General features: G+C 39.7%; 5 protein-coding genes and 1 long non-coding RNA gene across 8 annotated transcripts; 5 read left to right on the forward strand and 1 right to left on the reverse strand.

Moving 5' to 3' along the window:
• The first annotated feature begins 5,689 nt into the window (after positions 1–5,689).
• On the forward strand, positions 5,690–20,056 carry LOC148995846 (uncharacterized). The gene is made up of 6 exons (XM_089119152.1): positions 5,690–5,857; positions 14,732–15,842; positions 16,111–16,196; positions 16,315–16,403; positions 16,750–19,979; positions 20,041–20,056. The coding sequence occupies exons 1-6, from the start codon at positions 5,797–5,799 to the stop codon at positions 20,054–20,056; spliced, it is 4,593 nt and encodes a 1,530-aa protein (XP_088975278.1). The 5' UTR covers positions 5,690–5,796.
• Positions 20,057–20,081: 25 nt separating this feature from the next.
• On the forward strand, positions 20,082–26,959 carry LOC120491821 (uncharacterized). The gene is made up of 3 exons (XR_005625338.2): positions 20,082–20,437; positions 20,541–20,626; positions 26,717–26,959. It is a non-coding gene; the product is annotated as an uncharacterized LOC120491821 (long non-coding RNA).
• Positions 26,960–33,141: 6,182 nt separating this feature from the next.
• Positions 33,142–38,718, forward strand: LOC120491790 (uncharacterized). Its single transcript, XM_039689768.2, has 3 exons — positions 33,142–33,990; positions 36,597–36,698; positions 36,778–38,718. Exons 1-3 carry the CDS (start codon positions 33,318–33,320, stop codon positions 36,834–36,836), a joined length of 834 nt encoding a protein of 277 aa, XP_039545702.2. The 5' UTR covers positions 33,142–33,317; the 3' UTR covers positions 36,837–38,718.
• Positions 38,719–38,805: 87 nt separating this feature from the next.
• On the forward strand, positions 38,806–44,526 carry LOC120491824 (serine/threonine-protein kinase pim-1-like). 2 transcript variants are annotated; one of them, XM_039689807.2, is made up of 11 exons: positions 38,806–40,104; positions 40,373–40,714; positions 40,804–40,898; positions 41,042–41,092; positions 41,184–41,562; positions 41,970–42,146; positions 42,339–42,427; positions 43,220–43,288; positions 43,529–43,757; positions 43,844–43,944; positions 44,182–44,526. In XM_039689807.2, exons 1-8 carry the CDS (start codon positions 39,885–39,887, stop codon positions 43,235–43,237), a joined length of 1,371 nt encoding a protein of 456 aa, XP_039545741.2. In that variant the 5' UTR covers positions 38,806–39,884; the 3' UTR covers positions 43,238–43,288; positions 43,529–43,757; positions 43,844–43,944; positions 44,182–44,526. The 2 variants fall into 2 exon arrangements, with proteins under 2 accessions (XP_039545741.2, XP_039545740.2); XM_039689806.2 differs by lacking the exon at positions 43,220–43,288.
• Positions 44,527–46,856: 2,330 nt separating this feature from the next.
• psmd1 (proteasome 26S subunit, non-ATPase 1) lies at positions 46,857–92,794 on the forward strand. 2 transcript variants are annotated; one of them, XM_089117753.1, is made up of 25 exons: positions 46,857–47,042; positions 47,612–47,655; positions 47,734–47,807; positions 50,584–50,753; positions 50,863–51,071; positions 53,095–53,238; positions 53,316–53,542; positions 53,848–53,908; positions 53,985–54,113; positions 54,219–54,307; positions 54,402–54,480; positions 56,389–56,562; positions 56,650–56,761; positions 57,807–58,003; positions 58,296–58,391; positions 62,422–62,486; positions 79,910–80,024; positions 82,541–82,657; positions 84,396–84,498; positions 88,627–88,796; positions 89,582–89,674; positions 89,760–89,846; positions 90,729–90,920; positions 92,102–92,265; positions 92,639–92,794. In XM_089117753.1, exons 1-24 carry the CDS (start codon positions 47,027–47,029, stop codon positions 92,246–92,248), a joined length of 2,910 nt encoding a protein of 969 aa, XP_088973879.1. In that variant the 5' UTR covers positions 46,857–47,026; the 3' UTR covers positions 92,249–92,265; positions 92,639–92,794. The 2 variants fall into 2 exon arrangements, with proteins under 2 accessions (XP_088973879.1, XP_088973886.1); XM_089117760.1 differs by having other exon boundaries at positions 53,988–54,113.
• htr2b (5-hydroxytryptamine (serotonin) receptor 2B, G protein-coupled) lies at positions 65,306–75,647 on the reverse strand. The gene is made up of 4 exons (XM_039689883.2): positions 75,155–75,647; positions 73,735–74,243; positions 68,746–68,946; positions 65,306–66,600 (listed from the first exon to the last, which is right to left on the reverse strand). The coding sequence occupies exons 2-4, from the start codon at positions 73,994–73,996 to the stop codon at positions 65,708–65,710; spliced, it is 1,356 nt and encodes a 451-aa protein (XP_039545817.2). The 5' UTR covers positions 73,997–74,243; positions 75,155–75,647; the 3' UTR covers positions 65,306–65,707.
• Positions 92,795–144,179: the final 51,385 nt, after the last annotated feature.

A 144,179-nucleotide genomic window follows, 5' to 3' on the forward strand; every position in this document is an offset into this window, starting at 1 on the left:
AGGCTAAACTGTTTTTAGAGATAAAACTATTTACATTCGGCAATCATGAAAACAAATCTCAGATAACGGTTGACAAGGTAACAATGTGTAATTAGACTTAAGGTTCATTTAGCGCCGGAGTTGTCCTTGAAAGCCACTTGATTGCTGTAGATCACCGTCCTTTAACTTGTCAGGAAAATGACAGAGATGGCCAGACTTCCAAAGAGTCAGCACTGAGTCAGCTGAGGGTGAAGCAATCTTTTGATGGGGACTCACCGATACTACCAGTGTGTTGTGCACACACCTCGTCATTGGTCAACGCTAAATAACCTGGTGCTAGATGAGCTTTCTGTCAGCACATTTGTCATTCTCATGTTCCGCAGCTCGTTTGAGCTTCAGCAAGAACCAATGAGGTTCATTCTCGTGTTACGCAGCATGTTTGAGCTTCAGCAAGAACCAATGAGGTTCATTCTCATGTTACGCAGCATGTTTGAGCTTCGTAACAGTTCGTAAATGCAGTTGGGGGCCTGCCCGGACCCCCGTTACTCCATGCCCACTGTACGTGGCCCCCCAGCCGGTGTTGGAGGCATTTGAGGAGATCACAGCATACATGGACACTTGTTCTAAGGGCACTCCGGCCCGGAGAAAGGGAGGCTGAGGGTTTGGCGGCAGGCCGGGGTTATTGTCACACGGATCATGCCGCTCTACCACACCCATCTCAGGACTCGGCCGTGAAACCAGTGCTGAAGCAGTTTCATATGAAGCAATCCGAGCGGCGTTACCGCGGCTGTGGATGCCATATGCCCCAGGAGCCTCTGAAAAAGTTTCAGTGGGACCACTGTTCTGCTCTTGACAGTACTCAAGCAGTTCAGCACTGACCGGACACAGTCCTCTGTGAGGCGTGCCATCTGGTGGACCGAGTCCAGCTCCATAGTGAGAAAAGAGATCCTCTCTACGGGGGCGAGTTTGCTCTTTTCAAAGTTGACTCGAAGAGGACAGGCTCCGTAAGCGTGAACCCAATCAGTACAGTACGTCTTACTACGTCGAACGTGACCAAACTGAAAGGGAACAAAGCTAACATATCTGTGACAGTTTGTATTTCATATAGTTATATACTGTATTTCTTATTTTATAAATTTCCAACTTATAAAAAAAAAACAACTTGTAAAAAGCATTTTACACTCTTGTAGAACTCATAATAACAACTTGAAAACTCCTAATTGTGTCCGCTGCACCACCTTTAGCATTGATATCTATACGTGTTGGCATAAAATAATTCCGTGAATGTCATGTGTTGTCATCTCAAAGTTAGGGTAATTATGACATGACATGAACACAGCTCCAGTGAGAAGCATTTACACACTGAGATCAGCAGCATAGTTTATATACGCAAGATTTAATTTCTAACAATGCTACATACTAGGAATCTGTAACCGTGAAGCATTTGTTTATAATCAAAGAAAACAGTCTCTTGTCTCTTTCTGTAGAACAGCATGACATATTGACTTTGTACATTCTTTTACGTTCAATTCTGGAATGCAAGGATACACCCATTATATTAAATTTAAGTCCATGCTTATTTTAAATTTGCTATTGCTATTTTTTTTTTACATTTTCATTTATTTATAGCACATAGAAAACATAAACTGAAGAACCCTTTTCCACTATACCAAAGATGCCAATTGATAATCTTTATTTTTAAATGTATCATATAAGAAAAATGTATTTACATTTTTTTAATAAAAAAAACAACAACTTTTGTTCCTTACCATAAATGAGAGAGTTAATGTCACTGTAATGAATGGTATGTCTGCAATATTCACACAACAAAGCAGTCGAAAGTGAAAGTGTTAGTCACAGGTGTCGTCAAATGGCTTACAGGTTTAGGATGACGGGCAGTAGGTATCACACACAGAACCACGTAACATAGACAAGAACCGACAAGGACATACTGGGCAGAAAAAAACTAAATACAGATACAAATCAAACATAAGGTGATCACAGGTGACACTGATGAAGAAGGACAGGTAGATAATTGAGCGGTGAAGACTTTTCAGGTTGCCGTGGGCCCTTGGGCGGCCACGGTGAGGAACTATGCCCCCCCCCCCCCCAAAAAAAAAAAAATTGTTGGGGAGAGTGACAGAATGAAGAAAAGCCTTTGGAACAGGCTGGGAATTCGGGATGTGAATGGTCTCTGGCTGGGCAGACGGGACGTGAATGGTCTCCTGCGGGGAGGGCTGACGTGGAGCGCAGGCTCGGCAGGGCTGGAGGATTCTGAGAAGTGAAGTGCAGATGAAGACAGACTGGTTCAAACAACACCATGACAATACGTCCCCCTTCAAAAAGGTGCGACCTCGCTCCGTAGAATATCTACAAGGGTGGGGGGGGGCATCCTGAAGGCTGAATAGGGCATGGCCTAACAGGGGCAGGAAGCCTCTAGGGCAGAGCAGGATGTGCAGGTGGCCAGGGCAGAGAGGAGCCTATGGTGGAGAGGACCCTCCGGGGCCCATGGCGGAGAGGACCCTTCGGGGGCCATGGCGGAGAGGACCCTTCAGGGGCCATGGTGGAGAGGACCCTTCGGGGGCCATGGCGGAGAGGACCCTTCGAGCGGCCATGGTGTAGAGGACCCTTCGGGGGCCATGGCGGAGGGGACCCTTCGGGCTCCCATGGTGGAGAGGACCCTTCAGGGGCCATGGTGGAGAGGACCCTTCGGGGCCATGGCGGAGAGGACCCTTCGAGCGGCCATGGTGGAGAGGACCCTTCGGGGGCCATGGCGGAGGGGACCCTTCGGGCGGCCATGGTGGAGAGGACACTTCAGGGGCCATGGCGGAGAGGACCTTTTGGGCAGCCATGTTGGAGAGGACCCTTTGGGCGCCCATGGTGGAGAGGACCCTTCGGGGGCCATGGCGGAGAGGACCCTTCGGGCGGCCATGGTGGAGAAGACACTTCGGGGGCCATGGCGGAGAGGACCTTTCGAGCAGCCATGTCGGAGAGGACCCTTTGGGCGCGATGGTGGAGAGGACCCTTTGGGCGCCCATGGTGGAGAAGACCCTTTGGGCGGCCATGGGAGAGAGGACCCTTCGAGTGCCCATGGCGGAGAGGACCCTTCGGGCGCCCATGGTGGAGAGGACCCTTTGGGCGGCCATGGTGGAAAGGACCCTTTGGGCGGCCATGGTGGAAAGGACCCTTTGGGCGGTCATGGTGGAAAGGACCTTTCGGGCAGCCATGTCGGAGAGGACCCTTTGGGCGCCGATGGTGGAGAGGACCCTTCAGGGGCCCATGGTGGAGAGGACCCTTCGGGCGGCCATGGTGGAAAGGACCCTTCGGGCGGCCATGGTGGAAAGGACCCTTCGGGCGGCCATGGTGGAGAGGACCCTTCGGGCGCCCATGGCGGAGAGGACCCTTCGGGCTCCCATGGTGGAGAGGACCCTTCGGGCGGCCATGGTGGAGAGGACCCTTCAGGGGCCATGGTGGAAAGGACCCTTTGGGCGGTCATGGTGGAAAGGACCCTTCGGGCGGCCATGGTGGAGAGGACCCTTCAGGGGCCATGGTGGAGAGGACCCTTCGGGGGCCATGGCGGAGAGGACCCTTCAGGGGCCATGGTGGAGAGGACCCTTCGGGGGCCATGGCGGAGAGGACCCTTCGAGCGGCCATGGTGGAGAGGACCCTTCGGGGGCCATGGCGGAGGGGACCCTTCGGGCGGCCATGGTGGAGAGGACACTTCAGGGGCCATGGCGGAGAGGACCTTTTGGGCAGCCATGTTGGAGAGGACCCTTTGGGCGCCCATGGTGGAGAGGACCCTTTAGGGGGCCGTGGCGGAGAGGACCTTTCGGGCAGCCATGTCGGAGAGGACCCTTTGGGCGCGATGGTGGAGAGGACCCTTTGGGCGCCCATGGTGGAGAGGACCATTTGGGCGCCCATGGTGGAAAGGACCCTTTGAGCGGTCATGGTGGAAAGGACCTTTCGGGCAGCCATGTCGGAGAGGACCCTTTGGGCGCCGATGGTGGAGAGGACCCTTTGGGCGCCCATGGTGGAGAAGACCCTTTGGGCGGCCATGGGAGAGAGGACCCTTCGAGCGCCCATAGCAGAGAGGACCCTTCGGGCGCCCATGGTGGAGAGGACCCTTTGGGCAGTCATGGTGGAAAGGACCCTTTGGGCGGTCATGGTGGAAAGGACTCTTCGGCAGAGCAGTATGTGCAGGCGGGCATGGCGGAGCAGGAGCTGGTTATAGGAGCCAAACATAACAAGGTGATCACAGGTTACACTGATGAAGAAGACGATGAACAGGTGGATAATTGAGGGAGTGAGTTCAGGTGTGGAGACAAGGAGGATTCTGGGAAGTGTAGTGCAGATGAAGACAGACGACACTGTGACTGTGTTCAAATGTGTTAGAATAATTATAGTACAATTTTACATTAGTACAATTATAACAAGTACGTAGGTTCAGTCAGAACCACTTTGAGAATGAAATTTTGTATTGACAATCTTTGGATTTGGTGAGAGACTTAAGGCCAATTTATATTTCTGCGTCGAGAGTACGCCGTAGTGTACGGCGTAGGCGACGCCGTCGTGAGCATTTATACTTCTGCGTTCAGGTCTTGGTTGCCCTGCAGTACTGCTCCGAAACACTAGCTGGCGGCGGAGGGTTGTGTTTCATTGTGTTTAGATTCCTCGCGGCTAGGTTACTACAAGCAATGGTGCCTGAAAGAGAGCGGATCATGTTGGAGTTGGAGCTTATTGAGGTGGAACAACAGTTCATTTTAGTGAAATTACTAAAAGTAAAGGGCAGAAACGAGAGAAGACGTCGGAGGAGATGGTACGTGCGTAAATGCGTAGGAGGAAATGCGATGCTACCAAGTCGCGACGTGTAGTAACATTTTGAGGAGGTGCGCGTCAGGCTACGGCGAAGGGTACGCAGTATGGTACACGTCTGTGCGTATGCTACACCGTACCTACTGCGCACACCCTACTCAGAAGTATAAATTGGCTTTTAGGCTTTATGGTGCTCGAGCTGCCATACTAGACAGCTTGAGATACATCCGTAAGACAAATCCCCCAAGCCTTTTAATAACCAAATGTGTCTTAGCATATGTTACAGAAGGAGATACAATGATTATGTAAATTAGTTTCTATACAGAATCCAAACTAGGATAATGATGTCTAACAGCTAAACACGTAACAAACAAAGCACTACAGTGAGAAAACAGCTTTAACGCTCAAGACAATCTTTAAAAGAGGATTATTAAAGGTATTAAATGACATGAGAAAAACCCAGCAGATTGGCGAGCACATGTCAAACCTAAACAAACAAAGGCAAAGGGAACCACACAGAAGATAGGATCAAACTTTCCGGTGATCTATCCTGGAATCTCAACATCTTTATTTATACTTAATAAAAATTTAACTGTCCATTGTTGGCTCATGTCAGCCAAGTCCATTAAAAAATGAAGAGATATAACTTAAATGTTTGTCGATGTTGAAATAAACCTTAACTAAGATTAATAAATGCTTAAGTATTTGTATTTATAACTAATGTTAACAAATGAAACCTTCTTGTAAAGTTGTACCAGATTAAAAAAAAAGAAATCTTACTGAACACACTCTGACCCACTCTAATAACCTGTTATATTAGTATGAAATAATGGATGGGTGGAGTTTAAGAACAGTTTTAGGTTGATGTCAAAACAGATCAATCCTCCGTCAGTTTCCAAATAAATCAATCAGAAGATGATCAGTCATTAATAAGCAGTATTCACATTAGGTTACTTCTCAGAGGTTATTTTTCTCGCTTTAAGTTCGTTAGCAAACTCTTGAAAGATGTATCGATTTATTTTATATGCTGGATTGGCTTCACTGATTGGTAGATCAATACTAACAGGTAAGAATAAGATATATTTTTTAAATCTAAATGTGTGAGTATATTTGACGTGACAATATAATCATGACTAAAGACTAAAGCACATGTAAGAGATTACATCTCTGCACACAAAAATTATTAAAACAATAGGACTATATTGTGAGATATTGAGACAAATATTTAATATTTGAGTAGAATTTGAATTAACGGTAGAAACCGCATGAATGACTGTTCAAACCACCATAATGTTAAGGAATATAAAGATTGCAGTAAGTCTTTGGCAAGAACAATAGCCTAAATTATAATCTGTTAATCTGAAATCAGATCAGCTTGAACAGTTTTTAGAATGAAAAATGAAACAGTAACAATAATTAATTTGGTATTAAAGTTTGGTACATTAATACAGTAAAAGTATTTAATACAACATTCTAAACACCCAAGAAATAATTTAGTATTAATAATTAATTGGATGTTAAAAATACTGGATGTTAAATCTCAATAAAAATAAAAATCCCAAACCAGGCACAAATGTGGTTCTCTCTTGTGAACTTATAGTATACATGGTGATTCAGTACTGAAACTGCTCTTCACAAAAGTGGGTGAAGTTTCGATCTGCTTATTTAAGTTTATCGGTGCTATAATAACTCAGTTCTTGCTCTACAACTCCTTAAATGCCTTAACAAGTACGCATTACATTCCAAAACCACCTGCCAAAGGGCAAAGCAAACATTCTTCCTGCAAATTTTGATTGTGTTTGTGCCAAAGGTAAAAAAAGCAATCAATAACACAACTGAACTGTAACAATGAACACAAAATGTAACTTCCCTGTCACAGCACTTTAAGCTGTTGTGGCTGAGGGGTAGGCCTATTTAACGAAGCAGGTTACGTGACTTACCTGGGTATGTGGGTCCCAGGGTAGTGTAACTGTAAAGGGTGATGTGCTGACAGCAGCAACCGTTATAAGACACTTGATTCTGCATAGCTTTGTGGGGTTAGACTCGGCACAGCAGGCGGCAGTTTAGGATGTTTCATTCCCTGACATCAAACACAAACAAGCCAAAACAAAACACTCTTTGTGTGAGTGAATCGCCCTGGGGTGCATTTCCCGTACAACGGCGTAACTCGGATGCCTCACTACCATAGTACGAAACAATGTTGAAGAAGTCAACTTGCTAACCGGTCACCCGCTCCGCTCAGTGTAATCTGTATGGCGTGTGAAATGAGCTGTCAGCACATTAAATTAATCACACCTCACTGAATACCGAACTGATTTTCACATGGTTTTTTTTTTTTTTTTTTGCTGCAAAGGTCATTCATGTTGCTATGATACAAGACACTTGGTTCGTAGTATTTTAATTTCCATAGTAGGCTTGACAGTAATATAATATTCTGATATAAGCAATAAAGTGACCAGACACAATTTGGGATATAATGCATTTTATAAATCACACACTGTAAATATGATACTGTAGTGAAGTTTTTTATTCTTCCACGCAACAGACCAGGAGACTCTTGAGGTATCTTTCACGCAGACGTTCTTTATTGCGTAGCTGTAGTCATCTCAAAGATAGTCTAAGATAGTCTAACTAAGGGAAAACATTCCCTTACAATTTATACATTTAGAGGGGAGGAGTTTACATTGAGGGGGGCGAAACTGAAACAAAAGCAATGTAAATGATTCAACAGGCATCTCAGTTCATCAGCATAGCAGGTTTCTGTGCCCTGAGATGCTAATCTGGAGGAGTGAAATTGAGGAGGAGTCTCTTGAAACAAAGCAAATGTAAATGATTCAGCAGATTACCAGAGACGCTAATCTAATCAGTCTGACCAGCGTGGTCACACTTTTACCATTACAAAAGCAAAGCTGAATCTTGAACTTAATGGCCAGGAAGCGCATAAAGACAAAAGCTAATGTATGACACCTGGAATGCTTGGCTTAATCTTATTGGCCTCAAAATGGTAAACACTGTATACATTTTACAGTTGAAAATACTGTTAAACCTTAATGAAACATTGAATAAATTTGTATTTCTTCAATACAGAAGCAGAAACAGGTAGTTGCAGTAAAGTAAGATATTTTAATAAGTTGAGGAAACAATTTATGATTTGTGACACACACACACGAACAGACACACAAACAAACATGAGCAGACACAAACAAACATGAACAGACACACACACTCTCTCCCACTCTCTCTCTTTCTCTCTCACCAGTGATGGGCAGTAATGCGTTACTGTAATCCGATTAATGTTTTTCAAGTAATGAGTAAAGTAAGATTACAATTGAAAAAACAGTAATTAGATTACTGTTACTTCCCCTTAAACAGGCTGTGTTACTGCGTTAGTTAACCGTGATTTTGTTTAGTGAGACTGTCTCGTGACATGAGTTGTGCGTCGGTGCGTGAATAACAATGCGACATCAGGAGCGTGGGAGAGATCAGCAGAGCTGCCAACTCTCACACGCCACACCGCCGATTTCTCGCACTGAAGTGTCATCCCGGTCAGTCAAATGCATAAAGATGAGTTTATCTATAAATCATTCTTGGAGAAGTAATCAGTAATCAGTAACTAATTACCATTTCCAAGTAACTTGACCAACACCGTCTCTTACACACACACTCTCTCTCTAACATAACCTAGTTAACGTTAGCTGGTTATGATTACAGTACAGTAATATCGAAGATCCTTCTTTCTCAATTATCTGGTAATATTCTATTCACAAAATACAACCAATTGAACGGTAATGTTAAAATTTACTTGTGAAAAGTATTCCCCCGGGCCCTATTTTTAAAATGCTCCTCCGTATTCTGGCATCTTATCTGCTGCCACGCAACGAAACTAGGAATACAACCGGTTCAAGATGGCGGCCGGATTTCTCAGTGCCCAGCGGCCAATAGGGCATCTAGGGCCCTATTTTAACGATCTGAAACGCAAGTATCAAGTAACGTTGTGGGCGGGTCTTGGGCGCTGTTGCTATTTAACCGGGGGGATAAATGACTCTTGCGCTCAACGCAAATTTAAAAGGGGTTGGTTTGAAGTAGCTTCATTATTCATAGGTGTGGTTTGGGCGTAACGGGAACAAACCAATAAGAGCGTCATTTCACATTCCCTTTAAGAGCGTGATGAACGAGGTGCGCTTGTTCCATGGCGTAATACTATTATAACGGCGCATTTACCAGGCGCGCTTCAATCGGTTCACAGCCGAGGAGATCGACGTTCTCGTCAGGGCCGTAAAAGAAAGAGAAGTGGCATTGGGGATAAGACAAACCCACCCAAATTAGCTTCGGTTAAAAATGCATATAATAATTGGGGTAAATGTGTAAGCTTTATGCCTATCTTTCCCATCGTTATGGACACAACAATGATTCCCCTTGTGTTTTAATATTTGTCCTTATAATAATGTGTCATTTGTAAAAAGTAAAATGCATCTGTGTTGATGAGAGATTCATCTACAGTGTATGCGTTTTGTTCACACTCTGTATTATGGCCAATGCACGCTTAAAATAGCATCTGAATGTACGCGGAACGCGCCACTGACTTTAGACCAGGTTTTGACAAAACCTGACAAAATGACAAAAACTTCACCACTGAAGTTGCGATTTGCTCTCACACGCGATATGTTGAATTTGTTCTCGGTTCCCAACCCTACTCCCTGGACGGGTCGGCGCAACAAAGGAGGCGTGTTTCGGCGCAAACATTCCCTAATGCTATTTTGCAGTTCCAGAAAACAATTGTTTTTTGAAAAAACCTGGTCTGAAGTCAGTGGCGCGTTCCGCGTACATTCCTGGGAGTAGATTATCCTTTAGCGTCTCACCTCAAGGTGCAGACAGAGAGAGAGAGTAGAGCTGCATGATTAATCTTTAAAAGATTTCGGTTCAAACACCTACGCCGTCTTATTCCTAAATGACAAAAACTTCACCACTGAAGTTGCGATTTGCTCTCACACGCGCTGCATTTAATGTAAACACGCGCACGCCAAGTCACGTACATTCAAATCAGTTTGCGCTGAGAGAGAGAGCAGTTGTCGATATGAAACTGCTTTATAATCACACAGTATCAATATTTATGTTACACATATTCAAATGATTAACGTTACAGAAGTAGTGAGATTATAGTTTGAGTAAACATTGACGGTAGTAACTTAGTCAAAACAGATGCAGTCCGTAACTTTTTTTGTGTTCAGAATTTACAACATGTATCCACAAGTTTCCGAGGGGCGCTCCTATAAAAAATAAAGTGGGTGAAACTTCCGGTGACGCGGCGGAAGTAGCATTCCAATGGTATTTTGTGTGTTAGTTAGCGAAGAGGCTAGCTGTTTTTCGGAGAATTATTTTACTATTTAAAGACACAAATCTTTATGAGAGATGTCGTTACGGAGCTCAGGGACAACATGTGCTGTTCGCGGTTGTATGTATAGCCGGACTAAACTAATTTAGTGGCTTAAACGTGATTGCGCATAGTTTTTTTCACTTGCTGTCAGCGTCCTTGATGCAAACGCAATAGGGTGTTCTTCCCCTGAAGGTAGCACATGTGAGATAACTGCGGACGCCATAGGGAGAGGCGTCACAGGCGAGTCTCAGTGGCTTTTTGGGATCATAGTGAGCTAACCACTTGCTTGACAACAGGTGCTGTTTGCAGGCGTTGAAAGCTTGAGCACACTGCAAAGACCATTGCCAACTTACATTGCTCTGTAACAATCGGTGGAGCGGGTGCAACAGCGTGGAAAGATTTGCTACAAACTTCCCATAGTAGTTCAGAAGTCCCAGAAAGGAACGTAATTCTGAGACATTAGTTGGAGCCGGGGCCTTCACGATCGCTTCCACCTTGCTCTCGGTTGGATGCACTCCTTTTTCATCAATCTTGAATCCCAAGTATTCCACAGACTTACAGAGGAATTCACATTTTGATTTCTTTACTCTTATTCCATGTTGCTGTAGTCGTGACAGCACTTTGTCCAGAACTTTAAGATGTTCCTCAGGAGATGGCGCAGAGACCAGAATATAATCCATGAAACACACTACATTTTGAAGTCCCTGCAGAATTTGGTCCATTGTGTGTTGGAAAATCGCAGGTGCCGTAGAAATTCCATAGGCCAAACGATGGTACTTAAACAGACCCTTGTGCGTGTTTATGGTAAGGTACTGCTCGGATTCAGCATCCAACTCCAGCTGCTGGTATGCAAAAGACAGGTCAATCTTACTGAAGACTTTTCCCCCGGCCAATGTGGCAAAAAGATCCTCCACGTTAGGTAACGGATATTCCTCTGCAAGAATACATTTGTTCACTGTGACTTTATAATCGCCACACAGCCTAACTGACTTGTCTTTCTTTGGAACAACCACAATGGGTGCTGCCCAATCGCTCCTTCCAACCCGAGAGATAATTCCGTTCCTCTCCAGGCGATCAAGTTCCCTTTCTACTGCTTCCTTCAGAGCATACGGAACAGGTCTTGGCTTATGAAATATAGGCTGAGATCCTTCTTGCACTCTCACTTTTGCTTTAAAAGCACTAATTTTGCCATAGCCATCTTGAAAAAGCTGTTTGTGTTTTTCATGTACATCAGAGAGGGAAGAAACACTCACTGGTGTGACATGTCTCACACTGAAGATCTTACTCCAGTTTAAGGAAATTTTCTGGAGCCAGTTGCGTCCCAGCAATGGGGGTTTGTCTCCTTTGACCACAATCAATGGAAGTGAACACTGTTGTCCCTCATATGTGACTGGAACCTTGATCTCACCCAACACAGGGATTTTGTCTCCAGTATACGAGGCCAGATGAATGGCGGTTGGGCTCAATGAACAGTCTTTTAATTTTTCAGTATAGATATGTTCCGGAATCAAAGACAAAGAGGCTCCTGTGTCTAGTTGCATGCTAACTGTTATGCCATTAAGCTGAAGATCAATGTAAATGCCATCTGCCTTGTCTTGTGCAGAGTAGACAGTGAAGAGCTCAAACAGGTCATCTTCCACTGCACACTGATTGTCGGATATGTCCGCGGATATGTCCACATATTGACCATTGTCTAGCCGCTGTGTTTTGTGATTCTTACATACACGCTGTAAGTGTCCAACTTTTCCACAGTTGTGGCATTTCTCATTTCGATAGTGACATTCTGTGGGATGGTGGTTGCCTCTCCCACAGCGGTAACAGTTGCCTCTATGCTTGGGTAAAGGTTTCTGCTGGGCCCCTTTTTTTAGAACTGTACTGAGAATTTCCCCATCCTCTGTATTTCTCTCTGCCCCCACCAACATTTTGCACCTTATGCACACTTCTGTCCTTTAAGGCCGCCTGGGCACTCAGCTGTTTTGTGTCCTTTTGCGCTAGTTCCAATGCAAGAGCAACATCACAGGCTTTCTTGAAAGTCAAGTCCTTTTCTGACAAGTCCTTTTCTCCTGTGATAAACTTCTCCCGAAAGTCCACAGACAAATTTGTCTCTGAGAGCATCATCCAGAAATGTTCCAAACTTACATGAACTTGCCAGACGTTTTAATGCCAGAATGTAATCAGATTTTTTTTCCCCAGGACTTTGGTTGCGTTGGTAAAATCTGAAACGTTCTGCAATCAGAATTGGCTTGGGCTTGAAGTGGTCCGAAAGGGTCTGAGAAATTTCCTGGTATGATAAATCAATCACTTTTCCTGGCTCAACTAAACTTTTCAAAAGGCCATATTCGAGGAAAACATTTGCTTTTTTTCACTGTCAATTTCATTTGCTGCCAGCCATCGCTCAAATCTCTCCAAATAGGTATCAAAATCCTCTTTGGTGCTGTCAAACTCAGGCACTCGTCCTATTGTGGCCATTTTCTTTTCCTTTATTATTATGGTGTTCCTTTTCCACTTTTTTTTCTTTCTCTTTTTATATATATGTCTGCAATTTCGAGCAGTGAATGTGAACTGTTACCTTCGTGGCTGTTGTAATCATTTCGTCCTCTAGATGTCGCTCTACTCCCACGAGCTCAGCATGTGACTGTCACTGCCTTCATACGCTATTGCTTGACTCGCACCAGTTCAATTACCTCTTCTATACCGTTGTTTTTGTTGAGTCTTTCTTGTTCACTCTATGCACTGAGGTTTCCAAAACCACCTCGTCGCCACTGTTATGTTTTACTATAAAGAGGAACGACACGGACAACCATTTCACTGCAGATAAGCTTTACTGCTCCGTGCTTACACTTCCGCTCTCACATTACACACACGCTGCTCCCATCAGCGTTCACCACAGCCACGGAGAAACTACCATAATGCATGAAATAGATTTGCATGCACAATACATTACAGATACGAGACCGGTAACTTGCGTCTCACAGGTGTCGCTCATCGGTAATCACGTCACCGGCCTCGCGCCGTTCTCCCGCAGGCCCTCACTCATCCCGCTCGCCACAGTAAACATGACTCGCGCCGTTCTCCCGCGGCCCTCACTCATCCCGCTCGCCACAGTAAACATGACTCGCGCCGTTCTCCCGCGGCCCTCACTCGTCCTGTTCGCCACAGTAAACATGACTCACATTGTTCTCCCCCGGCCCTCATTCGTCCTGCTCGCCACAGTAAACATGATGAATGGTGAGTGTAGAAAGCAAAAGCCGAATCCCGAACATTTTGGGAGATTTCAAAATCCTGGGCAGACTCATCACGGAGACTCACTAGGAGCCTAGACTTGTTGTTTAATGACTGCGCTCTGTTACCGATAGGCATGGCCTCCTAGGGCAGTGAAGCAAGTGCATTCTGGGAGTTGTTGTCTTTCATCCTCATAAGCCAAAAATACATTTTCTGCCTTTTCTCAGTCTAGAAAGCTTCAAATTAAAAAATAATTTCACATTTCTTCTACATAAATTGCCCATTTTAAATACACATTCATCTTTCCAGAGCTGGAATGATCCTTTAAATCTCTTGGCAAACTCATGCAGAAAGACGTAAATGACATTTGTATGTATTCTAAATTGAAGACACAGTTAAATGTCAGCTTGCTTATTTTGCTCAAGATAAGGATTTATGAAGTCCCATATGTCATGCAATCTAGAAACTATGCTTTTAACGCAGGTCGAGATCTATCGTTCAAACCACACAGCTTTGCGATGCTGTTTGCGAATGTTCGCTGGTACGCTGGTTTCAGAAACACTGAATCGTTGAACTGCTGATAACGATGGAACTTGCGACCATATTTGGGCAACGATGCTTTCGGGAAACGCACCCCTGTTTTCTCTTCCATGCAGTTAAAGGGACCCAAAAAAGGAGCATGAAACATAAATTGAGTTCGTAACACAATTCGTTAGCAAGAACTACATATGATAGTCATTTCAAGGAAGTAACTTTGAGGTTTCTTTTGACTTCCTGATCATCTTTGACTTCCTGATTATCTTTGACTTCCTGATCATCAACAATTGTGTGAATATATGTGTATATTCACACAATTAATATATATTCATACAATTGTTCTTGAACCTTCAGTTTTAGAATCTGTGTAGTAAAACTTTCTCCAGACTGGAAGCCTCATGATTAAATATAATGAACTAATTTATCTTCTTGAGCTTCATGTATTGAAGGAGAATTTCTGTCTTTCCTCCAGTGCCATTAAGCTGTTTTATTAAGGGCAAGTGAAGTTGAGGAGGTGTTCATGATTTGATTTTAACCTGATTTCACTGAAATGTTTCAGTGTTACATGTGAAAATTACACAAAGAATTATACTTGTTAGTGCTTGGTTAGAGAGATCAACAAAGCATCTAATTAATTTTAAAACATGTTGAAACAGAGTTCAACAATTCAATTATAGGTCACATATGGGTCATTTCCACTTACTATTTCTCCACTATTAGTCACTATTGTCTGCCTCTGCAATCTTATGCTTGTCTTCTATTTTATCTATTGAAACTTTATTATTAATTTATTTTTTACATCACTAGCTGCACAATCAACAGCTCAAGGAAATACATCTTTAGATCAAACAGATAATTCAACTATAGCAGTAATTGAATCTGCTCTAACAACAATTGCTGAACCTACACCAACTGAAACCACATCTACAACTGAACCAGAAACATTAACTACGTCAGCATTTACATCTGAATCAATGACAACTGAAACCACATCTACATCCGAAACGGAAACATCAACTATGCCCACATCTACATCTGAATCATCGACAACAGCTGAAAATACAACGGTAGATCCACCAACAACACCTAAAACCACAACTCAAATGGAAACATCAACTTTGCCCATAACTACATCTGAATCAACGACAACAGCTGAAACTACAACGGTAGATCCACCAACAACACCTAAAACCACAACTCAAATGGAAACATCAACTTTGCCCATAACTACATCTGAATCAATGACAACAGCTGAATCAACAACAGTAGATCCACCAACAACAACTGAAACCACAACACAAATGGAAACAACACCACCATCTACCACTCAGTCAACAACAACACCACCAACATCTACCATTCAGTCAACAACAACACCAACATCTACCACTCAGTCAACAACACCACTAACATCTACCATTCAGTCAACAACACCACTAACATCTACCATTCAGTCAACAACAACACCAACATCTACCACTCAGTCAACACCAACATCTACCATTCAGTCAACAACAACACCAACATCTACCATTCAGTCAACAACAACACCAACATCTACCATTCAGTCAACAACAACACCAACATCTACCATTCAGTCAACAACACCAACATCTACCATTCAGTCAACAACACCACTAACATCTACCATTCAGTCAACAACACCAACATCTACCACTCAGTCAACAACAACACCAACATCTACCATTCAGTCAACAACAACACCAACATCTACCATTCAGTCAACAACACCACCAACATCTACCACTCAGTCATCAACAACACCAACTTCTACCACTCAGTCAACAACAACACCAACATCTACCATTCAGTCAACAACACCACCAACATCTACCACTCAGTCAACAACAACACCAACATCTATCATTCAGTCAACAACACCAACATCTACCACTCAGTCAACAACACCACCAACATCTACCACTCAGTCAACAACAACACCAACATCTACCATTCAGTCAACAACACCAACATCTACCATTCAGTCAACAACACCACTAACATCTACCACTCAGTCAACAACAACACCAACATCTACCATTCAGTCAACAACAACACCAACATCTACCATTCAGTCAACAACAACACCAACATCTACCATTCAGTCAACAACAACACCAACATCTACAATTCAGTCAACAACAACACCAACATCTACCACTCAGTCAACAACACCACCAACATCTACCACTCAGTCAACACCACCACCAACATCTACCACTCAGTCAACAACACCAACATCTACCACTCAGTCAACAACACCAACATCTACCATTCAGTCAACAACAACACCAACATCTACCACTCAGTCAACAACAACACCAACATCTACCATTCAGTCAACAACAACACCAACATCTACCATTCAGTCAACAACAACACCAACATCTACCATTCAGTCAACAACACCACCAACATCTACCACTCAGTCAACAACAACACCTACATCTACCACTCAGTCAACAACAACACCAACATCTACCATTCAGTCAACAACAACACCAACATCTACCACTCAGTCAACACCAACATCTACCATTCAGTCAACAACAACACCAACATCTACCATTCAGTCAACAACAACACCAACATCTACCATTCAGTCAACAACAACACCAACATCTACCATTCAGTCAACAACACCAACATCTACCATTCAGTCAACAACACCACTAACATCTACCATTCAGTCAACAACACCAACATCTACCACTCAGTCAACAACAACACCAACATCTACCATTCAGTCAACAACACCAACATCTACCACTCAGTCAACAACACCACCAACATCTACCATTCAGTCAACAACAACACCAACATCTACCATTCAGTCAACAACTCCAACATCTACCACTCAGTCAACAACAACACCAACATCTACCATTCAGTCAACAACAACACCAACATCTACCATTCAGTCAACAACACCAACATCTACCACTCAGTCAACAACACCACCAACATCTACCACTCAGTCAACAACAACACCAACATTTACCATTCAGTCAACAACAACACCAACATCTACCATTCAGTCAACAACAACACCAACATCTACCATTCAGTCAACAACAACACCAACATCTACCACTCAGTCAACACCAACATCTACCATTCAGTCAACAACAACACCAACATCTACCATTCAGTCAACAACAACACCAACATCTACCATTCAGTCAACAACAACACCACAAACATCTACCATTCAGTCAACAACAACACCAACATCTACCATTCAGTCAACAACAACACCAACATCTACCATTCAGTCAACAACAACACCAACATCTACCATTCAGTCAACAACAACACCAACATCTACCATTCAGTCAACAACACCACTAACATCTACCATTCAGTCAACAACAACACCAACATCTACCATTCAGTCAACAACAACACCAACATCTACCACTCAGTCAACAACAACACCAACATCTACCATTCAGTCAACAACAACACCAACATCTACCATTCAGTCAACAACACCAACATCTACCACTCAGTCAACAACAACACCAACATCTACCATTCAGTCAACAACACCACCAACATCTACCATTCAGTCAACAACACCAACATCTACCACTCAGTCAACAACACCACCAACATCTACCATTCAGTCAACAACAACACCAACATCTACCACTCAGTCAACAACACCACCAACATCAACCACTCAGTCAACAACACCACCAACATCTACCACTCAGTCAACAACAACACCAACATCTACCATTCAGTCAACAACAACACCAACATCTACCATTCAGTCAACAACACCACCAACATCTAACATTCAGTCAACAACAACACCAACATCTAACATTCAGTCAACAACACCACTAACATCTACCACTCAGTCAACAACACCACCATCAACCACTCAGTCAACAACACCACCAACATCTACCACTCAGTCAACAACAACAACACCAACATCTACCATTCAGTCAACACCAACACCAACATCTACCATTCAGTCAACAACAACACCAACATCTACCATTCAGTCAACAACAACACCAACATCTACCATTCAGTCAACAACAACACCAACATCTACCACTCAGTCAACAACAACACCAACTTCTACCACTCAGTCAACAACAACACCAACATCTACCACTCAGTCAACACCAACATCTACCATTCAGTCAACAACAACACCAACATCTACCATTCAGTCAACACCACCAACATCTACCACTCAGTCAACAACAACACCAACATCTACAATTCAGTCAACAACAACACCAACATCTACCATTCAGTCAACAACAACACCAACATCTACCATTCAGTCAACAACACCACTAACATCTACCACTCAGTCAACAACAACACCAACATCTACCACTCAGTCAACAACACCACTAACATCTACCACTCAGTCAACAACAACACCAACATCTACCACTCAGTCAACACCAACATCTACCATTCAGTCAACAACAACACCAACATCTACCACTCAGTCAACAACAACACCAACATCTACCACTCAGTCAACAACAACACCAACATCTACCACTCAGTCAACAACAACACCAACATCTACCATTCAGTCAACAACAACACCAACATCTACCACTCAGTCAACAACAACACCAACATCTACCACTCAGTCAACAACACCACTAACATCTACCACTCAGTCAACAACACCACTAACATCTACCACTCAGTCAACAACAACACCAACATCTACCACTCAGTCAACACCAACATCTACCATTCAGTCAACAACAACACCAACATCTACCACTCAGTCAACAACAACACCAACATCTACCACTCAGTCAACAACAACACCAACATCTACCACTCAGTCAACAACAACACCAACATCTACCATTCAGTCAACAACAACACCAACATCTACCATTCAGTCAACAACAACACCAACATCTACCACTCAGTCAACAACACCACCAACATCTACCACTCAGTCAACAACAACACCAACATCTACCATTCAGTCAACAACACCACTAACATCTACCACTCAGTCAACAACAACACCAACATCTACCACTCAGTCAACAACAACACCAACATCTACCACTCAGTCAACAACACCACCAACATCTACCACTCAGTCAACAACAACACCAACATCTATCATTCAGTCAACAACAACACCAACATCAACCACTCAGTCAACAACACCACCAACATCTACCACTCAGTCAACAACAACACCAACATCTATCATTCAGTCAACAACAACACCAACATCTACCATTCAGTCAACAACACCACCAACATCTACCATTCAGTCAACAACAACACCAACATCTACCATTCAGTCAACAACACCACTAACATCTACCACTCAGTCAACAACAACACCAACATCTACCACTCAGTCAACACCAACATCTACCATTCAGTCAACAACAACACCAACATCTACCATTCAGTCAACAACAACACCAACATCTACCATTCAGTCTACAACAACATCTACCACTCAGTCAACAACAACACCAACATCTACCACTCAGTCAACAACAACACCAACATCTACCATTCAGTCAACAACAACACCAACATCTACCATTCAGTCAACAACAACACCAACATCTACCATTCAGTCAACAACACCAACATCTACCATTCAGTCAACAACACCACCAACATCTACCACTCAGTCAACAACAACACCAACATCTACCACTCAGTCAACACCAACACCAACATCTACCATTCAGTCAACAACAACACCAACATCTACCATTCAGTCAACAACACCACTAACATCTACCACTCAGTCAACAACAACACCAACATCTACCACTCAGTCAACACCAACATCTACCACTCAGTCAACACCAACATCTACCATTCAGTCAACAACAACACCAACATCTACCACTCAGTCAACAACAACACCAACATCTACCATTCAGTCAACAACACCAACATCTACCACTCAGTCAACAACACCACCAACATCTACCATTCAGTCAACAACAACACCAACATCTACCATTCAGTCAACAACTCCAACATCTACCACTCAGTCAACAACAACACCAACATCTACCATTCAGTCAACAACAACACCAACATCAACCACTCAGTCAACAACACCACTAACATCTACCACTCAGTCAACAACACCACCATCAACCACTCAGTCAACAACACCAACATCTACCATTCAGTCAACAACACCAACATCTACCATTCTGTCAACAACACCAACATCTACCATTCAGTCAACAACAACACCAACATCTACCATTCAGTCAACAACAACACCAACATCTACCATTCAGTCAACAACACCACAAACATCTACCATTCAATCAACAACAACACCAACTTCTACCACTCAGTCAACAACAACACCACAAACATCTACCATTCAGTCAACAACAACACTATCATTTACCACTCAGTCAACAACAACACCACTAACATCTACCACATCTACCACTTTGTCAGCATTTTCATCTCCAGATGCTCTTCCCAGAAGTAAGCAAAATTTATTTGATCTGTTTATGCAGTTGTTTTTTTTATTATTCACCACCGAAATTCACCTGTCACTGATTTGAATCTGTGAATTTGAATTTTACAGATATGACAGCATCTGCTTATGCAACTTTAAAATTGAGATCCTTCGCTGAGCTGAGCAATGATCAGATCATTTCATATATTGACATGGTAAGCTAATATTATATCTTTTAAATATTTTGTTTAATTTTATAAATGTACTTTCTGTTTAGTTCAAAAATTATTAACAACAAAAATATATTCAGCTAGCAATTACAATTTAGATTGTATTGTAAATTGTATTGTATCCATGGCAGTAAGGAAACAACAACTCTCTTAACTCTCTTTTAAAGGGGTTATATAGAATTCAGAACCCCTTGTTATTAGTGACACCGGTGGTCGTTAAGTGAACTGCACCCAGCAACTCATTGCTTGCACTCCTGCATACATAATTTACAAGAGACTGAGCGTGATTCAATACCCCCAATATAGTCACAACGAAGTTATTTTTCGTTCTTTACTTAGAAGTAAAAATAAATTGAAAATACCTTTGCAGTGATGTACTGTTAAAGGGTTAGTTCACCCAAAAATGAAAATTCTGTCAGTATTTACTCACCCTCATGTTGTTCCAACCCCGTAAGACCTTCGTTCATCTTCGGAACACAAATTAAGATATTTTTGATGAAATCTGAGAGCTGGATCACTCCTCCATACTAGTCCAGTGGCTACTTGAGGAATTGAAACTTACTGGCCTCGAAAAGTTATTAAAGACATCGTTAAAATAGTCCAAGTGACTACAAATTTGCGTTGATGTCTAAACCTAATTTTTTATGACGTCAAGGTCCAACGTTGGGCAAAAGTTAGGTTAAAAATGAATATTGATCTGATGTAGGGCTGGGCGATATATCGAATATGTACGATGTATCGTTATATTTTTTGAAACGATATGGAATGAGGCAATACCGTTTATATCGATACAGTAGTTTGATATGAGCACATCTGAAAAAATAGCGGAGGTTGCAGTGTGAGCTGCTGCAGTGAAAGTAGCTAGGCTACGTAGTACAATTTGTCCTAAACATGACACAAGCTTATATTAATTGCGTCAAAATCACTTTGATATAGTTAACAAGTTTAAGGCAGCTTGCCGCCCTGTCAAATGCTCTGACAGACACTGTTGCTGACTGACAGATATACTTGCGCTGTTTAATGCGTTTGAGATGTGGTGCTTTCCTCAGTGCTCAACTTACATTTCACATATTCTCCATCTGTAAATGTTAGAAAGTAAAGCAAATATGTCCATTTCACAACAAATATGTCCATGTCAGAAGAGGACGAGCTTCTGCAAGTGAATCTCCGCTAAAATTCATGCTTCCTTGAACGAGCGCCGGCGCGCGCATGCGCGTGAATAGTACTACGTAGTACGCAATAATTCTGACTAAAATAAACATATTGCTAAAATATTTGTTGTTGGAGAAAATAAATGTGCCATATGTGGAATTTTAAACCTACAAGTATATATTTTTAATGAAAGTGAAAGTGATTATAATGGGGTAATCAAATGCAGGCTAATATAATTAGTTTGTGCTTTTGTTTTTGTTTTTATTTTCATTTTTAGTTTAGCTTTTAGTCAATATAAAAACAAAAGCTTTTTGCACATAATATATTGCATAGCCTATATTATATTTGTTTCCATATCCTTCAATATCAACATTGTTTGTAGGATATCATTGGGCCGAATGTAAATATACTGTATATATATATATATATATATTTTTTTTTTAATATAAAGATTTTCTTTATCTAAATAGAAAACGTAGAAAGTACCGAGATATGTATCGTATATCGCCATTTGACCAAAAAATATCGAGATATGATTTTTTGGCCATATCGCCCAGCCCTAATCTGATGTCAAAATCGAATGTCTTTACATAAAACTCCAACGTTGGGCAGACTTTTCATTATAATTTATTACTTTTCAGTAATAAATTATATTGTTTGTGAACGTGTTTTCATAATAATACAATCATAAGTGGAAACAGGAAACACATAAAACAGTTTAACATGGAGATAGATGGAAACAAAAACAGAAGTTTTCTACTACCCCCATTTTCCCCTCACACATGAGTGTGTAATTTACTCAAATGCCTTTCCTTTCATATTTTTGCAGATTTATAACTTTATAACCTCTGGACATGATTGTAAACAAAATATTTGTGCGGCTATTTGCTCCTTTAGTTGTGAACGTGTTCGTGCAAGCGTGCGTGTGGTCCATGAGTGTGCACACCTCTGGTTGCAGTTTTGCTTGTCACCAGAGGGGACATAGTTCTGCAAAAACTCAGAGACTTGCGCTATGCACCTTTATGCCTATAACAGCAGAGATAGGCAGGCAATGCAAAACAAAATCTTACATTGGGAAATAGTGGGGGGGACAAAACATAATTGGGTTACATAATTGTTCATCCATTACATAATTGTTATTAATTATAATTATTATAATAAACCACATTATATTTAATTTCTTTTCTGGTCTCGACTTGGTCTCGACTTGGTCTTGTCTTGGTCTCGATACCCTCAGGTCGTGGTAGTCTCTTGGTCTCGGTTTCGGCGGTCTTGACTATAAGTTTACCTCTTAGACAGAAGGTAGTATGCATCCTGAGCTAGACGCTCACAGATCTGTGGTCCTCAGCCATTTGGAATGCCTTGGACTTAGGATCAATATTGCCAATAGCTCACTGTCTCCCTGCCTGCAAACCTCGTTCCTGGGTGCAGTTCTTCTTGATTCAGCCCAAATGTATGCTACACTTATGCCAGAATGAGCCTTGACGATTTCAGGAAGTTTCCCCTCAGGAAGTTTCAGAGGATGCCAGGCCTAATGTCCTCCACGTCACCAATACTTTAGTGGAGCATGCTCCACATGCAGCCCCTCAATACTGGCTGAAACCCCAGGTTCCAGCCCATGCTCCGCATCAAGGAGGATCACAGCTGCATTATGGCCCTGACCCCTTGGAGAGACCCTCGTTGGTTCCAATCGGGTGTGGACCTAGGAATGGTTTCTAGAAGGAAGTTTATCCTCCAACGCGGGTTGGGGAGCTCTGTATGAGGGCAAGCCGGCTTGCGGCTCCTGGTCGGGCACGGAAAAACGTTAATGTCTTTCTGGCCCTCAGAACCTTCCTGTCAGATCTGAAAAGGCATGTGTGTTAGTGTGTTAGTCTGTGTGTTAGTCCGATCGGATAACAGATGGCAGTTGTGTCCTAAATAAACCACCAAGGTGGACTCAGATCAAGGCCTCTGTACAAACTGGTGAGTCAGTTCCTCTTTTGGCCATAACCCAACTGGGCAGACTGAACCAAGGGTTGAACCAAGCATGCAGTTCCAGGGCAACGTGCCCTCGGAAGAGCGACACTTCATCCCCAGATGGTTCACATGATCTGGAGTATCTTCTTTAAGAAACCTCAGCTCAACCTCATCACTTCAGAAAACAACTCTCACTGCCCAATATATTTCTCGAGGGACAGAGACATGCTGGCCCAGGAATGGTCCAGCATCCCTCTATATATTTTCGCTCCAGTTCTGCTCCCTCAGGTCTTCAGATGGATCAGCGAGGACAGCCGCACAGATCCCCTCTGGCGAAACCAGCAGCCCCGTAGCCAATACTCCTGAGGTAGGCACTCATTTCCAAAGTGAAAAGTACAATCTGGCACCCCCAACCAGAGTTGTGGGCCCTTCACCTCTGCCCCCACAACAGGAGCTGATGGACCTCCCTGCGAGACTCCTGAACACTATTTGTGAGGCTAGAGCCCTGTCCGTAAGACGCCTCTATGCCCTTATATGGTCTGTCTTCTCCAACTAGTGCACAGTTCGGACTGAAGACCCTACATCCTATGGCATTTCACTGGTACCGCATTCCTTCAGGAGCTGCTGTATAAGGGTTGCACCCCTTCTACTGTATGCTTAGTCTATGTGGCGGCCATAGCAGCATTTCATGCTCCTGAGGCCAGCCAGCACATGGGCAAGAACAACCTGGTTGTTGACTTTCTGAAGGGGTCTAGGAGGTAGAACCCTCGCGGTTCCTACATAGGACTTGCCATCGGACATCCCTTGGAGCCACTCCAGCTGGCTGAATTACAGACCCTTCCGGTAAAGACTGCTCTCCTGCTAACCTTAGCATCGGTCAAACGAGTGGGTGACTTGCAAGCGCTCTCTGTAAGTGCTTCTAGCCTTGAGTTTGACCCTAATGACTGTAGGCCGTCCTCAAACTGTACTCCGTTCAGAGCAAAGGTTATTACTCTCTCTGTTTTTTTCCCCATCAGAGGATGAGCAAAAGTTTAATTTACTCTGCCCTGTTCGGGCCTTAATAGTATATATTGAGGCAGCCCATTCAGGCAGTCAGAGCAGCTCTTTGTGTACTTTGTGTACTATTTGGCCGCTCCAAAGTGAATCCGGCCACAAATCAAAGATTGGAGTAAAAGTGCACTCCACCAGAGGCATGGCCTCATCCTGGGTATGGTCCCACGGAGTGTCCATTGGCGACACTTGTGTGACGGCCTGCAGCTCTTTGTGTACTTTGTGTACTATTTGCCCGCACCAAAGGGAATCCGGTCGCAAATCAAAGACTGTCCAACTGGATGCTTCAATGGGCCTACAGTGCCCCATTGGAGTAAAAGCGCACTCCACCAGGTATGGTCTGGGTATGGTCCCTTGGAGTGTCCATTGGCGATGGCCTTCTGGTCCTCGCCGTTCACATTCGCCAGATTCTATAACCTGGATGTCCCTGCGCTACAAGCACGAGTCCTATCTGTGTAAGCTGGGCTTCTTCTTCTTCTGTTTGAGCTCAATCTGCTAGAACACTCCATGTGACTCTGACATGTAGTCTGAGGCTATGTTTACACGGAAACGATTCTGAAGAGAAAACGCCAAAGTGGCGTAAAGTGTGTGAAATTCAATGTAGTATGCACTCCAGGCGGCTAGGTGGCAATGTGAAGCACTGCCACACAAGAACACCAAGTCCGCGCGCCTGCGTACAACCTTCACTGTCAAGCAGACTTTTGCATTTTTACCCTTTACACGGGAACGGGGCGGTGGAGCGTTTTTAAGATTTTTACTCTGGAGGGTGGGGCTGGGTAATAAATATTGATTTCTCGATATTAATCGATTCTCATTTTTACGAACCGATATCGATTCTTAAATCTCAAGAATCGATTAGTCATCCTGTTTCATTTGAATGAATGGAACATTGTATCGCGGCTGCGCGCATCCAAAAAATCGCAATAATCTTGTTACTATTGCTACTATAAACCTTTGTTACTATTGATATGAAACAAAGTCTCAATTTTCAAATTACGTCCATTTTGTTTAGAAATTCAAAAACATGAATAGCGTTTTTCCGCTGTGGCGTGAGATCGCTCTGGCGCAGCTCACGAGAAGCAGCAGCGCTGATCTCTCTTCCGGCTTAATAATACCAGTCACAGCGCGAAATAAACATGAACGAGCATCTGAAAGTGTGTTAAAAGATAGAGTACAACTTTTCGAAATCCGTATCATGTCACATTGATTCGCTCAATCAGCGTTTCAACCGTGGAAATACGTCAGTTAAACAGCTTGTAATCAATTTCATGCATCTTCATATTTACCTCAGAAAACCCACATAAACTCGTTAGTCAGCTAGAAAAAAATAACTCTCGAGAGGAACATTTTGCTAAATATATACAACATATTACATATGCATTATAATCTTAATTTTCTTCAATATTTAATGCATATTTGAATAAATCTGGCAAGTTTTTATGACAGCCACCATTTAAATGTTTATATTTCATATAATCGTCTTATTATAAAAATAAATAAAAGTGTAATTTAAGTGTTTGCATAGCTACAAAACAGTTTATTATTACCTTCATATTAGGCTAATGAATCCTATAGGCTACACCTAGACTCCCATAGTTTACAGCATTTGAAAATGCTGTAAATGCAAAAATGGCCATTTATTGTAACTGCAAAAATGCAGTTTTTTAATAAATGTGTTGTGCTTGGCTTAGGGCTTATTCAATTTTGGTTCAGGGCATAAACTGCCTGTGGACCAATGAGAAGTCCTAGCATCATTATCAGATGGTGTTGGAATTTGTTTCTGTGCTAGTCCACCAAGATCCAATCAAAATGAAACTTTTCTCCACTGTGTTAGTAAAAGATGGGCCCTGCCATAAAACTGGGACCTAGAATGTGTTGTTCCTAACATGCAGATAACATTGTCAATTTTCATTTCAGTTTGCCAAGCATTTACCAGCAAACTTTAGTGGGAACATCAGGATTACTGTGAAGAAACAAAGAAAATTGTTGGCCTGAGGATCTGACATGGAAAACTACTGTCCGTCCACATGCAATCCTGCAATGAAATTGGCACTTTACAGATTAAACAGGTTTTGTCAAGTCAGTTGTTTACAGAAATTTCCTGGCCAGTTGAATGTTTATTTTTAATTAAAATGTTATAATGTTTATATATATATATATATATATTCAGTGTGTATCTCAAATTCTGTGTTTCTATAACATATATTTAAATATCAATAAAACCTTTTCTCCAGCTGCCATTTTGAGTCTTGCATGTTTCCATCATTAAGTTTCTACGAGTTCCTCCTATACTGTTTCTAGCCACATCAATTCGCATTCTTAATTTTATCCTAAACATTTTAATGTGCATATAGGAAATGTTTATAGTTCCTTTAATGTTTATAGGAAAATCTAAAGCTTTTTTTATAAGTAATGCAATATATTTAAAAAACATTATAAATACTGTATATTTAAACAAAATTCTGGCGAAATTTTAGTGTTTATATTAGAATTAAGTTTAAAATTAGTACAATATTGTAACAACATTTGCATTTATCTATTAGGAGGAAGTAACACTTGATAACAATCTGAACCCATCAAGACAATGCGACTCTTTGTTTAAATGTTTGTGAAACTACTTGGCACTGCAAGTGACTTAACCAGAATCAGTAATGAGGAAATTTCAAGAAACCTAAATAAACAAACAGTTAGAAGATAAGTTAAGATCAGATGAGACATATCAGTATTTTTTTTTCTCTCACTTGTTTAAAAAATATTTAATTAAATTATTTTGGTGTTTGAGACTGCTATAATCCCAAAGCTAGCCTAAAATAAATTTAAGCTAACCCTAAACTGGATTGAAGATCATCTTTGTCTCAGAACGTCCTCAAAGATTTAACAAAGACTCTTTACATCCCAATTGCTTCGTCCAGGGCAGCATTTCTCAAAAGTAAGAAATTGTAAGCTGAGTTGATCATATAGATAGACCATTCATGGCAATGGTTCTACGATCTACTTTGGCCTAAGATGCTTTTGGGAAACGCAGCCCAGATCTTTTTTTTTTATTCTATCAAGATTATCAAGAAAGATTGGTGATAGAAGACGGAAATCTATTTTAATATGTGAAGCTTTTCATCTTATCTTAAATAACCAAATAGCATGTTTACCAAGAATGATTGATTTGTCACAGATGTATATTTACTGAGTAATCCACTATTTTGTCAAGGGGGTCAAAATGACAGTTTTCACTTGAGATTTGGAGCCAAATTACAGGGGGGTACAAACTTTTCTTTTAAAATCTTCATTTTTAAGGCCTCATATGGTTCAATCTCATGGAAATCTCAGTGCGGCTCCATGTTCAGTTTGTTGTAATTGAATCAAAATCCAGCTGTGGTTCACTTTGCACACAGCTGATACCTATTGCATTTAAAAGGAAATGACTGAAGAATAAATAATGTTAAAACTATCTATCTTGTTTCCTATCAAAACAATTGCATTAAGCATAACTCTCTGAGTACCAAAAATAAACTGAAAGTAAAGTTGAGGCACACTAACTTGCTCTAAAAAGTGTATTTATAAGAATCTATATTTGAATCAGTTTCAGGGGTATTTGGAAGACGGGATTTTGTTCATTTTAACAGATTCTGAAGCTACCAAGGGATCAACAGTATGACATTTACATTTTGGCGCACTGACATCCCAATATTTCCAGGAATGAACCATAAAGGGCCTTAAAATGAAGATCTTATGAGCATGGACTATATTTTATGCAGTTGTGTTATTTATTTTTCAGATATTCCTCTTTAAAAGAAAAAAGTATCAGCTGTATGCAAAGTGAGTGACCCACATTTGGTTTTTGACCACTGAAAATGTGTACAATTGACCAATTTACTCATGGAGCCGCATTAATATCTCCAAATCTCTGGGATTGAACAACCGAGGGCCAAAGGAAAAGTTTGTTAAGAACCAGAAAAAAAGTATTTTCCCCCATTTTCTTACCTGTCACTGTCAAAGATTGCTAAATATTTTACTTATAGACCTTCCAATCTCTCTATAAAAATAAAATTATGCTACCAGTCATTTTATACCCCTCTAATGTGTCTCCAAATCTCATGTGAAAGTTGTCATTTTGACCCGCTCAACAAAATAGTGGATTACTTAGTAAATATACATTCATTGCATTTTATATTATAGCTTTCTTCTTTATGTTTTACTATCACCAGAAAAATTAAAAGAAACATATTAGCCAGGGGCCTGGTTAGGCTGACATTGAATGACCCTGATGGGAATTGCATGTTTCCTCATACTGATCATCTGACAATAGTCATCCTGACCTGCAACATATTTCAATCATATGCAAATCTGGCCGGATTTATAAAAACTAGTGGATCAAGTTTCAAAAAACATTCCAGGAATAAGAAAACAATCACTAAATGACCTGATGTTAAGGTTTATTGTCTGATTTGTCACAAAGATAATGTTAGCTATAGTCTTCTGGACAAATGTGTTGAAAGCTACAAACCAAACTCTTAAGTTTTGCATCAATATTTATAAATGTAAAGCTTGTTGCATTTTTTTTTTAATTTTGTACAGAAAAGTAAATAGCAAACAAAACACATTTTTGATCAAAAACAAACACTTCTAGCAATAAATTGATCATTTTTTAAAGAGGGACAGTGAAATTGTTGGAAAAGCAAATGTACAGTGAATAAATATGTTTGGTAACACTTTACAATACAGGTGCACTAATATGCATTAAGTCATGCTTAACTAATGCACAGATAATCATGAGTTATGTATAACTCACGAGGAAGTAAACCATTACTTAATGATTACTGCATCAGCAACTAATAAAGAGTCTATATGAATAATAGATTAAGTAATACATGAATTGCTATTAATTCAATGTGAGTATCAGTTCCTTAATAACATATTTTATTAACTAATGGTGTAAATTAATGTGTTAATTATCACAATTAGTCAAAGCTATGCACTTCAACTTCCAGTTGTCTGCTTTAATTAATCATTAGCTAATGATTTGCAAAGGTATCATTATGGTATGACTTTACTTGGTGGGGCACATCATTATTACCTAGTCATTTAGTAATTGTAGTAATTTGCACATACATTTGCACTAACAATGAAGTAATTAATCATATATTAATGCATATTAGTGTACCTGTCATATTATCTGGAAGTTGAAATGCACGGCTTTGGCTTATTCTGGTAATTAACATATTAATTAACACTATGAGTTATAATGCAATTAATCCACAATTACATATTTAATTAATAACAATTCATGTATGAACTAATACATTAACCTTACAGACTCTTAATTAGTTCCTAATGTGGTAATCATTAATGAATAGACAATCATTAGTTACACATTAATTCACTATTATCTTGTGCATTAGTTAAGCATGAAATAATGCTTATTAGTGCACCCGTATTGTAAAGTGTTACCATATATTTCTTTATTGAAAACCTTCTACCAAAACTCTTAAATCACACATCAAACATGATCAGTGAAACATTTGACATTTTTATGCATTTTAAGATGAAATATTCAGGCATTACAGCATTTTTTCATTCTTTCTGTTGGAAAAAATCAGTTTATAGATTTCATTTTGTGAGTCAATTTCAAAAATAGCTAACCTTAAGCCATAAATGCCATATGACTGATCAGATTCAGAACTCCAATTAATGTATTATATAATTGATTAATTAATTTTATAATTTTAATGCATTTGATATTGTTAGTGAGCAGCGAACAGTAAACAGGAAGTTACGTGTCAGATTAAATGACAACAGATTTACAGTGATCACTCACGTGGACTTCTTATTACAATAACTTTATCATCCTCTGCAATGAAGAAGACTGCAAATAGTCATGGCTGGTCAAAGGTCGGGAGGCCTGTTTACCCAAGACTTCAGCTTATCATTAATTACAAAGCTAGTTATTTATTGAAAAATATCCGGAGAACTGTTCGAATGCTTTTTAATGGCGGTTTGGATAGCTAACTTTGACATTTTAAGTTTTTAATTAAGGAAAAAAAAAATCAATTGAATAATGAAAATTAATAATAAATGTAGGTCCAAAGTAATGGCTTAATATTATATCTATAATCTCTTCAGTGGGTGTACTAATATTTAATGTGTTTTTGGATTGTTCTGCGGACTAAACACTGCAAAACTATCTTTCTGAGCTTTCTGGTCTTATAGGAGCTTTATACAGTTGTTTATAGGATATGCCATTGAAAACACAAATGATGTACAATACACTATGCACTTATACACTGTTATGCACTATACGTAACCAACCGTGTAGTTTATGAACGTTCGAGTGTCCAACATTACACACTTAGTTTTCTCGGTTAAATAAGTGTATCATCCGGGTACTTAAAGTTTTCAGTGTGAACAGACTCCTTGCACTATTTATACTACAAAATGGCATATAGTGCTCAAGTATGTGATTTAGGATGGGAGATCATATGCTGCAATTGATGCCCAAGGTAAACTCGTAAAACTATGGACTGTAGGGAAGCTTCTTTGAAAAAGCGGCATTGAATTGTGCCTGATTGACGGAGCAGTCACTATTTAAACGGTTAAAGGGATAGTTGACTTTGAAATTAATCTTCGGTATGTTTTAGCTTACCTCAAGGGCATCTAAGATGTAGGTGTCTTTGTTTCCACAGTATTTTCAATTTTGATATTTTTAGGTCAAACCGTTCTTGTCTGTCAGTCATATAATGGAGGTCTATGGTCACCACCTCAAAGAGCATGCACAGAGAAGTCCAAATTAAACATGATTTAATGACTCGTAAATGTAAGTACACATTGATGGCCTAAGACACGAAACGAGCGGTTTGTGTGAGAAAACGAACAGTATTTATATCGTTTTACCTCTTGTAACCACAGCCATGTCCAAGTGATCTCTTGCGCGGTTGCGCAAAAAAAAAATCAACGTTGTCTGTTGATATATCGAAATCGTCTTCCATTGCGATTTCATGTATATCTATGTTTAGATCTTCACAGTGAAAGGTAACACTTCTGAAATCTCTGTGTAAATAATGAGTAACGTACGTGAGAGATCACTTCCGGGGGTTTCTGTTGATTGCGCAGACTGAAGCGCCTGTGCTGTCAGATCACTTGAACGTGACTGTGGTTACAAGAGGTAAAAACGATATAAATACTGTTTGTTTTCTCACACAAACCGCTCGTTTCGTGTCTTAGGCCATCAATGTGTACTTACATTTACGAGTCATTAAATCATGTGTAATTTGGACTTCTCTGTGCATGCTCTTTGAGGTGGTGACCATAGACCTCCATTATATGACTGACAGACAAGAACGGTTTGACCTAAAAATATCAAAATTGAAAATACTGTGGAAACAAAGACACCTACATCTTGGATGCCCTTGAGGTAAGATAATACATATCAAAAATTAATTTCAAAGTGAACTATCCCTTTAAGGTCCAACTAAATTGCTCTGGCATTTGTAAATAAATAAATATTAGCCACTGTTCTCTTATATTAATGTTGTTCGGAAGCCTGTGCAATGATAGTTTTGTGACAGCGCGGTGACTGTAGTTCTGACGTCACAAGTCACAATGGCTCGTGAAAAGGCTCTCTATTATGTAGGCTGTGTATAGATTGACTGTTTTGAAACTTATGGTTGCATCGCCCCTAGACCTCTGTCATCATGAACATGGAAAAAAACCTTTAAACATCTAATGACACAAATGAAAAAACAAACAAACTTTAAGCCGTTCAAATGTTGACTTACAACACACGATTATAGTTTATACTCTTATTATATACAGAAATGTACCATGTTTATTTTTCAGACAGTTTAATATAACTTTCAAAACAGTCAACAGTAGCGGTCACAAAGACAACCTCCACAATAGTGTTTTTTTATAACGTTCAAAAAGAGGAAAAAAAAATAGAGAGAATATTGTTAATGGCGCACTCACAGCAGCATTCATTGGTTGTTTGAGTATTATAAGTTAATACAATCCAAAGTATTATAATATCATAAATCCTGTAGTGTGTTATTGGATTTAAATGTCGATAATGTTACCCGTTAAAACTTTGAAAAGGAACCATATCATCAAAGGGTAAAAAATGATTTTGATATCCCTGTAATTCTGGGATTTAATTTACTGTAATAATTGTGAATTTGGAACATAACGTGTATTTAAAAAATTACAAGATTTCAAAGTACCTTATGCTTTTGATGTCATAAACCGATCGCTATGTGCAGCGCCTGTAGCCTGTCAATCACGTTGAAATAAGCCCCGCCTATATATTTGCTTATCCAATCAGACGAAAAGCAGCACTCCCACCTTCACGAGCTTGTCAATCTTGAGTAAATAAACCCTCCTACAGACAAGGCGAAGGACACGTCCACTCGGAGAGATTTCTGCAGTTCTGCATGTAAAATAGTCTCGAATGAGTTTTTCATGTAAGTTTGCCTTTTAAAACATCTTTGACAACGCTGTCTTGTGCTAAAGACATAAATAGACATTGGTAATGGCCTCTGAACGCGAGCATGTTGATCCATTCCAGCGAGTTCTGCTTCAAATCGGTGGGAAAAGTAACATTCATTTAGTATGCGCGGTGAGCGGACCTGAAGGAGACACTGGCATTTTTCAGGACTTTATCGCTGATATGTTTAACAGCGGGGAGCATGATGAAATCCACGACTGTATTATTGGCAATAGTAACGGCGAAATCAAAATCCAAACAAACGTCTGCATTCCCGACCAATCAGAACAAAGTTCGTCTATTCCTGATGATCGACACACCAAACCAGACCCACTCGAGAATAAAAGCCTGAATTCAAGCAGAAACGTCGGCGGCAAGCAGAGAGCCATCAACTGCTCCGTGATCATATTCATCTTCAGACACGAGTATGTGTGTGAGAAGGAGAACGAGGTGTGTTTGAGGGAGATCCTGAAGGACGTGAGAGCTCGCTTAAAGAGAAACGCGCTCCGCCCGGCTCTGCTGGGACTCGTCCACTCGGACAGCGATCGATCTGACAGCCGCGCGTCAGTGGAACTACTGGACCGATCAATGCGATCAGTGTTTATCAATCACCCCCAACAGGCCATATGGACCGGCCGGTACGTCTCAAAGTGCCCGGATGTGTTGCAGGAGATCAGATGGAGCACCTGCCGGGCTGTGAAGTCCTCAATGTCTGCAGGTTAGACGCTCAACACAGTGCACTGTTTGGCCGTCACTTTACTACGGAGCCCTTAAAGGGACATGGTGAATAAAAAAAAAAGAAGTGCTTCTGCGTTCCCTCGAGAAACTTTGCGTTCGCTCGCAAAGAGATCAAAAGTAGGGTGGCAGCTCAAAGTGCTGGAAATACAAAAAAAAAACACCCGAAAATTAAAGGGATAGTTGACTTTGAAATTCATTTTTGCTATGTTTTAGCTTACTTCAAGGGCATCCAAGATGTAGGTGTCTTTGTTTCCGCTGTAGTTTCAATTTTGATATTTTTAGGTCAAACCGCTCTTGTCCTTCAGTCATATAATGGAGGTCTATGGTCACCACCTCAAAGAGCATCCACAGACTTTCTAATTTGGATTTCTCTGTGCACACTCTTTAAGGTGGTGACCATAGACCTCCATAATTTAAGATATAAACTTAAAAGACTGACTTTTTTCTGCAATTTTGACTTTATAACTTGCGATTTTTACTGTATAACTTGCAATTGTGACTTTTTTATCACACAACTCTGACTTTATTACTATTGTGAGTTTATCACGCAATTCTGATTTTATAACTCGCAATTGTGCGTTTATATCACGCAACTCTGACTTTATAATTTGGAATTGTGAGTTTATATCACGTAACTCTGACTTTATAATTTACTATTGTGAGTTTATATCACGCAACTCTGACTTTATAATTTACCATTGTGAGTTTATATCATGCAGCTCTAACTTTATAATTTTCCATTGTGATTTTATATCACGCAATTCTGACTTTTGATATTTTCAGGTCAAACCGTTCTTGTCTGTCAGTCATATAATGGAGGTCTATGGTCACCACCTCAAAGAGCATCCACAGACTTTCTAATTTGGACTTCTCTGTGCACACTTTTTAAAGTGGTGACCATAGACCTCCATAATTTAAGATATAAACTTAAAAAAATGACTTTTTTCTGCAATTTTGACTTTATAACTTGCAATTTTGACTTTATATCACGCAACTCTGACTTTATAATTTACTATTGTGAGTTTATTACGCAATTCTGATTTTATAACTCGCAATTGTGTGTGAGTTTATATCACGCAACTCTGACTTTATAATTTACCATTGTGAGTTAATATCACATAATTCTGACTTTATTATTCAAAATTGTGATTTTATATCACGCAATGAATTCTGACTTTATAACTCGCAATTGTGAGTTTATATCACTCAATTCTGACTCAAACTCTGAACCCGTCACTCACATCAGATCCAGCAATAGCAAACCCCAATAATCCAATCAGTTCCCTGTAGAATAAATCAAGCTATTGTTCCTGTAGGCGTTTCACTCAGACATGTCACAATAGTGAAGAAAACACTAGCGCAACTTCCATTTAATGCTGAATTTAAGGTCCACCCCTAAACCTAACCCTCAGTGGGGCGTAAGCAGATCATACAAAATTGTGCGAATGAGATGTACAAATTCATACGAATTAGTCCCCAGTTTGCCAAAACTTAAAGTAATTATGAAATGTTTTTAGACTGCTGCGTTACGCGCAAGACATGGTTTCCCGGGACATTTAACATAATTTAACAAAATCAAACTCACTCATAATACTCATCTAATTCTCATATACAGACTCATTGTCTTTATACTCGTGCTCTTGCAAACTATTGAAACTTAAACTTTCCTAAATAAAGACTGAAATATTTTATTTAGGAAATCTTATTAAAGATTAACTTCAGAGTTGCACGATTAATCTTTAAAAGATCGCAAAAACTTTTGCTGATAATTTACTCACCCCCATGTCATCCCAGATGTCCATGTCTTTCTTTCTTCAGTCGAAAAGAAATTAAGGTTTTTGACTTTTCTCCATATAATGGACTTCAATGGGAACCAAACGGTTCAAGATCCAAAAGACAGTTTCAGTGCAAACTGTTCAAAGGGCTTTAAACGACACCAGACGATGAAAAAGGGTCTTATCTAGGACCCTTCGAGTCATGACTCGAAAAAAGATTCATTCATTTTGATGAACGAGTTTGAACAGGAGAGTCACGAACGCGCATCACAGAACAGAGCAAGGCGACCATTTGAGCTTATAAAACTTAAACTTTGTTATTTATTTATTAAATGAGCGATCGTTTCGCTTGATAAGACCCTTATTCATCGTCTGGAATCGTTTAAAGCCCTTTGAACAGTTCGCACTGAAACTCTCATTTGGACCTTGACCTGTTTGGTTCCCATTGAAGTCCATTATGGAGAAAATCCTGGAATGTTTTCATCAAAAACCTTAATTTCTTTCCGACTGAAGAAAGAAAGACATGGACATCTGGGATGACATGGGGGTGAGTAAATTATCAGCAAAAGTTTTTTTTTAAAGTGAATGACTCCTTTAAGTGTTCAAACTGACTGAAGCTTCTTGCCTTGACACGAATGTTTGTAAAAAAAAATACAATGAGCCGTATATATCCATAATGAGTAGGTTGTTGTCAGCTCCTCTGTTCACGCGTCACATGATTTGGGAAATTATAATGCCTGGAGGCCCCAGAAGACGGAGAGGAAGAAAGCAGGCTTTGAATGAGTCGTTCTTCTGGCTCTCTGTGTTGCAGAAAGCGGCGCTGGCAGGAAGAGCGGCTTGTTCTGGCCCCTGAAATGTTTCCCAGGACTGTTCAGGAAGCGGCACAGAGGACAGGCGGACCTCAACACCAACAGTATGACAGTCATTTGCATTCGCTTTCAAAAACACAGTTGTTTCTCTATTGATTAATTGCGCAATCTTTGCTCTTGCAGCAAATCCAGATCCGGCTGAAGAAGCAATGGCCCTGCAGATGAAGCCCTCGGCACAGTGACGCTCCGGGACAGGTCAAGCCTCACACTGCGGGTGTGTGTGTGTGTGTGTGTGCTCTACTCAGGTCATGTACTCTTGCACTGTACCTCCCCGGTGGAGGAATGAAGGAAACACACGATACAAGATGGATATCAGCGGGACATCTCCCTGCTATCTCTGAAGCGTAGAGAGGAGTTTATTAGCATTAAATCATCTATCGGGACAATTGCTGAACACTGTGAATGACTAATGTATTAATTGATGTTATTATAAATAATCAAAACACTTTATTGAATCTTAATCAGGAAGTTTTGCACTATTCCCTCATGTGATTCTGAACTAACCAAAGGAAATTAATTGCTCTGGTCATAAACCATAATGTTGAATACATGAATAAAGTCACCATGAAATCAAAATGGACAAATCCTGTTTGTTTGTTTGTTTTTATTTATCTTTATTTATTAATGCGCCCTCTTATTAATTTCTTCTCGCTTTTCTCTGATGACGATGAGGGTGGGGCAATCTGTCAATCACGTGAATAGATAATTATGACTGGGTACATCATCATTTTGTTTAATCTCAGATGATCGAGTACGTAATATTATGACTTTATAATCTCATGATTTTAACTTTTCGTCGCATAATTGACATGAAAAGTGGGATGTTCGTCCCCGTAAACGGCCGGAAACGAACCACGACGTAGGCTATACATGGAGAGCTCGCGGAGGTGCTAATGCAGCGCTATTCCTTTTACATAAGAAAATCATAATTTGCATATTTTGTGTAATAAGTTTGACTTTTTATGTCATAATTAAGATTTAAAAACGCATAACTTTCTTTCTAATGTGGTGGAAATGGGCTTCCATAGATTCTTGTTAGTTAAAACGGATTTTATTTATACCTAGGCCTACGTACTGCTTACAGAATTGGCTAAACAATATTTGGGATTTTGTGATGGCTGTTTGCGATCTGAACTACTAAATGAATGTTATTGAATGAATTACTCTTTTGAGTCGGTTCTTTTAAGTTGATTGATCACACCAGACAGCAGTCGGTTTGTGATTCAGAATGATTCAAACGGATGACTCGCGCACTGAATCGGTTCGGTGAGCTTCTCACAGTGGTGCCACTCACCCCGGGGCCGCTAGGGGACACTTCTAAATAACGGGCCTCAAAGTAACTCAAAATTATGAGTTAGCCTACTAAAACCACTCAAATAAACATAGTGTAAACTGGCATTTTTTTTTTTTTAATTTCTTATTACAAATTATTCCATTTCCACCACATAAAAAATGCTTTTGGAAATCATAAATGACACAAGAGATGGGCTACTAAGTCATGAGATATTTGTCATTCATCTCATAATTTCAGATTTTTATCTCATTATTTCCACTTCTTATCTCTTATGATGACTTAGGATGTCATAATTATTACTTTTCATGTCATTATTTTAACTTTTCTGTCAGAATTTTGAATTTTATCTAGTTTTTTTGTTTTACCTTCAAATGGTCTTCGTTTCCTGTTTACGCTTTGGGCTTCGGGGTCTGTACGACCCCTACAATTGATTGAGTAATTAAAAAAAAAAAAACATTTTTAGTCATAAAATAATATATCTTTTTTATCATCTATTCATTAATACTGTGTTTTTGGAGATATAAAGTACTTTTGTATCCATATACCACACAAATCCTCAACTACATCATTAGCTTGCATATTATTATATATTTTTTTTTATCATACATTGCATTTATCCTCTACTAGGCCTTCATTTTTGTGTAAAAGTTTTCAGATTTATGCCGAATTTTTTTTCCTTGTGTTTTCATCTATTGTATTAACCTTATACCGATCCAATACTGATGTGACGTGCTTGCTTTAAGCTGCATTAAAGGATCATACAAAATGTATGTGAAGGTTCCATATTTTGTAACAGAAGTGATATTTGGACAGAAATGTATTAATTTGTTACAGGAGAATGCATACAACTAAATTCAATGGAATTGATGTCATTTTTGGTATTACGCCTATAAACAAAATCTCATGAGAACTTCAATTTCAACTTCAAATTTGGAACACAATTTGGTTAGATATATGGCTTTGTTTTTATAGGAAAAAATATTTTGTAAAATATATATTTTATATAAAAGAAAAAATATTTAGTACAGTATATTTGATATAATGTAAATTTAAAACTTCAATAACTTTTTCATACTTTTATTTTTTGAAGTGTTTTTACTTCAGCAATAATCTGCTGAGTGTTTTCTTTAAAACAAGACCAAACTTAGGTCTTTATTCCAAAACTTGAATTACAACCAAGTTTTAATAGTGCATTGTAATGGAGCATGTTTTTGAAAAATTATTAAAAATATACTTAAAATTTTTCATAGTACCAAGTAACATCATTTCGTAAAGTTAAGGCTCTTACAGTGTAATATGTAAAAAAAAATACAAATAAAAATGTGCTTAGCTTGCAAAATTTCACCAAAAACAGTTCACATGGCTGGGGTGATTTATTTGTTAGAAGTATTGTGACAAGTGCTGTTGATTGACACTGTGACATCTAGTGGATTTTTTGGGCATAATATACCTCAACCAGATGATAGAGATGGATCAGTCAGTTTGAGTAAAGTTAGGTACTCCTCTCAGTTAAATATAGTGACTCAAAATGTGTATGGTTGAGAAGTCAGTTAAAGGGTTAACACAATTTTGAATAGTTGTTCTCAAATGAATCCTGTCAAACCCAATTACTCTGACCTTAAATATAAATATTGTTATTAAATAAAACTAGAAATATATTTTATTTTATTATGAAGTGAAAGGATGAGGTTAGATGTTTAAACATTATAGAAAACAATACTTTTCCCCGCTGTGAGCATTGACAAGAGTTCAGCTTCATTCGAATTCGAAAAGGGCGTCTGGGCGAGTGGAATCTTTGACGTCACAGAGAGTTTGACCGTTTTGTGCGCAGTTTCAATTAAACAGTGTCGCCCGTGTGAAACCACAAACCGTCGGTCTTCGCGTTGTTTATTCTGCAGTTTATTTGATAAAGTTTTCGAAGTGGTCAACTGTTATCATGTCTCTGAAGAGAAAGTCCCCCGCTGAGGTGTGCGACGCCCATAGGAGCACACCCTCAACATCCAGCACCGACGCGGCTGAAAAGCATCAACCGGCATTGGAGGAAAATGAGGCGCCGTTGAGAAAGAGGACGAGGACGGATAGTTTTGAGAAGCTGCCGTCTCTTCATCATCGTGACTCCGGCAGCTCAGACCAGAGAAATGAGAGAAGTGCTGAGGGTAAGTTAAATGACCATTACAAATCCATCCACACCACCACGCATTACGTCAAAATTAAACTTATGTTTTTATTTATTTAGACATGTCTTAAATATTTGAACACGTTTTGTTTAAAAAAACTAACGTTACAATTGTACAATGTAGAGTTGGGTATGCAGTGTGTAATTATTATTTATTTCACACGGACTGTTTACATATTGAGCTGATGTTTTTTATCCAAAGCATCATTTATTTGAAACATGCTTTTGTTAAATATTCCCTGCTTTAGATCCAGATTCTCTACCGGACAGCGCCTGTGCTCTAACGTTAGAGGATCACGGTCTTATGGAACATCTATCCAGTGGACTTGAAGTCCTTCCTCCTGTAGATCCGCAGGGTCAAACCCCTCCAGGACCAGTCCACCACAGTCCAGTTCAAACCCCTCCAGGACCAGTCCACCACAGTCCAGTTCAAACCCCTCCAGGACCAGTCCACCACAGTCCAGTTCAAACCCCTCCAGGACCAGTCCACCACAGTCCAGGTCAAACCCCTCCAGGACCAGTCCACCACAGTCCAGCTCCAGATCCCCACAGTCCAGCTCCAGGACACACTGTGGACGTGACAACTGAGGGTGAGTTTACCGCCATATCTCAAATATTACTCTCACTGCTGTCCATGCTTGTCATTTCATGTCCACTATAACCATTAATCTTTTAACAGACGACATTCTGAGCCGGTTTGAAATCGGTAAAATGCTTGGTGAGGGAGGATTCGGCTCGGTTTATGAAGGGAAACGCTTGGCGGATGGCCTTGAGGTATAGTCATTTTCTTACTTTTAGCAATTTAGCAAATTGTTTTGTCTCACTATGTCCATTTCAAGTCCTTTTATTGTATATCATGTTCACTATGTGGTGCAGTTGTAATTGTAATGGGCTAAATGTTTTGTTTTGTTGATCAGGTGGCGGTGAAATTTGTCAAAAAAAAAGAGGGCATGAAATACATCAACATTGTAAGTTAGAACTTGAAAACATCACATTTTTCCAAAACTGGACATACATTTTATTCTAAAATCCTGCAACTAACAATGATCTTTCTTCCAGCCCCATCATGCTGCACCCGTCCCATTGGAGATCGGCCTGTTAGCCATTGTTAATAGGGGCCTCAAAATTAAAGAGGTCATTGAACTGCTGGACTGGCAGGACCAGGCTGACCGATATATCATGGTCTTGGAGCGTCCCCCAAACTGCATGGATGGGTTTGATTTTTGGGCTCAACAGGATTACATGTTCAACGAGGAAACGGCACGGACCATCATGAAGCAGGTGACAATGGCTGCTCAAATGTGCTGTGCCAAAGGAGTTTTCCACAGCGACATCAAGTTGGAGAACCTGCTGATCAACCCAGAAACACTTGAGGTCAAACTGATCGACTTCGGGTGCGGGAGACTCATGCAAGTGATGGCCTATAACGTCTTCAGTGGTATGTATTATGAATCAAGCTTTGAAAAGAGTTTCATTTTTTAGGGCTGTCAAACGATTAATCGCACTCAGAATAAAAGTTTGTGTTTACATAATATATGTGGGTGCACTGTGTATAATTATTATTTATATATAAATACACACATATGCTAGTATATATTTAAGAAATATTTTCATGTATATACTGTATATAGATTTATATATAATTTATATTATATATAAATATAAATATTTTACATATAAATAATTTTTTTTTCTTAAATATACATGCATGTGTGTGTATTTATATATATATACAAAATAATTTATTAATAATTAACATTGCTGAAAAAGTTGCCCGTGTATCATCACCCAGAGAAAACATGCTATGGGATTTCAAGCTTAACCAACAGACAAATCTCTTTCTAGGCACACACGAGTACTGTCCACCGGAGTTCAGCAGATGGGGCAAGTACTACGCTAAATCAGCTACTGCGTGGTCTCTGGGAATGGTCTTATTCGAAATGCTGTCTGGACACCTTCCAGGATCCGAAGAGATGGACAAGATTAATGATGACACCTGGTCTGATCCTCGCTTGTCAAACGGTAAAGTGGCATTCATCACAAAACCATAATCAGTTTTAAATCACCAAAATAAAACAAATGAAACAAAGAAGTAACAGTAGTAAAAGAAAAGAAGTAAAAGAAGTAAAAGTGTTTCCCCGTACAGTATAGCGTAGTCTAATCTTACAGTTTAATAGAAAGACAGCAGGTGTAAAGTTTATGGTCTCTTCACAGAATGCTGCGACCTGATTCGACGCCTCCTGCAGAGAAAACCAAGACAACGGATGGGTTTGGACAAAATCATGTCCCATAAATGGTTTAAGGTACTGACCCTAATAAGCTACAAATGAATTTGGATTTACAGGTGAAACTCGGAAAATTACAATATCGTGCATTTATTTATGTAATTCAACCAACATATGAGAGAGACTCATTACATGCAAAGTGAGATATTTCAAGCCTTTATTTGTTATTATTGTGATGATTATGGCTTACAGATATGAACAACTTTTAATTTGGGGTTTTCATAGGCTGTAAGCCATAATCATAAAAATTATAACAAATAAAGGCTTGAAATATCACACTTTGCATGTAATGAGTCTTTCATATATTAGTTGAATTACGTAAATAAATGAACTTAATAAATGAGTTTCACCTGTATAATAATATTTGGAAGACACTTTTTTTGTTTTCTTACTAGGGCTGTCAAACGATTAATCACGATTGATCACATCCAAAATAAAAGTTTGTGTTTACATAATATATGTGGGCGCACTGTGTATAATTATTTTATATATATAAATACACACACATGCATGTATATATTTAAGAAATATCTTCTTACATCTTATATTTTCCATATATAGATTTATGTTTAATTTATATTTAAATCTTTTATATATAAATAATATTTTTCTCTTAAATATATACAAGCGTGTGTGTGTATTTATATTTATATAAAATAATTATACATAGTGCACCCACATATATTATGTAAACACAGACTTTTATTTTGGATGCGATTAATCGCGATCACGAAAGCCCTAATATTAGTTTATTGTGAAACAGGAAAGGTCAAGGTCAAATCTCTTTAATGTATATCATCAACGTTTTAGAGAAGGAGAGCGCGATAGTCAGGAGAGACAGAAGAGGAAGAGTAGGTCAGAGCAGCAGCTGAGGTCAAGGTGAGAGACACGCTTGAGGATAAATTCACTGAATATCTGAGAATGTGTATATGTTTATTAGAGATCTGTACATCATAAAGTCTACATCATTTTCAGAAACATTAATGGAAACCTGGTGTCATTCATTACAATATGTAAAAAATCCACACCGTCACACATTTGATCAAAAATCAGTTGAAGTTCGATTAAGGTCATGATCAGATTTTAATTCCAGGGTGTGTCATTTATCTTTAAACACAGATGAAACCAAGCGGACATCCTTTATCATTGGCCAGAAGAGAAAACGAAGTTCCCGCAGTGCTCAGCGTTACGATCCTCAACATCCAGCACCGATGTGGCTGAAACACATCAGCATTTTTGTGTTGGTGAGGAAAATGAGAGTCTGAAGAGGAAGAGGACGGATCACCTTCATCACCTTCTGTGACCGGAGAGGCAGCGCAGACCGAGATACATGAGGGACATGCTGAGGGTAAGTCAAACTATTTTCTGGTTACTAGAGCTCTGTACATCTGCATAATGTTCAGTTTCATTAATGATATGCATTTTTAACCATAGTCAATGCAGATCCCCTCATGATTGCTAATCGGTCTGTAAATGAGAGTGGAGTCCCATATACCTGGAAAACTGGCATGCGACCCGCCAATTAATTAAACCAAGTAAGTGAAAACGTGTATTTCTGTTACTTTGAATAATGGCGCAAGGTTATTCTCCAATAATTTTTTTCCCCAAAACTTTGAAAACTTTGGCACTGCTCAACTGTGTGAAGCTCTTCTAAACTAATCTTTCTGTAAAGGTTGTGGTGCTGACACGCTTGATTTGTGCTTGAGGTGTTTCCTCAGAGTCTCAGGGTGAAGTCAATACTGGTACACTGATATTTTCCCGTTGTTTTTCAGAAGGATCATGACCGGCGGTACATGCACATTGGAACGATGGTGGAGTTTGGGTCGGCTTTGCTGGGGACTCTGGATGACATCAACAACCATTTCTTTAGTGGCTTAGCACTTTCACACCCAACAACATATTGTTAAAGGGATACTCCACTTTTTTTGGAAATAGGCTCATTTGACCACTCCCCCAGAGTTAAACAGTTCAGTTTTACCGTTTTCGAATGTATTCAGCCGATTTTCTGATATTTAGAAGAATATCAGTAACCAGTATATTTTTATCCTACTATGGTAGTCAATGAGACCAGAAACTGTCTGGTTAATAATATTCTTCTAAATATCTGAAAATCGGCTGAATGGATTCGGTAAAACTGTAAAACTCAACTGTTTAACTCTGAGGGAGTGGTAAAATGAGCCTATTTCCAAAAAAAGTGGAGTATCCCTTTAAAGCTGGATTAAAGACACATGTCTTAGCCCTAGCATACACATAATACATTATAGCATAGGCTTCTATAATTCAATGTTAGGCTGCATAGATTAGGACACTTAACTGTTACATCATAAGAAGAATGGCATCTACGCTAATTTAAGTTTCTCTGTTTATCCCGAGGTTTTCCCGCAGCCCGCCGGATCCAGGCCGTATCCAGATCTGACGAGGACCTTCGTCTGGACCCGATGACGACGACAACGCAGTGCTGAAGTGCCAACGAGCCTCTCCCAATGGAGGATCCCTTTCCCACTCTACAGATAACGCGTTTCCTGCCCTGATGTGATGAAATAAAACAAAACTCTGTATCAAATTTAGAGTTAGTCGTTTGTTCAGACTTCAGGTTTTAGGGAAACCTGCGCACATATATTCAAACACACATAACTATAGAATCAATTCTTAATGCGCATGTGAACGCCATCAGTGTTTATCACAGGTTCGCTTTTAAAGTCTGTTTAGAGACATTCACATACATTTTTAGCTGACAGTTCCTGTAAATCCGGCCTCTAGTTCATAAACGCCAGAGGAGAGCTGCCCCGACTGAGCCTGGGTTCAACCAAGGGTTTTTTTCTCTCCATTGGGTCACATGATGGAGTTATGTGACCCAATGGACCATAGACGATCTGGACCAACGAGATTCGTTGAGATTAATGAATCTATTCATTTATTAATTTATTTGAGGTGAATTTATTGAGGATTTATTTTGATCTATATATATATATATTCGGAAATTATGATTACTTATAAATTATATATATATTTTAACGAATTGTCAAAGCTCAGGCTTGTCATGTATCTGGCTTTTTTTATTCTTGTATAAGAATTGTGAAGACACCAATGCTGAGATATAATTTATTTTCACATTAAATAAAATAAAGTTTTCTCATTGTGTGGAAAGCATTTTCTGTGATTGACCCGATTTTGACCCTGATGGATCCGTTATGGTAATGTTATGGTACAACAACAGTGCAACGTAGTAGTAGTCAATTAAAAAAAAAAGTATACAGCAAATTAAATAGTAATGAATAGTATAATTATATAATATTACAAGTAGCCTACATACAGTGAAGAGAATGTATATATAAATAATTTATTTAAAAATATTCCTACATAGGCTATAAAAAAAAAAAAAATCACAGCCCTGTCTCTTTTTGTCTTTTGTGAGACCAAAGATCGCCCGTTAGAAATACACAAGACGAATTATATCTCATGTTTAACCACTAGAGACATCTGAGCCAGCGGCAAACGTCAGAAGCACTAGCCGATCCAGATAGCACAAGCCGATTTGATGTGATTTTTACATCTGGAAGACGTATTTTTAAGAGTGTTTGTTCATCTGCAATACGTCTATAGGACGTCTCTTGTCAGATGTCAAATAGATGTTTAGAGGATGTCAGTTTAACATGCATTCTAAATCATTACATCTTAAAGACATCTTCTAAATGTCTATTTGACATCTGACAGGAGACGTCTATGCAGATGAGCAAACACTCTTAAAAATACGTCATCCAGATGTAAATATTACATCATATAGACTTCTGGGAAAGGCTGTTCAAGGCAGTGTATATGAGCGCTGTGCGCCCGCTGCACCTCAGAAAACGTCAGATCAAATTTTTAAATAGGTGCTATCTTTATAAATAAGCCACATATTTGAGCTTTAAACAACTACATTGTCAACTGAAAACTATTAAAACTACATTTCGTGACAATAGTATTTTTAAATTTCACTGCCTTTCTCCATCATGACCAAATACAACCAAAAACAAATGTTCAGTCTTGCTTGTGAAATATAATTCCTCGAGACCAGTTTTCAGTTGTGTGGTAATTTGTACAGCCACAAGAAGCACACGAAAAAGGCATGTATCTAAATTGTAGTTATGAGAAGGATGAGAAAGTTGCCCTCCGCAATATGGCGGTGCCGTTGACGTGCGCTCCAGCGGCGTATTTATTATATCTATGTGAGGAACCACAGCAGTCACTGAAGAGCCACTGACGGGTTGGCCGCTTCACAGCCTGTCTGAAAACAATTACTACATGCCTTACACATCTAATATATATTATTTTGAAAATAATTGATACTACCCATAAAAGAATAACTGTATAATATTTGCTTATCACCACCTTTGTGTGTTCTGTAGCGAGTGATTTTATACTAACGTTAAATGACGTATTTTCAGGCGTAGTTTGCGGCGCGTCCCCTAGAAGCGCTCATTCAGTCCGACGAGTTTGTGCCGCTGCTGTACTAGCAGTTGATCGCTCGAGCTCCCACAGTTTCATTGAGAGTCAAGTAGACTTTATTCTTCTTAATACTGTTTTTGTGTTTAAATCATTGTGCTGGAGGAGATCCAGTGACCGTCGCAAGCAGACATGATCACTTCAGCCGGTGAGTGAGCGCGAGTAACCGACAGAGAGTGCTTGATTTAGCTGAGTCACACAGCTAACGGCTAACACGCCGCTCAAGCTCGACGAGCTTCAGAACCTTATCTGTGTTTAATGCAAATATATTTTCAATTATAAGTCACGTTATGCTACTACATGTACTACATTAGAGCCTAAAGGCGGTGGTGTTGGTGTAAAGGTTTGTTAATGTCATTTCTCGTGGTGTTTTTCACTGCTGTGGTTTGTTTACAAAGGCAAAATACCGTGATTTTTGAAAAGTAGATCTGTTATGTGTCTCAACATTGTTTTGACTATATTAATAATATCAAAAAGTCATTTATATGTTAGTTTTAATTAAAACTCATGTCTGAGGTTGTTATTCAGCAGATCTTTCATGTCACTGTTGCTACTAAACGTTAGCTGTGTATACACACACATACACTGTAGTCAACATTATATACAGTATTCAACATTATATATATTTATTATATACATATACACACACATGTAAATAGACAGAAATGAGGATAAGTCTGTCTCTACTGTACTGATGGATGGTTTGCTGTTTTGTAGCTGGTATCATTTCCCTCCTGGATGAAGATGAGCCACAGCTCAAGGTACAGGATCTACTCAAACAAACAAATACATGCGTATCATATGGATCTGGTTATTAACAATATTTTGTTCTTTTTAAGGAGTTCGCCCTACACAAACTGAACTCCATTGTCAATGACTTTTGGGCAGAGATCTCTGAGTCCGTTGACAAAATGTAAGTAGGCGTTCGCCCCAAAATTGCCATAAATATGAAGAAAATGTACAAATATTTCTGTATTTTCTAACCTGAAAAGTATAACCCATGTGAATTGCATAAATCCAAGAAAAACATATTATTGTAAATTTACTCTAAAATATTAATACTTGTTTTTATTGTGAGTAATATTATGCTGCTAATAATGAACTAATTTTGTATCTTGTCTAGGGATGGGCAACGATTAATCGCGATTAATCGCATCCAAAATAAAAGTTTGTGTTTACATAATATATGTGTGTGTAGTGTGTATAATTAATTTGTATATATAAATACCCACACATGTATGTGTATATTTAAGAAAAATGTGCTATAAATAAATCAAATATTTATATTTTATATAATATTAATTATGTGTAAATATATATAAAGTATATACATGCAAATATTTCTTAAATATATACATGCATGTGTGTGTATTTATATATACAAATTAATTATACACACTACACTGAACATAAACTTTTATTTTGGATGCGATTAATCGTTGCCCATCCCTATTATTGCAGAAGTAATATTCCCAATAATATTAATATAATATATTATTTTAATTATTTTTATTTTACAGTGTAAACTGCTATTGCAATAGCAATATTTCTTTATTGGCTTGAGTAATTAAGTAAAGTATTTAAATTAAAATAATTATGATGCTTACAATAATTATTAAATGTTTTTTTTTATTACTGTACTTACAATTGCATTTTCCTAATTGATTTTTTAAATTAAATAATAAAATAGAAAAATATTATTATTATACAATTAATTTATTTTATTTTACAGTACAATAATATTATTGCAAATAAATGCACACATAAAATATTTATATTTATATATAATATAAATTATATATAAATCTATATACAGTATATACATGCAAATATTTCTTAAATATATACATGCATGTGTGTGTATTTATATATAAAATAATTATACACAGTGCACCCACATATATTATGTAAACACAAACTTTTATTTTGGATGCGATTAATCGTTTGACAGATTTATATATAATTTATATTATATATAAATATAGATATTTCATATATAAATTAGTGTTGGGCGATATGCTCCATTTTCATATCGTCCTATCGTCAGCCTGTGAGATCGGCGATACACGATATTATCGTGAGGGGGCGGGGCTAACTTATTTGATTATTAACTTGATTATTTAGCATACTCATTAATTTGCTTGTTTTATTAGCCTACTTCGTTTTATAAACGAGAATCTTTTTTTCTATTTTGCTAGCAAAGGTGGAGTGTTTAGTAATAGGATCAGGTTATTTCCTGGTATAGTGAGGTAAAAAAAGATCCTAATACTTTTGTTTGTCAACGGGAAATTTACGGACACATTAGCCTATCCTCATGCCGTTACATGCAGCATTTTGACTAGGGCCTATTTCTGCACGAGATGAAAACACGTTTATTTCTTGGGTCAGAAAGAGTCGGAGTTTGCGATATGTGTCCCCCTACCATTGCGCTCTCTGTCTGGATGCACTTCACATGCGCACTTCAGTAAGCACGAAGTACGCGGGTTAATGTGTTTTAAATGCTGGGAGAAACCAAGGGCCAAACGTCTAGCTGAGTCGATCGGTTTATACTTATACTTATGACTTGACTCTGATAAAGGAAAACGGGTTAATGCGTTTACATGACCACATGCATTGTCAAGTTAATTCAGCATAATCGGGTTTAAGAACGTCGTCGCATGTAAACGCGCTCAATCTCTGAAAGTGAAAGTAAAAACGGACTGCTTTCGCCATCTGCATTAACGCCGCGTTCCCTCAGAGACGACGATGATAACGGTAAATAATACTATTTTAGTGATATTATTATTAATACTATTTAGTAAGTGTATTGTTTTAGTGTCATTAAACGTTTTGTTAATGTGTTACTGAAACAAATACCGACGGTGCCGTTTTCATCTTAATCTGTAGGAAATTGAATTTTGCGTCTGTTAAAACGAGCACACTTGATAATTTGTGAATGGATCAACTTGCAATTCAATTTTGATGTGGGATGTTTTTTAGTCTGTTTTAAAAACATTCTCTTAGAGGAGTCCTTGCGTGTCGGTATTGTTGCAATTGTTATGAGGATTGCAATTGTTATGAGGATGATTGTAAATTTAGGCAAGGCAAATTAATTGTAGTTCCTATTAATTTAATGACAATACTAGCTTTATAATAATAATAATAATAGGCATAATAATAATAATTTAATACATTATGGTAAAACGAGCCAATTATCGTATTGATATCGTCAAAGGCATCTGCCATCGGCGATATCTCAGACTATCGTCGATACACGATACTATCGTCTATCGGCACAACCCTAATATAAATAATATTTTTTTCTTAAATATACATGCATGTGTTTATTTATATATATATATATATATATATACAAAATAATAATTATACACAGTGCACCCACATATATTATGTAAACACAAACTTTTATTTTGGATGCGATGTTTTTTTTCACCCATATTAAATAGGGAACCCTATTCAATTGTCCTGTAGTTTGATGAGGTACTTTCTTTCATGGTACACAAAAATAAATGATAAACAATATCCGACTTGATATTTTCTCTAATATCGAAAGCATATTATTTTACAGAGAAGAGCAGCCAGTCTACTTCCCTCTTATTATTTGAAATGAAATGTCAGTGGCATGGAGACGTTAATAAGCTCATAGATACGAGTGTTGTGGCTGCTAATGAGATGTTGTCCTGTCTCAGCGAGGTCCTGTACGAGGATGAGACGTTTCGCAGCCGAGAGTTCGCTGCACTGGTGGCGTCTAAAGTCTTTTACCACCTCGGTGCCTTCGACGAGTCTTTAAACTACGCGCTGGGCGCTGGAGATCTCTTCAACGTCACCGACGACTCCGAATATGTGGAGACCATCATTGGTAAATCATCAGCTTATTCCCAAGTTTTCAGCATTGATAATAATCAGATGTTTCTTCAGCAGCTTTTTGATCAAATAAATGCTAATGAGTGTATTGTTTCGTCCATCAGCCAAGTGTATCGATCATTACACCAAACTGCGCGTTGAGAACGCCGAGCTGCCAGAGGACGAGGAGAAGAAAAGCATCGACCCTCGTCTGGAGGGAATCGTCAACAAGATGTTCCAGCGCTGCCTGGGGGATCACAAGTACAAACAGGCCATCGGCATCGCGCTGGAGACCAGACGCTTGGACATCTTTGAGAAAACCGTCCTGGAATCTGTATGTTGCTCATCCGCAGTCTTACTGAATATTGCTGGATCGTAGTGTCGTTGAGGTCATCGTTTAACAGTGAAGTCTGCGGTTTATGAGTGTACGGTATAGCGAAATATTGCAGTTTGAGGGAATGCATTGACTGAATGGACATGCAAATTCATTCCCTGACATTAGATGGCGCCGATTTGCTCTGCAATACCACTCCATAACAGTTTTCTTTTATCAAGATGTTAGTAGTCGCTGTCGCGTTTGTCATATAGTTCTTTATGTTCTAACACCAACGAGACCAGCGGCTCTACATTCATCTTGCCTCGCATCTTCCTCATCTAATTTCTTCCCGTCAGTGTAGACGGGGACGCTACTTGGCGTAGATCTTCTTCGCCGTTACGTATTTGTGCTCGCCAAGAGCGTTTTGTGTTTGAGCGGTTGTGTTTTACTGTAACTTCAGAAGCTCCAAACACGTGAGCAAAAGCGCCAATTTCATTGGTCGGGTAGTTTTTGACGTGGCACGCCAAACTAAAAAAACGAACCCGAGGCGTTTTTTAAAAATGCTGCTTTTACGCGTGGCGGTGTCAACACCCACATTGGCTCCCATTGTTTAGTGATTCGTCGGTGTTAAAAGTCGACGAATAACGCGCGCGAAATTCGTCCCGGTGCGAACAAGCCTTTAGTTTACAAAGATGTTAAACTCACCGAGTGGTCTGGGGTGTTCACTGATATCCTCACACAAAAAATCGCTGCAAAAGATGCTTTCCAACAGGTTTTATCGTAATTTTTGTCCGACTCCGTTGACTTGGGACAAAAACTACGATATAAAACCTTAATGGACAAGTTCGGTATTTTACAATTAAAGCCCTGTTTTAAGATCGTCCCTGATGAAATAGAATAGTTAAGATTGTTTTTTAGACAGATGCTCCTGTCACGAGAATTTTTGGATTCTGTGTTAGCACCCCCCCCACCTTTACAATGGTAGCATAGGTGCACTCGAACAATCATTCATTAAAACGCATAAAACTTTAGTTTACAAAGATGTGAAACTCACCGAGTGGTCTGGGGTGTTCACTGATATGCTCACACAAAAATCGCTGCAAAAGATGCTTTCCAACAGGTTTTATCGTAGTTTTTGTCCATTTTCTTCCTGTTTTTCGGTCGAAGTCCACAGTAGTCGATTGTCGTGCGCGATCCTTAGTTATCTAGTTACCAATGATCGCGCACGCAAACTCGACAATTTACTATTGTGGACTTCGACCGAAAAACAGGAAGAAAATGAAGTCGGACAAAAACTACGATAAAACCTGTTGGAAAGCATCTTTTGTCATGTAAATGTTTCGCGGTAATACTTGCGTCGTCATGGTTACTGGTGTGCATGTAAACGTGCTCAATGATACAGCAAATCCACCTTTCACTGGCTGGATCCAGTTGTTTCTGTGAGTTGCAGCGATCCATTTGCTTCTCTGTTCAGTCTGTGAAAATAACCTCAGATTCTTGTCAAACCTAGTTGTACAGCCTCTTTCCCGTTTTAGATGTGTTTTGTGTGTTTCGCGGCATTCACGCTGAAAACCAATGCTGTGTGACCGCAGTCACTCTGGCCGATGGCGATGTCACGCGCATAACCTCTATTGTCATCTCACAGTGTGCAACGTAATGAACTACATATATGCGCTGTCAGTTTCAGAGTGAAGCGTGGCATTTACACACCTGATGTAAAGCGTAAAAAAATGTAAGCGTGTTAAATTAAAATAAATCACTGTGTGATCGTCAACGACTGGAGCTGAGTGAGTGGAGGCGGGGCTCATTTGCATATTCATAGAACCGCGTGTACTAAATGAGGCAAGGGTGTCGAGTTACATTCAAGTTGTTTTAAGGTGTGAAGACATTTTTTTGCAATTAAATATGTCATTTATGTCATTACAATTATTGGCTACAGGCGGACTTTAAAATGTAACATGTTGTGAACTTGTGGATGTGTTGTCGTAACTTCAAGGACTTTACAGCGTTCACCGTTTTACCATGTCTTGTTCTCCTACAGACTGACATTGGTGGATTGCTGGCCTACAGCCTGAAGATCTGCATGTCCCTCATGCAGAACAAGAAGTTTCGTAACGAAGTCCTCCGAGTCCTCGTCAAGCTGTACATGAACCTGGAGAAGCCGGACTTCATCAGCGTTTGCCAGGTGACCTGTCCTGAGCGCGCTTCAGCTTTACTGCGCATTCAGAGATTCCTCTCTAACATCTTTCTCCTCCATCACAGTGTCTGATTTTCCTCGACGACCCTCAAGCGGTGAGCGATATTTTGGAGAAGCTGGTGAAGGAGGATAACCTCCTGATGGCCTATCAGATCTGCTTTGACCTGTATGAGAGCGCCAGCCAGCAGTTCCTGTCCTCCGTCATTCAGAACCTGCGGACCGTCGGCACACCCATCCCCGCCGTGCCCGGATCCACCAACACGGGCACTGTGCCCACGCAGGAGAAAGACAGGTGGCCGTTTTACCTGTTCCATATTGGTGTATTCAATTCAATTCAAGTTTGATTGACAGGCAATCTGACCAATCATAATCCACCATTTTTGTGAAAGCAATCAGGAGAGTGGAACTTGGAAAATGGAGGATTTGATCTTGAAAAATGGCGTATACTGACGTCTTTCTGCGGTTAAAACAACATTACTTCTGAAGTTTATTTAATGCTATAAGCTATAAGCACTGAAATGTGCTGCGTTTTCCACATTAAAAATAATATATTTATGAGATGACATATTCTTTATATGTTCTATGTCCATATTTCAGTGACGCGATGGAGACAGAAGACAAAGCTGGAAGCTCTCCGGCTGGAAAGGCCGTGGAAGTGGTGAGTCTTCACTTTAAGTCTTTTAACTGGTCAGATATTAGGCTTGTGTAAAGTTTGTGTCTGTGTTTCTACTTAGAAGGATGAGCCGAAAGACCAGAACTCAAAAATGATCAAAATATTAAGTGGGGAAATGGCCATTGAGCTGCACCTTCAGTTCCTCATTCGAAACAACAACACAGACCTGATGATTCTCAAAAACACCAAGGTGAGAAACCAGCGGATGACCTTTGACATCAGCTGGTGTCTTTTTTAGCATCGTGTTGGTGTACTTCAATAGCTAAGTATAGTTTTTATTCCTGATTCGTTTCAGGATGCGGTCCGAAATTCGGTGTGTCACACGGCGACGGTCATAGCGAACTCATTCATGCACACGGGAACAACAAGCGACCAGTTTCTACGGTACACTTTCTACATTCACGTGCTCACCAAGTGAAATGTGGCCTCTTGATGTGGAGTAAACTGAGAGGAGAATTGTCTCCTTTTTATTTTACAGAGAGAATTTGGAGTGGCTGGCGAGAGCAACAAACTGGGCCAAATTCACAGCAACAGCGAGTCTGGGCGTCATTCACAAGGTTAACGTTATCATATGCTCAAGGCACTTTACTTCTCTATCAGTCAGTCTCTGTTTGACATTTCTGCTTGTTTGCTTTAGATTTCTGTTTGTTTGAGTGTTTTAGATTTCTCTTTGTTTCAGATTTCTTTTTGTTTGTTTGTTTTGTTTTAGATTTCTGTCTGTTTCCGAATGACTTTTTGTCTGTTTCAGATTTCTGTCTCTGTTAGATTTCTGTGCTGTTTGTTTACATTTCTATTTTTGGTCTAGATTTCTTTCTGATTCAGAAGCCTGTTGTCTTAGATTTCTGTTTGTTTGTTTTCTTATTAGATTTCAGGTTTGTTTGTTTTGTTTTAGATTTCTGTTTGTTTTTAATTTCTGTTTGGTCCACTTTTGTTTGTTTTCGATTTCTGTTTGTTTCTGATGTTTTGTTTCTTTAGATATTGGTTTATTTAGATGTGTTTTTAGATATTTGTTACCATTACAAATTTTTAGATATTTAAATATTTTTAACTAAATTTAGACACCACAAACAAATGTTTTGGTGGTTTAGTAAAATCATGATTTTATTATGTCTATTTTGACATGATGAATTGATTTAATTCATAGTAATTCAAATAAATAGTTTTTACAGCAATGTTATAAAACATGGGTGATTCCTGCATTTAGGACTATTTGTTGAAAATGCCTGAAATATTTTTTTTGTCTTAAGGCACTACAGGTGAATAGGGTACAATTTTTGCATAATAGATATCACCATGAAACTTCCTCAGTTGATTACTTGCACAAGTATTAAAAAAATGAATTATAAGTTTTTGAAATTTGTATGTTTAGTTATGCAAATTATCCATTATCTCATTAAATATGCGCAATTTTGCATGTATTTTCGGTAGATAGATCTGAACATATGATAATTCTTTTTTCATTTTGTTTACACACAAGATGAAAAAAAAAAAGTTAAGGATATATGCTTTCATTACCTAGGAAATCAAAATATACTGTCCATACCCCTTAACAAATCGATTTTCACCATTTTATTTAATTAAAATGTCACATAAATCAGGCCAGGAATGATTTATTAACAAATCCCTCTGAAAATATCTACTGGGGAATGACAAACTCATTTTCAGAAAAAGGCATTTAAAGATGTAAGTGGAATTTTAATACATTTCTATTGGCAACAAATTGCTCAAAAACAGAATAAATGCTCAAGTCAAGTCAAGTCAAATATATTTATAAAGCGCTTTTCACAATACAGATTGTATCAAAGCTGCTTCACAATATCAATCAAGACAACTTAACAGTGTTTGTTTATTCATGGAAAAAAAAGACAATCAGGTTTGGTAGAGCTGATCAGTGATGGGTCATTTAAGTTGAATATCCCCAGGCCCTTAGTAATAAAAATATATAATATTTCAAGCTCATGAAAACTGATTATTTAATAACATGGCAGGCATATAAGGCCTATAACTGCAGTAAATCAATTAATTAACATAGGCAGAGTACACCATGTGATGCGTCTGAGCGAATCACGTTAGCAGAAACCAGCAGTGGCCAATGAGAGTTTGTCATCACCCTTTGGACATTCATGATTGGTTACTGATAGAAAGGAAATGCCCATTACACAGTGTTGTGCACGAGATTCAGGGATTTCCAACGATACCGGTCATGCAGACTTCAGTGAAGGGATAGACTGCTACATGTCGCGTTGGAATGCTAACTTCTTGGTAAATTCGGGAGAAATTTCCTGCCGCAAGTAAACTAAATGTAATAAAATAAACATTTTGATAAATATTTTCAATGTTTTCTTTATAGCAGCTTGAAAGAACATATTAAAGGAGTAAACTAGCCCAAAATCTCAACTGATCACTGCATATCTTTATTACATTTCTATTTTCATTGATATTCATTTCATTTGCTTTGTGTCCAGGGCCATGAAAAGGAAGCACTACAGCTAATGGCGACTTACCTGCCCAAAGACACCTCACCAGGGTCAGCCTATCAGGAAGGAGGAGGGCTGTACGCACTTGGGCTGATCCATGCTAATCACGGCGGGGAAATCATCGACTACCTTCTCAGCCAGCTCAAGAGTGCCAGTAATGATGTAAGTGCATAATCGCATTCAAATAAACTTTTGCAGCACAGAATTACATAAAAAGCAGGAATAATTCTCCATATTCCTTCTTTGCAGATCGTCCGTCACGGTGGCGCTCTGGGTCTCGGTTTAGCTGCCCTGGGCACCGCTCGCCAAGACGTCTACGATCTGCTCAAATCTAACCTCTATCAAGATGATGCAGTAACAGGCATGTAAAACATCTTCTTTAACCCTCTGGGGTTGTTCGGCCCAAATGGACCCGAAGAATTTAAATACATTTTCTTTTAAAAATCACAGCTGAAATTTGGTGGTTTTGTTGGTATTTGGTGTTTGAACACCCAACAAAATTGGAGACAGGATGTGAATAGTCTAAGTGGTTGTAAAAAAAAATAGTCACACTTGGGGCATGGAAAATGAATGGGAAATTGGAAAAAATGTGAAAATACTGAGTTTTTTTGTGCATACAATCTACAAATCAGCCACGATCTTGAAAAAAAGCACACAACAGTGAAGGGGTGAATCTATAAAACATCAAGAGTGCAAAACAGACACATAACACACTTTTATAAACAAACACTCCAGATTATACATGTATTTTGCATTTTTAAAATGCTCAGTTTGTCCACCAGATGGCATCCATCTCATTTCAAAAATTGCTTTTATGAGGCCTAGGCTTGACACTAAAATGAAATACAGCTTTTAAAGAAAAAACAACAAAAAAAAAATTTGTTTTTTCAATATTTTTTCTATTATGTTCAATGGGGGAAATTTTGACATAATTATTGCATGAATACTAATTATAATTATTATTATTTTTTTAATTTTCTCAAAACACCAAAAAAGAAAAGTAAAAATATTATAAAAAAACACTAGTAAAAAAAAAAAAAATCATGATTTTTTTATTTATTTATTTATTTATTTTTTAAATATGAATCCCGCCCTTTGGGTCCATTTGGACCCGAACACCCCGAGTGTGATTCTGAAACGAACAACCCCAGAAGGATAACGCAGCTGAAAAAAATAATCAATATCTCGATTAAAAGGTTCACTGTTACCACATTCTCAAAAAATGGTCGCAGTCTGGAATCCTGCATTTGTACTCGTTATCGCAATTAGAAACTTGTTTAATTGTGCAGCCCTAGCGACCACCCAGAATACTTGATCATAATGCGGTTCAGTTTGAAATGGTCACCAAGCCAGTCTATATTTCAAGGTGAAGCTCACTGTCATGTTGTTAATGGGTGTTGTCACAGGAGAGGCGGCTGGTCTTGCTCTGGGTCTGGTGATGTTGGGCTCAAAGTCGGCCCAGGCGATCGAGGACATGGTGGGTTACGCTCAGGAGACCCAGCACGAGAAGATCCTGCGCGGATTGGCTGTCGGCATCGCCATGGTGATGTATGGAAGGATGGAAGAGGCCGATGCTCTAATCGAGAGTCTATGCAGAGATAAGGTGAGCACTGTTTTCAACTAACACTTTGTATGACTTTTTTGTTTGCTGGGAGTTATTTTTTTTAAAAATGTTAAAGTCTAAAGCTTAAGGGCAGTACCTCCCCTTGATTGCGTACTTTCATACAAATGTAATGGTTCACTGCACAGTTTTCCATGCAGAATGCATTCTTTGTAGTCTTAACCGTTTCCAGAGAGCTGTGTTTATTCTGTGAATATATTAACTGTGCAGCTCGCTGATGTCTGAGGTTCTGGTCCGCACACTGAGCTTCTGTTTTATCTCTCTGTCCTGACAGGACCCCATCCTGCGCCGCTCGGGAATGTACACAGTGGCCATGGCATACTGCGGATCTGGGAACAACAAAGCCATCCGACGACTGCTACACGTGGCTGTGAGTCTACACTAGCAAATATTAGAGGTCGACCGATATGGTTTTTTTCATGCCGATACCGATCTTTTGAAATCCGGGTCGGCCGATTAATGCTGCTGATTTATTTTGGCCAATATTTGCTTGGTTTTTAACCTCTATTTGAAAGATAAAATGTAAAAGAAATGAAACTTTTTATCCTCTCAAAAAACATGTATTTTTGGTTTGTTTTGTTTGTTGGTGGACAAAGACAAATGGACATAACCTAATTATTAGGGCTGTCAACTTTAGTCGTTTAGTCGACTAATCGGTCGATGCCGTCTTGGTCGACTGACATTCTTATTGGTCGACCAGTTGCATTTTTTTTTTTACCAATAGAAAGAATTTTTCAGTGATTTACTCCTTTATAAGCAGTTATTTATTACTGTATTCTAAATATAATTAGCCTATGTTTTGTCCTCAACTTTAAAATGCTTTAATTTAGGCTGTTTTTGTAACTGCTCCATAGTTAAGCGCACACACATAATACACTCGGGAACCGCACCTGTGGCTGGCTGCGCTGCTGCTCGTGCTCGGTAAGGGATGCTGTATTCCTTCAGTTAGAACGCTGCTTGTTTTGGCTTTAGTCGACAAAATGTCCAGGAAATCTAAATCTTTTGTCTGGCTGCATTTTAAAACAAAGACGACAAGACTGTGGAGGGAGGTGATTATGAGCGCGCAAGTTGCGCGCCTACATTTGAAATCGAACTTGAGCGCGCAAAAGACGTGAGCAGCCTTTTAACGGCTAAATCATGCTGACTCAATAGATTGTGTTTTCTTAATGTTTTCGTTTTCGTTTTTATTTGTACACTTGACACATTCGAAAATAGCCTAAATAATGCAACAAAACAAAAATAAAACCTATACGCGGTCCTACAGCCTATTATTAGGATTGTTTTTAGGCTATTTGGGTTTTTTGTGTGTTGTTTAAAACGCCTTGATCGTCGGGACTAAAGTTAACCCATAGCTTTGAAAGTAAAGAAGAATATAAAGCCTGTATAAACGAGAGCTTTTGTTGGGATTTTTCATTATGTGGCAGATAGCAGTTAGCTATATTTTTTGCAGCGTGTGGTGTGGTCAGGTGCGCGATTGTGACTGTTACTATAGACCTAGGACAGAGCTCTTCACTTTTTGCAGTTAAAAAATCACTTAATTTTCAAATAATTGTATTATTATTATAGTTTTATTTATTTTTGATGTTTTTTCATTGTTGTTTTATAAATGCTCAATGACAATTGTTTAAAAAATGTTTAATCAAAACATCACGTTTTTTTTGTTTTTTGTTTTTAGTCGACTAATCGTTGCGCAGGACTCGACTTTGGTCGACTAAGAATTTCTTTGGTTGAATACAGCCCTACTAATTATCACAAAAAAGGAGAAAAAAAACTTTAAATGATTTAATTTTTTATATAGAAGATTTATTATATTTTATTTAATTTAATTTCTAACAATAACATATTTCACTAGTAAATTGCTGTTGAACGACAAAAACAACCACCAGATGGGAAAATTATATTTTGTAAACTTTAAATGCACCACAACGCACCGTCCGTCTGTTGTTCTTCAGACAACGGCATCCCGCTGTTGGACCTTTTAGTCACACTTAACACTGTTTGGCCAGCATTTTAACCATGTTTAATCCAGCTACTAAGTAACGGTCAGTGTTGTGCCTAAACTCGTTCAGTGAGGGCGTTCATATTTTGGGCGAACGTGAACGGAACGTACTGCATTACTGGCTGATGAACGTTACCTAGTTCATTCTGGTGTCTGTCTGTAAACGCGCGCTCTCTGCAATAGGGTGCCAGATTTCTATAGAGCCTTCCAGGCGAAAACCCGGCTAAAACACACGTAAACAGGCCTTAATATGTAGCGAAAAAAACACTAGGGATGCACCGAATATTCGGCCACCGAAAATTTTCGGCCGAAAATGGCCCAAAAGTGCATTTTCGGTTTTCGGCCGAAAGACTTTTATCACCGAAACAATACGGCCGAAATGTTGTGATGACGCAAACAGAAACCGCGACCTGCACGTGCTTGTCTGAAGCAACATGTTTGCGGTGCGGACGTATTTCAGTGAATCTGAACCCGCGAGGAGACGGAAGCCTTGTTTATCCACCTATATCTGCTCTAAACAATGCGCGCCGCCATGACAACGACTCCGGATGCGAGCGGGTCAAGTATAAACTGTGGAGACTCGCGCTGCGGAGGTAGGCGAAAGTATGCGCGAGTCTCCTCAGACAGCGCGCACACTGCTCCAAACGGTCGAGGCGTTTATACTGGACCCGCTCTCTGTCGTACTATTCCTTGAAACGACAGGGGACGACTCAAGTAACTGTCCTCTAACCATTAGGAATCGGTGAGAAGAAGAATAATCATGTAAAACCCAGTAAACTCTGAGATTATTACTTGTGTGACATTACAAAAAAATATATATGGGAACATGTATGTATAGAACTAAATTAATGCTCTCTTAAATATTTTCTACATTCACTAAACATGTTTCGTTAAGTTTCATGTACATTTGTATTAATCATGGACCTTTGTTCATTTAAAAAGGCTTTTTATGCTATTGTATGCTAAATTTTTAAAATGTAAGAAACTAATTTAGACATGCAAAGGGTGCTGGTGTGATGAGAAGAAGTTCGCACTCGGCTTTGTTTTTATGAGAGAACATTTAATTTTAAAACCTTTCTGCAGGCCATTAGATTATTATTTAATGTACACATGAGTGGGGTCAAAAACATTTTACTTTGAATTTTATTTTATACTGTGCATTGTGCTAAAAAAAATATTTGCATAATTTGTAATTGATTTATTCTTTGAAAATTTTATATTAATTTATGCAATTGCAATGCCTTGATTTTAGTAACGTTTGTACACAGTCATAGCCATAAATGCAATGATACTGATAATTGGCATAATTTCTTTCGGTGTTTCGGTTTTCGGTTTTCGGCCTTGGTTTCCTCTTTTTCGGTTTTCGGTTTCGGCCAAGAATTTTCATTTCGGTGCATCCCTAAAAAACACCCAATCTGGCAACACCAGCCACCAGTATCTAACATCTTACATTAATATGCAAACTTTGCCCGTCAATAAAATATAATTGTTGTCTGTGTTTGTATATGGGCTGTGGCAATAATAATAATAATTATTAAACTTTTAATCGGTCGACCTCTAGCAAATATCACAAACGACATGGATTATTAGACGCCCAAAAAAAAATATAAGGGTCATTTGGAGAAAATCCGTAACCTTATTGTGGAATGTATAATCTGAGAGTAGTTTTATTAGACTATATATTACCAAGCAAGTCGGTAGTGAGAATTTGATAAAAATAAATAAAAACAAGGATATTTAATGTGGTTTAAAGCGTTCAAGTAGTAAGACATGCTCCTAATTAATCGTGTTAATTTTCAATTTTAGATCCAAATTGCTAAAAAAAAATTTTGTCATCATTATGGCTTAGTTTTTTTTTTCTTTTTGAGCGTTGGGTCTATCGTGCATTTCCTTCAGGTGGCGACATTTCCATTCTGTGTTGTACTTATATCAAAGAGCTTTTGGTGTTTCTGTGTAACTGTAACTTTAAAAGAAATGCATCAATTATAACACTAGCACATTCATGTTTTAGATTTAGGCTCTGGTTAAGCTCAGGCACTTCAACTTTTAATTATTACTTGATTATTTATACAACGGCAAGAAAATAACCTGCATGCCATACGGAGCTACATTTAGCCACTGCTCAGCGAGTGATTGAGAGTTCGCCTCCATGACGAACTAAAAGTAGAAATTGTGGATATGTGAAAACCTGTTAATTGCAAATATATTTTGAAAATGAAATGCCATGAATTTTTAATAATTTATCAGCTTTTTACATCAGTGCTGTAAACATGACAAATTTGCCAATATCTGCTTAAACCGGAGTAGTATGTTTAAGTGGTTATGTTATTATAGAATTGTTTTCTTCTTTAAGATTAGTGAGTTTAATATTTTGTCTGATTTCTCGCCCTCTTCTTGTCAGGTGAGTGACGTGAACGACGATGTTCGGAGGGCTGCCGTCGAGTCCATCGGATTCATCATGTTCAGGTATGTTGTCTGTCCTCTTTTTCTCATCAACGCTCCCTGTCGTCTCGTCCTGCGCTTCATCATAAACAGACAAGCCGCTTTCTGAATGCTCGCCAGGAACGGATTAATCATGCCTTAATGTATACACAGACGAGATTCCTCCCATTCCTCTGTTGTGCTTTACAAATGTGTTTGGAGTGTCTCCTGATGTGCTTGTTGCCGGTATTTGATTTTGATCCCATTAAGAGATCGATCACTTCCTCTTATTGTGCCCTGTGGCACTTGCTTTATTGTCAGTGAGACTGTGCACACATTTTCCATCCTCTGTTGCTTGACTTAGTGTTTCTGCATTGAGTGTATATCATCAGTTCAACAGAACTTCTGCCAATTTCTTAAAGGAACACGCCAATTTTTTGTGACTTTGGCTTATTCACTGTATCCCCCAAAGTTAGTTAAGTCCATGATACATACTCTTTTCATCTCCGTGCGTGCCGTAACTCTATCTGACGCACCCATTGCTAGCCTAGCTTAGCACAAAGACTGGAAGTAAATGGCTACAACTAGCATAATCTTCCCAATAGGTGATAAAATAACGCCAACATTTTCCTATTTATATGTTGTGATAGTTGTGTATAGTCAGAGTGTACAAATAACAAGGTCATATGAGACGTAGGGCCCTATGAAATCCGTTATATTTTTTCCCAAATTCCGTTTTATTTTTTCCCAAATTTAGTTTTTTCCGTTTTAATTTTTGGGAATTAGTTTTTTTTTTTACCCTTGACTGTTCTTTTAGTTGTAAAAATAATGCTTTTAAAGTTGATGATTAAAATGTATTAAAAAATACGAATAAATTAGAAATGACAAATTTATTGAGGTAATACAGACATTTACTCAGTAGCCTTTTCAGGACAAATACTGTATGATGCAACATAACACGGCACTCTTCAAGTAACAACAAAATATGGTTATGAGCTTTAAACTGTCCAGTAATATAAATTATATTAGTTTATATAAGTTTAAATAAAGTCACACTCTGTCTCTCACGGAGTTCGCTTCGCTTTTGTCCAGTCCGGCGCTTCATAGACAGACGCGGTGTGCACGTCATGTGTGTGCATGCCTGAGTGAGAGAGAGACGGAGGGAGAGCAGGGAAATACAACTGAAATATTACGCTGCGTGTTTTAAATACTGTTAAAAACCGAAACGCAGTATGTGGTGGCGAATTAGTCTATGTGTGGGAAACACTGCATAAGTCACGTGCGAACTGCTCGGCTCGGCACTGACGGCTTATAGCGTCGAGTTTCTTAACTTTTAGCCTACGAAAGCAGAGCCGTGGAGAGCCGCTTCGCCATGCTTTCGTTGTTTTGATTTCATCATTGGAGCTGAAATGACGGGTTGAGGGGTTTGTGTCGCCCAGATTTGCTTCCCTTGGTCTGCATTTTCACCAGATATGCGTTCATCTCCCACACAAAAACAGAATTTCAAACCAAATATGGAAAAAACTAGGAAATTCCGCGTTAACACTAGATTCCGCGTTAATTGGCCAATTCCGCGATTCCGTCCACGATTTTGTTATCGCGGAAATCATAGGGCCCTAGAGACAGGCATCTTTTAACCGTATACATATTGGGAACTATATTTTCAGAAGGCGAAGCACTGCTACTTTGGCGGAGTGATTTTTGTCACTTATTGGTTATGCTAGTTGTATCCATTTACCTCCAGTCTTTGTGCTAAGCTAGGCTAGCGGTGGGTGCACAAGACAGTGTTATGGCACGCACCGAGATGAAAAGGGTATGTATGGACTTATCTAACTCTTTGGGACTTTAGCTTATTCAGCATATCCCCCAAAGTTCTTTAAGCTGTAGTTCATCCAAAAAATGAGTTGTAATGTCCTCGATTTATTTTTGTTTTTTGCCATCCCCAAAATTTTTACAGATTTAGAAATGCATGTTTTCAAAGTCAGGTTGTCAGTCGTAAAAGCTCTGTTTAATGAGTTAAGGGTCATGTCCACTACACACTCATATGCGTCCCTGCATTCAAAACCTCTGAACATCAAGTAATTCTTGAAATAGTCAGCTAGGCGCCATTGATCTTTGATTGATCTCTACAACGATATTTGGGGACCGAGTGAATCAGTGCTTTCAAGACTAGTAGGTTTTATTATCTAGGTAATGATGGGTTCCACGTTACACCTTTAGACATCTTGCATGCAGTTAGTAGGACATGTTGTGTTGTCCCATTATACAGTTTTTTTTTTAATTCTTTTGCACAGTCTTTTGTTATTGGTGTGAGTAAGTTCCCCCTCAGACGCCTCTCAGGGTTCTGGGCCAAGTAGAACTGGTGAACTATTTTAAGCCCTAAAAAGGCCATGCGATATTCCCATGATCAATTGTCATTTAAATAACAAAAAAAAAAAATCGATGTAAATCTTTCTTTTGTTTAAAAAGTGCATAGATCTGCTAGAGTTCAACAGGTTTCTGTCCCCTGTCCCGCAGACATGCAAATCACGCAGAACAGTTTTGTGGGAGTTGATGGATCTCTTGCTACAAATGCAAATGGGATATTCTCTCTATGAGAATTTAACAGTAAAACATGTGAATGTTTTTAGTGGTGTCATAGATGATTGTGCTTTTGTGCAATTATAAACTTTAAACATTAGGGAGCACTTGCATATTCAGTATGCAAGAAACATTGTTTTCTTAATTCACAATGAAACCATAATGATTATCTGGAAAAAAAAAAGTTTATTTGGCAATAGTTCCATAAATCTTCAGAAATGTCAGTATTTACAGATAATTCTTTCTTACATTTACAAGAGCACTTGTTTTTGATTCAAGATCAGTCTACAGAAATAAAGAAGTCCTGCGATAATTCAGTAAGGCATATTTTTACAGAAGGTAAGTGGAGGTGATTTAAATGCGCTATTTGTGCTTATCTTTATTAAGATGTCTTTTTTTGGCGTCACATTGTAGACCCTGTCAACCAAAGTTTTTGCCCCCAAGTACTGTTTGTTTTCACAGTACCGCCAATTATTAGGCTGCCCATATTTTCTCACGCAAAAGCTTTGTTCTGTCTTTGTGGTTCTCAGACATTCATCTTACATCCCCCAATCCAAGGTTTAAAGGTGGAGTATTGTATTGGCTACAATGCTACCAATTGGTTCCCATGAGGACTTGTCGTTTTTATGCCACTGAAACACTATGGCAAGTCTCCATCTTGTCTTTTCTGAATGGTGTCATATACACTACACTTGACTTACGTGTTCGTCAGGTTTGCAGTCTTCATTCTCCGCCAGAAGCAACGTGTCCAGCGTGATATTTGCGGAGGTCTGCAGATTCGTGGGCCGACGCCGGAGAGGACTTTGATAGCTTACTGGGCTAATGCCGTTTTTCATACCGTGTTTCATAAACCGTTTAGAGTTTTCCGTCACTGGTGACCGAAAAGCAATTCTGCTTCTCCGTTGCATTTTTGGAGTCCTCACACGTCTGTAGTTACAGGTGATGTAGCGCCTAAATGCCTGCCTGAACGTCCTATTAAACAGCGTATAAACCAGAGGGTTGATGCCCGATGAAACATATCCCACCCATTGAAAGATATCCAACAAGTGTTCCACTAGAATACCGTTGCACCGTTGACAGAGTACAGAAGTCACATTAGTAATGAAGAAAGGACACCACATCACAACAAACAACATGAATACAATTCCCAGAACCTTTGATGCCCTTTGTTCATTAGTCAAGTTTTGCATGGACCTCTTCCCTATTGTGGACATCCTGCGGAGAGGAACCTCATCCCCTGTGGCAGGGCTCAGTGTTCGGTCCCTTTTTATTCCATTTGCTATGGCCACTTTCTCCGGTGAAGAGAGTCCCGGCAATTCCTGCTGGAAGACAGTGGAAACGGTGGGCCTCCTAGCTCTCGACCTCAAAAGATCAGCCTTCTTGCGTAGGACTTGGATTGTCAGCAAGTAGATGATCATCATAATTGTGAGGGGTATAAAGAAAGCAGTCAAAGACCCATACACCTTGAAGTCCCCAAAGCCCTCTGGAGACAACAAGCAGGTGTGGTTGTTGTTGAAGGTGATGTTGTTTGGATGATCGAAGACTTGTAGCCCTTTGATTGGAATTGGTATTGCAATACCTGATAAAGAAAAATTAATCGTTAAATTGAGCAGAAAACAAGGTTTAAATAAAACATTAAAATGGTTTTGCTAGTTAAAATGGACGAATTCAGAGGTGTCTTGGAGGACCACCTTCCAACAGTTCAACTTCAACTATTAGTAAATGCCTAAACTCAATAATCATGGCCTTTGGGATTGCTTGAAACTTCTAGGCAGGTGTGTTGGGGCATGTTGGATCCATTCATTTACCCCAAGAAAAGCATATTTACATTGTCTGAAACATTCCCTTTTCAAGTGTCTGTCTTGACTTGCACTCAACTCTCTTTTGGCCTCTGTCAACTCATGACATGACTTAATCCACTGAGGTCTCAGCCCAGAGTGAGCTGGTTTCGACTACAACACTGGTTAGAGTTAAACTGTCCAGCAAGGTGAAGACCCACAAACAGGATTGGACACCCCTGGACTAGGTTATTGCATTCATTCATTTCCCTATCTAAGCTCCTGCCCAACAAATAGGTTTGTGCTTTGGCAGATACCTTTTTTTGCTTTGTTTAATAAAATGCTACTATTTGATTGGTTGCCAGAAAGATAGATGATTAATTGGCTCTTCCGAACCTTGAACAGTTCAGCTTGTGTGGTGTTCCTCTAGAATTCTGGTCTCGAGGCCTTTTTTTAAAATGCAAAATTTCTAGAAACGTACAATCAAAAACAGCATGAGATGTCCCTCTTGATATTGTAGAGATCTTGTGTAAAAATGTATATAATTGCCAATTATTGCATAATAATAGCATTTATGACATCAATAACACACCTTGGACTTTTACTTGAAGTATCCATAACCAGGGGTGCTTGTGACTGGTGCGCATGTATGGTAAAAATAAGTGATGATTAGATAACAATCATGATAAGTGTGGTTATTAATTATTAGGGGTGCAGCGGGTCGCAGTTGAACCGTGATCTTCCCGGACGAGCCCCCACGTTTCAGCAATCATGTGATCCGTGGATTAACTGCCAAGTTTAGCCATCATAGAGAGAAATTGCGTCAATTAGACATGTTTTTTCTTGCCAATTTACATATTCAAATGATTTTAAACGTAGAAGAGATGAAATTTGCGAGAGAGGCTCGTTTTAGACAGCTTTTAAATACCGAATGAACCGAATTTACTTGCGCTTAAATGGACACATACTCACAAAATTACATCAAAATACTCGTCTCGGCAAGTATTCTCTCAGTTATGTCATAAGTGAACAGTTGAGAAAGAAACTGGATGCCTGTTAGTATATTGGTTCTGTGAATTTGGTCTTAAAGTGATGGCAGCCTAATATTCCTGCTTTTGTCTGTGTCATTAATGTTTAGAAAAAAAAACATCTACCGTGTTCGAGAGAAAAAAAGATAGTGTGGAGAGCAGTCAGGAGGAAAGTGATGATGACCGCTTGTAAGATAAGTGTGCCAAGCAGCATCTCCAGGTGCTCCCTTGAACCAGACCAAAAAAGTTGTGCACCCCTGTCCATAACCAAAGTTCCTGTCTTTTCTCAGTAAGACCGCTTTGTCAAATGTGAGAATATGTGAGCTCGTTCTCAGGAGTGCACAGAGATGTGGTGTTTATGGTCAGTGTTGAAGTGACAAAGCACGTGGCCTGCCTTTTTATGGTGGTGAAACGGTTCCAGAACCATGCCTTGAGGTCGTTCAAACAACACAACTGTTGTTAACGAGCAGACATTTCAAGGTGTTTACTTTCATTTCACCCCCACAAGCCAATCTTGCTTGTGTAAATGGAAGTTTGCTGGCCAGTCAGTGACACAAGATAAAGGAAATTTATGCGTATGTGACTTTTCCAGAGACACAGAGTGCTGAGATCATTGATCGGTGTGGAGATTAAGAGTGGGGTTTGCCACAGTTTGAATATAGCTATACATATTTTATTAAATGTAGGTAATTAAACTAGATTTTTGAAACTGCATTGCCTCTTCGTCTTTTGAGAGAAAATTGTGGCAATTGTATTTTTTAAATTGATTTCAATTGGGTTAATGCCATTCCCTACAATTGTAAAGGCAATATTTCCTTTTTGTTTTATATTAGATATGAATTTGTAATTGTTCATGCATTCATTCATATTGTAAAATATAAAACCCTTGATTTCATGTAATGGTGTCTTTTGACATACCTATAGAGATTAGCCAGACAAGTGCGATTTTCGCCAACGCTTTAGCTCTGGACTTGAACTGGCTGTGCTGGATTGGCTTCTTGATCGCTATGTAGCGGTCAAGGGAGATGGCGCACAGGTGCATGATGGACGCTGTGGAGAACAAGACGTCCAGAAACAGCCAGATAGGGCACAGGAAGTCTGGAAGGGGCCATCTGGAGTCTGAAATATGAAGAGAAGAACCAGTCAATCGGTTGGCTAAATTGGAGACAACAAACTTTTGGCCATTTTGTGATGCGACAAACACTATCCTTCAAATGGGTTACTAACCCTGACAGAAGCTACGTTGTGTTTCTGGAGACATCCAGCATTTACCTGCTCCCTCAAAGATTCAAAACTAGTATAATTGCTTGTTTCTCCTCTTCAGTCACCCATGCAGAATAAGCCTAATATTTTTATGAGCATTGTACATCACAGATTTAGTCATTTGAGTAGTTTGATGTTAAGATGATCATACAAAATGTTTTTGCCAATTCTTTGACTTTGCAACTTTTCGTTGCCGTTGCGTTTCTCACAACACATGACTCACTGTAAATGTCAATAGTCTGGTTTTCATTTGTTTGGACATGCATTACTTTAAATTTATCCCAGCTTTTGGATCTCATCTTGCATCTATTGGATCTGAACATTATGATATAAATTGATACAAGCTTGAGTTGAACAAAAAACAGTTCATTAGATTAGACACTCTGGGGCTTTTTGGCTGATTCATCAAGCTCTTCATCAGTGATGCGGTTTATTTTAGTGACAGTCATGAAATGGTGAATCCAGTTGATCTTCATCCCATTACGCTTGCTGATGATATTGTCTAAAGCCTTTAAATAAGATGATATTGTTTTCATGTTGCCATCTAATATTGTTGTATTTTTTTTTTCAGTTTGTCATCAGATAAACTCTTATTGCCCTAATGACAAGAATTGAAAAAGAGGGTTAAATACTAAATTTAGCAACATTCCTCAAGTGTAATCTGAAGTTGAACAAAGCTGCATTTTGTAAAAGCTCTTTTGGGTTATGTCTTTTCAAACATGATTTTTTTTTTTAGCTTGCATGGACCTGAACTACAGTGTATCTCCAAACCTGTGGTTTATGAGCAGATCTCCATGGTTTGGAGAGGCCTTGACCAGATGTTGAAAACTGACATTGGTCAGATCACCCCTCTTTACTAACAGACCTTCATAGTAGCTCCTCAGAGGGTACATTATTGCCAGGCCAGCAGAGTTTTTTGAAGCTTTCTGAATCATTTTTTATCTAAATTGATTTAATCAGCATAAATCAAATGCATAACATGCATTAAATGACACTGTTCTGAATTTTGAGACATAAATTGAGCAGTTTCTTCCATGCCATGTCTGGTGAAATTTGAATTCATTTTTTCCGTATGTGAAGCAGTATAGGTTACTTAAATTGCATTTTTACTTCCACGACCAAACCTCTTTCAACTAAAATGCTGTTGTTGCTCAATAGATTCAGATCTAAAAATCATTTTGTAGAGTGTAAACGTGTGTCCATGTTCGCCATTGTTTTTTACATTTTCACAGGTGAAATTTGGTCAGTTGAATAGGAAAAAATATTGCAGTATTTGCGATATTCCAAAATTGGATGATGCCTACAAAATCTAAGTGAACATATCAATAATATTGCCTAAATCGTCTATCCCTAGTTTCTAGGGGTGTAACGGTTCACAAAATTCATGGTTCGGTTCGATATGATACACTCGTGTCACGGTTCGGTACGTTTTCGATGCAGCAAAAAGAAAGAAATGCCAGAGAAATGCCCTTGATATACATTTTTAATTATATATTTATTAAAACTAACATCATAAAGTATGATATTTTTTAACTTTGAGCAATGGTGGAGCTATACTTGAATTTTCTTAGGAACTTGTAAAACAAAACAGCTTCTTGGACAAAGTGAAATGTAATATTGTAGTAGTTATAAACAGGTTTATTTTAGTTCAGATTAACATTTGAGGGCAGGAATTGTTTTCATAATGTCAAAATAAAACTGACGTAATGTTAATTGAAAGCGTTATAGCCTACTATACCTGCCACACTTCCATGGTTACAGTTAGTGTTACTACTGTAAATCCCTGGTGAATGCTGATCTGTGGACACTGGATAGTTCATTCATTGCACAATATTTTTTCCTGGTTTCCACATCAGCGTGGTTTGATCCGTTGAACGGAGAAATGTGAATGTTTCTCACTAGATCTCGCAGTTATGTTATTGTGAATTCAAATGTTTTCTTTACTGGATTTGGCTGTGTAGTTACAGTGCTGATTAAGATCGTCTCGCGCTTTATCGGTCAAAACGGTCCGTCAACCACACAATAACGAGTAGCTCAGTTTCGTTCCGCTCGCGTTACATTTGCCGTTTGATGTTGGGCAATGTTGTATTCACGCCAGCGTCTATGAGCACGCTAGCCACGCACCTACATTTGAAATAACGAAATTTTGGTCAGCATGAAAAATGGTCCAACGAACCGTTCGGTTTAAAAATGCGTACCGAAAACCGAACCGAAAGCCTCGTACCGGTTCAATACGAATCAATACGATTCGTACCGGTTCAATACGAATACGTGTATCGTTACACCCCTACTAGTTTCCATATAGACTGTCAGGAAAGGGTGCCCTCTCTTCCTGAAAGCTAAATAAAGAGACACTCTACCACACTTTAGGTTTGGCCTGCCAAGTCTCAACTTCCTCATGTAAATATTTCTCTCTTTCTCAGAGAAATACATTTGTGGTGTGCTCTCAAGGGTAGGCTCTTGTTTTTAGTCCTGCTGAGACTCTTCATCAAGCGCTGTGTAGGTTTTCACAGTGTTCACTCGTTGCTTTTTTTTTCATGGCTTTAACTTGACTTTCTGTCTTCACCTGGTCCACAGATGTGGACGTGGCCTTTGGTATAACATTGGTTTTACTGTTTGAGCAAGCACATCTTACAGGATATCTCCACAGGACCGAACCCTTTGAATTACTCCAATTGGGAAAGGTCACTTTTATTTTTATAATTGCATCCAATCGATTGAGAATTAGAGTTACTAGAGTTCCTGCTAAGTTGTATCTAGAGTTACTTCTTTCTTGGTCAATAAGTTGTTGCGCTCAAGCAAAATGTGTTATTGTGCCCCTTCCTCGTAAGATAATTTAGCTTAATTACCTGTAAGTGTTCATGGCTTCTGGTGAGCTTCAGCTGTTTTTCTTCTCTGCGTTCACACATGGTTCTCTTTGTGTGGAACACCTTTAGAAAACCTGGACTTTTGCTCCTTTTCCTATACTAATGGTCCTTGGGGGACGACTCAATGTTTTCACGTCACCAAGGCTTGGTTTAACTCAACGACTGAAACCTCAGTTTAATTTTCAGAACTGCCCCCGACCAGAAAAAAATCAATTAAAGCCAACCCTCGCCATCGTTACATTTTGGCTCCGTTTCCCCCCAATCCCTCAAACAAAGTGTTTGACAAGTTGCTGGATGAATTGCATCTGTTAAAGTGTTTTCCAGGACAGATGACTGGAGTTAAAGGGATAGTTCATGCTAAAAAATTGTCATTTTTGGGCATTTGTGTCTTTCCAAAACTTGGACCACTTTGATTTTTCATTCAATCGAGAGAAAAGTTAACATTTTTGAAGGTATTCTTTTCTTGGTAACACTTTATTTTGCTGGTCCCTTTTGATCATTCTACTGACTATAAGTAACTTTGCAACTACAAACTTATTTTAACCCTAACCGCCTACTAATAATGAGAAGTGCAACTTTACTTCTAGTCAAAATAATGTGTTAAAGGGACCATCAAAATAACGTGAAACCATTTTCTTTAGTGTCCCACAGAAGAAAGTCGTTCAGGTTTTTTGAATTTGGGTGAACTAAACCGATATTTTGATGAAGCCAGCAAAGTTCAGGTTCACCTTAAGCTTTAATGTTTGAAGACCAGGTGCAGCAAATGAAGTAATAAATGTCATCAAACCTAATCAATGAAGAATAATGGACCGACTGGAGTGTTCTGGCATCAGACCTGAAGACACGCTGGCATACGAATGACAGTAGTAGCAGCTTGGCAGATGTTTGAAAGTTGTGCGAGACATGTTTTTATGACTGCTGTGTATTCGGTCTGTCAGTGCAGGGAAGCGAAACATGGTCTTTATCATTCTGTTTAATATGATTTTAGTGGTACAACTAGTCCTTCAGTTTTCATCTGGGTTATAACTTTCACTATCATACAATCCTTATGGAACCACCAAAGCAATGTTGGAGAACCTTTGGTGACACTTTACTTAAAGCCCTTATAATAAAGAGAAGATCCAAGATGTCCATGTCATTCTTTCTTCAGTCGAAAAGAAATTAAGGTTTTTGATGAAAACATTCCAGGATTTTTCTCCATATAATGGACTTCAATGAGAACCAAACGGTTCAAGGTCCAAAAGACAGTTTCAGTGAAAACTGTTCAAAGGGCTTTAAATGATTTCAGACGATGACTAAGGGTCTTATCAAGGACCCTTCGAGTCATGACTTGAAAAAAGATTTGTTCATTTTGATGAACGAGTTCGAACAGGAGAGTCACGAATGTGCCTCACAGAACAGAGCAAGGCGAGCATTTGAGCTTATAAAACGTAAACTTGGTTATATATTTATTAAATAAGCGATTGTTTCGCTTGATAAGACCCTTATTCATCGTCTGGTGTCGTTTAAAGCCCTTTGAACAGTTTGCACTGAAACTGTCTTTTGGACCTTGAACCGTTTGGTTCCCATTGAAGTCCATTATATGGAGAAAAATCCTGGAATGTTTTCATCAAAAACCTTAATTTCTTTTCGACTGAAGAAAGAATGACATGGACATCTTGGTTGACATGGGGGTGAGTAAATTATCAGAAAAAGTTTTTTTCAGAAGGACTCTTAAGTAAAGTGTTACCGAACTTGTTTTATTTTTATTTGTACAATCGAAGTTCAGATTACTTACGGAAAAGCACGGTCACCAGAGCGATGGGCATCACTAGCAATCCCACCAGTAGATCGGCCACAGCCAGAGACATCAGGAAGAAGTTAGTGGCGTTCTGCAGTTTCCTCTCCAGTGACACTGCCAGAATGACCAGGATGTTTCCACCAATGGTGGGAAAGATGACCAGGAGAATGAGCACTGCGGCCCAGCGCAGTTGTTCTCCAGGCTCGTGGAAATCCCAGTCCTCGCTTCCCGTTTGGTTGGAGACACTAGAGATAGCCATTCTGCTGCGTGAAACTGAGCTTTTGTTCTTTCCGTGGGCTCGTCCAGCATTGTCACAGACTCCCTCCGATCAGACGTGTTCAGTTCAAACGGTGCTCGTCTTCGGTTCGCTCGCAAATTTCAATTTATTGAGAAAATGAGTTTCCAAAGTATTCCCCTCCAAATTGTTAATTATCATCTCCTGTTGAGTAGTCACATGGTAGATGAGGTATTGCCCGTCTTTGTTCTGTCTCTGTGCTTTTATACTTCTGGAAATATAAACATTTGAACGGTGATCTCGTCATTCAAAACACATTATCTTAAAGCGACATATGATGAATGTGCTTTTCTCGTCATGTGATTAGCAGTGCGTGTACCAGACCATGTTTGTAATTAAGCAAGGAAGTGGCTATCAGTAATGATCTGTGAATGTTGGCCGTATGGAGTCATTTGCGTTCCTATCTAGCCCCATCAGTCGAGCCAGCTTGACTTCATAAACAACGATTATGTTTTCAGATTAATTAGGTTTTCATAATTGCATTATAATTTGGAAATGGTTCCTTCTGGCATCACATTATGTAATGAGTATTATGAAATACAGTCAAACAAATGTTGTGTAATGTTATTTATCTTGTATATTAAAATCTACATTTTATGTTATATATTGTAAATAAGATGTATTTTTTATAGGAATTTAACTACTTTAGTTAAAATGGACTAAGAATATGCATTTATTAATCTTAATGTTAATTTCAACATTTTCTAATACATTATTAAAATAAAAAGTTGTATTTGTTAACATTAGTTAATGCACCGTGAACTAACAGCTGGATTTTTAGTAACTAAAGTTAACAAAGGTTATGTATAATAAATGTATTACTCATTGTTTGCTGATGTTAGTTCATACAATAACTAATGTTAACAAATGAATCTTATTGTAAAGTGTGACAAATTATTATTTTAGAAGCTCTCTGAAAGTATTGTTTTATTTTCCCCTACAAACTCTGTTCACCATTTGAAATTTTGCTATTTCTCATAAGCTAAACATACATATGTAATCACCAATATACATTTTCAATATTTAACTATTTTCTAAGTTTAAAATATTTCTAAATTAAATTTTTCCCATTATGGGAATTTTTTTTTAATTATTTTTTTATGGAAAATGATTTCTACTTACCGTGAACCCAAAGCGGTGTGTTTCCTCAAGTCATCAGCTTAATTCTGTATTATTCATTGTCTTTTAAGCAAGTGAAACAAGTGCACTAAACGCCCCTCAGATTGTGACTTATCGTCTTTTATATGTGCACCCAAAAAAAGTACAAGCAAAACATCAGGTTGTCCAAATCTCTGTGGGAAAAGATCCAGATATCATCTCACTTTTCGGCTTCATGCGGAGGAATTTCCCTGTTGTTGAGGAGCTGGACGAATCCCCAGATCTTCTCTGCATCACCTATCATGATCCCCGGTCTAAAACTTCCACACGTCCTCTAACCCTGCCTCTCTCGCTCTCTCTCTGTGTGTGTGTGTGTGTTTACGACTCGCTCTGCTTCTCCCTCCCTCTCTCGCTCACATGTTAGACCTGGAGAACCTGATGGATGTCGACGCCGGGGCGGATCCAGTGATCCTGGGGGGTCGGTTTCCTCAATGTAGCGTGGCAGATATTGTCCATATCTTTTATTTTTACTTTATTATTACCCCCCATTTAGTCAACTAGACTATTTTAATAAGTCTTACACATCACAGCTGTCTACTTTTCATAATTTGTCAAACCCCTCCCCAGAAACGGGTAGTTTTTCATCAATCTCTGAAAAAAGCTAAAAATCTAAAGCTCACTGAGTATCTCTCCATACTTGAACCTAGAAAGCACCAAGCTAACGATCTTCATGTGTCCATAAACCCAGATTGGAGGCATTGATTGAATACTAAGGGGCTGATTTGTCATATTTTAAGATCGATTGAGGACTTGACTCCCACTTTTGCATTAAATGTCTTTTTTCTTGCTGGGTCTTTGTCTAGCTTCCCCCTCCCATTCCCACTATGTTTTCAGGCTGCATGTGTCTTGGCACATCTGTTTTCCACCTTACCAGGGGGATGTTGAGATTTGAAGCTGGTTATTGAAAACAACAACAAAACCTCCTAACTGTGTGTGTGAGTTTGTTACATTACCAAAGGCTTAAACGCACCTACTACTTATGACCATGATTTTGAAATGGCGTAAATGTAAATCAGCAACTCTTTCTCTATATTGCCGAGGCTCATTCTGGTGCATCTTGGATGTGTTAAAACTATTGAAGGCGTTTCTACACTGTAGAGAAATTTCAACTACTTCAACTTAAAAGAAATCAGTTCTTTATATTTTATTAAACCGACTTAAAATCGTGTTTTAACCCTAAAACAGTATTCTGGACAAATATGGGCAAAATAGATAATGAGAGATATTTTAGTACTTGGAAAATCTTTGTATTTTGCCTGTGTATGGAAACTTAATGCAAAAATGTCTTTGTGTAAAGAGAAAAGAATAACAGGGCATAAACCTGAATACTATACTTTAATGATAAACTAGTAAAGAAATACTTTTCAGTGGAGCCAGGGCTGTTGTACAGATCTCTCCTTTGTTTGCTCAGTTTTGCTGGTGCGTCTGGCAAAGAGAAACTCTTGAACCATGTACGCCTCTGACTCCTGGAGTGTGTCATGCTCTGTCTTTTGTTTATAAAAGTTAACAAGAAAAACTTAAATCAGACAAAACAAATTTAGGAGGGAGATTTTAGCTAAAGATTTAAGAGTCTGTAAAGGCTGATTGTGTTTTCCAAGTAAGACAAAGCTGTTTTTATGAAGTTTTTATTTTGTGTGTGTGTGTGTATATATATATATATATATATATATATATATATATTAGGGCTGTCAATCTTCCTCTACAATGCTATTCGAATTCCATTCCTTATTTTCTTTAATATTCAAAATGATAAAATTTATCCTATTATTAATATTTACGACATTACACTATAGCATGTGGTGGTTGTTACACGTTCGGTCCACTAGAGGGACATCTAATACACATTTTATTCATGCTGAATATGGTTGAAGCGCTTCTGATTGTTTTCGGCTGATATCTCTGTGAAAACACCACCAAAAATTCTGAAACGTATATCGTTCTTTTCAGTTCGAATAGACGGATCCAACAAGCTCGATGCGTACCGAATCCATTGAGATATTTGCCTTTTTCGCTTCACAGCCACTTTTTACGTTGTTTAACATTTAGGTTACCATTTTTGACAGTTGTTATGATACACCGTGGATAACGTGCACACTTGTGTTACGATTCAAAAACTTTATTGTTCATCAGATGGAAAAAAAAGGCATTTCATTTTCACATGCTTGTAAGCCAAGGCGGCGAAAAGGCAAGATTGCATATAAAAGAAAATTTCAAAAATAAACATAAAAATAGCAATATTCGAACAGTAACTTCAGCATTCGAATAGTATTGATTTTTTTTATATATTTTTTTTTATATTCGAATTATATTTGAATTTTGGAATTCGTTCCAACAGGCCTTATATATAATATATAATAATAATAATAATAATAACAGGCCTTATTTTATATATATAATAAAGTTATGGGATTACTGATATAAATTTAAGCAGAATATTTGCAACAAAAATAAAAAAAGTGGGTTTAATGTTAGAAAGCATGAAAACTCAAGTCTGAAGCAAAACGCAACCACCATATAGCAATGTGTTATGGCAACAATGTCTCTGCAAATAAAAGTAAATCATAAATAAACGACTTTCGAGTGATTCGTTACAAACCTGCGCTTCAGATATGCTAAAGCTCAACCGTGCTTGTGTGATGTGCTAAATCAGACCTCACTGGTTCCCGCGCGTTACGGAAGCACAATTGAATGACAGTTCCTCTTAATGGCGATTGGCAAACCCAGGTGAAGGTGCATAGCGCCACCTACTGTATGACACCTGCATGACGGCGACACCGATCAGCTAAAAAAAAGCTACGATCTGATAAATCGGCTCTGATATAGAGTGCCGAAGTTATCACGTCACTTTATTGGCCAAAACGCGGGAAGTGAGTTAGCATTTTAGCACTCCCAGTTCCCTTGCTCTAAAGTCTATGGGATTATTAAATGGGTTTTTGCTAAATCGCCTGGAATATGATCTGTGGTTAACAAAGCCTTTAAATATTTTCACATTTTGATCTATGAAATAAAACACACAGTTATAACCTGCTTGTGGTTTTTTTTTAAACTTTATTGTGTCTGCTTGTTGTTTGAAAAACGTAGAATTTGCAGAACGTAGATTAGTACTTAAAGGGGTTTCTGCTAAATTTGTGTATAAAGTGTGGCTTTTTTTGATTGGATAGTGGTTATTAATAAATATACCGTAACGTATTGAAGGCAAATCTAGATTTCTGAGTAAATATGTTTTGAAAACAAATGAAGCTTCAGTCTGAATCTGAGACTAAAGCTTCTAAGCCCAAATGACTTGTCAGGATTAGATGAACTCAATGTTCGTGAGTAGGCATAAGACCCTGGATTAGATTTGTGTTTGTACAGAAGGTTCATCAACATTGAGTCTTTCCCAGCCTGCCAAGTTTGGCAGAACCCTTGATACTGTGCAACACGTTAATTCCAGCCTGATGAAAGATTAAGGCAAATCCTTTTTTATTGCTAGTGGCATTCGTATGCGAGTGCTAAACTGTGGATTAGCTTCCCACGGAAAGGGTTTTGCGGTGGGAAGAGTTTGAGCAGTCATCTTAATTGGACATTATTTCCGTTATTACAGACCAGATTATTCCAAAAGACCAATTTTCAGTCTTAATTGTCAGTCAGCGCACTTTAAGTTAACCCGGTATTGCGCAATCTGTTAGCATATTGGTGTCAGCCAATCAAATCAGATTAGTATATTAATAAATAAAGTTACTCATCTTTTCTTTGTGCAGTTTTATATGATGCCTGATTTTGCTTGAAACGCATAAAATCAAGATTAGAGCTTTAAAGGTATACGATTATATATACCAGTATAGATTCATAATACTGGCTATCATTTCAGTTATTGGCCACAACAAAGTCATATGCTTTTATTTGCAGAATTTCTATATCTGTGCCTCCTTAAGATGACAGCTTTATATTATAATTTGATTTATTCTTGTTTTTTAAATGTAAATTGCAAATAGTTTCATTGTAATCTAATTCTCTTCAATATAATACGTCTCCTCTTTCATTGACTGTGTAGTGTGAGTATCGGCATAATGAAGTCTCTGAGGATTTGATTAGGAAATTGAGGCTGTTATTTGATCATTTTATTCCTAGATGGGCATTTAGTCCTTCAGGCTGTTTGAGAATAGCATTAACAAAGGCTGTAAATGCTCTCGCAGGAAATGCAAACATGATTTTGAAGTTCAGTGTGTGACGAAATCTGACTGCAGAATTTAAATATTTATGCATGTGAAAAATAGATGTCAAAAGACACTGTTGACTGTGTAGTTGTGCCAAGTGTACTTTTTTTTCCTTCTTGAGAGTAGCTCAACTGTTGTTTTAACCAATTGAATCTCCTTGTTAGCTGTCTTGTAACCAAGTTTTTCACAAAAAGTCCATTTTGTCTGGAAGTACTGCTGCTTTTACTAAATATGTTTGTCACAATTGGCCTAACATTCCCATTCCCATATTTTGATGGTCTTTTTCATAGTAACCACACACCTATACTTCAAATAAACTTGAGTAAAAAGCTGTTTTATCAAGTTAGCATTGTTTGTTACGAACGACAGTTTGACCGAGAGCCTGTGCACCAGTTTAATAGTTCTTTTGCATAAACTTTGAACAAAGAACTAAAGCCTCACATTCCTACACCCGATCCAAAGTCTTACTGTCAGAGAAAATAAACCGGTTTGAAAAATTGATGGTCTTTCCTTGTGTCTACAGGACTCCAGAACAGTGTCCCAGTGTGGTTTCCCTGCTGTCCGAGAGCTACAACCCTCACGTCCGCTGCGGCGCTGCAATGGCTCTGGGCATCTGCTGCGCTGGCACTGGGAACAAGGTACGGGGTCGGCACTCTTACAGTCGGTTTCGCCGTATTAATGAGGCTGTGGAATATGAATAATGTAATAGGCAGGGCTTGACATTAACTTTTTCACTGGCCACAGTTTTGACATTGATACCATGGGGAAAAATTGCCATATAGATATTTTTAATTGTATCTTATAATTTAGCAGCTGGTATATTAGGCTGCTGTCACTTTAAGACCAGATCAGCTGTATTGTATATTCTTTCAGTATCGATATGTATCGAAAAATCTATATATTTGACCACACTAGCTTTGTACTTGGTTTTTATTTCAGATGCCTTTTTAAAAGTCTACAATTGAAAAATTTATAACATAGAAAATTCATCCCGCCAGCGTGGCTTGTGGGAATGACTGCGTTACACGCCACCGCTGAGATACACCCGCATTTGGTGGGTTTGCGGGTGTTAATGTCATTGTATTTGACACACACAACACTAACTCACATAGTGACATAGGTGCATACAAACTTGTCAGATTTTTTTAACCCACTAGCACTCTTTTTGTTGTTGCATTTGTGACCATTTAATCACAGTCTGGATCTCAGATGTGAAAGTTAAAGGTTAGACGGCTAAACAAACGTTCTTCGGTCTGTGAGGCCGCTGAGCGAGGTCTGCCGAGACCCACCCAAGAGAGATGTTTGAGCTGTCTTATGGGGCATTCACACCGGATGCGAATAGCGCGTCAGGCTTGAGTGATTTCAATGTTAAGTCAATGCAAAGACACGTTAAGTGTGTAACAAAATTCCTCCGGAGCGAATGAGGCATAGAACGTGGCGCGGTAGACGCAAATACGACTCATTCGCGCATCAAGTTCACGCGAATGCTGTGAATTGATTGTCTGCTGTGTTAAGCGCGAATGATTTAGTTAGTGCTATTTGTGCATTCGCGCGTTTGATGCGAATTCGCGCCTGCCGCCCGAGTTGAAAAATCTGAACTTTGGTGTCAATTCGCGCCGCGTTAAACAATCAGGAGCCTAGCTGCTTGCTCACGTAGTGAAGTATCTGGATGTGTCAATAAATTATTTTGTAATATGACTAAATGCCTGGTGTGGTTCTAATGCACAACAAAGCAAATATTTTATCACTCAAAACTCTATTTTAATATACAAGACATGTTCATTTTGTTCGCCTCCGAAGGGTCCGGTGGGCACAAATACGGCGACGATGATCCCCACGCCGCTGTTCTGCTCTCCAGAGCAAATACAGAGCGGTGACTCTCTCGATGAATGCTCCATCAACATAAAAAAGATGGCCGCCAACGGGTTTCGATTCTGACGCACGTAAATTTCGCTTCAAACTTTTGTTTTTACACGCGTCAATTTCACTCTTGATGCGTGAATGGATTCAAAGTGTTTAAGCGTATTACTAGACGTGCTATTCTCGTCCGGTGTGAACGCACAGTTACAGCGATCCCGAGTGATGCTACAGAGTCTTGTACACGCTCAGGTTGGTTCTGCGACTAATTGCATTACCAGTGCAAGAGTCACAGATGGTACATTTGCTACTTGAGTGGAGATGAGTCGAAGACCTTGGACAATGTTCTTGCCATTTACCTCCCAACTCCCTCGTTGGCTGAGCTGGAAAAGGGAATATGAAGATTGGTCTTGACCACTTGACTTGTAATAACTGTAATCCAAATCCCTCTCAGGTGCCCAAATACAGGCATGGGCGGTTTTGTGGCGATGCTGGGAAATCAGACTGGCGTTCGAGCCAAGCTCTCCCACACTTTCAAACCTATCAGGCCTTTTAAATTGGTCACAAATTCTGCTTCGGCTCTGTAATTTATACACCTGACCGTTTTTACTGCGTTATAAGGTCTGGAGTTGTTTCATCCTTTTTTGGCTCCATTTGTCTTGGGCTACAGGTAATGACTGCTTTGTTTAGTCTGAATCGTTCCAAACAACTTCTGACGCTATTGCACAAACACGTATATCGACGGGATACTGTATGTTGTGTAATGATTCTTAAGCTTTTTGTTATCTATGAGCCAAGTGTGCTATTTTGGGCTGTCTTCAGTGCAGTCGTAATTCAAGTGGTCTGGTTTGGCTTTTGACCTGAAGATCAAATGTGACGCTAAATACCCCTCCTAAACAAACCCAAATGAACCATTCTGAGAGAAAGGGATGAAAAGCTCTTTCTTTGTGGTTTGTGTATCAGTAGGTTAATTAGGATATGCCTACTTCACCTCTATATATTCAGGTTACCATATTATGATGCCACAAATTTTCAACAATGATTAGATACTTGGGAATCTGATGGATTTGTGTTTTAGATTTAAAGGGATACTTCAGTTTTTTGGGAAATAGGCTCATTTTACAACTCCCCCAGAGTTAAAGAGTTGGGTTTTACCATTTTTGAATCCATTCAGACGATTTTCGGATATTTGGAAGAAAATCAGTAACCAGACAGTTTCCATGGAAGTCAATTTATCCTTCTGCTTTTCCATAAGCATATTCAATATTTATCATTTAATGGTGATTTCCTTCAACAGGAAGCAATCAATCTCCTGGAGCCCATGACCAATGACCCGGTGAATTACGTCAGACAGGGCGCTCTGATCGCCTCTGCTCTGATCATGATCCAACAGTCGGAGGTCACCTGTCCAAAGGTAAGGGGAGTGTGTGGTTTTGGGTTGTTGGGGTTAATTATTTGGCTCATGGGATTAGTAAACATAATCTTTATAAATGCCCACTGATAAATGCTGTAGTTACACCACGTCATCCCAAATGTTTCAGTCCTTGCCTGACAGCGAAATGTGGCAAAGCTACAAAATCACAGCTAATGCTAATTTATAAATATGTGAACTGCATGTTGGACCAATGAGTTTCCAATAAATCAATGGTTGGATGTATATTATCTAGAGGAAGTTGTTTGAAATTATGTGGGCTTTAGAGACTACACAGACTGAAAATGAACTATTGTCTGTCATTTCATTGTTTATTGTAGATGCTAGTACACACCTAAAGTCATAAATATTGGCCTTTTATAATTTCAGACTTCGTCCAATCATTTCTACAGTGTGGTTGTGGTGTCACAGTACATTTGCTTGTTTCTTGGGGTGATTCTCAATCTTCAATCCTTCAATTTTACCACATGATTATTACTGGGCTGCAAATTTAATGGCCACATGAAAGTGAAATTGATTTGAAAATCCCTGTTTTATGGAGTAATAAAGAGCTGGAGTTGTAGCAATGGCAATCATTTGTTAAATATCCCTTACGGGCACACTGTGATTCATGCTAGCCTTGTTTTATGTGCCTGGCTTTAAAGAAGTAGTTCACTTTAAAAAAAAATTTTGCTGACAAGATGTCCATGTCTTTCTTTCTTCTGTTAAAAAGAAATTAAGGTTTTTGATTAAAACATTCCAGGATTTTTCTCCATATAATGGACTTCATTGGGAACCAAACGGTTCAAGATACAAAAGACAGTTTCAGTGCGAACTGTTCAATGGGCTTTAAACGATTCCAGACGATGAATAAGGGTCTTATCAAGCGAAACTATCGCTCATTTAATAAATAAATAAAAAAGTTTAAGTTTTATAAGCTCAAATGCTCGTCTTGCTCTGGTCTGAGATGCTCGTTCGTGACTCTCCTGTTCAAACTCATTCATCAAAATAAACAAATCTTTTTTTGTGTCATTTAGTTCATTCAACGAACGAGTTGACTCCATTTGAGCTTCTAAAACTTAAACTTTGTTATATATTTATTAAATGAGCGATCTGGATCTTATTCATCGACTGGTGTCGTTTAAAGCCCTTTGAACAGTTAGCAGTTTGCACTGAAACTCTCATTTTAACCTTTAACAGTTTGGTTCCCATTGAAGTCCATTATATGGAGAAAAATCCTGGAATGTTTTCATCAAAAACCTTAATTTCTTTTCGACTGTAGAAAGAAAGACATGGACATCTTTGATGACATGGGGGTGAGTAAATTATCAGCAAAAGTTTTTTTTAAAAGTGAACTACTCCTTTAACCTTTGGGGAAAGAAAGCAAATTATCTGACGATTAACAGACTTCAGGATACCTCTGGATAAAATTTCGAAAATATCTATATTCAAAGCGAATGAAGTAATTTTACACTTAAATCCATTAGCGTTGTTATAGAAGCTAATCATATCTGAGTCAGAGGACGTGAACAAAGTCAAATCCCTTAATACCATCTTTTAATTACAGTAATTATAACAAGTCATGATTGCAGCATAAGACCAGAGCCATTTTTTTTAGAGTATATGTGGTCAGATTTCACTTCTTTTGAGATTTGCTGGTATATTGTTTCCTGTTCTCGCTCTCTGCCCGTCTACAGAAGTGGTATCAGAGATCAGCTGTTCATCGCCTCTGTTTCCACAGGTGAACCAGTTCCGCCAGCTCTACTCAAAGGTGATCAACGACAAGCATGATGATGTGATGGCCAAATTTGGGGCCATTCTGGCTCAAGGCATCCTGGATGCAGGTCAGTACCAAATGTGAAGACTCGTCCTAACTGGCATTAGGACAAGCATAAAGAGGGCGCTTGAGACGTGCAATATTTCTGATGATATATTGGTGTGAAGTTAAGAAGAAAAGTTCTGCGATTCTCCTTTTAAAGCTGTAATTCTGTAAGTCAACTGGTAAATATATCAATACATTTGGAAATATGTAGATTGTCTATTTTTCATTTTTACTTTCTGGGTTAATGTGCTATGTAGAGTCTCATCTCAAATAACTCGATGGTTGTGTTTTCAGTGCAAAATGCGAGGGTGAAAACAAACCTTTGTATGCGTGTCAAGGCAGGTTCGTCCCGTTGAGGCCGTGTGTAAGATAAAGCGCTGATAGGATCGTGACAAAAATGTGGCATTAGAAACCAGATAGCGCCACGTCTTCATGACTTTACAAGCAATCATTCACTCATTCCCAAGGGGGCTTGCCTATTAATATTGAAAGAATGCTTTGACCTTCAAGATGCTCTTGCTCCCAGCTTCCCAAATACCAGCTCGTATACCAACCCCATTCAGGTTAGTGCAGATTCAGGAGAGTATTTCCTTTTGGAGTGTTGTTTTTGCCCACGGTTAGTCAATAAGGACACACTGAGGCAATCTTAATGATCTATTTATTACAACTACAGCTCATAAATTGTGGATTTGAAGGTTTCAGTCACGGGTTCTTGCCTCAATACTGCATTTAAATACATGAGCCATGCCACCACAGGCAGACTAAACTTTCCTACGACTTCTTAAATAGCTGTTTTTATGGAAGCTTGTTTCCGCCATAGAATGAAAAATAAAAAAGGAATTGTGACTTTTTATCTCACAATTCTGACTTTTTTTTTCACAATTGCGAGTTTACATCTCACAATTCTGATTAAGTCAGAATTGCGAGATATAAAGTCGCAATTGCGAGATATAAAGTCAGAATTGCCAGATAAAGTCAGAATCACGAGATATTAAGTCAGAATTGCGAGATATAGTCGCAATTGCGTGTTATAAAGTCAGAAACGCATGATATAAAGTCAGAATTGCGAGATATAAAGTCAGAATTGCGAGATATAAAGTCAGAATTGCGAGATATAAAGTCAGAATTACGAGATATTAAGTCAGAATTGCGATATATAGTCGCAATTGCGTGTTATAAAGTCAGAAACACAATATAAAGTCGCAATTGCGAGATATAAAGTCAGAATTGTGAGATATTAAGTCAGAATTGCGAGATATAAAGTCGCAATTGTGTGTTATAAAGTCAGAATTGCGAGATATAAAGTCGCAATTGCGAGATATAGTCAGAATTGCGAGATATAAAGTCAGAATTACGAGATATTAAGTCAGAGTTGCGAGATATAGTCGCAATTGCGTGTTATAAAGTCAGAAACACATGATATAAAGTCGCAATTGCGAGATATAAAGTCAGAATTGCGTGATATAAGGTCGCAATTGCGTGATATAAAGTCAGAATTGGGAGATATAAAGTCGCAATTGCGAGATAAAGTCAGAATTGCGAGATATAAAATCAGAATTACGAGATATTAAGTCAGAATTGCGAGATATAGTCGCAATTGCATGTTATAAAGTCAGAACACATGATAAAAAGTCAGAATTGCGAGATATAAAGTCGCAATTGCGTGTTATAAAGTCAGAATTGCGAGAAAGTCGCAATTGCGAGATATAAAGTCAGAATTGCGAGATATAGTCAGAATTGTGAGATATAAAGTCAGAATTGCAAGATATTTAGTCAGAATTACGAGATATAGTCAGAATTGCGAGATATAAAGTCAGAATTGCAAGATATTTAGTCAGAATTACGAGATATAGTCAGAATTGCGAGATATAAAGTCAGAATTGCAAGATATTTAGTCAGAATTACGAGATATAAAGTCAGAATTGCGAGATATAAAGTCGCAATTGCGAGATATAAAGTCAGAATTGCGAGATATAATGTCAGAATTGCAAGATATTTAGTCAGAATTACGAGATATAAAGTCAGAATTGCGTGATATAAAGTCGCAATTGCGAGATATAAAGTCAGAATTGCGAGATATAAAGTCAGAATTGCGAGATATAAAGTCACAATTGCGAGATATAAAGTCAGAATTACGAGATATAAAGTCAGAATTGTGAGATATAAAGTCAGAATTACGAGATATAAAGTCAGAATTGCGTGTTATAAAGTCAGAATTGTGAGATATTAAGTCAGAATTGCGAGATATAAAGTCAGAATTGTGAGATATTAAGTCAGAATTGCGTGTTATAAAGTCAGAATTGTGAGATATTAAGTCAAAATTTCGAGATATAAAGTCAGAATTGTGAGATATTAAGTCAGAATTGCGAGATATAAAGTCAGAATTGCGTGTTATAAAGTCAGAATTGCGAGATATAAAGTCAGAATTACGAGATATTAAGTCAGAATTGCGAGATATAAAGTCAGAATTATGAGATATAAAGTCAGAATTGCGTGTTATAAAGTCAGAATTGCGAGATAGAAAGTCAGAATTGCGAGATATAAAGTCAGAATTACGAGATATTAAGTCAGAATTGCGTGTTATAAAGTCAGAATTGCGAGATATAAAGTCAGAATTGTGAGATCAAAAGTCGCACTTATGTAACTTTAAGTCGCAATTCTGACTTTATATCTCGCAATTGTGACTTTATAACATGCAATTGTGTGATAAAGTTGCAATTATTATTATTTTTTTTATTTGGTGGCGGAATCAAGCTTCCACATGTTTTACATAAATAGTGCACCCATGATCAACTTTGATATTCCATTGAGCATACAACTGGACAACATATTGCAGTTTGACATCAGCATGTTGCTAAGCTAACATCAACAAATAGTGCAATGTGTATTTTCATGCCTATTAAATGATTGTGGTGTTTGTTAATGTTGCTAAGCTAATGCCACAGTACTCAAATAAGCAATAAAATAATTACTAAATTCAATTGTGCAATATTTGATTATGCAATATAAAGCTATAATTGAGAATTGGACCCTAAAGTGTTAACCACTCTTAACTAGCTGCTTATTATCATGCATATTACTAGGATATTGTCTGTTTATTAGTCCTTATAAAGCACATATTAATGCCTTATTCTACATGATCATATTCTACATCCCTTAATCCACCCGATACCTAAACTTAACAACTACTTTACTAACTATTAATACACAGTAATACGGAATTTGAAGCAAGAAGTCATAGTTAATAGTTAATTAATAGTGAGAATTGGACCCTAAACTAAAGTGTGACTGAAAATTGCAATGCTTGTTGAATTTATGACCCCCGGTGACATTTTAAAGTCTTTCTTAGTCTGGCTTGATTCATGGCCTGGTTTGGCCGAGAGTTTGAACACTTGGGGTTTTTGGTTGTCACCAATGATGTAAGTCCCTACAGTCAAAATACACAATACAGGCCATCATTTCTCTTGGCAATTACAGTAGATGCCAACAGGAAACGGGCCGTGACAAAAGTAAGCTATAGTCTGCGACGCCTTTCATTCGGAGCCAAATCGATGCTTCAAAACGATGATACCGTTCCACTCTCCCCATTTATCTTCTTTATCAATGCATTACGGACGTGTGCACACCTCTTCCCGTCCTGGCACTCATCCCTCACTCCCGGTATTGTCCGCTCAGGCAGTTTGAGGGTGGAGTCGTCTTTGGCCGTGACCTTTATTCTCATATTAACAGCCCGCTTCTGTATCGGCTCCACCTCGACAGGGAAGGACATCTGAAACGCCAGTGTTTCTCCTTTCAGCCTCACATGTGTGACACCTGCAGCCTTTAAATATAGTGTAATGACACCAATCCAAGAGTATAGTCCTGTTTTGCCAGACCTGTCCTTTTACATATGTGTATAAAGTCTGGTTCACACTGGCTCCTGTGTTGTGTTTATTGCCTAATCGTAAGCTTGATCAGAAATGATGACAAAATTTTAAAAAAAAGTAAACTTAAAGAACATATTTTTTGTTCAACGTCATTTAAATAAACGGATTTTCAAATGCAATAATTTTTTTAAAGATGCCCATCCCTAGTTTTTTTAGATCTTAAGAGGAGAAAAGGCTGGTTGAGGAGCCTGATTATAACACTCCATCTTTCTGATTGTTCTCAGGTGGGCGTAACGTGACGATCTCTCTGCAGTCTCGCACAGGACACACACACATGCCGTCTGTGGTGGGCCTGCTGGTCTTCACCCAGTTCTGGTTCTGGTTCCCGCTCTCTCACTTTCTCTCCCTGGCCTTCGTACCCACAGCCATCATCGGCCTCAACAAGGACCTGAAGGTAAGCAGAAATGTCCAACCTGACCTGTACTGCAAAATGTGACGTCACCGTGACACCACAGAAGCGCTTGTCATAGGATATTTGTATCCACCAAAGCGTATTTTTCACACGCTGGAATATTTTTCTAATAGTTTTCAATGGGAGCATCGCATTTTTAAAACGACAGGAGCACAACGAGGAGCTAAAGGTCTATTTCATGTCTATTTGAGAGATAAAGAATGTTCAACTTTGGGTAAAACGCAGATTTTGTTTTTTTTCACTAAATATTCAGATTTTATACAATTATTGCGCACTTTTACTACTTTTTACTGCTAGTTTATAAACAAATTTTTGGCATAGCTTATGATAATCTATATGTATTTTTGATTTGTTGTTTTTCTTTATATTAAGTAGATTGTGTTTAACACACAAACAAGTGATTATCAATTGAACACACACAGTTATAGAAATTCTACTTGATTTTTTATTTTTACTTTTTTAACTGTGCTGGTATCGATTTTTTTATTTTTACTTTTTTAACTGTGCTGGTATCGATTTTTTTATTTTTACTTTTTTAACTGTGCTGGTATCGGATCGGTATCGGTCGATACTCGCCATTTTTTTCTGAACGATCCGATCCCGAACCAAAAATTCTATCGGGACATCCCTAATATTTTCTCTCTCAGTATATCTCAGTATATTTTCCTGCTTTTTTGTCCTTAGCCTGGTGAAATTAGATGCTAGTAACACTTTCGCAGATTTTTTTTTTTTCAGTTTCTAATGAATAAGTTCTGTCCTATTAACAGATGCCGAAGGTGCAGTATCGCTCCAACTGCAAACCCTCCACCTTCGCCTATCCTCCACCCCTGGAAGTCCCGAAGGAGAAAGAGAAGGAGAAGGTGTGTATTACCCGAGAACTCACACCTGACGGGACAAATCTCAACAAGAGCCAGATTTAACGGCTTATTTCGTGTCTTCTGTCAGGTTTCCACCGCCGTTCTGTCCATCACGGCTAAAGCCAAGAAGAAGGAAAAGGAGAAGAAAGAGAAGGAGGAGGAAAAGATGGAAGTGGTATGAATGCCCAACAACACATCTAGACCTTTTGCAAAGCACTTCCCGAAACCTTTAGTATGACATGCACCACCAAACTAGAGCCAGACCGATATATCGGCCGATATTAGGGATTTTTCTGCAGTTATAAATGAATATTTAAAAAATAAAATAAAAACGGACGAAACACGCTTCAATCATCTCTCCTTGGCCTGTTGTATTAAAAATGTACGTTTTACAATTTGCAGTATGATGTTATCTATTGCTAAATTATGGCTCATCATAGACTAGCTAACCACAAAGCTAGCTAATGCCACTATCATCAGTGGAAGACCGCTAACGTTAACATTAATGAGCTTGGAAACCACAATGTCTAAATAAAGTAATGATTACTGTATTTATAACTCGCATATCTCTAGTTACAGTCCCTGCATTGTAAAATGTAAGTTATACTTGCGAGGAGTGAATATTTAGACATAAAAAGTATCAAACGTGACTGATGATTGAAAATGGTTTGATTGTAGCTTGATGGAAAGAATTTGGGATAATCAAGCTGACATTGTAATTATAAGGTAGCTTATAAGGCAATGTACGGACTAATTATTATTTTATTAATCAGAACTTTAATATATTTTGATGTTCCTCTGTTCTGTTGTGACAATAAAAGAAACAAGTTTATTTTTAAAATTCTTTATCGTACTATTTTAGTTAAAACTCATAAATAACTACAAATATCTATGTTAGGGAAATCTGTTAATGTTTTGTTGCGCGTTTCTGAAAAAAATAAATAAAATATCGGCCGATATATCGGATTTTAAAACCCCAAAACATTTGTATCGGTATTGGTCTTCAAAATCCTTTATCGGTCGGACTCTACACCAAACGCTTTATCTTCTGATGCAGGAAACGCAGGCAGAGGCCGAAAAGGAGAAGAAAGACGAGGAGAAGGAGAAGGAGAAGGAAAAGGAAAAGGAAAAAGAGAAGAAGAAAGAGCCAGAGCCAAGCTTCCAGATGCTGGAGAACCCAGCGCGTGCGATGCCAGCCCAGCTGAAGGTCCTCACCATGCCGGACTGCAGATACCAGCCCTTCAAACCCGTGAGTCCAGCGCCGCTGTTACATCACACACAGCTCAAAGCAGTTCAACTTCAGTGATGGTTCATTTCTGTTCTAGAGAAGTTATTCATTTAGTTCATTTATATATCTATAGCCGCTCTGGAGAAAACCGTGATGTCATCGTCCATTTCAGTTCTCATATAATGGTGTTAATGCAGCAGATCAATAATAGTGTTGAATATTAAGTGTCCCCAACTAAAAGTGGCATGAACCCAAACTCCATCAGTGACGGGATAGTGAATAAACCACACTGAGTCTGAAATTTTCCTATTCGTCATAATAAAAAAAAACGCACAGTCCGATGCGTATTAATCCGTAATCGCAAAACTATACAAAATGGAGTCTTCAAGCAGTGAGGATGATTGTGTTGTCCTCTCTCTTCTTAAAGGGGTGGGGTTTACTGCTTTTTTCTGTGCATGATTGTGTTTATGGGGTGCAATATAACATGTATTCGTGGTTTTTCTTAAATAAACTTCACCTTTATTGTAAGCTTGTAGGCTATGAAACCACCTTAGCCATCTTAGAACATAGTCTCGATTAGTCGAACCATGAACGCCGTTCATATAGTTCAGAAGTTCGCTGAACATCATACAGTTCAGATCACTCAGCAGGACGTTCGTGGTTTGACTTGTCGTGTCTGTTTTCCAAAGATGGCTCCTGTCTGTATACATGAAGTGAACTGTCTTTATAAAATATCTTATTATTAAACGGTCTGCACACTTACAACGTTCTCGCATGTATGGAGCCTCGTTATGTTACTGTGTTAGTGTGGGGCTATTTTGAGCCTTGTTAGTGGTATAAACTAGCGATTTCTTTTTACTTAGTCAATGCCCCCATTACTAGCATTATACGCTAAACAGTTTTTAGAGATAAAACTCTTTACATTCGATTATCATGAAAACAAATCTCAGAGAACGATTGACTAGGTACCGATGTTTTATTAGACCAAAGGTTCATTGATCGCCGGAGTTCTCATTTAACTCTTAATCTAGGCCTGTTGTGAGTGTTAGAGAACCACTCTTTAAGAGCTGACAATTGTCTTTTCTTGTTGGATTTTAGGAGACTTCATAAATGCAAATATGTGCTTTAGAAGGAGTAAATCCGATTTCTAGACCACTACCAACACACAGTATAGTGATCGTCTTCGTCCACTTTGTTCTCAGTTACACACAGGTGGCATCATCATCTTGAAAGACACCAGTGAGGAAGAGGAGGAGCTTGTGGAGCCTGTTTCTGCTCACGGCCCCAAGATTGAGGAGGAGGAGCAGGAGCCCGAGGCCCCGGAGCCCTTCGAGTACATCGACGAGTGAGAGGCCTCACCCTACAGGTACTTCCTCCGACCCCACACTCCTACCGGCAGACTAGTATCAAATCAAATCACTTCCAGATGGGTTCGGCCTTGTACATTTAGAGGCTTTTATTCAAAGCCTGAGAGAAGCTTCACACTGTACGGATCTACAATCGCAATCTCTTATATATTCATATTCAGTCCTTGGAATCGAGAAAAGAGTTATAATTTGAGGAAATTATTATAGAGATTCTATTTGTGTCTTGAATTGCTCTTAGACATGTTTTGCACTGTTTATGTTTACAGTCTGGACCGTTTGTTTACGTTAGTTTATATATTTGGTATGGATGTGTGTGGTTGTATAAGTACACAATGAGGGTCTGGTGATATCCTGGTCTGATCTCTCTTGCAGGCGGTGACCTCAGCATGTCCAGGACCACCCCTCTCCAGATGCCCACTTCTTTTCCTTTTTTATGTTGTTTCCTCCACTTGACCTATCACGGCCTCTTGAGGGATGTTTTACATGACAGAATTCAGTCATTACAATAAATCTAAATGTTGAACCTGAGATTCTGTGTTTTTATTGCTGTGAGTCTGTAATATGCTATACAGTGGTTTTTGATTGATGTTTGTCTGCTGAATCTATTTCACAACTTAAATTCAGGATATAAAATTAAACCATGACAAAAAAGGTGGTTAAAATCTAAAAAGCTAATAAGAAATGGTGACCATTTATTGAGATTTTAGATGTGTATATTTGTATGTTTAAAATGACTCGTGGACAAGTGGATAAGTTTAAAGCTCATTTCATCTTAGGCCATCAATGTGTACTTACATTTACGAGTCATTAAATCATGTGTAATTTTGGACTTCTCTGTGCATGCTCTTTGAGGTGGTGACCATAGACCTCCATTATAGGACTGATAGACAAGAACGGTTTGACCTAAAAATATCAAAATTGAAAATACTGTGGAAACAAAGACACCTACATCTTGGATGCCCTTGAGGTAAGATAAAACATAACAAAAATTAATTTCAGTTCACATTAAGTGAACTATCCCTTTAAAACACTTAATACTAGGCTTTTTTTTTTTTTTTTTACATCAATGAGTTTTACACATCGAATATACAGTATGTAAGACCCAATATATAAGTGGTCTATAATCAGCAGCTTAAGCCTTAATGTTCATACAATTATGAGCGTCGCAATGTTGTGTAATTTGAGTTCACCTCACACTGATAATTTCATTTCATTTGTCAATACAGCGAATATATTTATATGGTTCTTAATTGAAGAACCACCAACTGTCTGGAGTAAGGAACATATCAACAGGTATGGGCTATATGCACGCATAAGTTCCGCATTTGACGCAAGGATGCTCGTCCGGTTGTGGAGATTAAAGTGGAGGAAAACGGGATTATGGCAGAGTCTTCAAAATTTACTGTCCTCCCGTCTTTGAAACGAAACGTTCATACATTTAGATGTAATTTTATATAGTTGTGTTTAATATAATTTTAAAAAGAAGCATTTATAAACACAACGAGGGGTGTCTGTTTTATCTGTTTTTGTGACTAACGTTTCTTTATTATAACCATGGAGTATAAAATTCAATATAAATTCTCGGTTTTGCATTGGACTCTACGATCGGCGGAAGTTATCGAGCGTACATCTTCACCGGAAATAGCGCCGTGCGAATAGAGCTATTATGCGTCAATCATATGCTGCGTCCGAAACTGCATACTATAATAGTACCTAGATGCTACATTTTACGGAGCCCCTCTAGTCCCACTTTGGTAAAAAAAAAATTAATTATAACTATCTTGTGGCCTCAAGATACTAACTCGTGGCCTCGAGATAACTCGTGGCCACGAGATACTAACTCGTGGCACTCGTGTATAACTAGATATACGAGATACTAAATCGTGAAATAACTATGTCGAAATAACATAATTATGCCGATATAATGACTTATGTCTCGAAATAGAAAGTTTTCGTTTTTCCCTGCAACATGTGTTTCAGGGCTGCATAGAACACAGCCTTAATAAAGGCTAATTGATTCCAGAAATTAGGCGGTGTTTTGGTGTTTATTGGGGGTGCTGCTAGCGGCTGCACTGCTAGCGTCACATGATTGGTCACATGATGACCAATATTAAACACGCAGCATAGATGTATATAAATGAGATATATAGTGTTGTAAACCCCCAAAAACATGAAAACAGTGTGTGTGTGTTTGTGTGTATGTGTGTGTTTGTGTGTATGTGTGAGATCATATCCCAAATTAAAAAGGTACAATAGTACAAATGATAGAATTCAGCCGAAGTATTAGGCTAATAGCCAGACGTTGATCCACACGTTTATCTACACGTACGTTATCCAGACGTTTATCCACACGTTTATCTACACGTACGTTATCCAGACGTTTATACACACGTTTACCCACGCGTACATTATTCAGACGCAAAGTAAAATCAATCATTTCTCAGTCAGCTCGTTACAGACACAAAAATCTTGTAATCTGAACCAGGCATTAGAAACAGGGACTAAGCCCGGCAGTTCATGTGGTGGTGTTCTGTTAATTGATGGTGTCTGTCAACACTAGTTTTTGACCATTGGCTATTAGTGGATGCAGTGAAATATCAGTTTTGTCCGTGTAGTGTGTATCAAGTAATCATATAGCCTAATAGTCCTAATAATAATAATAATAATATATTTAATTTACATTGTGCTATTCAATAAACTCAAATACTGTTTAAATGAGACCATTATAAAAACACACTAGGGGTGTAATGATAACTTCATGTCACGGTTCGATGCACAACACTAAACTCCCAATACAATATTATTGCTATACTCCAAGACATGTTAAAGGGATACTCCACTATTTTTGGAAATAGGCTCATTTTACCACTCCCCCAGAGTTATACAGTTGTGTTTTACCGTTTAATAATCCAGTCAGCCGATCTGATATTTAGAAGAATATCAGTAATCAGAAAGTTTCTGGTCTCATTGACTTCCGTAGTAGGAAAAAATATACTATGGAAGTCAATGAGATCAGAAACTGTCTGGTTACTGATATTCTGACACAACTGTTTAACTCTGGGGGAGTGGTAAAATGAGCCTAATTCCAAAAAAAAGTGGAGTATCCCTTTAAAATGTGAAAGAAAAATTAACTGTTTATTAATTTTTACATTGTGTGTAAATGGACTTGGTGCTGGAAACACAATGCACAGGACAATAGAGACATGATTCTGAAGCTGAAAATACAGAATTAGCCTATTATTTAAAATGAATATGCTTTCAATCTACACACTTAGAGACTAGATGTATTTAAGATAATGTCAGTCAATTTGTACTGGTAACATTAGACATTTTACATTTATATCAGGACACAAATATTCCTCTATTGCATTATATTCAATATTATATATAGTAGTTTAATGTAGTACTGACACTAAAACTCTGAAAACTTTCTCACACAGTAATTATTTTTTTTGGGGAACTAAGTTCCACGAATGTATCGAGAAAACTATCCACGATACATATTGTCACTATATCCACGATGCATATACTGTTGCATTTTTGTATTGCGATACATTGTGAAACGATATATTGTTACAGCCCTAGAACACACTAACTTAAAGGTTCTCTAAGCGATCCTGGGTGTTGACGTTCGGAATATTTTCAAACAAATCAGAGGCTAGCTAGACCCTCCCTCCTCCGCATCTCATCTCCTACCCCTCCCTTCCGTGCTTCCTGAAATAATTGTGAACGTGCATAGTTCTAGCTAATTATATCCTTGTGTGGGTTTGGCGAACATAAGCGTCAATTTAGAATAAAAAAAAAACAATTTAAGGTTACCCACCTGTCCAGCTAAAACAGAGCAACCTGAATGTCGGACCGGAAGCCCTTCTGCCGCCCGAGTTCTCGCCATCGTTCAAAAGCTTTGCTACCGATGTAAATTCGGAACTTCGCACGTTCTTTATCCGACTCCTTCTTCTTTTTAATTTGTTCTTCAGAACGACGTCTCTTTGGTCGTGTGTCGCCCATTTTTCAAACTTCCCTCTGATGCTTCGCTGCTCTCCTTCACACACACACCCCCTTCATGTGCACGCGCACTAACCCCCCAGACCCACCCTCAAATACTTCTTGCCAGTGATTGGCTGGAACACTGTTTGTTAGGTTTCGTGGTCCGGGTGAGACATGATTGTTTTTGTTGCCGTTTGTGGAGCCTGTGGTGTCTACAGAGACCGCGTTTTTTTACAGTGTGTTTAGGGGACAGGCAGCTAGCCGATAGTGAGGAGACGATTGACGTATGTGACAAAAAATGTTTTGGCCCAGCATCGCTTAGAGAACCTTTAAAGCATATGTCACCATACATTAAACACTAAAACTATATGCTATAACACAAACGGATGGGATGGAATCTGTGACTGTTGAGGTTGTTAAGATCTGAGGTGGAGCAAAGCAGCGGCATGGTCAGTGTGTCTATTGTCTATGTTTGTTGTTTCCAATAGATTTACAGTGACATTTATTGGTATTCTGTCATGTTATTCTATTGATAAGACATATTGATTGGTTAACAGGTGACAGATTGTATTTATAGCAACCAAGCTCACAATCATGAGCAGTATATTCAGTTAATATTAGAGTAGCCTATTCATAGTATTTGAATTTCCTACCAATATGACACAATGTCATCACCTATAATGGATTATGGTCTCTCCTCATTTACCTACTGAGATGTCTTATTATGTAAGAGCATATCCATACTATCTATTTATTCACTAGTGCATTTTTTTTCTGATGAGTAGTAGAGGCCAGCAACTTCAAATAACCATTCTCCCTTTGGCTCTTTACGAGTTTTCTCAATAGTGAGATCAACAAGAGTAATCTTGCTTGGCAAGATAATATACAATCCACAGTTCTCTACTTGCAAAAGTAATGCAAGTTTAATCCCCTTTACCCAGGAAAGAAAAAGAATGGATGCTGAGCTTAGAGGATTTTTAATTCAGCGGAAAATTGATGAGGAATTTATCCAGAAGCTGGAAAATGAAAAGGTAAGATAAGCCACTTTACATATGAATCAGCCTCATTTCTGTTATTATTATTCTTAAAAGAGAACTTTGGTATTATTAATCTTAAGCCAGTTACCTTGCTTCGTAGTACAGGCCCTATCCAGGTATTTTTTTTAGGAGTAACTTTGTGACGTCTGGTGTAATTTCCCAATCAACCCCCACTACAAAAGGTGCATTGGTTTTATCCTAGGTGTGCTGCTATGGCAATTTACGCTGCATCTCTAAACTGTTCTGCGCAGGTTATCTTTGTAGTTAACTCATGTACATGCCCACTTTAGAACCCAGGTGAACATCAACCAAGTCCAGATCATTACCTCAGCCAGTGGCCATACAACTGCAACATAATGCTATTGGGCAACTGCATGCAGTCATAAAACATAGACACACATTGTCATATTGAAGACGGTACACTAGCAAGAGCTAACTTGCAGAGAAACAACATCGGCAGATGCAAGCAGTAGCACCTCAATGCAGTACACAAGATCCAGGGGGTGCGGAGTTGGATCCAGATAAAAGGGGTGGAGACCGGTAGGTTTAGGATTGGGTTTAGGGATTAAGGGGTGGAGATGGGTAGGTTTAGGGATGGGTTTAGGGATCGTGGGGTTTAGATATGTAAGGTGGATCCAACTCCTCCCCGTGGATTTCATGTTCTGCAGTGAGGAGGACCATCTCAAATGATGCAAGAGGCTAGCCCATTTCATTGTAGATTTCGTGGCTGTGTTGGAGCCTGGGAGGAGTCAGGTTTTGCTTTTATTTATTTTTTTTTGTCAAGCTTTTATAGAAGGATGCGCGCTGCCCATCTGAGAGTAGTGTCGTCAGACCTGTGTTCAGCAGCATATGGAGGCTGTCAAGCAATAACCTATTTGAAATGTGACAATTCACAAGACATGTATTGCGTCAATGCATTCATTCTAATATCGAATAGTATTATAATAGCCTGTTTTAACATCCTACTGTTGTAGTTGCCTGCATTTATTGAGATCTGTCCCTATAAATAATTGCACATTTGAGTAGTGTTTTCATGATACAATTTGTAAAATATCATCCTTTTAAGTTACAGAAACCTCAAGCAGAACCAAAAGCCTAAGACTACAGAAACTGAATGTTCCATAAAGTAATACATAGTGATTTATTATGCAAGACTAATATGTTGGATGTTTTAAATTTTATTCTTTTCGCGGATGAAACAACAATTTATTGTTCTGGCCCAAATCTTACAGAGCTTGTGTTGGTGGTAGAGAAAGAATTGTATAAACTAAAGAATTGGTTTGATTTGATTAAATTGTCACTAAATTTAAACAAAACGAAATTTATGGTATTATTTGGTAATAAAGAGTTAAATAATGAGATCAGGTTTACTATTAATGAAAATGCATTAGAAAGAGTAAATCATATAAAATTTCTTGGAGTAATTATTGATTGTAAAATGACATGGAAATAGCATATTTTTAACGTTCAGAAGGAAGTATCAAAAAAAAAAAACGAAAATTTTTTATAAGTTGCAGTATATTTTGAACAAAATGCATTACATTTACTTTATAGTTCACTTGTCACACCATACTTAATGTATGGTATTGAAATTTGCGGAAATACATACAAAACTAGAAACAATCCAATTTTCCTATTACAAAAGAAGGTTATCAGATTAATTAACTATGCACCTTACAATTCACCAAGTAATTTACCGTTTCATCAATCAAAAATTTTGAAGTTGATTTGTACACGTTAAAGTTTATTTACCAAGTCAAATATAATAAAACTCCTAAATGCTTGCAATTATTATTTTCCCAGCAAGAAAGTAAATATGATCTTAGAGGATTATGTATATTTAACCAACCACAAGTACATTCTACATTAAGAGAACACTGTTTATCAAACAAATGAGTTAAATTGTGGAATAGTTGCCGTAATGAGTTAAAACAAGCCACCTCTACTTTTCAGTTTAAAAACATTTACAAGAGAATAACATTGGGAAAATATTCAATAGAATGAAAATGAATTAGACAGGCTTGCTTCCGGTGTGTGGACAATGGTCCACTAATGTGTTAATGTTAATTTTATGAACAGATGTTGTCATTAATGAGTTGCATTTTATTCCAAAGTAAAGGGCAGGCAGAATAAGTTTTAGCTTCCGCACCTGGTCATCTACTGTTGGTCAAGTTACTTGGAAATAGTAATTAGTTACTGATTACTTCTCCAAGAAAGTAATCCAATTACTTTACTGATTACTTATTTTCAAAAGTAATTAGTTACTTTACTAAGTTACTTTTCAAAAACACGATGCACGACCTGAATGCGCTAAAGCATAGACCTTTCACCCTAATTCTATGTAATGAAATTAAACATTCTCTTTTTTTAAACTTGTTTTATTTGTTTCAATATTTTAACTTTATGCACATTGCATCAAGCAAAAATTTAATTAAATGCAACAGTCTCAGACTAGAAGAAAATTGTTGAACATTTAAACCTATTTTCTGCATATTCCACCATTTTAATGAAATTAAGACAGCCCTTCTTCTGTTAATATAAATTTCTACATATTCCAGCATATAAAATAAATATATTTTTTAAAATCCTTCATTTGAATAGATGTATAATACTGCAAGAAATCATGAAAGTCGCTCCTGACTATCAACACTTACGTCTTTTAACAGTAAAGTGCAGAGAGGAGTAAAAATTGGTTGATAAAAACAGAAAATGCTGTTGCATGCCGTATTTTGGCTTCAAGTTTTTTTTGTTTTGTTTTTTCTTTCGGAGTTAAACGGTGTTTATGTCCCATCAGCAAGTAGCTGCAGCGGTCATGTCACGGGGGATTCAGGTTTTTTTTTTGTTTTTTATTCCAGTAAGTTTCACATTCCTGTACCGGCTTGCTGCTTTAGGTAACCGTGTGAGGCTGTCTCGTGACATGCTTGCTCAGATTTGAGGTAGAATTTTGACATTCTTCAATGGTGGTCCTGTTTCCAGATCAGGATGCTCTCTGCATAGTACGCAAGTCTCTCTCTTGCTCTCCTCGTCGTGCGCGCAATACTAAGTTTGGACTTTGAAGTTTGCGCGCTCGCTCTAGATTCCGGGAGATTTTAAATAATTTGCGGTATAACTAGTCAATCACAAATGTGGCTCAACGGTTATATTTATTGAGAATGAGGAGTCACGTGCCGATTTGGGTGGGGTCTGGAAGTGACAACAGTGACAGTATGTACATAGATGGCTTCGGGTCGCCTGTGAGGCTGGACCGTGATAATGAACTGACTGGTAAGCACCATGGTGGTGGCGTTTGCCTTTACATTAATCCACGTTGGTGCAAAACAGTTGTCGTCAGAGAAGAACTGTGTAATCCTGACATTGAACTCTTGGCTGTCTCCCTACGTCCATTTTATCTTCCTAGGGAATTTCCACAACTGTTTTTTATTCTGGTCTACATTCACCCCAGGGCAAATGCATCCATTGCTACAGATTACATCAAAAATATGCTCGACAGACTAGAGCTGATATCTCCGGATGCCCCTAAGTTTATCATGGGTGATTTTAATAACTGTTTTTTAGATAAATCAATTAAAGGATTCTTTCAGTATGTCAACTGCGCTACCCGTTCAGGGAGAACACTGGACAAATGCTATGGGTCAGTTCCGGATGCCTACAGAGCCGTCCCCCCCCCCCCCCCCTTGGGCTCTGCTGACCACAGCAGTATACTACTTGCCCCCGCCTACACACCTGTGGTTAAGAGAGTAGAGAAAGTCACCAAGGATATTAAACAGTGGACACCGGACGGTATTGACAGGCTTCAAGGGTGCTTTGAAACCACGGACTGGAATATTCTTACATCCTGTTCCGCTAACATCAGTGAGCAAGTGGATACAGTTTCAGCATACATCACGTTCTGTGTGGATAGTATAATCCCCTCTAAGAAGGTTACCATTTTTCCTAATAACAAACCCTGGGTGACTAAAGATCTAAAAAACATACTGAATAAGAAAAAGAGATTATTTTTTACTGGTTCCGAATTCGAGAAGAAGGAGGTTAATAGAGAGGTCAAGCGAGCCATAAAAATTGCCAAGCTGAAATTTAAGAACAAAGTGGAGCAGACCTTTGCAAAAGGGAACCTCCGCGCGGCTTGGCAGGGTATTAAGAACATGGCAGCAGTGAACTCTGTCTCTTCCAGCCGCAAACCCATCGAAGTAGCAGAAAGTTGTTCCACTTCACTCCCGAATGACTTCAACACCTTCTTCACTAGATTTGAAAAAGATAACAGTACTCAGCTAGAGTCAATCATCTCCACCCTAAGACCGGATGATAATGGCCTTAGTATTAATATGTCAGAGGTGGTGAGTGCCCTCAAAAGGACTAAAAAGAACTCAGCTCCAGGGCCAGATGGCATCAGTGGGCGGACCCTCTGGTACTGTGCTGAGCAGCTGGGAGGTGTGTTTCAGCATCTGTTCCAGGGCTCTTTGAACAGCGGCACAGTCCCTGCGATGTGGAAAAACTCAATAGTGATCCCCATCCCTAAGAAGGGCACCGCCAGGGTCCTGAATGATTTTAGACCAGTCGCTCTTACCTCCCTGGTCATGAAGGCCATGGAGAGGATCATCAAGGAATACATAATCAAGGCAACTAGCTCGATGATGGATCCTTTGCAGTTTTCTTATCAGGCTGGCAGGGGGGTTGATGACGCAAAAATATTCATCCTAGACACCATCCACAAGCACTTGGAAATACCTAACACCTCAGCTAGACTTCTTTTCGTAGACTTTTCATCTGCATTTAATACAATGCAGCCATATGTTTTGGCAGAGAAGCTTATCACACGCTTCCACCTCAACCACCAACTCATCCTGTGGATTCTTGATTTCCTCACCAAAAGATCACAGAGGGTATTGGTGAACCACACCCTATCGGACAACCTCTTCACCTCCACAGGCTCTCCACAAGGCTGTGTCCTCTCTCCACTGTTTTTCATCCTCTACACCGATGATTGTAGATACAGAGGAAATCCTTAAAAAGTGTCATCAGAGACAATATCTACTTAGGAAGTTGAAGTCATTCGGGGTTAACAAAGTTATTCTTAAGACATTTTATTATTCTTTCATTGAAAATGTAATAACTTTTTCATTTATTAGCTGGTTTCATTCCATCACTCTCCTTAACAGGAACCGTCTGTCGAGCGTGGTTAAGGTCTGTTCAAAGATCATTGACCAGCCTGTTCGTACTCTTACTGCCTTATGCGACCAACAGACTGTAAAGGTGGCACGTGGGATTATTAATGACCCCTCTCACATTCTGTTTTCGGAGTTTGAATGGCTACCCTCGGGAAGCAGACTCCGTTGTCCGCTTTGTCGGACACAGAGGAGGAAAGTAACCTTCATCCCGAGGGCCGTCCAGCTTATGAACTTGAACTTTAATAGGAGTTAATGATTTCTTCAGGTTTTAGTTTTTTAATGATATGTGCTGTGTAGTGTTGGTTGTGCAATGTGCTTATGTAAGCTACTGTAATGTGCCTTCAAATTTCCCCCTGGGGACAAATAAAGTTGAATGAATGAATGAATGAATGAGCCTGTCGGCCATGATGGTAGGAGACGCTATCGGTTACCAGGGGCAACGCCTAGAACCCATAGACGCGACTAAACATTCCAGAGCTCTTAAATTTTCGCGCATTTATTATTTTGGCAGGACAGAGACGGATCTAAGAATACGAGAAAAAAAGGAAGAAAGTAAAGCAATGCTAAAAGATAAGGCGAAAGAAAAGGGACCTTACAGGAACAAACTCACACAAAGTGCAAAACAGCTGTATTTGGAGAAGCAGCATCAATATATTTGTTCTTTTGCACTAATAACAGTATCATAATTTCATTATTATTACTTAAGTTCTCCATGAAACTTATGTTGTCCAAATAGCCTATATATTTCAGTTCTCAATAAATATTGTTAAGCCATATCAAGTTGTTTCAAACATTTATTTCAATGAAATAAAAAAGTAATGAACAAGGCACTCAAACAACACTTTTGCATATGTTCGTTAAGGCACAGCAAACAGTGAAAATCGTATACTAAAGGCATCAGCAAACCTAGCAATCCGGCGTCTCCTCGTTAGATCAGACTCTCCCTGCTGTGTCAATTTCGGTAACCCAAAAAACTTAATTCCATTGTTACTATGTTTTCCATATGTATTGTGTGAGTTACTGGAGGAGTTTTTAACACAGCAGTTACTTCCAGTCATGGTAAAACAGTGTGGTATTGCGAGAAACTCCTCTACTACCGAGCTAAAAACACACGTAATCAATACTGTTTTGCCGTGGGAATCCTACCAAAATGGCGGAAAGGGGAGGGGCACTGTAAAATGACGTCAACTCCTCATTCTCAATAGATAAACTCATCTTTCAGGCATTTGACCGACGGGATTGACACTTCAGCGTAGGGCTGAACGATTTTGGAAAATAATCTAATTGCGATTTTTTTAACCAATATTGCGATTGCGTTTTAATATGCGATTAAAAAAAAAGTTATTTACCTTCTGTATTAGTCGACAAAGACAAGCAATAAATCATTGTACAGTAGGGATGGGAATCTTTAGATAGCTCATGATCTGATCTACTTTTTTTCTTATTAATTAATCTTAATAACTCTTAAAATATGTATTTAATTACATGTGTAAAAACACATAAAAAATAAATATAAAAAACATTTAATTAAACCAATTACATGTTAAAATAAAATAGTTTCAAAATATAAAAGCTAGTAAATAAAGAGAAACAAACAAAAAAAACATTACAAGCAATAAACAAAGAGTGGTCTCGGTATTTAAAAGTAGGCTGTCTGAATGAAGAGTGATTTCCCCTCAGTTTAGATACGATAAGCTGCATTCACACTAATGCATATATCTCTTTTGAAATTGTAAATGTGGTTTGTCCTGTTGGACCGTACAACTGACTGTGTTTACATTAATTTCGCGTCATAAAAGCATTTTGACATGCAAGTACATTTACCAATGAGTCACTCACAGCCGCATGCACGAGCGCTCTTCACAAAGCACGCGTTAGTATTTTAAAATGAAAGCAGCCTTCTCAGTGATTTTCATGGTTTTAATATATAAGCCAACTGCATTCCAAAAGACATAAATAGTGCCTCTGTGAAGCATTTGTAAAGAAAATTCCCGCGGGAGAGAACGCGCACGGCAAGTGTAACGTTATAACATCAAGCAAAGCGGCAAAACCTGTTCAATGAAGCCCGCGAATGTCCTTGTTGTAATTCGGTTCAATACCGAACTTTATGAAATAACGTTACTATGTTTTGGAAGTTTAGAGCGGTGTCGTGTGTGTGAGTGAGGAAGAGAGATAGCGAGAAAATAGAAGCAAGCAGATTCAGAACACGGTTCGTTTCTAAAGCACGCGCAGCGTCATCACGCATCTGTGTTTAAAAACTAAGCTCATACTCGATTCTGAAATTCTCTGAATCGATCCAGGATTGTTGAGGAGAGGAGAGAATAAATAACACAATAAACTGTTCTTTTCTGAACGCGCGTAGCGTGGCAAGTTGATGCTTTATCTCGCAGACTGCTTTTCTCTCGGGTGTCACGTGACCAGTGTAATCGCAGCTCTTGCGATTACAAAATCGCGTTTCATCATATCGCGATTTTATCGCAAATGCAATTAATCGTTCAGCCCTACTTCAGCGCGAGAAATCGGGGGGTGTCGTGTGTGAGAGTTGGCAGCTCGGCTGCTCTCTCTGCTTTAGTCGTCTCTTACCGATGTCGCGGCGCTCATACATCATTTTTATTCACGCACGACTCATGTCACGAGACAGTCTGACTAAACAAAATCACGGTTAACTAACGCAGTAACGCAGGCTGTTTACGGGGAAGTAACGGTAATCTAATTACTGTTTTTTTTCAATTGTAATCCCTTACTTTACTCGTTACTAGAAAAAAGTAATTGGATTACAGTAACGCGTTATTTCTAACGCGTTACTGCCCATCATGTTTCTAATGATTTGATTGATTGATTGATTGAATGATCTGTAAATGACCAAACCGAAATAACTGGAAAATGGAAAAGGATTTCATTAATTATTAATTACACACGTTGATCATATATAATGATTTGAAGTTATACAAATTTTGAAGTTACAAAAATATTTTACTATTTATAGGTCAATCTAAACATGCTCCCAATTTTTGTTTTTTTCCAGATTGATGCATCTATAATCCCAGTAATGAATGATGGAGACCTGGCAAAGTACATACCAAAAGCTGGAGATAGAATAGCTACTGTGGCCTTCTGTCGGAAAGCCAGTGCTTCACTTGACACAAAGACCAGGAAAGAGTCTATTCTGACAAGGCTACGTCAGAGACTGTCTAGAGATGAACCTGTAGATGTGAAAAAAAAAAACATTGGCAGGAAATGCAAATGCCAAAAAAAAAGATAGAAGGGTTGAGCTTGGATGGATGGACTTTAATGAAAAAGACGAACGGTACAAACAAGTGAAGACCATCAATGGGGGAGGAACGAGACACCTCACAATTGATAAAGATAAAACGGTAGTTGAAATAAAAAAAATAGCTGAAGACCTGTTTTTCCCAAGTGGTTTTTCAAAAAAAGGAAAAGGCTCTCAGATTATTGTACTGAAATTGAATCCTCTCAGGTACATGTCAACAGTTGGAACACTGTTGATAACTTGTATGAAGAAAGCAAAGTAAAAATTCTTAGACTGTATCTTTGTACCAAAAGAGAAAAAGTGGAGTTGTCTTCTGAGGAAGAGGAAGCAGAGGTGCATTTAACTTCAACTCCAACTGTTGATCTCACAGGAAATGAGCCACATGCTTCAACTGAAGTAAAAGATATGGATGACATTCACCAAGAGATCGACCTCGAGATTACGATTGGGGCTGTGGCAACTGAAGATGTGCAGTTGGATGACACTGAACAGCCACCACAGAGATTGGTTGAACCTCAATCTGTTCCTTGGCCTGACCAGCCACTGCAGAGTCCAGGTGAACATCAACCAGGTCCTTGGCCTGACCAGCCACTGCAGAGTCCAGGTGAACATCAACCAGGTCCTTGGCCTGACCAGCCACTGCAGAGTCCAGGTGAACATCAACCAGGTCCTTGGCCTGACCAGCCACTGCAGAGTCCAGGTGAACATCAACCAGGTCCTTGGCCTGACCAGCCACTGCAGAGTCCAGGTGAACATCAACCAGGTCCTTGGCCTGACCAGCCACTGCAGAGTCCAGGTGAACATCAACCAGGTCCTTGGCCTGACCAGCCACTGCAAAGTCCAAGCGAACATCAACCAGGTCCTTGGCCTGACCAGCCACTGCAGAGTCCAAGCGAACATCAACCAGGTCCTTCAAACGAACAGCCACCGCAGGAATTTGGCAGCCTTGTTGCAGAGCCATGGAATGACCAGACACTGGGTGAACGTGCTCCGGTTACACTGATTATTAGGCGGGGGCATTGTCTCACTGACCTAATCAAAGCCTTCACAAACCCAGATATTTTAAGCGCCGATGTGTTTATTAAGATGCGCCTACCTAATGGAAAACTTGAAGAAGGGGAGGGAAGTGGTGTGACCCGGGACTGCTTCACAGGGTTTTGGACAGACTTTTATGAAAGGTGCACCATGGGTGGGGATGTGAAAGTACCCTTTATTAGGCATGATTATCAGTGTGAAGAGTGGCAGGCTATTGCTAGAATCTTAGTAGTAGGGTGGAAGATTGCTCGCTATTTCCCAGTGAAACTGGCGACACCATTCCTTGAAGAGGCACTGTACTCCACAACCTTTAGCAGCTTAAAGGACAACTTCTTACAGTACGTGTCTGAACAGGAGAGAGAGGTCCTTCAAAAGGCTTTGGAGGACTTTGACTCTGTTGACAGTGATTCACTATTTGATGCTCTTGAACCACACGAGTGCCAGCAGGTTCCTACGAAAGATCTCTGATCCCACTGCTCTCACAGATGGGACACAAATCTCTCATACAGGCACCAATGTATGTAATCGAGTGTTGGCGTCCTATTGTGGTGCACTTAGCAAGCGTGTTGCCACCAGATGCTCTGCATCATGTCATAGAGCAGAAGACCCCAACTGGGAAAGCTGTAAAGGACCTCCTGCAGTTTCCAGATGTGATGACTGCACCCGAAAAAGCAGTTGCCCGTGTAACCCACTCGAAAATAGCTTACTAGCAGTTCATTACATTTTTAGTTTAGTATCTGATTTCTTGATTGCTTTAGTTGTGTTTTCCCTGCACACCATATTCGTCCAGTAGGTGGCAGTGGTGGCACTGCATAGAGAGGAAAGCTGATACACCGACTCTCATAGAAGAAGACAGAAACCGCGAACAGCAGGACGATAGAGCTGAATCCCTCTTTCCATTTTGGAATAATAGTTAAAAGAAAAGAATATAACAGTTAAAAGTGTTTTTCCCACCAAACCTACTTCTAAGGCGGAAATAACAGAGCAAAGGGTCGAAATTACAACAAGTTTACCTACTTTTGTGATTTTTCTCCGGTTGTTTTTTTTTTGGATGCATGCTTTGAGAGGGAGTTCCATTGGACGGATTCACCATCGGACACGTGAGGTAGAAGAGCAGAGGGCGCGAGGGATCATCTTGCCTGCATCACGAACTGCTTCTACTCATCTTTTCCGCATTGCATCGTGCAGATAAGAGATTCACTCCACTAAAAAAACAAAAAACACACTACCCGGGTAGATGGACTTTATTTTATTTTCTTTTTGAGATTTTTCAGAGCTCTGAGTTTTTTATTTCTTCTCAACTTGTGTAAGAGACAAACAAAAAGTTGAGAACTAAGAGAAACACTGATTTTCACAACTAAAAGGACATTACACAGAAAAGATAAACAAGGTCATACTGGTTGATGTTTGATGTTCAATAAATGCCGGCTATATGTTCTGAGTAAACTATTTGGTGCTTTCATTTGTCTACTCCTCCTGTGAAAAGTTCCTTAGAAAGGTAGCACTTCACTTTACATTATAATAAGTGACCCTTACATAATTTGGCGAGCCAGCAGCCAGGAGGAGAAATAAGATTAAACTTGAATTTGTTTACATTGCCGGTTAAACCAGATTATTGACCCACTGTAATATATATTTTTTGTTTATTGTAACATTTTTTTTTCCAGTTGCTTTTGTAAATTGTGTCAAATTCAATGCAGTCATGGATACTGAACAAGAATATGGTGTGAATTTGAAAATGGCTGTGTATGTTGAGGGTATTACCACAACTGATACTGATGAAGAGATAACTAAATCCTGTTCAGCTTTTGGGCCTGTGAACAAAGTTCTTAGGGTGAGACAGACAGGACAAGAGAAGGGAGTTAAAGCTCTAGTTGAGTTTGAGTCTGAGCAATCAGTCATGGACCTAGCTCCTTACCTCCCACAGTATCTACCTAGTGTTAGAGATCCTAACATTATGTGGCGGATAGATAGGGCTTATAAAGTAGCTCCTACTCCTGACAAATCGCTACCCACAGTGCGAGCAGATCTTTTAGACTTGAGTAACAGTTCAAACTCTGATAGTGAGGCAGATTCCGATGACAGTAGGACCCCTTTAGTCCATAAAGCACACACTAGGTTTTACCCAACCCAACGTGCTTCCCCTACATTCAGCACTAAAACAAGGAAACAGACAACACAGTCAGCTCAAATCAACCAAAAAGCTTCAGACGATGACATAATCAATCCACCTGACGTTCAGAGGATCATTGTAGAGCATGTTATTAAAAATGACAACTCCAGTGCCTCAAGCCAGGGATCTAAGAGACTTCGTCCTTTTTCAGGCAAACTTCCTAAACCTACGAATGAAGCTGACTTTCAGACATGGTCTCTCCATGTGGAGCTTATGAATCAGGATAAAACCCCTGTTGACATGCAGCGACGTAAAATCCTAGAAAGTCTGCTTCCACCAGCCTCTGATTTAATCAGGCAGCTAGGCCCAGATGCAGCTCCTCATGATTATGTGAAGCTCCTCGACTCAGCATATGGGTTAGTTGAGGATGGGGAAGAAATTTTCGCAAGGTTCCTTAGCACTCATCAAAACACAGGAGAGAAAGCCTCAGAATACTTGCAGCGGTTACAAGTGCTGATCACTACAGCTATGCAGAGGGATGGCATTGCGAAAGCAGACGCAAACAAACAGCTGTTGCGACAGTTTCGGCGTGGATGTTGGGACCAGTCCCTTATTCTAGCACTGCAATTAGGGCTTAAAACAGAAAATCCACCTGACTTCTCTGATTTCCTTCTACAAGTTAGAACAGAGGAAGACAGGAGATCTGCAAAGCAGGATCGCATGCAACGCCACTTAGGGAACACAAAGCCCAGGTCCTCTATGAATATGCAACTTGTGCATGAACCGCCTTTCTCTGAAGATGCAAGCGCAAATGTCCTCCAGACATACACTCACCGGCCACTTTATTAGGTACACCTGTCCAACTGCTCGTTAAGACTTAATTTCTAAGCAGCCAATCACATGGCAGCAACTCAGTGCATTTAGGCATGTAGACATGGTCAAGACAATCTCCTGCAGTTCAAACCGAGCATCAGTATGGGGAAGAAAGGTGATTTGAGTGACTTTGAACGTGGCATGATTGTTGGTGCCAGAAGGGCTGGTCTGAGTATTTCAGAAACTGCTAATCTACTGGGATTTTCACGCACAACCATCTCTAGGGTTTACAGAGAATGGTCCGAAAAAGAAAAAACATCCAGTGAGCGGCAGTTCTGTGGGCGGAAATGCCTTGTTGATGCCAGAGGTCAGAGGAGAATGGCCAGACTGGTTCGAGCTGATAGAAGGGCAACAGTGACTCAAATAACCACCCGTTACAACCAAGGTGGGCAGAAGAGCATCTCTGAACGCACAGTACGTCGAACTTTGAGGCAGATGGGCTACAGCAGCAGAAGACCACACCGGGTGCCACTCCTTTCAGCTAAGAACAGGAAACTGAGGCTACAATTTGCACAAGCTCATCGAAATTGGACAATAGAAGATTGGAAAAACGTTGCCTGGTCTGATGAGTCTCGATTTCTGCTGCGACATTCGGATGTTAGGGTCAGAATTTGGCTTCTACAACATGAAAGCATGGATCCATCCTGCCTTGTATCAACGGTTCAGGCTGGTGGTGGTGGTGTCATGGTGTGGGGAATATTTTCTTGGCACTCTTTGGGCCCCTTGGTACCAATTGAGCATCGTTGCAACGCCACAGCCTACCTGAGTATTGTTGCTGACCATGTCCATCCCTTTATGACCACAATGTACCCAACTTCTGATGGATACTTTCAGCAGGATAATGCGCCATGTCATAAAGCTGGAATCATCTCAGACTGGTTTCTTGAACATGAAAATGAGTTCACTGTACTCAAATGGCCTCCACAGTCACCAGATCTCAATCCAATAGAGCATCTTTGGGATGTGGTGGAACGGGAGATTCGCATCATGGATGTGCAGCCGACAAATCTGCGGCAACTGTGTGATGCCATCATGTCAATATGGACCAAACTCCCTGAGGAATGCTTCCAGCACCTTGTTGAATCTATGCCACGAAGAATTGAGGCAGTTCTGAAGGCAAAAGGGGGTCCAACCCGTTACTAGCATGGGGTACCTAATAAAGTGGCCGGTGAGTGTACATCACAGAAACTGAAGGTTTACGGAAACAAGTCTCTGAACTAAAAATGCAACTTACCAAAAAGAAAGATCTAAGGAGGCAAAAGCATGCCAGCAAAATCCAGAATTCGTCTCGAGAGACCCCCTCAGTTAGGGTAGCTGAAATTCAAGCCCAACAAACAGCGCCAAAACCAAGGCCGAAAGCTTGGTTCTGTTTCAAATGCGGCAATGATGGTCATCTAGCACGACAGTGTGAAAATCCCCCAAATAAGTCGTTGGTTGATCAGAAATATAAAGAACTCAAAGCAAGACAAAATGAATGGGAAACCAAATATGACCATTTAAACTGGACAGGGTCGCAGTACAGGGACTGACTGCACCCGGAAATGAAACGAAATGTCCCACACAAAACAAAGCCATGAAAACAGTCATCTGTGAAACGCATTCCCCAGCTCAGTCAGTGGATGGTGCTCTCCCAAGTGGGTTGATAGGGCCAAAATGTACATCAACTGTTGTAGTTGAAGGAGTTCAGTGTGATAGCCTTCTAGATTCAGGTTCCCAGGTTAGCACAATTTCAAAGTCTTTCCATGAGAGTTACCTTTCACATCAGCCCATCTTCCCCATTCAAGACCTATTAGACATAGAAGGTGCGGGTGGTCAGGAAGTACCCTATCTAGGTTACATCCAAGTCAACATAAACTTTCCAGAGCACATCATGGGGAAACCTTTAGAGATTCTTACCTTAGCACTTGTTGTGCCTGACCACAGAACAAACATGGACGTCCCCTTGTTGATAGGCACCAACACACTGGATCCACTGTATGAAAAGTGTGCTCTTATTCAGGATGACACCGCCAAACACAGGGCCAACGGTGGTCAATACTCCTCCCTTGTGAAACATTTGTATCACAGATTCAAAATAAATCAACAAAATGGCAGAGTTGGGACTGTGAAGCTGCAGAGCAAAAAGAGTGTCGTCATTCCTGCAGGTGAAAGAGTGGCTTTAACTGGATACGCAAAGCATGTCCCAGTAACTACCGATACTCCCCTTATGGTAGAGCCCCCCCAATCCAACTTACCTGCTGGTCTCTTGTTTTGTAGCTACGTCATGACAAGCCCGCCATTTCCATCTTTCAAGATGCCTGTTTTGGTGAAAAATGAGACCGCACATGACATCAAAATATCAGCAGGTCATAACATTGCGGAGTTATTCTTTCCTAAAGCTGTGTCATTCTTACCACGTCATGATGACAGAGTAACATTGAGTGAGCCATCTCACCTGACTTCATCCTCCGCGACATGTAACTCCATGCATGTGTCTAAATCTGGTAAACTCACTTTTGACTTTACAGACTCTCCCTTGTCTGAAGAGTGGAAGAAGAGAATTACCAGGAAGTTGAATTCAATGTCAGACGTTTTTGTACACAATGACCTTGATTTTGGTCATACCACTGAGATCAAACACAAGATACGCTTGTCGGATCCATCACCATTTAAACAGAGGCCCAGACCGATTCATCCCTCTGATTATGAGGCTGTCAGACGTCATTTGAAAGAGCTTCAAGATGCGAACATCATACGTGAGTCAGAAAGTCCCTTCGCTTCACCAATTGTAGTGGTGAAGAAAAAGAACGGTGATATTCGGCTATGCGTCGATTACCGAAAACTGAATAGACAAACCATCAAAGACGCATATGCATTACCGAACATAGAGGAAGCCTTCTCAGCCTTGAACGGGTCCAAGTGGTTTTCTATTATGGATCTCAAGTCTGGCTACTATCAAGTAGAAATGGAGGAAGAGGACAAGTGCAAAACAGCTTTTGTGACACCTATGGGGTTCTGGGAGTTTAACAGGATGCCACAGGGAGTTACGAATGCCCCCAGTACTTTTCAGAGGGTAATGGAGAAGTGTATGGATGGAATGAACTTGAGAGAAGTCTTAGTCTTTCTTGATGATGTTATTGTTTTCTCAGCTACACTTGAAGAACATGAAGATCGATTACTCAGAGTTCTCCAGAGGTTGAAGGAATTTGGCTTAAAGCTTTCACCTGAGAAATGTCAATTCTTCAGAACATCTGTTAAATACCTCGGTCATGTTGTGTCTGCTACTGGGGTAGAGACCGACCCAGCCAAGATAGCTGCTCTGACGACGTGGCCTAGGCCTAATAACATCAAAGAGCTTAAGTCATTCCTTGGATTTGCTGGATATTATGGGAGGTTCATAAAGGACTATTCCAAAATCGCAAGGCCTCTGAACGACTTAACAGCTGGTTACCTGCCACCAAAAAGGAATTCCGCCTCATATAGCAGCTCAACACATCTTTCAAGTGTAGATTTCAGAAGACCCTTTAACGAGAAATGGACATCAGCCTGCGAAGATGCATTCAAGACTCTTATTCAAAAGCTCACAACAGCTCCGATCCTTGGGTTTGCCGACCCAAAGAAGCCTTACGTGGTACATACAGACGCAAGCACTCATGGTCTTGGTGCGGCTTTATATCAAGAGCAGGAAGGCAAATTGAGAGTAATAGCCTATGCGAGCAGGGGACTCAACCGCTGTGAACGAAGGTACCCTGCACACAAACTCGAATATCTCTCTTTAAAGTGGGCTGTCACAGAGAAATTCTTTGATTATCTCTACGGGGCGAAATTCACTGTTGTGACAGACAACAACCCACTGACGTATGTACTGACGTCTGCCAAGCTTGATGCTGCAGGCCACCGCTGGCTGGCTGCCCTTTCCAGCTTTGACTTTAACATCCAGTATAGAGCTGGAAGGAAGAACCAAGACGCAGACGGTCTCTCGAGGCGTCCACATCCTCACGACGAATACCAACCTGACTTCACTTCTCAGGATGAGGATAATCGCATTCAACGCTTCCTTGCCCAGTTCCTACAGAATGACAGAGGTGCCGATTTTCCATCTGATGCTGTGAAGGCAGTGTGTCAGAGGTACCAGCACATCTCAGCAGCAAGTACAGAGCCGGACCTCCAAACGCCGGTACCAGTGGAATGTTTAGCAATTGAGGCCTCTGCCATCCCCGTAGGATTCTGTCAAGCTGATGTACTTGGGTCATGTACGTTACCGCAAATGTCACTCCAAGATTGGGCACGTGAGCAAAGGCAAGATCCAGTCATCAGTAGAGTAATAGAGCTTGTCAAAGCAAAAAAACGACTTCCATACAGGTTGAGGCGTCAGGAGGATCGAGAGGTCCAGTTGATGTTAAGAATAATGGAGCAATTGGTCTTCTCTGATGAAGTCTTATACCGAAAACGCATGAGTCAAGGTGAGCCTTTCCATCAGCTTGTCCTTCCGACGAAACACAGAAAGACAGCTCTAGAAAACCTCCATGATGCTGTCGGACACCTGGGCACTGACAGAACTTTGGACTTGGTTCGTGCCAGATTCTATTGGCCTCGTATGGCCATGGACGTGACTGAGAAAATCAGGACCTGTGAGAGATGTATACGGAGAAAGGCACGGGCTGAGAGAAGCGCTCCGTTGGTGAACATAAAAACGAGCCGTCCTTTGGAGCTGGTCTGTATGGACTATCTTTCACTTGAGCCTGATGGGAAAGGAACAAAGGATATCTTGGTCATTACGGACCATTTCACTAAGTATGCGGTAGCGGTTCCAACAGCAGATCAAAAGTCAAGAACAGTGGCGAAAGCTCTATGGAACAACTTTTTCATTCATTACGGATTCCCCGAGCGATTGCACAGCGACCAAGGGCGTGACTTTGAATCAGCCCTGATCAAAGACCTGTGTCTGCTACTTGGCATTAAAAAGACGAGGACAACACCTTACCACCCACGTGGAAATCCCGTGGAGCGGTTTAACAGAACACTTCTTGAGATGCTGGGTACATTAGAAGAGGGAGACAAAGTGAGGTGGAGGGAATTCGTGCAGCCCCTTGTTCATGCATATAACTGCACTAAAAATGACACTACTGGCTATTCCCCATACCAGCTGATGTTCGGCCGCCAGCCAAGACTCCCAGTAGACATCGCTTTTGGGCTGAGCCCTGAGGGAAGCAGTAAACTATCCCACTCTGAATACGTCAAGAAGCTGACAGAGAGTCTAACTGAAAGCTATCGCCTGGCCACTGAACACAGTTTGAAGAACGCTTTACAGAACAAGCAGAGATTTGACAGCAAAGTGAGAGAGTCCACACTGGTAGCAGGAGACAGAGTCCTTGTGCGGAATGTCGGCATCAGAGGGAAGCATAAAATCGCTGATCGATGGAGTGAAACCATATACACTGTTGTCAAACAGATCCAAGACTCCCCTGTCTATGTCGTCGTCCCAGAACACACAAGTGGACCTGAAAGAGTTTTACATAGAGACCTGCTTTTGCCATGTGGATTTCTTCCATCCACTGTTAAAGATGTTTGTCCCAGAGAGTCTAAGTCCAGACGGAAACGGGATCACTCACCTTTTCGTGTTGATGATGGAGCTGAAGAAGATGGAGAACTGTCTGAAGAGGAGGATGAGGCCGAGTATTACTCCCTTTACGACCAACCTTCGACTTCCACTATTGCTGAACAGAATGGAGGGAGTCTACAAGAGGAAACCAGACTAAAACAGGGATATAATGCTGTAGAAGTTGCTGAAGAGGATACCCAGATGGAAAAGGAGCCTATCTCTGGAAATCAGGAAGCTAATGTGAGTTTCGATGTCTCCACACTGAACCCTGCAGCTCCAGCATTCGAACCTGAGGGTGTCGGAGGTGATCGAAATAAGGAGACTAGTCAAGTTCACTACTCACCAGCGCCTGATATTGTACGAGCTGAAGAAAATCCTCCTAATGTTCCAGAAATGGACCTGAGTGAGCATTGTAGTCCTAGAGATGGATCAGGAATTGGATTGGTGTTGACAGAAGAAAGTGGAAATGTGAAAGAACACAGTGAGGTTGCCCCTGAAGAAGAGGTGGTGTTGAGAAGATCCTCTAGGGATAAAACAGCTCCCAAAAAGCTGACCTACCCAACTTTAGGGAACCCATTAGTCACAGTTATGCACTCCATTTTAACTGGGTTAGACCAAGCTTTCTCCCAGACCCTTTCCCTTGACACTGTGCCTTACATATGTCATTTAACACCCTTAGCATCTGAAATAGTGTAGCGTGCAACATGCAAGGATGCATGTAGATTAAGGAGGGGAGGATGTAACCCACTCGAAAATAGCTTACTAGCAGTTCATTACATTTTTAGTTTAGTATCTGATTTCTTGATTGCTTTAGTTGTGTTTTCCCTGCACACCATATTCGTCCAGTAGGTGGCAGTGGTGGCACTGCATAGAGAGGAAAGCTGATACACCGACTCTCATAGAAGAAGACAGAAACCGCGAACAGCAGGACGATAGAGCTGAATCCCTCTTTCCATTTTGGAATAATAGTTAAAAGAAAAGAATATAACAGTTAAAAGTGTTTTTCCCACCAAACCTACTTCTAAGGCGGAAATAACAGAGCAAAGGGTCGAAATTACAACAAGTTTACCTACTTTTGTGATTTTTCTCCGGTTGTTTTTTTTTTGGATGCATGCTTTGAGAGGGAGTTCCATTGGACGGATTCACCATCGGACACGTGAGGTAGAAGAGCAGAGGGCGCGAGGGATCATCTTGCCTGCATCACGAACTGCTTCTACTCATCTTTTCCGCATTGCATCGTGCAGATAAGAGATTCACTCCACTAAAAAAACAAAAAACACACTACCCGGGTAGATGGACTTTATTTTATTTTCTTTTTGAGATTTTTCAGAGCTCTGAGTTTTTTATTTCTTCTCAACTTGTGTAAGAGACAAACAAAAAGTTGAGAACTAAGAGAAACACTGATTTTCACAACTAAAAGGACATTACACAGAAAAGATAAACAAGGTCATACTGGTTGATGTTTGATGTTCAATAAATGTCGGCTATATGTTCTGAGTAAACTATTTGGTGCTTTCATTTGTCTACTCCTCCTGTGAAAAGTTCCTTAGAAAGGTAGCACTTCACTTTACATTATAATAAGTGACCCTTACACCCGCTACCTGAAGAGATATGTAGGTGAAGTTGATCTGAGAACCCTTCAGCTTTTCCTCCGCTTCTGCACTGGTTCAAATCTGATGGAAAAAACAATTAAGATAGAGTTCATTGAAACCTCAGACTTCGAGCGAAGACCACAATCACATACATGTGGCTACCTTTTAAAGCTACCTGTAGGATACAACAATTATCCAGACCTCCGTAGTGATTTCAATACTATACTCACAAGCTCAGTATGGGTAATGGATATCATCTAGGCCAGAAGGTTGAGTACCAATAGGTAGAACCCACAATTTCTGGAAAGAACATATAAAAGATACAAAAGGCATGATTTCAACTTTCAAAATTTTGTTCTGATTAATTAACACAAGCTCTCTTTGACATTTGATTATCTTTAAAATGTGCACCCTGATTTAGTTAAAGCTAGCAGCTATTTTTTTTTCTACATGCAGTGAATTTGCATTAACAGGATGATATTTGTGTGGCTGTGGCTGTGCACATGTTTACAGAAGAATTTAACATGTTCACATCTTTATAGTACACATAGTGTATATACAGAAGTGATTGAATATTGATATGCTGTTTAAAGTACAAAAGGCATTACACAAGCATGTATTGTTTCCTTAGAAAATGTTTGGACAAATTCCTTACGTTGTAATTAGAAACTGCATGGGATATGCAATAGTCCAAACAAAAAAAGATAAATTCTGAGTTATTATGAAGTAGATAATTTGCAGATACACAGAAGGCCAATTCTAATGTTCAATAAGCATAAAACAAACAACTACCAGAAAGTCAATGTTTTAATTCAATATATTTGTAGTATATTTTAAGTATGTTTACTTCAAACAGACGTCTTAAAAGTGGTATTGCTTTCCTCTTAAGATACGGGGTTGTACTTCAACCACATTGTTTTCCAGCATTTGTGCGATAGAAGTTCCACATGTTTTAAAAGAAATAAGTATCCTTGATAAGCTCAAGTAACCTACCCTATGGTGCATAGTTCGAGATTTGCGTATTATGTTTCACTTTAAGTCATAAGATTTACTGAAAATACTTTCAATCCATGACCTGACTGATAGTAAAATCGAATGCGCTCTCTTGTAATTGTGAAGGGTTGTTTTTTTTGCCTTTTGTTTATATTGAAAGAAGGTGTTATTTGGTTATCGCTCCTTTTTCAGTAGACTGTTCTGGTCTGTTTAACTGTTCTGGTCGGGAGTGTATTGTGAGATATTAATGTAACCCAGGGTTAAGAAATTAATAGGACCTGAATAGAACCAAATTGGAATTTCAGGTACAGATGAAAAACGTCAAGGAGGTAATTTTCCGCTCACATTTACCGGCCTGAAGGGGAGTGGATTACTATACAGGGAATATGTGTAGTTTTTTCAACCACATTTCATATATACGGTATGTAAATCTATGTGATTGAAAACTATGAAAAAATATGTCTGTAATGTGATTACAGAAGAGGGATTAGCATAAAGCCCTTTATTATATCTGAATTTAAGAAATGTTATAAAGACATCTGTTAATTCCAGTTCTGAGTGCCTGTTGCAATTGCTGACATTCATGTTAGCCTAAATCAGGCTTACTGTTCAAATAAGATAAATAAATTTCAAAACAAGATATTTTTGAATTTGTGTGGTTGCTTTTTCAATGATGTAACATAGTTGCATAGACATAGACAAGAATCAAGTTAAGTAGTGCATATTGTTGTTATACACCATCCAAACACCCGGAACCCCTCTAATGCTCTCAAACCTTCTCAGGATACAAAGGGAAATTCTTAAAAAAAAAAAAAAATGTTCTATTTAGATATGATTGTCTTTGAAAGAAAATTTTTAAAAGGTTAGCATTAAGCTTGAAGAAAATGAAATAAAAATACAATTTATAACTCATTTATTTTAGCATCCCATAGCTGAAGCTACATACACACATGCACCTGGATATCCAGTTGTCTGTTAAGGGATTGAGCTTGTCCTCTGGTAGCCTACCTCAGCCAAGGCTAGCAGCCTCTGCTGTCTAAAGTGACTTAGAGCGGGACTGTGGTACATTGCCATTCCTTCTGAACCTGTTTCAGACTCACTCCGTTAGAGACACCTTCATCCAAAAACAAACAAAAAAAAACTGTCCAATAATAGCATTTTATAGCCAATAGCCACCAAGGTGGACAAACACAGTCTTTGCCCTCATGGAATATAGCATAATTAAAGTAAAAAACAAACAAAAAAGATTTAAAGCTAGGGTATACGATTTCAAAGATTGTTCATTATTAATATCCTCGTTTAGATGCTGTTTATGGTTATATAGTATAATCCTAACAATATAAATAGAAAAAAGAACGAAAAAAATCCATTCACTCTATTGGCTGTAAAGCCACATAAAAGATGACCAATGGAAGCTTTGCGAGCGCAAAGCTACATTGGTCAACTGCTCTCATCCAATCACCAGCTACATTTGAAACTCCGCCTGGAGCTCGCGTCTCCACCCCGACCGCGCCCAACCACGCCCGACCGCGCCCCCCTTCTGCGTCATGAGAATCGCGCACGTTAGCAGGTGACCGCACATGGTAGCTAGCTAAAGCCTAGTTCACACTACGTGATTTTAAGCCCGATTTGCAAATCGTTGAGTCGCCGACAAGTCAGGGTGTTATCGCGTGCAAATCGCGGGCGATTAGCGGACGATTAACGCTCGCCAATCAGTTAGTGTGAAAGAGCCAACAACGCATCAAAGACACCTCGCAGACAGGTCACCGAGCTCAGAAAAATATCTAGCATGCTAGATATCTCGCGCAGTCGCGCGACTCAATCTCAGTGATGTCATGAGTACAGCCAATCATAGCAACGCATGGGTTGAGGACACCAGGTAAATCTTACTTTTTCTTTTTTGCATTTTTTTTCTCAGAGCAGATCGTCGAGCAAACAGTGTGCAGCACTAGTTTCTGTCTGACGTCCATATTCGCGTGTTGTGTTCTTCTCTGCAGTTTCGCGTCATTTCTGGTTCGTTTTATTGCGTGGTTTTTCGTTACAAAACATGGTTTCTAGACCAGATAGAATCGTGTTGTTGTCAACTCGTTATTTGTTTGATTATTTTCAGGATTTAGACCGTATTATAGTACTGAAACAGCTCTCATTGAGTCACAAATGATATGCTCTTATCATCCGATCGTGGTTGTATCTCTGTGTAGTGCGTTGTTAACTCGTGTAGTGAGTTACCTCCTGTTGTGGATCAATCACGTTGTGTTGTGTGGTGTGAACAGCTAAACAACTTGAACACTCATGATTTCACTGAGAGCAAGTCATGTAGTGTGAACTGCACAGTTCAGCCCGACATTTTAAAATCATGTAGTGTGAACTAGGCATAAGTAGCACATCAGACAGCAATGGATAACAACGAAAAATACATCAGCAAGCGTCCCCTGCTTGCCCCTACAAGAAAGTTAGGACGGAAGAGAAAGTCGTTTGAGGAAAAAGCAGAGACGAAAAGAAAATGTGAAGAACGCCGAAAGTTGAGTAGGATAAATATAGGGTTCACCATTGACCGATGGAGGAAACTTCAGCGAGATCTGGGACTGAATACCGATGCTGACACTGCTGACTTTTTGTTGAGCAGGTAAACATTTATTTGTACTCTTATATGGTGTGACGTGTTACATAAATAGCTTTTTATCAGTCTGAAAACTTGCTAATGCTGCCGGTCGGCATTGGAATGTTAGCTGTTTAGCATCACCTGTATCACGGTTCAAAGTAAATATATTTCTTGAAGTGCTTGAATATATTGCAGTATGCCTAGCGGGTTTCTGTTCGAGCCGATCGGAATTTTCAAAAAGATGCGCTGTATGCTGCTATAACAATTACTCAAAACCTTAGCAATACTATTGATATCATACTTATGGTGGTGGGTAGTGTAGAACATTTCATGTGTTGCTAATCTTGCGTTGCGTTGGCGTAATCTCAAACGTGTCATTCCGATGATGACAACTTGAGTGACGTTGTTCAATTCGTTTCCCTGTGGGAGGGATCAGGTAGCAGAGGGGAGGGGGGTGTGTGTGGAGAGGCGGGATGAGTTTTTCAAAACTTCCCTCCCGTTTCAGGCTCTCTCGACCGATTTTCAACATCGTATACTACAGCTTTAAGACTTTAAAAGATTTGTTTTAAACAGAAAAGTTTAAAACAAGATAAGGCAGCTGTCTTTAACCATTTCACTAACCTAACAATTGTATTCACCAGGTCTGTTTCTGCATGTGAAAGTGTACAGGTATGTCTGTCTTCATTTCTGCTTTTAATGTGATATTCACACGGAGCAGCTGGCCAAAGTTGTAATGTTGAATTCCTTGGGTTGTAATGTATTGTTAATTTAAGTGACAAGAATGTCACCTATCACTTGGACTCTTTGAAAGCCAAGACAAGCTGGTTGCCTGTCCATGGCTTCGATTCTGCTAATGGTGCATCTGCGGTTCTTTTTGTACCAGCCACCTGTACTTGACATAACAGTAAAATAAGATTTTTTTTTCGTCTTACGTGAAACAGATGAAATAAAATAAGCAAGTGATTCATCCCATCGCCTTCTCTGGGTTTGTATAAGTGTTCACTAATTCTGGTGTGGTGTTGAAAAGGCATTATTGGTGAGTGGTCTTTTGGCAAAAACAAAAGGTGACATTCATGCAGTTGGGTACTGAAACACATTTGGGCGGATGATATTCCTAAGTGATACATACAAGTCAAGTGCTTGTGACATACTCTTTGGAAAGCTGAAGCCTGATTCTTCCATGATTATTGTGCACATGTCGAACATGTCCTCATCACATGGAACTGCACTAAGAAACTTGCAGCGCTCTTTGCAACTGGCTAAGTCATCAGTGGGTGGAAGAAGAAGGTCCTCTGTCCCCCACAGGTGAGGTGCCAGATACATGAGATTAGGTATTCCTGATGGGACATTGATGTTTTTAGAGGGCCGGATGCGATGTGCGTTCCAAACGTCTCTTATTTCATTCAAGTCCTCCTGTAAAATAAAGGGAAAAGGGGGGAGCGTAAAAATTTGTTAAAAGTAGCTATTTTCTACATAAATCTATGATTTGGTTGAATATTTATTGTTAATACATTAACTATCGCCAGCTAAAAAGTAACTAGTAACTAGTACTCTGGGTAGTTTTTGAGAAGAGTAATTTGTACTTTTACTTAAGTACTTTTTTTTTTTTAAATTTTGACACCAGTACTTTTACTTGTAATTGAGTATTATTTCAGCAATGTAACAGTACTTGTACTTGAGTACAAATTTTCAGTACTCTTTCTTAATCCAAGTAGGCCCACCATGCGTAAAGACGCACGCAACTCATTCAATAAAACAGGTAGCCATCCCCTCAATAAAATATATGAGCCAGCTGTTTATAGCCCATGGAAATTTTAGTAACTCTGCATTGTTTATGGGTTTGCTAGGTTATATCAATGTGTAAAATGATGATGACACAACATGGTTTATTCATAGTTACTGTGTCAGGGTTCAAGTTCGAGCTTCGTGGGGGTCTCTAACTAATGTTACCGGCAGAGATATATATAAGGGGAGAGAAAAATGGGTTATTGCTTACGTGGTCCAACATTTCCCTCTCTCAGTTAAGCATATGCAGCGCTGTATAATTGGCGGATGCATTATAACGGCATGCAATAATATTGAACCGGCAGCAGTCTAATACAGTACAAATAATACAATCGAGTTAATGTTCGCTGATCGTGGCCTCAACCTATTCGGTCCAAACTGTGCGCAACATAGTACTGATCAGTGATGTTGGAGAAGTGCAGCCATCCTGTCAGTCATGCGGTGCGCATTGGAGTTCATTAGGTAAACATTTTAATTTAAGTCTGTTTATCTTTTTAATGTAGGCTAATTAAAATACATTATTTGTAAAAGACATTAATTAGTGACCCCCACAGATGCATGATTTTACTGCTTCCATTCCCACTGGCTCACACGTAACTCGAACCCTGGTTACTGTATCATTTACATTGAAATCCCTATCACAATCACCCAAAAGCATAAGTTATGTCAGGTTATGGAACTCTGTTTAGCTTCAGCTACTAGTTGTCAGATCATCGTCATTTAATATTACCTGAATGATTGCCATGAAGCAAAACTGGACAAGTGCTTTGTCCAGGAAGTCGCCAGAGAAAAGCCCTTCATCCTTAAGTTGTCTAAGTTGCTGGATCCAGTGTTCAATCCCTTTCGCATTTGTCCCCACCAGCTCTCTATCCGCTGGTTTGCCGTACTTGCTCCTGCTATAGCTCCTCTCTCCTGCTCTGTCATCTTCATCATTTTGACGCAAATGGATGTCTCTTACCAAAGCATTCTCTGTACCCATGTCTGTGCGTAAAAGCCTTGGGCAACCGCCAGCCTGCTCTATTGCTTCAACAAAGTAGCTTTTGGATCGCTGCTTGTGTAGGCTGCTCTTAGCCATATAATTTTACGTGAATATCCATCTATGCATCCATTAATGCATATACCATACGGCTTGAGTTTGTCGTAGGAATCTACATGCCATATGAAATTAGGCCCCCGTGAAAAATACTGCCTGCGTCTGAGACGTCGTCTCTGGCGAGCTTGAGAATTGACTGGGTCCAGCTGAGACAGAAGGATCCTTACGTCTTCTTTCCTGACACGGATGCCTTGCTCCAAACACTTCACATACATCCACTGATACCCATGAAGTTTTCCAGGGCCATACGCTTTCAATGTCTTCATTAACTGCCTTTTACTGACAATAATCCCTTGCAAAGCAAGTGTGTTTCATTATATCCTGGTAACGCATCCCTAAATTAAAATACAACTTAATCAAATTATCTCTATCCTCCATGGCTATTAGTTATAGTTATGGAGGCAGCTGTCGAGAAAAGCTGCTCCCCATTGTGCATTCTCCTTTAATATAAAGTTATCTTGAGGCCACGAGTTACTATCTCGTGGCCACGAGTTAGTATCTCGTGGCCACGAGTTAGTATCTCGTGGCCACGAGTTACTATCTCGAGGCCACGAGTTACTATCTCGAGGCCACGAGTTACTATCTCGAGGCCACGAGTTAGTATCTCGAGGCCACGAGTTAGTATCTCGTGGCCACGAGTTAGTATCTCGTGGCCACGAGTAAGTATCTCGTGGCCACGAGTTACTATCTCGAGGCCACGAGTTACTATCTCGAGGCCACGAGTTACTATCTTGTGGCCACGAGTTACTATCTTGAGGCCACGAGTTATTATCTCGTGGCCACGAGTTACTATCTCGTGGCCACGAGTTACTATCTCGAGGCCACGAGTTACTATCTCGAGGCCACGAGTTACTATCTCGTGGCCACGAGTTACTATCTCGAGGCCACGAGTTACTATCTTGTGGCCACGAGTTACTATCTTGAGGCCACGAGTTATTATCTTGTGGCCACGAGTTACTATCTTGTGGCCACGAGTTACTATCTCGAGGCCACGAGTTACTATCTCGAGGCCACGAGTTACTATCTTGAGGCCACGAGTTACTATCTTGAGGCCACGAGTTACTATCTCGTGGCCACGAGTTACTATCTCGTGGCCACGAGTTACTACAAGATGGCCACAAGATAGTTATAATTAATTTTTTTTTTAACAAAGTGGGACTAGAGGGGCTCCGTAGGAACTGAGTCTAATTGTATAATGAATCTAATTAATTCCTTAAAAGTTAACCATTTAAAATGAGTAAAATTTGCACAAAAAGAAAAAAATATATCTGAATAACAGATGAAGGAAAACTCTTTATTTTATATTGAAGACACCTGATGTTAACTGGCAAAATTACTGAAGGACTTAATTTGATTATTACTCAATTCTAAGTTGTTAAATTTAATTAATAATATTGCTTGTAATCTGTTGCCACAATTTTATTGCTTAGATATAGCATATTCATTTTTACAGTGTATGGAATATGCGGACAGTGATGGTTGCTTGTTTATTTTTCAAGGAAAACTAAGACAATTTCACTGTCTTCACATACGCTATATCCCAAGGTGCTTTCTATAGAAACTACCAAGTGACTGTATGGTATGTGGTCAGAAGTGTTCCACCAACCTTAACTTAACTGACAGGAGGAAGCGTTTAGTCACACCTTTTTCTCTCCCATACTCCAGTAAATCCCCTGAAAGGAAAGGTTTTTGTCAAGGCGTTAATTTCCCGTATGTCTTTGCAGTGTGGGTGGTGATTCTTTGTACTTTGACTTCAGGAAAATTGGCATAGTTCCGGAAAGATAGTCTTATATAATTTTGACTGCAGGAAAATTGGCATAGTTCCGGAAAGATAGTCTTATATAATTTATATTTTCTTTGTAATTGTCCAAGCATCTCATTTTAGGGAGTCTAGGGGATCCTGACCTTCCAGTTCTCGTTTCGGAGAATCCTGCATCCTCCTGGTGTGTAGATAAAAGATTGTAAATTCTGTGATAACTGCAGACATATTCATTATAAAAATAAAATGTTCCACTGTTCTTTTTTGGACGTTGCAACACCGACCCCAGACATCATCAACCTCTCTTAATCGACCATGCTCTTGTAAACTGAATTTAGAAGAATTGCAGTCCTAGCGAATCCAAATCCACTGGCCTGATAGTTCGACATCACAGCAAAGCAGAAGAAATGTAGATGAGATCACTATATCGTTACCCTTTATTATGTGTTGATATCTTTGAAAGTCCTTCATTGCCCCCGTTTTAGTCAATATGACCATAGAAGGTGATAAGCATGTACTGGGGCAACAGAGACTCGTCTTGCAATGAACCAATGCGAACACTTCGGGAATGGCACGTCCGACCCTAGTAAGGTTGTTGGTGAACGAATACCTCCATAACAACGTCCCAGCCAACACAGTCATGTGGGACCCACATTGGTTTGACGTGGGCTATCTAACTGGGACCCAGCCAGTTTTGTCCAAAGTTTCCATGGTGGCCCCAGGGTTTGCCCAGATGAAATGAACACTGCTCCGTGTGCACACTACAGGCTGTTAAATGTAACACTGAATCAGTGTGGGAGTTAATGAAATAATTAATTGATTGAATAATGATTGAGCATTGAACACCTGATTTTAATAAGCAGAATCACTGAAGACAAGAAAAACACAAGAACTACTTGCAGCCTTAAATGAAATCAACTGAAGATACAGTACATTAAATCTCTTAAGATCTGATTACACAACTCCACAAACAGCATTACCAGCTTCACTTATTACTAACCAGATTTACTTTATTTCTGGTAGACGTCTGCAAAAGTTCTTATTGAAAATTAACTGAGGTTAAGATGTTGATTATTTATTGAAAATAATAGTTTGGTTTGATGCCACCATTATAGTGATCAGTGTTTGCTTTAGTTGGGCTCTTGACTTTTTAACATTAGCTTCTCTCTGCTCAGTTGGATCTGATTGTTATGTTGAGAACAGCAAAAGAAAATTCAATCAGATGCTATAAACTGATTGATGAGTAGAATATAATGAAGTAGTGGCTTTCAGATGGACGATATGATGCAGATATGAGTGTTAAATTAACACTCAAGAGTGGTAAAGTTAATGAGATGATTAAGTGATTAATTGAGTGATGATTGAGCATTATTGAAGACACCTAAAGCAGAATCACTGAAGGAGAAAATCACAAATTGTAAGCCACCGTTATGGTGATCAGTGTTTGCTTTAGTTGGGCTCTTGACCCTTATATTATTAACTTTAGATTTTGTTTGGCTGTTTTATCTGAGTTATAACTGCCAGATGAACAAAGAAAACATATGATCTAATGGTTTTGGTTATATTATGACAATCATCATTTTAACTTTATGTTTGTGGTCTCTGCTGTTGGTTACAGTATAACTGTGATTATGCATAAATATCCAGAGTTTGAGATATAATATAATGGATTTCTTAAAAGTTGTTTAAAAAAATCTCTCTTTTAGGCACACACAGACCTCAAGATTCAGTCAATGCTTCTCTACAACCGTGACGAGCAGAATATTCAATTAGGAAAAGTCAATTACATAGGCAATTCAGATCATAATTTATTCATACCGCAATGCATGATGAGAGCCATTAATGAGTTGTGATTGGCAGCAGCCACTGCAACAAGGATTATTATTGCCACCGCTGTTGAGATTCACAGGCTGATTATTGATATTTGTGTTTCTAAATAAATTCTGTCGAAAGTGATTTGATCAGAACAATTTATATTAAACGTTTTGGATTATAAGAAATTATTGATAATCATACTCTCCATTATCCCAGAGCTGTTCCTAACAAATTTAACCAAATCATCTGAATAAGTTTCAGTTTTCAGATCACAGCATGATTATGCCACAACATAACTAACACTATCAGATCCTACTTTTCTATGTTCATTTGACTGTTATAAATCAATAACAGCAGACAAACAAAATTTAAAGTGGAAGTATAAGGGTCAAGAGCCCAACTAAAGCAAACACTGATCACTATCACGGTGACTTACAATTTGTGATTTTCTCCTTCAGAGATTTTGCTTGTTATCATCAGATGTCTTCAATAATGCTCAATCATCACTAAATTAATCACTTAATTATCTCATTAACTTTAACACTCTTGAGTGTTAATTTAACACTCATATCTGCATCATATCTTCCATCTGAAAGCAGGTGAAGGTGATTTACTACTAATCAAGGAACCGGCTTTACTGATGAGATGCGCATAACAATATCGTTCAATATATCGCCCAGCCCTATACAAAATGTGTAAATGGTGTTTTAAAAATCATTTGAAAAAAATGTGCTGGTTCTCTTGCTGTTGAATCACAACAATAAAACAAAATGAATAACATATTTGGAATAACATCCTGGTGAGTTAAGCCACTACTTGTGTTACGAAGCTGGAGACGAGATGAGATCCATGTGCAGCTTTATTTAGAATCATCAAACAGGCAGGGGTCAGGAAACAGCAAAACAGGGATATCAGAGAGTGAGCGCAGAGAGTCGTCAGGTAACAGGCAGAAGATCAGGGCAGGCAGCAAACAGGCAGAAGTCAGGAAACAAACCAGGATCAAAACCAGAGAAACCAGAAACAGGAAATACGCTCAGAAATTACAAGCCGTGGCAATGCAATACTTCGCCAAGAGTTCATGTTTGAGTGTGGCTTATATAGGCAGTCTGAAATGAGGTGCAGGTGTGTGTGTAATCAGTCACAGGGATGAGGCATGATGGGAAATGGAGTTCTGGTGAAGTGATCAGTTCTGATGTGGAGTGCCCTCTGGTGATTCTCTGGGGCACTACAACTGGTGATCGTCACATAGCCCCACCCCAAAGAGCGGCTTCCAGACGCTCAAAGCAAACAAAACAAACAAAACTGTCCAGGTGGGTGGTGGAGCGGAGGCGGATCTGGGGGTGGGATGGAGGACCAGGTCCGTGGAGCAGAAGAGGAGCAGGCGGCCAGGGCGGAGCAGGCTGTGCAGGCGGCCAGGGCGGAGCAGGCTGTGCAGGGGGCCAGGGCGGAGCAGGCTGTGCAGGGGGCCAGGGCGGAGCAGGCAGTGCAGGCGGCCAGGGCGGAGCAGGCCGTGCAGGCGGCCAGGGCGGAGCAGGCCGTGCAGGCGGCTAGGGCGGAGCAGGCCGTGCAGGCGGCCAGGGCGGAGCAGACCGTGCAGGCGACCAGGGCGGAGCAGACCGGGCAAGCGACCAGGGTGGTGGAGGCCCCTCGGGCGGCCAAGGCGGTGAAGGCTCCTCGGGCGGCCAAGGCAGTGAAGACCCCTCGGGCGGCCACGGCTGTGAAGACCCCTCGGGCGGCCACGGTGGTGAAGACCCCTTGGGCGGCCTGGGCGGTGATGCCCTCTCAGGACCAGACACCGGCTCGGGACCAGACACAAGCTCAGGAACAGACACCAGCTCAGGAACAGACACTAGAACAGAAATGGTCACAAACACAGAAACAAACTCAGGAACAGACACTGGGTCGGCCATCTTGTCCGGAGACACTGGGTCGGCCATCTTGTCCGGAGACACTGGGTCGGCCATCTTGTCCGGAGACACTGGGTCGGCCATCTTGTCCGGAGACACTGGGTCGGCCATCTTGTCCGGAGACACTGGCTTGGAGGCGGCCATCTTGTCCGGAGACACTGGCTTGGAGGCGGCCATCTTGTCCGGAGACACTGGCTTGGAGGCGGCCATCTTGTCCGGAGACACTGGCTTGGAGGCGGCCATCTTGTCCGTAGACACTGGCTCGAAGGTGGTGACGTGAACAGAATACTTCGCCTCAGATGAATCCAGCAGCACAAATCCGGGAGTTTGCTGGTCAGATCGCGGCCTTGGCCCTGGATAGCCGTGATCTGTTCCAGTATACCTGGGGGTTTGTTCCTCTCGCTGCCTCCTGCTCTCTCGGTGATGAGGCATGATGGGAAATGGAGTTCTGGTGAAGTGATCAGTTCTGATGTGGAGTGCCCTCTGGTGATTCTCTGGGGCACTACAACTGGTGATCGTCACAACTTGATTATATTCTACTCATCAATCAGTTTATAACATCTAATTGCATTTTCTTTTTCTGTTCTCAACATAACAATCAGATCCAACTGAGCAGAGAGAAGCTAATGTTAAAAAGTCAAGAGCCCAACTAAAGCAAACACTGATCACTATAATGGTGGCATCAAACCAAACTATTATTTTCAATAAATAATCAACATCTTAACCTCAGTTAATTTTCAATAAGAACTTTTGCAGACGTCTACCAGAAATAAAGTAAATCTGGTTAGTAATAAGTGAAGCTGGTAATGCTGTTTGTGGAGTTGTGTAATCAGATCTTAAGAGATTTAATGTACTGTATCTTCAGTTGATTTCATTTAAGGCTGTGGCTGCAAGTAGTTCTTGTGTTTCTCTTGTCTTCAGTGATTCTGCTTATTAAAATCAGGTGTTCATCAATAATGCTTAATCATTATTCAATCAATTAATTATTTCATTAACTCCCACACTGATTCAGTGTTATATTTAACAGCCTGTAGTGTGCACACTGAGCAGTGTTCATTTCATCTGGGCAAACCCATCTGGGGCCACCATGGAAACCTTGGACAAAACTGGCTGGGTCCCAGTTAGATAGCCCACGTCAAACCAATGTGGGCCCCACATGACTGTGTTGGCTGGGGTATTACATCGACGTTAAACATCTCAGCTCTGGAAGGGGCTAGAGCCTCCATTTTTGCACTCAGGTCTAAGTCTCATGGCCCTCTATCAGAATTTGGGAAGATTGGAGAAACTTAATTTTTCGCCCCAAAAAAAAAACGTAAGGGGTACCACTGTCATTTTTTTTTCAGGCCTAATTTTTGAGTTTCGATAACTCAGCTCTGGAAGGGGCTAGAGCCTCCATTTTTGCACTCAGGTCTAAGTCTCATGGCCCTCTATCAGAATCCAGAGTTTTGGGAAGATTGGAGAAACTTAATTTTTCGCCCAAAAAAAAAAACGTAAGGGGTACCACTGTCGTTTTTTTTTCGGGCTGAATTTTTGAGTTTCGATATCTCAGCTCTGGAAGGGGCTAGAGCCTCCATTTTTGCACTCAGGTCTAAGTCTCATGGCCCTCTATCAGAATTTGGGAAGATTGGAGAAACTTAATTTTTCGCCCAAAAAAAAAAACGTAAGGGGTACCACTGTCGTTTTTTTTTCGGGCCTAATATTTGAGTTTCGATATCTCAGCTCTGGAAGGGGCTAGAGCCTCCATTTTTGCACTCAGGTCTAAGTCCCATGGCCCTCTATCAGAATTTGGGAAGATTGGAGAAACTTAATTTTTCGCCCAAAAAAAAAAACCTAAGGGGTACCACTGTCGTTTTTTTTTCGGGCCTAATTTTTGAGTTTCGATATCTCAGCTCTGGAAGGGGCTAGAGCCTCCATTTTTGCACTCAGGTCTAAGTCTCATGGCCCTCTATCAGAATTCAGAGTTTTGGGAAGATTGGAGAATCTTAATTTTTCGCCCCAAAAAAAAAAACGTAAGGGGTACCACTGTCGTTTTTTTTTCGGGCCGAATTTTTGAGTTTCGATATCTCAGCTCTGCAAGGGGCTAGAGCCTCCATTTTTGCACTCAGGTCTAAGTCTCATGGCCCTCTATCAGAATTTGGGAAGATTGGAGAAACTTAATTTTTCGCCCAAAAAAAAAAAAAACGTAAGGGGTACCACTGTCGTTTTTTTTTCGGGCCTAATTTTTGAGTTTCGATATCACAGCTCTGGAAGGGGCTAGAGCCTCCATTTTTGCACTCAGGTCTAAGTCTCGTGGCCCTCTATCAGAATTTGGGAAGATTGGAGAAACTTAATTTTTCGCCCAAAAAAAAAAAACCTAAGGGGTACCACTGTCGGTTTTTTTTCGGGCCTAATTTTTGAGTTTCGATATCTCAGCTCTGGAAGGGGCTAGAGCCTCCATTTTTGCACTCAGGTCTAAGTCTCATGGCCCTCTATCAAAATTCAGAGTTTTGGGAAGATTGGAGAAACTTAATTTTTCGCCCAAAAAAAAAAACGTAAGGGGTACCACTGTCGTTTTTTTTTTCGGGCCGAATTTTTGAGTTTCGATATCTCAGCTCTGGAAGGGGCTAGAGCCTCCATTTTTGCACTCAGGTCTAAGTCTCATGGCCCTCTATCAGAATTTGGGAAGATTGGAGAAACTTAATTTTTCGCTCAAAAAAAAAAACCGTAAGGGGTACCACTGTCGGTTTTTTTTTCGGGCCGAATTTTTGAGTTTCGATATCTCAGCTCTGGAAGGGGCTAGAGCCTCCATTTTTGCACTCAGGTCTAAGTCTCATGGCCCTCTATCAGAATTTGGGAAGATTGGAGAAACTTAATTTTTCGCTCAAAAAAAAAAAAAAAACGTAAGGGGTACCACTGTCGTTTTTTTTTCGGGCCTAATTTTTGAGTTTCGATATCTCAGCTCTGGAAGGGGCTAGAGCCTCCATTTTTGCACTCAGGTCTAAGTCTCGTGGCCCTCTATCAGAATTTGGGAAGATTGGAGAAACTTAATTTTTCGCCCAAAAAAAAAAACGTAAGGGGTACCACTGTCGTTTTTTTTTTCGGGCCTAATTTTTTAGTTTCGATATCTCAGCTCTGGAAGGGGCTAGAGCCTCCATTTTTGCACTCAGGTCTAAGTCTCATGGCCCTCTATCAGAATTTGGGAAGATTGGAGAAACTTAATTTTTCGCCCAAAAAAAAAACGTAAGGGGTACCACTGTCGTTTTTTTTTTCGGGCCTAATTTTTGAGTTTCGATATCTCAGCTCTGGAAGGGGCTAGAGCCTCCATTTTTGCACTCAGGTCTAAGTCTCATGGCCCTCTATCAGAATTTGGGAAGATTGGAGAAACTTAATTTTTCGCCCAAAAAAAAAAACGTAAGGGGTACCACTGTCGTTTTTTTTTCGGGCCTAATATTTGAGTTTCGATATCTCAGCTCTGGAAGGGGCTAGAGCCTCCATTTTTGCACTCAGGTCTAAGTCCCATGGCCCTCTATCAGAATTTGGGAAGATTGGAGAAACTTAATTTTTCGCCCAAAAAAAAAAACCTAAGGGGTACCACTGTCGTTTTTTTTTCGGGCCTAATTTTTGAGTTTCGATATCTCAGCTCTGGAAGGGGCTAGAGCCTCCATTTTTGCACTCAGGTCTAAGTCTCATGGCCCTCTATCAGAATCCAGAGTTTTGGGAAGATTGGAGAAACTTAATTTTTCGCCCAAAAAAAAAAACGTAAGGGGTACCACTGTCGTTTTTTTTTCGGGCTGAATTTTTGAGTTTCGATATCTCAGCTCTGGAAGGGGCTAGAGCCTCCATTTTTGCACTCAGGTCTAAGTCTCATGGCCCTCTATCAGAATTTGGGAAGATTGGAGAAACTTAATTTTTCGCCCAAAAAAAAAAAACGTAAGGGGTACCACTGTCGGTTTTTTTTCGGGCCTAATTTTTGAGTTTCGATATCTCAGCTCTGGAAGGGGCTAGAGCCTCAATTTTTGCACTCAGGTCTAAGTCTCATGGCCCTCTGTCAGAATTTGGGAAGATTGGAGAAACTTAATTTTTCGCCCAAAAAAAAAAAAAACCTAAGGGGTACCACTGTCGTTTTTTTTCGGGCCTAATTTTTGAGTTTCGATATCTCAGCTCTGGAAGGGGCTAGAGCCTCCATTTTTGCACTCAGGTCTAAGTCTCATGGCCCTCTATCAGAATTTAGGAAAATTGGAGAAACTTAATTTTTCGCCCAAAAAAAAACAACCTAAGGGGTACCACTGTCGTTTTTTTTTTTGGGCCGAATTTTTGAGTTTCGATAACTCAGCTCTGGAAGGGGCTAGAGCCTCCATTTTTGCACTCAGGTCTAAGTCTCATGACCCTCTATCAGAATTTGGGAAGATTGGAGAAACTTAGTTTTTCGCCCAAAAAAAAAAAACCTAAGGGGTACCACTGTCGTTTTTTTTTTCGGGCCTAATTTTGGAGTTTCGATATCTCAGCTCTGGAAAGGGCTAGAGCCTCCATTTTTGCACTCAGGTCTAAGTCTCATGGCCCTCTATCAGAATCCAGAGTTTTGGGAAGATTGGAGAAACTTAATTTTTCGCCCAAAAAAAAAAACGTAAGGGGTACCACTGTCGTTTTTTTTTCGGGCCGAATTTTTGAGTTTCAATATCTCAGCTCTGGATGGGGCTAGAGCCTCCATTTTTGCACTCAGGTCTAAGTCTCATGGCCCTTTATCAGAATCCAGAGTTTTGGGAAGATTGGAGAAACTTAATTTTTCGCTCAAAAAAAAAAAAACGTAAGGGGTACCACTGTCGGTTTTTTTTTGGGCCGAATTTTTGAGTTTCGATATCTCAGCTCTGGAAGGGGCTAGAGCCTCCATTTTTGCACTCAGGTCTAAGTCTCAATGCCCTCTATCAGAATCCAGAGTTTTGGGAAGATTGGAGAAACTTAATTTTTCGCCCAAAAAAAAAAACCTAAGGGGTACCACTGTCGTTTTTTTTTCGGGCCTAATTTTGGAGTTTCGATATCTCAGCTCTGGAAAGGGCTAGAGCCTCCATTTTTGCACTCAGGTCTAAGTCTCATGGCCCTCTATCAGAATCCAGAGTTTTGGGAAGATTGGAGAAACTTAATTTTTCGCTCAAAAAAAAAAAACGTAAGGGTCGGTTTTTCACTGTCGGTTTTTTTTCGGGCCGAATTTTTGAGTTTCGATATCTCAGCTCTGGAAGGGGCTAGAGCCTCAATTTTTGCACTCAGGTCTAAGTCTCATGGCCCTCTATCAGAATTTGGGAAGATTGGAGAAACTTAATTTTTCGCTCAAAAAAAAAAAAAAAACGTAAGGGGTACCACTGTCGTTTTTTTTTCGGGCCTAATTTTTGAGTTTCGATATCTCAGCTCTGGAAGGGGCTAGAGCCTCCATTTTTGCACTCAGGTCTAAGTCTCGTGGCCCTCTATCAGAATTTGGGAAGATTGGAGAAACTTAATTTTTCGCCCAAAAAAAAAAACGTAAGGGGTACCACTGTCGTTTTTTTTTTCGGGCCTAATTTTTTAGTTTCGATATCTCAGCTCTGGAAGGGGCTAGAGCCTCCATTTTTGCACTCAGGTCTAAGTCTCATGGCCCTCTATCAGAATTTGGGAAGATTGGAGAAACTTAATTTTTCGCCCAAAAAAAAAAACGTAAGGGGTACCACTGTCGTTTTTTTTTTCGGGCCTAATTTTTGAGTTTCGATATCTCAGCTCTGGAAGGGGCTAGAGCCTCCATTTTTGCACTCAGGTCTAAGTCTCATGGCCCTCTATCAGAATTTGGGAAGATTGGAGAAACTTAATTTTTCGCCCAAAAAAAAAAACGTAAGGGGTACCACTGTCGTTTTTTTTTCGGGCCTAATATTTGAGTTTTGATATCTCAGCTCTGGAAGGGGTTAGAGCCTCCATTTTTGCACTCAGGTCTAAGTCCCATGGCCCTCTATCAGAATTTGGGAAGATTGGAGAAACTTAATTTTTCGCCCCAAAAAAAAAACCTAAGGGGTACCACTGTCGTTTTTTTTTCGGGCCTAATTTTTGAGTTTCGATATCTCAGCTCTGGAAGGGGCTAGAGCCTCCATTTTTGCACTCAGGTCTAAGTCTCATGGCCCTCTATCAGAATCCTGAGTTTTGGGAAGATTGGAGAAACTTAATTTTTCGCCCAAAAAAAAAAAAACGTAAGGGGTACCACTGTCGTTTTTTTTTCGGGCTGAATTTTTGAGTTTCGATATCTCAGCTCTGGAAGGGGCTAGAGCCTCCATTTTTGCACTCAGGTCTAAGTCTCATGGCCCTCTATCAGAATTTGGGAAAATTGGAGAAACTTAATTTTTCGCCCAAAAAAAAAAAACGTAAGGGGTACCACTGTCGGTTTTTTTTCGGGCCTAATTTTTGAGTTTCGATATCTCAGCTCTGGAAGGGGCTAGAGCCTCCATTTTTGCACTCAGGTCTAAGTCTCATGGCCCTCTATCAAAATTCAGAGTTTTGGGAAGATTGGAGAAACTTAATTTTTCGCCCCAAAAAAAAAAACGTAAGGGGTACCACTGTCGTTTTTTTTTTTCGGGCCGAATTTTTGAGTTTCGATATCTCAGCTCTGGAAGGGGCTAGAGCCTCCATTTTTGCACTCAGGTCTAAGTCTCATGGCCCTCTATCAGAATTTGGGAAGATTGGAGAAACTTAATTTTTCGCCCAAAAAAAAAACAACCTAAGGGGTACCACTGTCGTTTTTTTTTTTGGGCCGAATTTTTGAGTTTCGATAACTCAGCTCTGGAAGGGGCTAGAGCCTCCATTTTTGCACTCAGGTCTAAGTCTCATGACCCTCTATCAGAGTTTTGGGAAGATTGGAGAAACTTAGTTTTTCGCCCAAAAAAAAAAAACCTAAGGGGTACCACTGTCGTTTTTTTTTCGGGCCTAATTTTGGAGTTTCGATATCTCAGCTCTGGAAAGGGCTAGAGCCTCCATTTTTGCACTCAGGTCTAAGTCTCATGGCCCTCTATCAGAATCCAGAGTTTTGGGAAGATTGGAGAAACTTAATTTTTCGCCCAAAAAAAAAAACGTAAGGGGTACCACTGTCGTTTTTTTTTCGGGCCGAATTTTTGAGTTTCGATATCTCAGCTCTGGAAGGGGCTAGAGCCTCCATTTTTGCACTCAGGTCTAAGTCTCATGGCCCTCTATCAGAATTTGGGAAGATTGGAGAAACTTAATTGTTCGCCCAAAAAAAAAACGTAAGGGTTACCACTGTCGTTTTTTTTTCGGGCCTAATTTTTGAGTTCCGATATCTCAGCTCTGGAAGGGGCTAGAGCCTCCATTTTTGCACTCAGGTCTAAGTCTCATGGCCCTCTATCAGAATCCAGAGTTTTGGGAAGATTGGAGAAACTTAATTTTTCGCTCAAAAAAAAAAAACGTAAGGGGTACCACTGTCGTTTTTTTTTCGGGCCTAATTTTTGAGTTTCGATATCTCAGCTCTGGAAGGGGCTAGAGCCTCCATTTTTGCACTCAGGTCTAAGTCTCGTGGCCCTCTATCAGAATTTGGGAAGATTGGAGAAACTTAATTTTTCGCCCAAAAAAAAAAACGTAAGGGGTACCACTGTCGTTTTTTTTTTCGGGCCTAATTTTTTAGTTTCGATATCTCAGCTCTGGAAGGGGCTAGAGCCTCCATTTTTGCACTCAGGTCTAAGTCTCATGGCCCTCTATCAGAATTTGGGAAGATTGGAGAAACTTAATTTTTCGCCCAAAAAAAAAAACGTAAGGGGTACCACTGTCGTTTTTTTTTTCGGGCCTAATTTTTGAGTTTCGATATCTCAGCTCTGGAAGGGGCTAGAGCCTCCATTTTTGCACTCAGGTCTAAGTCTCATGGCCCTCTATCAGAATTTGGGAAGATTGGAGAAACTTAATTTTTCGCCCAAAAAAAAAAACCTAAGGGGTACCACTGTCGTTTTTTTTTCGGGCCTAATTTTTGAGTTTCGATATCTCAGCCCTGGAAGGGGCTAGAGCCTCCATTTTTGCACTCAGGTCTAAGTCTCATGGCCCTCTATCAGAATCCAGAGTTTTGGGAAGATTGGAGAAACTTAATTTTTCGCCCAAAAAAAAAAACGTAAGGGGTACCACTGTCGTTTTTTTTTCGGGCTGAATTTTTGAGTTTCGATATCTCAGCTCTGGAAGGGGCTAGAGCCTCCATTTTTGCACTCAGGTCTAAGTCTCATGGCCCTCTATCAGAATTTGGGAAGATTGGAGAAACTTAATTTTTCGCCCAAAAAAAAAAAACGTAAGGGGTACCACTGTCGTTTTTTTTTTCGGGCCTAATTTTGGAGTTTTGATATCTCAGCTCTGGAAAGGGCTAGAGCCTCCATTTTTGCACTCAGGTCTAAGTCTCATGGCCCTCTATCAGAATCCAGAGTTTTGGGAAGATTGGAGAAACTTAATTTTTCGCCCAAAAAAAAAAACGTAAGGGGTACCACTGTCGTTTTTTTTTCGGGCCGAATTTTTGAGTTTCGATATCTCAGCTCTGGAAGGGGCTAGAGCCTCCATTTTTGCACTCAGGTCTAAGTCTCATGGCCCTCTATCAGAATCCAGAGTTTTGGGAAGATTGGAGAAACTTAATTTTTCGCTCAAAAAAAAAAAAACGTAAGGGGTACCACTGTCGGTTTTTTTTTGGGCCGAATTTTTGAGTTTCGATATCTCAGCTCTGGAAGGGGCTAGAGCCTCCATTTTTGCACTCAGGTCTAAGTCTCAATGCCCTCTATCAGAATCCAGAGTTTTGGGAAGATTGGAGAAACTTAATTTTTCGCCCAAAAAAAAAAACCTAAGGGGTACCACTGTCGTTTTTTTTTCGGGCCTAATTTTGGAGTTTCGATATCTCAGCTCTGGAAAGGGCTAGAGCCTCCATTTTTGCACTCAGGTCTAAGTCTCATGGCCCTCTATCAGAATCCAGAGTTTTGGGAAGATTGGAGAAACTTAATTTTTCGCTCAAAAAAAAAAAACGTAAGGGGTACCACTGTCGGTTTTTTTTCGGGCCGAATTTTTGAGTTTCGATATCTCAGCTCTGGAAGGGGCTAGAGCCTCAATTTTTGCACTCAGGTCTAAGTCTCATGGCCCTCTATCAGAATTTGGGAAGATTGGAGAAACTTAATTTTTCGCTCAAAAAAAAAACAAAAAACGTAAGGGGTACCACTGTCGTTTTTTTTTCGGGCCTAATTTTTGAGTTTCGATATCTCAGCTCTGGAAGGGGCTAGAGCCTCCATTTTTGCACTCAGGTCTAAGTCTCGTGGCCCTCTATCAGAATTTGGGAAGATTGGAGAAACTTAATTTTTCGCCCAAAAAAAAAAACGTAAGGGGTACCACTGTAGTTTTTTTTTTTCGGGCCTAATTTTTGAGTTTCGATATCTCAGCTCTGGAAGGGGCTAGAGCCTCCATTTTTGCACTCAGGTCTAAGTCTCATGGCCCTCTATCAGAATTTGGGAAGATTGGAGAAACTTAATTTTTCGCCCAAAAAAAAAACGTAAGGGGTACCACTGTCGTTTTTTTTTTTCGGGCCTAATTTTTGAGTTTCGATATCTCAGCTCTGGAAGGGGCTAGAGCCTCCATTTTTGCACTCAGGTCTAAGTCTCATGGCCCTCTATCAGAATCCTGAGTTTTGGGAAGATTGGAGAAACTTAATTTTTCGCCCCAAAAAAAAAAACGTAAGGGGTACCACTGTCGTTTTTTTTTTCGGGCCGAATTTTTGAGTTTCGATATCTCAGCTCTGGAAGGGGCTAGAGCCTCCATTTTTGCACTCAGGTCTAAGTCTCATGGCCCTCTATCAGAATTTAGGAAAATTGGAGAAACTTAATTTTTCGCCCAAAAAAAAAACAACCTAAGGGGTACCACTGTCGTTTTTTTTTTGGGCCGAATTTTTGAGTTTCGATAACTCAGCTCTGGAAGGGGCTAGAGCCTCCATTTTTGCACTCAGGTCTAAGTCTCATGACCCTCTATCAGAATTTGGGAAGATTGGAGAAACTTAGTTTTTCGCCCAAAAAAAAAACCTTAGGGGTACCACTGTCGTTTTTTTTTCGGGCCTAATTTTGGAGTTTCGATATCTCAGCTCTGGAAAGGGCTAGAGCCTCCATTTTTGCACTCAGGTCTAAGTCTCATGGCCCTCTATCAGAATCCAGAGTTTTGGGAAGATTGGAGAAACTTAATTTTTCGCCCAAAAAAAAAACCGTAAGGGGTACCACTGTCGGTTTTTTTTCGGGCCGAATTTTTGAGTTTCGATATCTCAGCTCTGGAAGGGGCTAGAGCCTCCATTTTTGCACTCAGGTCTAAGTCTCATGGCCCTCTATCAGAATTTGGGAAGATTGGAGAAACTTAATTGTTCGCCCAAAAAAAAAACGTAAGGGGTACCACTGTCGGTTTTTTTTCGGGCCTAATTTTTGAGTTCCGATATCTCAGCTCTGGAAGGGGCTAGAGCCTCCATTTTTGCACTCAGGTCTAAGTCTCATGGCCCTCTATCAGAATCCAGAGTTTTGGGAAGATTGGAGAAACTTATTTTTCGCTCAAAAAAAAAAAACGTAAGGGGTACCACTGTCGGTTTTTTTTTTGGGCCGAATTTTTGAGTTTCGATATCTCAGCTCTGGAAGGGGCTAGAGCCTCCATTTTTGCACTCAGGTCTAAGTCTCAATGCCCTCTATCAGAATCCAGAGTTTTGGGAAGATTGGAGAAACTTAATTTTTCGCCCAAAAAAAAAAACCTAAGGGGTACCACTGTCGTTTTTTTTTTCGGGCCTAATTTTGGAGTTTCGATATCTCAGCTCTGGAAAGGGCTAGAGCCTCCATTTTTGCACTCAGGTCTAAGTCTCATGGCCCTCTATCAGAATCCAGAGTTTTGGGAAGATTGGAGAAACTTAATTTTTCGCTCAAAAAAAAAAACGTAAGGGGTACCACTGTCGGTTTTTTTTCGGGCCGAATTTTTGAGTTTCGATATCTCAGCTCTGGAAGGGGCTAGAGCCTCCATTTTTGCACTCAGGTCTAAGTCTCATGGCCCTCTATCAGAATTTGGGAAGATTGGAGAAACTTAATTTTTCGCTCAAAAAAAAAAAAAACGTAAGGGGTACCACTGTCGTTTTTTTTTCGGGCCTAATTTTTGAGTTTCGATATCTCAGCTCTGGAAGGGGCTAGAGCCTCCATTTTTGCACTCAGGTCTAAGTCTCGTGGCCCTCTATCAGAATTTGGGAAGATTGGAGAAACTTAATTTTTCGCCCAAAAAAAAAAACGTAAGGGGTACCACTGTTGTTTTTTTTTTCGGGCCTAATTTTTTAGTTTCGATATCTCAGCTCTGGAAGGGGCTAGAGCCTCCATTTTTGCACTCAGGTCTAAGTCTCATGGCCCTCTATCAGAATTTGGGATGATTGGAGAAACTTAATTTTTCGCCCAAAAAAAAAAACGTAAGGGGTACCACTGTCGTTTTTTTTTTCGGGCCTAATTTTTGAGTTTCGATATCTCAGCTCTGGAAGGGGCTAGAGCCTCCATTTTTGCACTCAGGTCTAAGTCTCATGGCCCTCTATCAGAATTTGGGAAGATTGGAGAAACTTAATTTTTCGCCCAAAAAAAAAACGTAAGGGGTACCACTGTCGTTTTTTTTTCGGGCCTAATATTTGAGTTTCGATATCTCAGCTCTGGAAGGGGCTAGAGCCTCCATTTTTGCACTCAGGTCTAAGTCCCATGGCCCTCTATCAGAATTTGGGAAGATTGGAGAAACTTAATTTTTCGCCCAAAAAAAAAAACCTAAGGGGTACCACTGTCGTTTTTTTTTCGGGCCTAATTTTTGAGTTTCGATATCTCAGCTCTGGAAGGGGCTAGAGCCTCCATTTTTGCACTCAGGTCTAAGTCTCATGGCCCTCTATCAGAATCCAGAGTTTTGGGAAGATTGGAGAAACTTAATTTTTCGCCCAAAAAAAAAAAAGTAAGGGGTACCACTGTCGTTTTTTTTTCGGGCTGAATTTTTGAGTTTCGATATCTCAGCTCTGGAAGGGGCTAGAGCCTCCATTTTTGCACTCAGGTCTAAGTCTCATGGCCCTCTATCAGAATTTGGGAAGATTGGAGAAACTTAATTTTTCGCCCAAAAAAAAAAAACGTAAGGGGTACCACTGTCGGTTTTTTTTCGGGCCTAATTTTTGAGTTTCGATATCTCAGCTCTGGAAGGGGCTAGAGCCTAAATTTTTGCACTCAGGTCTAAGTCTCATGGCCCTCTGTCAGAATTTGGGAAGATTGGAGAAACTTAATTTTTCGCCCAAAAAAAAAAAAAACCTAAGGGGTACCACTGTCGTTTTTTTTTCGGGCCTAATTTTTGAGTTTCGATATCTCAGCTCTGGAAGGGGCTAGAGCCTCCATTTTTGCACTCAGGTCTAAGTCTCATGGCCCTCTATCAGAATTCAGAGTTTTGGGAAGATTGGAGAATCTTAATTTTTCGCCCCAAAAAAAAAAAACGTAAGGGGTACCACTGTCGTTTTTTTTTCGGGCCGAATTTTTGAGTTTCGATATCTCAGCTCTGGAAGGGGCTAGAGCCTCCATTTTTGCACTCAGGTCTAAGTCTCATGGCCCTCTATCAGAATTTGGGAAGATTGGAGAAACTTAATTTTTCGCCCAAAAAAAAAACAACCTAAGGGGTACCACTGTCGTTTTTTTTTTTGGGCCGAATTTTTGAGTTTCGATAACTCAGCTCTGGAAGGGGCTAGAGCCTCCATTTTTGCACTCAGGTCTAAGTCTCATGACCCTCTATCAGAGTTTTGGGAAGATTGGAGAAACTTAGTTTTTCGCCCAAAAAAAAAAAACCTAAGGGGTACCACTGTCGTTTTTTTTTCGGGCCTAATTTTGGAGTTTCGATATCTCAGCTCTGGAAAGGGCTAGAGCCTCCATTTTTGCACTCAGGTCTAAGTCTCATGGCCCTCTATCAGAATCCAGAGTTTTGGGAAGATTGGAGAAACTTAATTTTTCGCCCAAAAAAAAAACCGTAAGGGGTACCACTGTCGTTTTTTTTTCGGGCCGAATTTTTGAGTTTCGATATCTCAGCTCTGGAAGGGGCTAGAGCCTCCATTTTTGCACTCAGGTCTAAGTCTCATGGCCCTCTATCAGAATTTGGGAAGATTGGAGAAACTTAATTGTTCGCCCAAAAAAAAAACGTAAGGGTTACCACTGTCGTTTTTTTTTCGGGCCTAATTTTTGAGTTCCGATATCTCAGCTCTGGAAGGGGCTAGAGCCTCCATTTTTGCACTCAGGTCTAAGTCTCATGGCCCTCTATCAGAATCCAGAGTTTTGGGAAGATTGGAGAAACTTAATTTTTCGCTCAAAAAAAAAAAACGTAAGGGGTACCACTGTCGTTTTTTTTTCGGGCCTAATTTTTGAGTTTCGATATCTCAGCTCTGGAAGGGGCTAGAGCCTCCATTTTTGCACTCAGGTCTAAGTCTCGTGGCCCTCTATCAGAATTTGGGAAGATTGGAGAAACTTAATTTTTCGCCCAAAAAAAAAAACGTAAGGGGTACCACTGTCGTTTTTTTTTTCGGGCCTAATTTTTTAGTTTCGATATCTCAGCTCTGGAAGGGGCTAGAGCCTCCATTTTTGCACTCAGGTCTAAGTCTCATGGCCCTCTATCAGAATTTGGGAAGATTGGAGAAACTTAATTTTTCGCCCAAAAAAAAAAACGTAAGGGGTACCACTGTCGTTTTTTTTTTCGGGCCTAATTTTTGAGTTTCGATATCTCAGCTCTGGAAGGGGCTAGAGCCTCCATTTTTGCACTCAGGTCTAAGTCTCATGGCCCTCTATCAGAATTTGGGAAGATTGGAGAAACTTAATTTTTCGCCCAAAAAAAAAAACCTAAGGGGTACCACTGTCGTTTTTTTTTCGGGCCTAATTTTTGAGTTTCGATATCTCAGCCCTGGAAGGGGCTAGAGCCTCCATTTTTGCACTCAGGTCTAAGTCTCATGGCCCTCTATCAGAATCCAGAGTTTTGGGAAGATTGGAGAAACTTAATTTTTCGCCCAAAAAAAAAAACGTAAGGGGTACCACTGTCGTTTTTTTTTCGGGCTGAATTTTTGAGTTTCGATATCTCAGCTCTGGAAGGGGCTAGAGCCTCCATTTTTGCACTCAGGTCTAAGTCTCATGGCCCTCTATCAGAATTTGGGAAGATTGGAGAAACTTAATTTTTCGCCCAAAAAAAAAAAACGTAAGGGGTACCACTGTCGTTTTTTTTTTCGGGCCTAATTTTGGAGTTTTGATATCTCAGCTCTGGAAAGGGCTAGAGCCTCCATTTTTGCACTCAGGTCTAAGTCTCATGGCCCTCTATCAGAATCCAGAGTTTTGGGAAGATTGGAGAAACTTAATTTTTCGCCCAAAAAAAAAAACGTAAGGGGTACCACTGTCGTTTTTTTTTCGGGCCGAATTTTTGAGTTTCGATATCTCAGCTCTGGAAGGGGCTAGAGCCTCCATTTTTGCACTCAGGTCTAAGTCTCATGGCCCTCTATCAGAATCCAGAGTTTTGGGAAGATTGGAGAAACTTAATTTTTCGCTCAAAAAAAAAAAAACGTAAGGGGTACCACTGTCGGTTTTTTTTTGGGCCGAATTTTTGAGTTTCGATATCTCAGCTCTGGAAGGGGCTAGAGCCTCCATTTTTGCACTCAGGTCTAAGTCTCAATGCCCTCTATCAGAATCCAGAGTTTTGGGAAGATTGGAGAAACTTAATTTTTCGCCCAAAAAAAAAAACCTAAGGGGTACCACTGTCGTTTTTTTTTCGGGCCTAATTTTGGAGTTTCGATATCTCAGCTCTGGAAAGGGCTAGAGCCTCCATTTTTGCACTCAGGTCTAAGTCTCATGGCCCTCTATCAGAATCCAGAGTTTTGGGAAGATTGGAGAAACTTAATTTTTCGCTCAAAAAAAAAAAACGTAAGGGGTACCACTGTCGGTTTTTTTTCGGGCCGAATTTTTGAGTTTCGATATCTCAGCTCTGGAAGGGGCTAGAGCCTCAATTTTTGCACTCAGGTCTAAGTCTCATGGCCCTCTATCAGAATTTGGGAAGATTGGAGAAACTTAATTTTTCGCTCAAAAAAAAAACAAAAAACGTAAGGGGTACCACTGTCGTTTTTTTTTCGGGCCTAATTTTTGAGTTTCGATATCTCAGCTCTGGAAGGGGCTAGAGCCTCCATTTTTGCACTCAGGTCTAAGTCTCGTGGCCCTCTATCAGAATTTGGGAAGATTGGAGAAACTTAATTTTTCGCCCAAAAAAAAAAACGTAAGGGGTACCACTGTAGTTTTTTTTTTTCGGGCCTAATTTTTGAGTTT

This window comes from Pimephales promelas, chromosome 2 (genome assembly GCF_988280905.1).
Source record: "Pimephales promelas chromosome 2, fPimPro1.hap1.1, whole genome shotgun sequence".
NCBI lineage: Eukaryota > Metazoa > Chordata > Actinopteri > Cypriniformes > Leuciscidae > Pimephales > Pimephales promelas.

What these genes read in the sequence shown, in the direction of transcription:
- LOC148995846 (XM_089119152.1), top strand. Translation starts at nt 5,797, where the DNA reads ATGTATCGATTTATTTTATATGCTGGATTGGCTTCACTGATTGGTAGA. An exon ending in TGGTAGATCAATACTAACAG is followed by an intron (nt 5,858 to 14,731) that starts GTAAGAATAAGA and finishes TTACATCACTAG; the next exon opens with CTGCACAATCAACAGCTCAA. An exon ending in ACACCTACATCTACCACTCA is followed by an intron (nt 16,404 to 16,749) that starts GTCAACAACAAC and finishes TCTACCATTCAG; the next exon opens with TCAACAACAACACCAACATC.
- LOC120491790 (XM_039689768.2), top strand. Translation starts at nt 33,318, where the DNA reads ATGGCCTCTGAACGCGAGCATGTTGATCCATTCCAGCGAGTTCTGCTT. An exon ending in GAAGTCCTCAATGTCTGCAG is followed by an intron (nt 33,991 to 36,596) that starts GTTAGACGCTCA and finishes TCTGTGTTGCAG; the next exon opens with AAAGCGGCGCTGGCAGGAAG. An exon ending in GGCGGACCTCAACACCAACA is followed by an intron (nt 36,699 to 36,777) that starts GTATGACAGTCA and finishes TTGCTCTTGCAG; the next exon opens with CAAATCCAGATCCGGCTGAA.
- LOC120491824 (XM_039689806.2), top strand. Translation starts at nt 39,885, where the DNA reads ATGTCTCTGAAGAGAAAGTCCCCCGCTGAGGTGTGCGACGCCCATAGG. An exon ending in GCTTGGCGGATGGCCTTGAG is followed by an intron (nt 40,899 to 41,041) that starts GTATAGTCATTT and finishes TTTGTTGATCAG; the next exon opens with GTGGCGGTGAAATTTGTCAA. An exon ending in TGATCCTCGCTTGTCAAACG is followed by an intron (nt 42,147 to 42,338) that starts GTAAAGTGGCAT and finishes GTCTCTTCACAG; the next exon opens with AATGCTGCGACCTGATTCGA.
- psmd1 (XM_089117753.1), top strand. An exon ending in AGAGTCTATGCAGAGATAAG is followed by an intron (nt 58,004 to 58,295) that starts GTGAGCACTGTT and finishes CTGTCCTGACAG; the next exon opens with GACCCCATCCTGCGCCGCTC. An exon ending in GACGACTGCTACACGTGGCT is followed by an intron (nt 58,392 to 62,421) that starts GTGAGTCTACAC and finishes TCTTCTTGTCAG; the next exon opens with GTGAGTGACGTGAACGACGA.
- htr2b (XM_039689883.2), bottom strand. Translation starts at nt 73,996, where the DNA reads ATGGCTATCTCTAGTGTCTCCAACCAAACGGGAAGCGAGGACTGGGAT. An exon ending in TCTGGTGACCGTGCTTTTCC is followed by an intron (nt 68,947 to 73,734) that starts GTAAGTAATCTG and finishes TTCATATTTCAG; the next exon opens with ACTCCAGATGGCCCCTTCCA. An exon ending in TGTCTGGCTAATCTCTATAG is followed by an intron (nt 66,601 to 68,745) that starts GTATGTCAAAAG and finishes TTTCTTTATCAG; the next exon opens with GTATTGCAATACCAATTCCA.